The sequence below is a fragment of the Zingiber officinale genome, chromosome 8A, assembly GCF_018446385.1.
Source record: "Zingiber officinale cultivar Zhangliang chromosome 8A, Zo_v1.1, whole genome shotgun sequence".
Taxonomy (NCBI): domain Eukaryota; kingdom Viridiplantae; phylum Streptophyta; class Magnoliopsida; order Zingiberales; family Zingiberaceae; genus Zingiber; species Zingiber officinale.
This window is the reverse complement of record NC_056000.1, coordinates 48,903,212-49,045,465: the sequence shown is the minus strand read 5'-3', so window position 1 is coordinate 49,045,465 and position 142,254 is coordinate 48,903,212. Positions and strand designations below refer to the sequence as shown.

Sequence of the window (142,254 nt, the reverse complement as noted above, 5' to 3'; positions counted from 1 at the left end):
CCTTAAAATATAGAATCTTCCATTGCCTCATTTAAAAGAGCTATTTATTAATAGGTTTGTAAAGGAATCCATGTTCGTGAGAACTTGATATTGGATTTGACAAAAATTTATAGATAAATATATATAAGTAAATAAATAAACTAGAATAATTTAATAAATTAAATGAATAAATTTGAACCCAATTCTTAAAATAAACAAACAAGTTCACTAATCAATTAAACAAGTTTAAGATATAAAAATTTTAAATAATCAAGCAAACTTAAATTGAAAGTTTGATAGCATCTAAGCGAATCAAATTTAAGCTCATAAAAAAAAAAGAAATCAAGTCAAACTTGGACAATTATTTTAACAACTTAGTTCATTTTTACTAGGACCAATTGAGCTAGAGGGGGGATGAATTACTCATTTCGATTTCTTGGTTGACTTGACTTTTCACAACGAAAATTTGAAGTCAATGCTAACTCCTTGTATTTACTTAATATTCACCTTCTTGAGGTGACTAATCTAAAGATTCATACCATGATTACACTTTTTACTATAAAACTTCTCCTTCTCGGATCAATCCTAAAGGTGGAGAAACCTTATAAGAATTACAACTCTCTCTCAAAAGAAATAGTTCACAATAAGGAAGAAGAAGAAGAGAAAGATTACAAATTTTTAAATAGCTTCTTCTTTGTTAAGTAGCTCGAAAATCTAGTAAGGAGAGCTTGAGTTGATCTTGAGCACTTGAGAGCAATAGAACAATAGTTGTTCTCAGTGTTCGAATCGCCCTTATTGAATGTGCTTTGCAATCTAACCGTTTCTCAGCTTTTTTTTGTCGCCTCTAATCGATTAGAAGGAAATCTTAATCGATTACAGATTTTCTAACTTTTCCGTTGAATGGTCACTGACTTCAAATCAATGGCTGAAATTACTCCATTTTGAATCTTAATCAATTGGTGGGAGTCTTCAGTCGATTTGTATCCTTAATCGATTGAGTAATTGATTTGGCACGGTTCTTTTCTTGCAAAGAAAATTCTCTAATTGACTGAACTAATTGATTGGTCATGCCTAATCGATTAGCCAATTAATTTGACAGCTTTCTATGAGTTCACAGATAGCCTCTAATCGATTACGCAAGTGTCTAATCGATTGTTTAATCGATTAGACAAGCCTTCTGTGCGTGTAGAAAACCTATAATCACCAATCGATTAGGATAGCCCTAATCAATTGGGCAATCGATTCAGCCCCTATTCTGTGTCATAGAAAGTCCCTAATCGATTGCACCAATCAATCAAAAACTCTTTGTGCATCACATAGTTCTAATCGATTGGTTATTTGATTTGGAACCATTGAGTGCATGCGATCATTAGTTACCAATCGATTGATCCTGGACTTTGTGCCTGGAGTTTCCTCACCTCCGAGTCATCGTCTATCCTAGCATCAAATCTGCTCGAGTACCTACTGTTTGCCAAGAATATAGTCCTCAACCTTCTTGGACTTCTCTTGCCTTGCATCCAGTCTTCCAACCTGCAAGGACTTCATCTTACCAAGAATCCGGTCCTTGACTTTCTTAGACTTCTTTTACCTTGCATCTGATTTTTCAACCTGGAGGGACTTCATCTTACCAAGAATCTGATCTTGACCTTCTTAGACTTCTCTTATTCTGCAAACTTGTAACTCAAGTTAGATCTAACATATTAACCTAAACTTAAATAATTGTCAATCAATGAAACTTTTCATTTAGGGTATGATTGCACCATAATCTTTCCATTTTTGATGTTTGATAATTTATTTAAGTTTAGGCTAATTTTTAATATATAATATTACCAAGATGTATGATTAGGTATAAGAATTACGATCAACATGAATTAATCAAGAATCATCATGTCATAAGAACTAAGAATAGTGAACTTAAACACATTAAGTCTTCCCCATTATTAATTAGCAAAATGAAGTTAATACAAAGAAAGACAATAATGATAAGGAACTCCCTCTCAATATATGTATCCAAAGAAAATTGCACACCCTAAAATAAATAGAAGCACAAACATAATTAATACAATGACACTACCCCAAACTAACGAACAATAGGATATACCCTACGTATCATGTAATTAATACTTAGTCATGGAATAACAAAACGAAGTACACTTTTGTTACAACATAAATCCATAAACAGAATATATATCATATATAAGGAGTAACTATAATATAACAAAAATATCCAAATACAAAATAAACATCCATACAAGGAACATAGACTACACATGTCAAAGTGACACATAGAAATCAACAATATCATCATGAGCAGGGTCCGTATCCACGGGAGCCTCAACCACAAGAGGGATAACATTTGCTGGAGGAGGTGGCTGAGGAAGAGGATGACCCGACATCCATGAGCGTACTAGATCAGTCAAGGAATCAATGCTCGTCTTCAAATCAATTTGTCGATGCCCTATGGTTGCAAGATCAGTGCGCAGCTCAGCCATCTCAAGAGCACAATCCATGTGCATCTCCTCGAAGCGGGTGCCCTTAGTCTCCTCGAGCTCTAGAACATGAGATCGAAGATCATCATCATTGCTATACACGTCGTCATCAGTGTCGTTGTCTTAAGCTACTACCGTCGAAGCCCCAGCTGGCGCTTCCCTCGCAGCTCGTAGTCGTGGCCCATCATCCACGTGATGACTGTTAATCCATCTCACGGTATCCCCCTCAGTCTCAATGTCAACTAATGAGAAGGATCGAGTCGAAACCCTTGAATACTTCTTCCTTATCAGCTGCACCCTCTGTTGGTTGCTACTCGGAAAACCTAATGGTTCTACTGTACAAAAATTTTGTACAAAAGTCTGAACCTTTTCCTAGCTACCATTTGTTCTTTTAAATTAAACTTGGATCGCCTGCGGAACTTAACATGTTTGATCCAAAGTTTAATCTATTTGTTCTTTTAGGTTTAGACTTGGATCCCCTTCGGAACTTAACACTTTAGATCCAAATCACCTAGGTCATTAATTCTATTAAATATTAATTTTCAAAATTAGCTTCCAGTTCTGACGTGGCGAGGCACATGGCCTTCTTGGATATGGGAGCAACCATCACCGACTAGACAAAGCCTTTTAAGGAAAATTAATATTTAATTTCCTTAAATAACTTTAGGTCAACCGAAAAGAACAATCAAATCACAAGGAAAAAGAAAAACAAAAGAACACAACATCGAAAATAAATTCGAAATACTAGAATCGCATGCCTCTTGTATTTGGTATTATTTCCTAAAATAACTAGTATAATGCGGAAAGAAAAAATACTAGTTATACCTTTTAGAAAGACCTCTTGATCTTCTACCGTATTCCTCTTCTAACCTCAGACGTTGTGTGGACAACGATCTTCCAAGATGAGGACCACCTAGCACCTTCTTCTTCTTCCTTCAAGTTTCGGCCAAGCACCAAAATTCAAGGATGAAGAACTTTTTCCACCAACTAAGCTACGAAATTATAAGATAGGTATATGAATATTATTTTCCTTAGAGCATAGAAATGAAAAGAATAAGAGAAAAAGGAAAATGAAAAAAAAACAAAAGAAAATCTAGAATAAGAAGAGGTGAGGTCAAGGATTTAACCTTGAACCTCCCACAATTGATGGAGATAAATTGATGAATGATAGCCATTAGGATAAGGAGAAATAATTGGATAGAAAGGAATGAAAAATGTAGTTAAAGGAGAAAAGAAAACTAAGCAAAAAGAACAAGAGAAAACCAAGTTGCTTACCTTCTTTTCCCTCTTGGTTAAGAAAAGGAGCAAGCAAAAGAAGGATTTACTACTTCCCTTCCTCTCTCTATTTTCGTGGGAATTAATGGAGTGGGGGAAAAGAGGAGTTGAGGGAGTGAATGAGGACATGTTTCATGGGCAAGGGAATAAATAGATTGGGAGAAGAAAAAATAAGGGATTAAATCATTTTTCCTCCTTCCTCTTGCTTCTTCATTCCTCACCGAACCAAGAACTCTCTCCCTCTCCTTTGTCCGAGAGCTAAGCTAAGCTTCTCTTCAAGAAAAACAAAGTTTAGAGAGGAGATCTTCAAGTTCTAGCCCTTACAAGCAAAGGAAACAAAAGGAGGTACAAGAAGAAGAAGCTTCCACCTTCCTTATCACCTAGAACACTTTTCTCTCTAAGGAAAACCACAAGCGAAAGGATGTAAGTTCCCCTCACCTGTGGTACAATAGCTCTTATTTTTCTATGAAGATTCGGTCACATAAAAAGCTAAGAAAATATCATGAAGAAATTCTAACCAAGATAAGACCAAAGGGAGGACCTAGAGAATGAAAGGATCTAAAATTAATATGCTTGATATTTCTCTTGTAGCATGTATTTTATGGTAAGGATTTATCTATGTTAAAATGTTTGGTAGAACTTAGATTCATGAGTATTCGGCCATAGTAGAACTAAGGGCCTAGGAGAGCTTTAATTTAAAACTAAGTATGCCAAGATCTCCTTAAGATAAGATATGAAACTATTATGATATGCCCATGATTATATGTTAAGTTAAACTCTATTTCATATCCATGAAGGTTCGGTTAGGTTTAGATTTTTAAAGCCTAGGAGAATTTAAAGCAAATCTAAGATGCTCATGATCTCCTTGATGAAATGTTATGTAGCTAATCCAATGTGCTTATGTTTATTGTTGTATGGAAATTAAATTCATGCTCTATATCATTCGGCCACTTCATGATTTAGGGCTTAGGAAACTTAGAACCTAACTCAACTATGCTCATGTTATTCCTTGATATTTTTGCTATAAAAGTTGTTTAAGGTTCTCATGCTTTTAGGACACTTGAACCTAAATTTTAAGTCCTATAACATTCGACCATTACATGATGAAGGACTTAGGAAACTTAGAACCTAACTCAACTATGCTCATGTTATTCCTTGATATTTTTGCTATGAAAGTTGTTTAAGGTTCTCATGCTTTTAGGACACTTGAACCTAAATTTTAAGTCCTATAACATTCGGCCATTACATGATGCAGGACTTAGGAAACTTAGAACCTAACTCAACTATGCTCATGTTATTCCTTGATATTTTTGCTATGAAAGTTGTTTAAGGTTCTCATGCTTTTAGGACACTTGAACCTAAATTTTAAGTCCTATAACATTCGGTCATTACATGATGAAGGACTTAGGAAACTTAGAACCTAAATCAACCATGCTCATGTTATTCCTTGATATATTTGCTATGAAAGTTGCTTAAGGTTCTCATGCTTTTAGGGCACTTGAACCCTAATTTGAAGCCCTACAAGTTTCGGCCACTTCATGATTTAGGGCTTAGGAAACTTAAAACCTAACTCAACCATGCTCATGTTATTCCTTGAATTGTTGCTATGAAGGTTGTTTAGGGTTCACAAGCTTGAATGATAGTTTTTAACCCAATGTATGCTTGATAAGTTTCGGCCATGATAAGTTGTAAGTTTAAGTAAACTAGAACTCTACCTAAACTTGCTCATGATAGTATAAGAAATGATGCTTACTTAGGGTTCACATGTTGGGATGAAGTTTTACCAAAAACCCAACCTATATGGTTCGGCCACTAAAAGACATTAGGGTTAGAGATCGAATTATGTTTTCCATGTATCTCATATGCCATGATTTTGAGATTTCTATGCTTCTATGTTTAATTATGCACACTTATGATCTATACATGATGGAAACCCCTATTGCTATGGTGTGCATTATTTATGATGAAGCTATGTGCAAATTTATCCATGATATATGTGATGAGCTGTGTGCCTAATTTATGCATGAAATATATGATGTGCTGTGTGCCCAATTTATGCATAAAATATATGATGTGCTGTGTGCTCAAATCTTTACATACCATTAGGATGAGCTGTGTGCCCAAAAGTCTATATGGTATGATATGATAAGTGACACGATGTACAAGAAAAGATAAGAACCATGATATGTAAAAAAACATGCTATTTTACTTTATGTATGACTTATACCAAGGGTGGGCTCCATAAGCGCCCCGGGGTCGATGGACTAAGAAACGAGCCTCGTTAGGGATGGGCTCCTAAGTGCCCCTAGGTCGATAGACTAAGAAACGGGCCTAGTATGTATGCCTTGTAGGGTTCGAGACTTGCTACCTTGGACCTACATAGGACGCGCGCATTTATGTATGTGGTACAAGCCGGGGCCCTAATCATGTTAAGATTATGTTTAAGTATGTATATTATAAGTTTTCAAAGGACATATTGCATATGTTTTCATGATACATGTTTATGAATTCACCTTGCATATACCTTATGATTATGTCATGATATTTATGATGATGTTATGATATGTTAGGGTGCAATTGATGATTATGTTATGTTATGCCATGATACCTTACGCTTATGTTATGATATGCCATGATATGCTGCATGATATAATGAATTTCCTCCATGTGTTATGTCTTGTGATTTTTGATATGTTATACGGTTTTGTGAGTAGGAAAGGAACTTACTGAGCCATGAGTGCTCACAGCTTACTTTCTTGTACCACAGATAAAGGTAAGGAATGGATGAACTAGGGGAGCAGCAAGAGGGGCTAGAAGGATGTGTGTGGTAGTACCTTGGCTAAAGGAGAAAGACCTGCTTTTGTTTAATAAGAACTATGCCTAGTTATGTTACTGCTTTATGACTTCATGACATTTAATTTTGTGTTTGGGCATTTTGACTTAAAAATCATGTTAAATATGCTATGTGGTGTTATATGTCCAGGTGATTAGTCATGTTGATTTTAAAGAAAAGAAAAGTTTTTAATTTCTATAAATAAGATTTCCGCTGCAGTAAGTAGGTATGTATATGTATGTGTAAGTAACCCCCGTCGCCTTAGCAGGAGGGGCGGGGCGTTACAACGATCTTCCAAGATGAGGACCACCTAGCACCTTCTTCTTCTTCCTTCAAGTTTCGGCCAAGCACCAAAATCCAAGGATGAAGAACTTTTTCCACCAACTAAGCTCCAAGGGATGCAAGCTTTCTCTCCTTCTTCTTCTTCTTCTTCTTCTTCTCCAAGTAGTATCCGGCCACCACAAGAGCTCCAAGCAAAGAAGGGTTTCGGCCACCACAAAGAGGAAGAGAGGGAGAGAGGATGGTCGGCCACAACACCAAGGAAAAGAGAGAGAGAATAATAGAGGTTGTGTCTCATGAAGGCACCCCAACCCCCTCTTTTATATTCCTTAGCTTTGATAAATAAGGAAATTTAATTACAATAAAATTTCCTTAATTTTCCTTGACAACAATTAATTAAGAAAAATTAAATAAAATTTCCTAATCAATTATGTCTTGGCCGGCCACATCAACAAGAGCAAACAAGACAATTTCAATCAACAATTAAAATTCCTTATTTGTCTTCGGAAATTTTTAAAAAATAAAATTTTCCTTTAAAATCCCTTCATGGTTGATAAAAAGAAATTTCTATAATTTTAATTTTTCTACATGTGAATAATTTATAAAGAAGAAAAATAAAATATCTTTCCAATCTACAAATAAGGAAAGAGATCTAATCTCTTTCTTTAATCTTTTGTAGATCTTTTTAAAAGAGATATTTTAATTTTAAATCTCTCCAATAAATTATATCTTTCACATAAGAAAATTTTAAAATTAAAATTCTTTTTAATTTAATGGGGGACGACCACCTAAACTTGGGTTCAAGCTAGGGTCGGCCCTAGCTTGAACCACAAGCTAGCTTGGCCGACCCCTATATCACGGGTACGAAGGTGGATATAGGTGGGTATAGTACTCTATACATAAGAGGCTACGACAGGGACCGAGAGGAGGAATTGGTTTTGGTCTCCCGATAAAATTAAGCATTCCGTGTTCGCCCCGAACACACAACTTAATTTTATCAATAATAATTCATTCCACTAGAGAACTATTATTGAACTACCGCACCAATCCCAAATTACATTTTTGGGCTCCCTCTTATTATGAGTGTGTTAATCTCCCTGTGTTTAAGATGTCGAATGTCCACTAATTAAGTGAGTTACTGACAACTCATTTAATTAATATCTTAATCTAAGAATAGTACCACTCAACCTTATCGTCATGTCGGACTGAGTCCACCTGCAGGGTTTAACATGACAATCCTTATGAGCTTCTCTTGGGGACATTATCAACCTAGTATCTCTAGGACACAGTTTCCTTCTATAATCAACAACACACACTATAAGTGATATCATTTCCCAACTTATCAGGCTTATTGATTCATCGAACTAAATCTCACCCATTGATAAATTAAAAAAATAAATATCAAATATATGTGCTTGTTATTATATTAGGATTAAGAGCACACACTTCTATAATAACTGAGGTCTTTGTTCCTTTATAAAGTCAGTATAAAAGAAACGACCTCTAATGGTCCTACTCAATACACTCTAAGTGTACTAGTGTAATTATATAGTCAAGATAAACTAATTCCTAATTACACTACGACCTTCCAATGGTTTGTTCCTTACCATTTTGGTCGTGAGCTACTGTTTATAATTTATAAGGTATTGATAACATCATCTTCTGTATGTGGCACCACATACTATGTTATCTACAATATAAATTAATTGAACAACTACAACTAAATATAGACAATTTGACCAAATGTGATTCTTTATTCAAAATAAATGTTTACAAAAGCTTAGGCTTTCAGTATACACTCTAACAATCTTCCACTTATACTAACGATTAAGCTACTATATCTTCTGCTATACATCTGATTCTCATTCCCTCCACATGCCGATCGAAAGCTTTTGCTGGAAGGGCCTTAGTGAAAGATCTGCCAGGTTATCTGTTGATGCAATCTTGGCGATGACAACTTCTCCTCACTTCACGATATCTTGTATCAAGTGGTACTTGCGCTCTATATGTTTACTTGCCTTATGGGCTCGTGGTTCCTTCGAGTTTACAACTGCACCACTATTATCACAATAAATTGTGATGATTTTGGGCAAACCAGGAATCACATCTAAGTCCATTAGAAAGTTCCTGAGCCATACTGCTTCTTTAGCCGCCTCAGAGGCTGCTACATACTCAGCTTCCATGGTTGAGTCCGAAACGCATTTCTGCTTAACACTCCTCCATGCAATGGCTCCACCTCCTAAAGTAAACACATAGCCTGATGTAGACTTACTGTTATCCCTATCTGATTGGAAATCTGAATCCGTGTAACTCATAGGGAGCAAATCGTCTGCTTGGTAAACTAGCATATAATCTCTAGTCCTTCTCAGGTACTTTAATATATGCTTTACCGCAGTCCAATGTCCTTGTCCAGGGTTACTCTGATATCTGCTAACCATGCCCACGACAAAACAGATATCAGGTCTCGTACATAACATTGCATACATTAGGCTTCCTACAGCCGAAGCATAAGGAACTGCTTTCATGTCCTCTATCTCCTTTGATGTCTTCGGAGACATCTCTTTAGATAGAGCTACTCCATGCCTAAAAGGTAAGAAACCTTTCTTGGAATCCTGCATGCTAAAATGAGCAAGGATTGTATCTATATATGAAGCTTGGGACAGACACAACATTCTTTTCTTGCGATCCCTTATAACTTTGATCCCAAGAATGTGTGCACAATCTCCTAAGTCCTTCATATCAAATTGTTTAGACAACCATACCCTTACATCCGATAATACCTTGACATTGTTACCAATTAACAAAATATCATCTACGTATAGTATAAGAAATACCACCACGTTTCCGTTACACTTCTTGTATATACAAGACTCATCCGGACACTGAATAAATCCATATGACTGGATTACTTCATTAAACCGGATGTTCCAAGACCTTGAAGCTTGCTTTAGTCCATAAATGGACCGATTGAGCTTGCACAATAGATGCTCTTTGCCTTTTTCAATAAACCCTTCTGGTTGCTTCATATGGATGTTCTCTTCAAGATTTCCATTAAGGAAAGCTGTCTTGACATCGATTTGTCAAATCTCATAATCCATATGAGCAGCAATGGATAAGAGTATCCGGATAGACTTAAGCATGACTACCGGTGAAAAGGTCTCCTCATAGTCGATTCCCTCTTTCTGAGTGTACCCTTTCGCAACAAGCCTAGCTTTGAAGGTTTCTACCTTCCCGTCTGTCCCTCTTTTCCTTTTGTAGATCCACTTGCATCCAACGGCTTTTACACCATCAGGTGGTTCTACAAGCTCCCAGACCTTATTAGAGTACATAGACTCTATTTCAGAATTCATTGCCTTTTGCCAAGATGTTACATCTATATCTTGGAGTGCTTCATATGTTGGGGATCAGGTTCATGGTTACCCGGATCAAGTCCAAGACTCTCCCAAAACATGAATCTTTCAGGCTGCCTTACAACCCTCCCACTACGACGAGGCACTGTCTGTGGTTGTGTATCATGTGTGACACGTGTTGCAGTCTCTTGTGGTACTTTATCTTGTACTGTTGGTACTGAAGTAGACGTGTCCTCTCTAAGTTCTTCTAAAACAACTTTGCTACTGGGCTTGTGATCCAGTATATAGTCTTCTTCTAAAAACTGGGCATTGGTGCTAACAATGACCTTTTGGTCTTTAGGACTATAAAATAAACCACCTTTCGTTCCTCTGGGATACCCCACAAACACACGAACTTCTGTACGAGATTCTAACTTATCAGCATCTGGTTTCAGCACATGTGCTAGACTACCCCAAATCCGAATATGTCTTAGACCGGGCTTTCGCTCATTCCACAATTCTGTGGGAGTAGAAGAAACTGATTTAGAAGGTACTAAGTTCAGAATGTACACTGCTGTTTCCAGAGCATATCCCCAAAACGAATTTGGTAATTCTGAATAACTCATCATCGATCTAACCATTTCCATAAGAGTCATATTCCTTCGTTCTGTCACACCATTCTGTTGGGGTGTACCAGGCGCAGACAGTTGGGATTGAATCCTGGCCTCTGATAAGTAATTCCTAAACTCTCCTAAGAGGTATTCGCCACCACGATCAGACCGTAGTGTCTTGATACTTTTACCTAGTCGTTTATCCACATCCGCCTTGTACTCTTTGAACTTATCAAAGCACTCGGACTTGCGGCGCATTAGGTAAATGTATCCGTATCTTGAATAATCGTCTATAAAAGAAAAAAAATATTCAAAATCACCTCTTGTCTGGACAGACATAGGACTACACAAATCAGAATGAACTAATTCTAGCACTTCTTTGGCTCTATACCCCTTGGCCTTAAAAGGCCTCTTGGTCATTTTACCTTCCAAGCAAGATTCACAAGTCGAAAAATTTTCCAACTCTAATGAACCCAAAAGTCCATCGGCTATAAGCCTCTGAATCCTACTTAAGTTAATATGACCAAGCCTTAGATGCCAAAGATATGTTTGGTTCATTTCCGAAGGTTCTTTTCTCTTATTTGAGTTAGAAGATGAGTTATAAATTTTCATGTTTTGCTTTGTGGGAGAAATTGGATTTAAAGTATACAAATTGTCAACTAATGCACCAGAACAGATAATCACTTTATTTCTCTTAATAACTACATCGTTACTAAAGGAAACTGAATATCAATCCAAAAACAGTTTAGAAACTGAAATTAAATTCTTTCTAAAACTGGGTACATAAAGACAATTTCTTAAAACCAAATTTCTATTTCTATTAAAAGATAAGTAGACATCTCCCACTGCAACAGCCGCCACCTTAGTAGCATTGCCCATGTAGACGGTAATCTCTCCTTCAATTAGTCGTCGGGTTTCCTGGAACCCCTGCAAGGAATTGCAGACATGATCAGTGGCTCCTGTATCTACACACCAGGTGCTGGTAGATAACACCGCTAAACATGTTTTAACAACTAGAGAATGAGATATACCTTTGTTGTTCTGATTCCTACGAGGACAGTTCGCCTTACAATGCCCTAACTGCTTGCAGATGAAGCACTTGCCCTTCGGCTTCTTCATTCCAGCTTTAGGTCCTGTACTCTGAGATTTATTCACTTTCTTTGCTGAACCAACTTGTTTCTTCTTCTTCTTTCCTTTCGGTTTAGAAGTAGAACCATTTTCAGCATAGTGAATATGAGAATTATGACGAAACTAACTTTAGGTCAACCTGAAGTTCTGTCAGTAGTTCCGCCAATGAATATACCCTTTTGTTCATATTGTAATTCAGGTGGAATTGCTCAAAACTTCTAGGTAGTGTTTGGAGGATCATATCGATCTGGGTTTCCCTATCAATTTCTCCTCCAAGGATCTGTATCTCGTTCAGATACGCCATCATCTTTAGGATATGATCCCTTACAGGAGTACCCTCTTGCATGGTGGCTGTCATTATCTTTCTCATGGCTTCTTGTCTAGAAGCCCGATCTTGATGACCAAAGAGTTCCTTGAGATTGTTCATAATATCATAAGCTGCTGGTAAATCTTGATGCTGATGTTGCAATACATTTGACATTGAAGCCAAAATGTAACACCGCGCCATCTCATATGCCTTTACCCATTTCCTATGATATTCAATCTCCTCTTGGGTAGATTCACCAGTGGGTGCATCAGGACAAGGCTCAGTCAGTACAAACTTATAGCTTTCAGCAGTAAGAACAATGTCCAGGTTCCTTTTCCAATCTATGTAGTTAGGACCAGTAAGTCTATTCTGTTGAGGTATGATGGATAGTGGGTTGAAAGTCATCCTAAGAATCACAAATAACTTTTGGTCAGAACTCTAAATTTAGAATAATATTGATTCCTCAAACAATACTATTTTAAATTAACCAACACCTCAAAACACCGCGAATATTGTATGCCACGATAGTGTGGACGTATTCAACATTTGTAAAAGGAGGGTTTTAACCCATTAATTTTATTATCTTGTCAACCTAACTTTTTGATAAATAAAATTAATAGTTGGTGTCCTTTGGTCACACAAATAATAGCAGTGACTCCGATGGGGAGGATACTATTAGATGTGCCTAAGTGTATACCATTACTTGACACTAAGTCCATTAATAAGATTGTGCCCCTTCCGATGGGGAAGATCACACGCTCTTAATTAATTTCCTATAGTCATCCTAAATGGAAGTTTGTTCTAGTGATCCACAAACAAGCTCATCCGATATGGAGGAAGGCACTCAGAGCCAACGCGCAAGCTTGTTTGCATCACTTACAAACCAGTAATGGAGACCGTGGAATTTATTTAAAATCCCTCTCCCACTTAGTTATTTATAAATGAGGAATTTTAACTATGCTAGCCTACTAAACATGTATACTAACATACACACACAGCACAATATAAAAGCAATAAATAGAAAATCTAATTTTCAACTATTATGGCTTTTATCTATGGTTGTTCTCTGTGTGTTGTCATCCCAAGCTGCTGTCATATTTGGCCACCACCACCGGGTCTAGCTGTCGCATCCATCTTGCTCCTTGTTCCGCTGCGCCTCTGGTCCTTAAAAGGTTCCACGTCTTGCAAGATTTGATCGCGACACAAATAGAATTTTACATTTTTCGATCATATATTCCTCGAAGGAATGTACATGTAAACTAGATCGAACATAAAATAAAAATCTACATCCATCGATCCTATATTCCATAAAAGAAATGTACATGTAACTAGATCAAAAATAAAATCATAATAAAACTAAATACAGCTCCTGCTGTATTTTATAATACAATCATGCACACACATATAAATGCCCTTGACATGTCCAAGGGTCCAATCACGCACATAATAACTAAAAGTCATAATAGTTGGATCCAGCATCCACAAAGTTAGCACATCCTACTATTACCCTGCCTAAATTATGTATGACATATGCATAATTAAACTAATACCAAATACACAGAGGCAAAACCCTAGCTCTGATACCAATTGTTGGTTGCTACTCGGAAAACCTAATGGTTCTACTGTACAAAAATTTTGTACAAAGGTCTGAACCTTTTCCTAGCTACCATGTGTTCTTTTAAATTAAACTTGGATCGCCTGCGAAACTTAACACGTTTGATCCAAAGTTTAATCTATTTGTTCTTTTAGGTTTAGACTTGGATCTCCTGCGGAACTTAACACTTTCGATCCAAATCACCTAGGTCATTAATTCTATTAAATATTAATTTCCAAAATTGGCTTCCAATTCTGACGTGGCGAGGCACATGACCTTCTTGGATATGGGAACAACCGCCACCGACTAGACAAAGCCTTTTAAGGAAAACTAATATTTAATTTCCTTAAATAACTTTAGGTCAACCGAAAAGAACAATCAAATCACAAGGAAAAAGAAAAATAAAAGAACACAACATCGAAAATAAATTCGAAATACTAGAATCGCATGCCTCTTGTATTTGGTATTATTTCCTAAAATAACTAGTATGATGCGGAAAGGAAAAATACTAGTTATACCTTTTAGAAAGACCTCTTGATCTTCTATCGTATTCCTCTTCTAACCTCGGACGTTGTGTGGGCAACGATCTTCCAAGATGAGGATCACCTAGCACCTTCTTCTTCTTCCTTCAAGTTTCGGTCAAGCACCAAAATCCAAGGATGAAGAACTTTTTCCACCAACTAAGCTCCAAGGGATGCAAGCTTTCTCTCCTTCTTCTTCTTCTTCTTCTCCAAGTAGTATCCGGCCACCACAAGAGCTCCAAGCAAAGAAGGGTTTCAGCCACCACAAAGAGGAAGAGAGGGAGAGAGGATGACCGACCACAACACCAAGAAAAAGAGGGAGAAAATAATAGAGGTTGTGTCTCATGAAGGCACCCCAACCCCCTCTTTTATATTCCTTAGCTTTGGTAAATAAGGAAATTTAATTACAATAAAATTTCCTTAACTTTCCTTGACAACAATTAATTAAGAAAAATTAAATAAAATTTCCTAATCAATTATGTCTTGGTCGGCCACATCAACAAGAGCAAACAAGACAATTTCAATCAACAATTAAAATTTCTTATTTGTCTTCGGAAATTTTTAAAAAATAAAATTTCCCTTTAAAATCCCTTCATGGTTGATAAAAAGAAATTTCTATAATTTTAATTTTTCTACATGTGAATAATTTATAAAGAAGAAAAATAAAATATTTTTCCAATCTACAAATAAGGAAAGAGATCTAATCTCTTTCTTTAATCTTTTGTAGATCCTTTTAAAAGAGATATTTTAATTTTAAATCTCTCCAATAAATTATATCTTTCACATAAGAAAAATTTAAAATTAAAATTCTTTTTAATTTAATGGGGGCCGACCACCTAAACTTGGGTTCAAGCTAGGGTCGGCCACCCATGAACCAAGGCTTGGCCGACCCTATCTTGAACCACAAGCTAGCTTGGCCGGCCCCTATATCATGGGTACGAAGGTGGGTATAGTACTCTATAAATAAGAGGCTACGATAGGAACCGAGAGGAGGAATTGGTTTTGGTCTCCCGATAAAATTAAACATCCCGTGTTCGCCCCGAATACACAACTTAATTTTATCAATAATAATTCATTCCACTAAAGAACTATTATTGAACTACCGCACCAATTCCAAATTACATTTTTGGGCTCCTTCTTATTATGAGTGTGTTAGTCTCCCTGTGTTTAAGATGTCGAATGTCCACTAATTAAGTGAGTTACTGATAACTCATTTAATTAATATCTTAATCCAAGAATAGTACCACTCAACCTTATCATCATGTCGGACTGAGTCCACCTGTAGGGTTTAACATGACAATCCTTATGAGCTCATCTTGGGGACATTATCAACCTAGATTTCTAGGACACAGTTTCCTTCTATAATCAACAACACACACTATAAGTGATATCATTTCCCAACTTATCAGGCTTATTGATTTATCGAACTAAATTTCACCCATTGATAAATTAAAAAAATAAATATCAAATATATGTGCTTGTTATTATATTAGGATTAAGAGCGCACACTTCCATAATAACTGAGGTCTTTGTTCCTTTATAAAATCAGTATAAAAGAAGCGACCTCTAATGGTCCTACTCAATACATTCTAAGTGTACTAGTGTAATTATATAGTCAAGATAAACTAATTCCTAATTACACTACGGCCTTCCAATGGTTTGTTCCTTACCATTTTGGTCGTGAGCTACTGTTTATAATTTATAAGGTACTGATAACATCATCTTCTGTATGTGGCACCACATACTATGTTATTTACAATATAAATTAATTGAACAACTACAATTAAATGTAAATAATTTGACCAAATGTGATTCTTTATTCAAAATAAATGTTTACAAAAGCTTAGACTTTCAGTATACACTCTAACACCTGCCACGTGAGACATCGATGCCCAAAGATGCTAACCACTCCATGATGATATGTCCAAAGGGTATATGAATAATACTATGGACAGGTATGACAAAATGAGTGATGCAGTGGCAAACGTTCAATGCAATGTTGAGGTCAAGGTAATGATGGAGAGTGTATAGCATGAAAAGATGAGAGGATCAAATAATATCTAGGGCACGAGTCACAATAGGTAATAAACAATTGACAATAACTTTGAACAAAGCATTGCCGATGCAGGATATCTCAAGTGTCGAAAAGCTGGTGATAGCTGTTGGGACCTTGACGTCGCTAAAGGGGGTGAATAACGTCTCACCCAAATCGTCACTTTCTACACTTGTTAATACGCAGCGGAAAACAAAATACAAACTAACAAGAAGAAAGCTAAACCCTATAAACAATAAGGAAAGACAATAAACTAAAATAAACTGTAACACAAGGCGTTTACGTGGTTCGGAGATTAGGGCTCCTACTCCATGGTTATTCGTAAGGTGGACGATCCCGATCCGTCGGTGGATGACTCCCCGGAAACCTCCGGCTAGCTCAAACCTCCTTCTCAATGGAGAAACATCACCACAACCTTGATCCAAACACTCTTAGATCATAAGAAGAGCTTGGAGGCTTTGGAAGACTACGAATAGGGGTTAACCATCTCTATTTCGTCAATCATGCCCAAGTACCTCGAGCTCTATTGAAAACACTAAGTTGTTTTCCCGCTACCAGTCGACTAGTGTATGCACCAATCGACTGGTCCTTTAAGTGAAGTCGACCATTACCCAACGGTCGGCTACCAGTCGACTGCTACATTATTGCTACAGTGTTGCAACAATACTGCTGCATTATCGCTATAGTACTGCTATAGTATCGCTACAGTACTGTTACAGTAAATCCTAAAAACATAGGATTTTCCCTGAGTACAATCACTCAGCACTCATCCTCACTCGACCAACCTAGACCTAGCCTTCTAGCCTCCTCCATCAGTCTCGCATCCTTCGAATGTCTCCCCATCCTTCACGTCTTGCCTTCTGGAGCTTCCTTCGGCCTTATCCTTGTCGTCAGATCTTCCTTTGCCAAGAGGCTCCTCATCTCCGAGACTTCATCCATTGCCAAGTCACACTTGGACTTACATTGCCAAGACTACATACTTGGACTTACACCGCCAAGACTCATCCTTGGACTTTTCTTCTTTGGCAAGATCACAGTTGAATTTTTCTTGTTGTACTTGTATCCTGCACACTCACAATACATATCAAATATAATAATAAATCTAACTTAAATATTTGCCCAAATATCAAAACTTAGGGCACCTAGATTGTTCCAACAATAGCGACACTAGGGTCGTCTGTATGAGGTCGTTGATAGAAATGCTCATACATAGAAGACAAAGAGATATGGTTAAAAGGTGGAGGCAGGAGATATGGTAAGGTGGGATAAAAAATAAGAGCATCCATGGATGGACGACAATGTAGAAACTCTTGAAGAATGACGGGAGAAAAGTCGATATTTTATTTTGCAACACGAGTACGATATGTCTAGTCTACGCTAGGATGCAAATTATTGTAAAAATCGCTAATGATTCATTGATAGGATGCTCACAATAGATAAACTTTTACAACTGATAATGGGCAATGATCCGAACTACATCATCACAGTGATGACGGAAGAAGGTCGGGTCAATTGACCGAGCCGGAATAAGTTTGAACTTTTTTGAATTGAAAGCATGCTAAAGAAAAGCATTTGGAAAGCGAGAGTCAGAAGGTGGTTGATGGTGGCGAGATGAACCCTCGCCCGACTCTACATGCTTTTATTTCTTCCTAATGTTAGGGAAGGGATACACCAAAACTGCATGAGAAATTATAGCAATGAGATGATGCATGCATGAGATGTCAAACAAACTGATTAGTAAAGTAGCAAAGTGGACACGAAGACCTAAACAACAAGGGTTTTAGGGTGTTACCTTCGTGGCGGCATTGTTTGCCCAGCAAAGTGAATGACGAAGAGAGGACTTAGCCAGCACCACACCGATGAAGGTAGTCATCGGAACTACACCGGCACCAAAAACCTAGGTTTGAGTACCAGAGAGGCTATAACCGATAGGTTGAAAGAGAAAAACAAGAGCAAAAGAGAAGCTTGTACCTATCGGAGTGACCTAAAATGACGTAGACACTGCCAGAGAGAAGCTAAAGACTAGAGATGACACCGACAAAAGTTTCAGGGTTTTAGGGCTCTAGAGAAAGAGAAAATAAAATGAGCGAATGAATAGAGCAGTTAGGGCATGGGGTTTAAGTCGAGATTTTGAATTGATTTCACCAATCGATTAAACGAGGTGTAATCGATTATCTAATCGATTTAGATCGATTCCGTGCGTAGAAAAATAAACCCTAATCAATTGATTCAATCGATTTGTATGATCGTAATCGATTAGGTGATTGATTCAAAGAGTTTCTGTTCACACGACAAAATGACTCCTAATCGATTGGTCATCACTAATCGATTCAATTGATTATGTGCTGTAATCGATTGATTCAATCGATTAGTCTTAGGTAATTGATTGATCGAATAAATCACCATTTCTGAATATCTTATTTCAATTTTTGTTTGAAATTCAAAAAAAAACATAGATAATTCTACAAGTATTGGAAAATCATAAAATTTTATGTAGACATTACGTATATCATATATTATCAGGAAAAAATAGTTTCCTGTAAAAATACATCTCATTCCCAAAGATAGATACAAAATTTAAAACCATAAAAAAAACTTCAATGTTCCGCTTTATTGTGTATCTAACTAATTAATGGCGACTCCTATTGAAAAATAGACTTCACCAAGGTTCTCAAAAATCATTTTGAAATGTTTTTCAAAACACAATTTCCAACTATAATCTTTGGACTAAATGCACATGATTTGTACACTTGCTTTCCCCATGTTTAGACAAAAGAATGATCCATGAGAAATTTAATCTTCTTGACCAAAGTAATGCATCATAACAAGCATTATGACCAAGAGAATTGTCCTTAACCTCTCACTCCCGTCTAAACATATCAAGAGAATAAACAAGGAAAATCCTATGTTTTTGAAAGAGGAAGGTTAAGGAAACTTCAAAAATTTTATCCTTGAAATGATCATGGAGGATTGTGGTCTAGTCAATACAACACATTCTCAATTCCCTACGAAGAAAACTAAATTCAACTTCGGAAAGAGGTTTAGTGAAAATGTCAGCTAAATTAGATTTTGACTCAATATAATTTAGAACAATATCACCTCGAGTCACATGATCACAAATAAAATGATGCTTGACTTCTATGTATTTTGTTCTTGAATAGTGGATGGGATTTTTTTGTTAAATTTATTGTACTCATATTATCATAAAAAACTTGGACATTTTTATAAGTGAGTTTATAATCTTCTAGAGTATGGGTCATCCACAATAATTGTGATACACACTCTCACATAAAATATATTCCATTTTGATTGTGGAGAGAGTTGCACAATGTTATTTACTACTTAACCAACTTATTAGAGAGGACCCTGGAAATTGACATTCACCACTAGTAGTTTTGCGATCTAATTTGCATCTGGCATAATCAGAATTGGTATATCCCACTAGATTAAAAGTTTTGGTTAGAGGATATACCAAAGGCCTACATTTTGAGTACCCTTGAGATATCGAAGAATTCTCTTAATGACACTCAAATGTGACTCCTTGATACACAATCTATATCTTGCACACATACCCATGACAAACATATATCAGGTTTACTAGCTGTGAGATAAAGGAGACTCCCTATAGCACTACGATACACCTTAGAGTCAACTTCTTTTCCTTCAAGATCACTATCTAATTTAGTGCTAGTGGTCATGTGAGTAGATATATTTTTGACATTTTTCATTCCAAATTTCTTAAATAACTCTTTTGCATATTTAGATTGATGAATGTAGATTTCTTCTTTTGTTTATTTAATTTGTAAACCTAAGAAAAATGTGAACTCACTAACCAAACTCATTTCAAACTCACTCTCCGTGTGATTGATGAACTCATTTAAAAAATCTATATTTGTGGAACCACAAATAATGTCATCTACATATACTTGAGCCACAAATATATCATTACCACTATTTTTTAAAAATAAGGTAGGATCAATTTGCCCTCTTTAAAACCCTTTTTATACTAGAAATGTTGACAATCATTCATACCAAGCCCGGGGAGCTTGTTTTTAGCCCATATAAGGCCTTTTAAAATTTATATATGTGGTTTGGACCTCCAAATTTTCATACCCTGGTGGTTGCTCAACATATACCTCTTCTTTTATAATACCATTTACAAACACTGATTTTGCATCCATTTGGTACAATTTAAATTCCTTATGAGTGACAAAAGTCAACATCATCTTAATAGACTTCAATCTAACTACGGGTGCATAAGTTTTATCATAATCCAACCCTTCTACTTGATTGAAGCCTTTAGCAACTAATCTAATTTTGTTTTTTACGACCACTCCCTTATCATCAAGTTTGTTCCTAAAAATCTATTTTATATCAATAATTGATTTTTCTTTAGGCCTAAGAACTAAATTCCAAACTTGATTTCTTTCAAATTGAAATAATTCATCTTGCATTGCTAAAATCCAATCTGAATCAAGCAAGGCATCATCAATGATCTTTGGTTCAATTTGAGAGATTAGAGCTACTTGACTTCCTTCATTTCTAAAATAAAATCGAGTTCTCAGTCCTTGTGCGATATCTCCTACTATTTGATCCAAGGGATGATTTACATGAATCCTAGTAGGTTTTGATTCTTGATTTGTTGTAATTTTGGGTTCAAGTGGTAAGATTTTAATTTTCTCACCATCACTCTCTTGATTTTCTCCCCCTTTATCATTTCCTTCATTTAATGTTAATTTCTCTAACTCAAAATGTAATTTTTCATCATTTATTCTAGTAGGATTTAAGGGAGGATTTTCTTCAAACATAATATTTAATGGTTCTTCAACTAATTTAAATCTTTTATTGCAAATTTGATACACTTTGCTATGATTTGAGTAACCTACAAGAATGCTCTCATCTACCTTAGTGGAGATTTTTTCTAATTGATCTTTGGTGTTTAGAATGTAAGCCTTATGTACAAAACACTCTAAGATGTTTAATTGTATGTGGTTTACTAAACCACAATTCATGATGTGTTTTTCCTAGAAATCTATTTATTAATGTTTGATTTGTACATAATAAGTCGTATTAATTGTTTCGGCCTAGGTAGCTATGAAGTGAATATTCATTTAGCATGTTCCTAGTGGTCTCTTGCAAAATCTTATTTTTCCTCTCAACAACTCCATTTTGTTGAGGATTCCTAGAGGTGAAAATTTCATATTTATAACCTTTTTTCTAAACAAAAACTTATGCACTTATCATTTTCAAATTCACCTCCATGATCACTTCTTATTTTGTTTATCTTGTGATTCTTTTTATTTTCTACCCTTTTATAAAAAGTAATCAAGGTATCTAAAGTTTGATTCTTATGTTTCAAGAAAAATACTCATGTATATTTAGTGTAATCATCTACAATCACAAAGCAATACCTATTATCATTTAAAAAAAACATATTTACTACTATCAAACAAATCCATGTGAATGAGTTCCAATGCATTTGAAGTATTTACAACATTTTTACCTTTATAGGTAGTTTTGATTTGCTTACCTATTTGACATGCATCACATATTTTGTCCTTTTAAAACTTTAACTTTGACAATCTTTGTACAAACTCTTTCTTTGAAAGCCTTTTGATATTCCTCATGTTGGTGTGAGCAAGTCTCCAAAGCCAAAACCAAGTCTCCTCTTCTTTAGACACGAGACACTTAGTAAACACATTAGTAGCACCAAATAATTCAACTTAGTAAATATTTTTTTTCTATAGCCTATGAGCATACTGGTGCTTAGTTCACTATGTTTAGTTAGACATTGAGATAAGTTAAACTCAGTTCTATAACTCAAATTATATAGTTGACTAACACTTAGAAGATTAAAAGTCATGTCTTTCACTAATAAAATATTTTTTATCACAAATTTTTCAGAAATTCTAATATCCCTAATTCCTATGACTTTTAATTCACCACTATTACCAAAAGAAACGGTACCTTTACTTTTATATCTAAATGATGAGAATTTTGATGAATCTCCTGTTATGTGCCTAGAGCATTTACTATCTATAAATCATGTTGTTGGATGCTCCCCCTCGGCACATGCCTATTCAAACACGATAAACCAAATATTTTGGTATCCAAATTTTGGATCCGGTAGCATCAACAACAAATTATTTAGGTACCCAAACTTGCACAATCTTAACCCGTGAAGCATGATTTCTACTAACTAAAGATATGAATTTGATTTCTTTATGTTGTGATTTAAACCCAAAACTCATTTTGTTATAAACACCCCTTTAAGCTCCTAGAATCATATCCAAATATTTAGAGCTTGAAGTAAACTTTTCTAAAACACGTCTAAGATCATCAACTTATAATTTCAAAGATGAATTCTCATTTTAAGGCCATCAAATTCAATCATGTCACCATTTCATTCTTAAATGATTTCAATTCATTTTGTAACTTTCTAACCTTATCTTTTGATTTTGCTAGAGCATTAGTTAAAAATGCAATGGTAGCATACATCTTATCAAGCTTGGGAGAAATTACCTCATCATTACTAGATGATGACTCACTTGAAGATTCCGCATTCTCCCCATGACTATCTTCATCTTCACTATCTTCCACATGGCTTAAGATCATGAGTGTTATGTGTCTTGAGCTTTTCCTTTCATCTCCTTCCGATGTGCTTGAAGATAATTCATCCCATATGACTTTCAAGGTCTTCTTCTTTTTCTTAATCTTTTCTTCTTGTTTCTTTAATTTTGGACACTCCATTTTGTAGTGCCCTTTTTATTATATTTATAATAAATTATATCAATTTTAGACTTTTAATCCACAAGAGATTTACCTTTTCTTTTGTCATCATTGAAGATTCTTGACATCCTTTTTGTCAAACTTCCTTGAGCGTCTCATCATTCTTCGAACAAAATTTACTATTTCACTTGATGATAGCTCTTCATCACTATCACTATCTTACTCAGATTCTGAAGATGACTCCTCCTCCTTTTCTTTATACTTCTTCTTGCTCTTTTCACCTACAACCAATATTATACCTTTCTCTTTATGCTCGTGTTAGCTTGCTCATGCAATTCAAGTTCACAAAATAATTCATCTAACTTAACTATTGACAAGTCCCTTGAAATCTTATAGGCATCCACTATGGATGACCATAATGAGTTTCTTGGGAAGGATTTTAGTGCATACCTTATGAGATCTTAGTTCTCCACACTTTCTCCAACTGAATGGAGACCGTTTAGGAGTTCCTTGAATCTCTCATGTAGTGAACTTACTATTTCTCCATCCTTTATTGTGAAATTCTGAAGTAGATTTATTAAGAAATATCTCTTTGTAATTCTTGAATCCTTAGTGCCTTCATTTAACTCAATGAGTTTATCCCACAAATCCTTGACACTCTTGAAGGGTACAACCTTGTTGAGTTGCTCCGAGCTCAACCCACATTGAAGAGTCACGATGCCTTAGCATTTGCTTGAGTCTTCATCTTTTGTTCAATAGTCCACTTTGATGATTCAAGCAATTTTCCATCCTCGGTTGGTGCCGTGAATCCCTCCGTGATTGAGAACCATATGTCCATTTCGGTCACGAGATAGTGCTCTATGCGACCCTTCCAGTAAGTAAAGTTGTTGCCTTCATAGAATGGTGGTCGTGAAGTGTTGTGTCCCTCTTTTAGTAACATCTTGTAGCTCTAAACTTGTGCTTCCTTGGAGGTGAATCATCAAAAGCCACCAAGCTCTAATACCACTTGTTAGGACTAGTTGAGCTAGAGGGGGGAGGGGGGTGAATGTCTCACTTCAATTTCTTGGTTGACTTGACTTTGCGCAGCATAAACTTGAAGGGAATGCTAATTCCTTGTATTTACTTGGTATCCACCTCTTTGAGGTGACTAATCCAAGGATCTATACCACAGTCACAGTTTTCACTATGAAACTTCTCCTTCTTAGATCAACACCAAAAGTGGAGAAACCTTACAAAATTTATAGCTCTCTCTCTCTCTCTCAAAAGAAATAGCTCACAACAAGGAAGAAGAAGAAAAGAAGATTACAAACATTGAAATAGCTTTTTCGTTTTTTAAGTAGCTTGAAAATCTAGCAAGGAGGAGAGCTTGAGATAATCTTGAGCACTTGAGAGCAATAGAACAGTAGTTGTTCAGTGTCTGAATCGCCCTTTTTGAATGCTTTAAAATCTAGCCGTTTCTCAGCTTTTTATCGCCTCTAATTAATTAGAAGGAAAGCTTAATCAATTATAGATTTTCTGACTTTTCTGTTGAATGGTCACTAACTTCAAATCAATGGCTGAGATTACTCTATTTTAAATCTTAATCAATTGGTGGGAGTCTTCAGTCGATTGATATCCTTAATCGATTAAGCAATCAATTTGGCACGGTTCTTTTCTCGTAAAGAAAGTCCTCTAATCGACTAAACTAATCGATTGGTCATGCCTAATCGATTAGCCAATTGATTTAACAGCTTTTTATGGGTTCACAGATAGCCTCTAATCGATTAGATAATCCTTCTATGCGTTGTAGAAAACCTCTAATCGATTGTAGCAATCGATTAGGATAGTCCTAATCGATTGGGCAATCGATTCGGCCCCTATTTCATGAGTTACAGAAAGTTCCTGATCGATTGCACCAATCTATCAGAAACTCTTTGCGCATCACATCATTCTAATCGATTTCACTAATCAATTAGGCTTATGCCAAATCGATTGGTTAATCGATTTGGGACCATTGAATGTTTGTGATGATTAGTTACCAATCGATTGATCCCTAGACTTTGTGCTTGGAGTTTCCTCACCTCTGAGTCATCGTCTACCCTAGCATCAAATCTGCTTGAGTTCCTACCGTTTGCCAAGAATTTGGTCCTCAACTTTCTTGGACTTCTCTTGCTTTGCATCCAGTCTTCCAACCTGCAAGGCTTTCATCTTGCCAAGAATCTGGTCATTGACCTTCTTAGACTTCTCTTGCCTTGCATTCGATTTTCCAACCTGCACGGACTTCATCTTGACAAGAATCTGGCCCTTGACCTTCTTGGACTTCTCTTATCCTGCAAACTTGCAACTCAAGTTAGATCCAACATATTAACCTAAACTTAAATAATTATCAATCATTGAAACTTCTTATTTAGGACATAATTGCACCAACAAATTTTTGATCAGCTTTTTACTGAACCACGTATGTAAGATTTTGTAATTATCAAATCGCATAGGATAGTTTATAAATTACTAAATTATGTATAATGTACCAATTTTACCCCTCATCCACGTCGCTTGCTCGTCCACGTCACTGTCCACCTTGACAAGGAAAAATGCATCCCGAACCACTTTTAGTTTTCCCATAAAAAATTTTAAATGAAGTCCCACTTCATCTTCAAAAACGCAAAACCCTAACTCCCCTTCCCAAATCATGTCATCTGCTTGTTCTCAACGTTCAATGTTTCACTAGCAAAGTCCTATATCACCGATCCTCCTAATATTTAGCTTCTTCACCTCTATCGACATCTTTATTGGCCCCTTTGTTATCTTATAATTTTGAAGTCCAAATTGTTTCCTTCATAGGCAATTTTGAAGTACAAATTGTATCCTGTTGGAGCAATCATACTCTAAGTATCATTTACTTTTGATGTTTAGCTAAATAAGTTTAAGTTAAGCAATGTTGGTGATCTAACATGAATGTTGAGTAATAGGTACAAAAGAAAATCCAGGTACGAAGACTTGACAAGAAAAGTCCAAGAAGATAATCTTGGCCAATGAAGTCCCGGAGTGTGGCTCTTGACGGTAAAGTCCCGAAGGTGCGGCCTCTTGGCAAAAGAAGACTTAGGATGACATAAACAAAGGAAGCACTTGAAGGCAAGAGCAAGGATGAGGAGTCGTGGGCTCGGAAGCATCCTAAGGGCATGAAGCTGATGGAAGATGCTTGAAGGTGTAAGTTTAGGCTAAGGGTAAACTTTAAGTATGAAAGGATCATACTTGAGTTGTTTAAAACTCAACTTAAGACGTATCAGTCAACTAGTAGTTGTATTAGTCGAATGATGCTTGATCCAGAACTCATAGAGGGTTTGCAGCAACCTATCAGTCGACTATTTTATGAGGACAATCGACTGGTAGAATACCGTTGGATTGATGACGTATAGAATCCCCGAACATCTTGAAAGGAACAGTAATCGTTACTTGTTACCAATCGACTGATATTCTCACCAATCGACTGGTGATTAGGGTTTTAGAAATCAGCCTCAAATATAAAATGCTTGAGAGCTTGGAGAGAATAACAACATTTCATACAAAAACGTCCTTAACCTCTCTAAGTGATCTCTAAGCTTTCATACTCTTAATCTCTTCCTCCTAAATTCATCTTTCATCTTGTAAGAGGAAGAGATCATCTTGTAAAGGTTTCTCCGCCTTCGAGCTTAGTTCGAGAAGGAAAATTTCATAGTGGAAGTGTGTTTATCGGTGTGGATTTTTGGATTAGTCACCTCTAGGAGGTGGAGACCAAGTAAATCTAGGAGTTAGCATTGTAGTTCCTTGTATTTCTTTCTAGCTTTCCATTGTTTTTGTTTCCGCTAACAAAGTTGTAGGAAGAAGTCGAAGAAATGCTATTCACCACCCTCTAGCTAAACACAAAGGTCCCATCATATCCTTCACTAGTTACTATGTTTTCGAAAGCTTCTAGGTCAAACTTCGACTTCACCACCTTCATTGCGTTAGCTTCTTTTCCTATCACGTCTCATTAGCATATCTATGAGAATGTCGAAGCATATATCATCATCTCCAAAGATATAAATTCGTAGAGTATAAGTTTTTTTTTAATTGTTTATTTATTTCTCATTATAGCTTTATTTATGAAAATATATTTTTTATATTTAACTTTGTTAATACTCTTTGTCTTTCCTTTTGTGGAAATTTTAGAATAAAACTCTATAAAATGTCCCAATTTGCTCATCTGATATAACTTGTCCTTTAAAGTTGATAATTGAATCTCACTTGCTGAAGTTGATATAATTTTTTTTACTTTCCTGTCATATAACAAAGCAACAATAAAGTTTTATAAATTTCAATTAAATATCTTTAGTAACACAAAATTAAACTAAATTTAGTCAGTATCTCTATACAACGAATGAAAAATATAAATAACAATTATGGAATTAGAATGACGGCAAACATAAATAACATGTAATCTAAAAAATGTTAAATTTATTAATAAGTTAAATTAAGTTGATGAACTAAGAAAAACAACACAATGAGATCTATACACAGAAGGGATAAGTTAGAGATGATATAACCTATTTAGATTAAAACATCCTTAACACATTTTAGATAGAAAGTATGACATAGAAAAAAAAAATCAAAATGCACTTTGTACTAAAGTTAAATAGTATTAGCAATTCATCTTGATAACATTAACCTATTTAGATTAAGTATGTTTTAGGCAATTCATTCAATTCATCTTGATCATTCAGGAGTTATACTCCAAGAAAAACACATCAGTATTATAAGTAGTCCTTTTATGTTATTCCTCAACATACCAGAAATTCGACAACTTAAGAGATTACTGGTGAACATATTTGATAATTGGAATTTGAAAGAAGAGACATTCAAATTCTCCAACGTAGCTATATTCTTCACAACAAAAAATATAGCATTATTGCTTGGAATCCTAAATAGAGGCATCCATGTCAAGATGGATTCCAATGCTGCTTCTAGTGCATTATTCGAAATATTGTTTCTAAGTAAAGAACTAAATCGATCTAGATTGAAAAATCTAATGAGGACACATTGTCTCCGAGTTAATTCAGAAAGGATGTTTTGCTATTCTCATATATTAAGAAAGAGGAGAGATCAAAGATCTCAAATATGGTATGCTTGAGTGATCATAATCGTCATATCATTTATATTTAGCTTCCGACATTATTTGTCAATCAATCGAATCAATTTGTCATTTAGTTGACTAATATAGTAATTAGTCGAATCGATGGTGTTATCAGTTGAATCAATGTCTTTGTTTACTTCAGAAATTGAATCACTAGACTAATTTCTCATATCAGTTGAATTGATTCATCTCTATTCATTTCAAAAACTGAATTAGTCAACTAATTTTTCATATCAGTTGAATCGATTTATCTCTGTTTAATTTAGAAATTGAACCAGGTGACTGATTTCTCATATTAGTAGAATCGATTCGTCTCTGTTTACTTCAGAAACTAAATCAGTCGATTGATTTCTCATATCAGTCGAATTAATTTGTCTTTGTTCAATTCAAAAATTGATACAATTGATTGATCTATGGACTTTTAGTCGAATCGATTCGTTCCTGACTTCCTAGTTGAATCGATTGTTTTGATCAGTCAAATCAATTTGTTAATCAATTCGACCGATCTAAATTGGTGTCAGACGAGTTTTTAAAGTCTACCGATGTATTTCGAAATCCATTCCACTGCTTGCCCTAACTCTCGATTTCTTCTCCCTCCAAACCCTAAACGCTTTTGACCTTCTCCGGCGACTAGTGCTAGTGCTCCGACGACCCAATGTAGGACTCTCTACTGCTTCTTCTCTTTATTAATCCCAAACCCTAACCCTACTATTCCTCATTGCTCTCTCTTTGACATCCCTTAGGGTTTCAACATTTCTAAGAAGCTCCTCCGATTAGGACTTCGATGATTAGAAGAGGAGGGTTGTTTGTCTACATTCAGTTGTTTCACTATGTTACAAACCATCGGAAACACGTCAATGTTGGAAATGACATGGTGTTTAGGTTTAGGTTTGATGAAGAAGTTGCGCCATTGATGACCATTAGTGTTGGTTCAGACGCCCGTCGTGAAGAGAAATCGAACGTGATTTTGATTTCTCTTTCGATTTGGATGCATGCGATAGCCAAAGGGAAAAGGCAGAGGGTAAAATTGATATCTCATACCTAATTTGATAATTTTCAAAGTAACATACGTGAAATGGATATATACTTGGCAAACTTAATTATGCAATTCGGTAAAAACCTATTTTTTTTATTCGGCTTGATTTGATTTGATTGTCTTATCAAATAAGTTTGAACAACATAAAATTTAACTTGACTTAGCTCATTTACAACCTTAATTTTAAGGGGAAAAAGATTATGTCATGGTAAGATGGATCAATTAATCTGTTATTATTGGTGATTCAATCCAAGACTCTTGAACAATGTGATCTCCTTTAGTTAATCTAAAAACCAATATCTATCTTCCAACACAAGCTATAGAATTCAAACATAAGTTATGTAAGACAATCTAATGGCAAGGATCTGAAGAAAGTAAAGAGAGAGCCACATGCAGGATTTTGAATGACTCAACATATGAACAATGTATTAACACCAAAAAGTTACTGATGAGACATTAAGTGTACTTAGTGCAGTAGCCCTGATATTAAAGTTAGGAAGCAAGTGTAGGTATGACATTATTAACCATCCAAATTTTCCCAGTTAGCAGGTCTCAGGTCACTGCTGCCCATGGCAATATATTTAGTGGGTGATGAACAAGAACTATTCAGTTCTAGTCGAACCTTTCTCGACATAATAACCACAACATATTATGTACAGGGGTGGGAAAAAGTACATAATTTTGCCTTTACAGGTTCTATCAGCTATGCAAACAATCCAACTAATTCCCACAGCCTTCAAGCCCATCCTCTTGGTATCTATGGCCAGTGGTTTGAGTATACAACTTTGCATCGCAACTAAACCGGGCAATTCTTTTATTTTTAGGCTCTGCGTGACCCGGAGTCTTTATCGTCCACGCAAAAAAGTGAGAAATTCTGGAATTCGTCGAGGCTGTTGGCTATCAAGCGACTGAGACTAAGGCTGTCGCTAAATATTAGTTCTTGGCCCTGAAACTTAGAGGAAGGCATGTCCAAGTCCAGTGGCCCTAAAGAGTCAGCCTATACAAATTAACGAGTGGAAAGCACATTAGATTAGTTGCGTGTAGGTTATGTTTAGAAACCATCCATGAGTAAATGCTGACGAAAGAAAAAATACCCAGTAAATATCTGCAAAACTAGTATCCTTGTCCTGATAACCTCTCTCATCGGATGACTGAGCTTGACAAGATTCAACCTCCGACTTGAAAAGAGGTTCATCTCGAAAGCCCTGTCCACCAAAATCCTAGCAACAAAGGAGTGTAACAACTCTGTCAATATCTGAAGAGCAAACACTCCGTGTTTAGGAAAATAAAAGGCAGTAATCATCAAACCTTCAGAAAACTTGGAATTCCTGGTAGAGATTTAGAAGAATCTTGTTCGCCTGCCTCAGTGGAAGAGCTAGAGGCAAGATTCAATCTCTCATCTGGAACCATTTGAAAAGAAAATTGATCACGGGTATCTTCGGCATCCCAGATGGATGGTTGTGATGCCTTATTCAAAATGGGAGATAATTGATGGCCAGATATGTGGGCAGCAATAGCTGCATCAAATGAGTCACAACTAAAAGAGGCCAGATGAAGCAAAGGGCCAGTTGGTTCATCAGTGGAATTTATTCGTTCTGAATTAGCAGCCTTGGATGCTTCATTAAATAGATCTCCAACACTTATATTGGTTAGACTATCAGCCCATTCCCCAGCAGAGACACAGTTTAGTTCGGCATAGACCTGAAATACAGAAATGAACGTCTTATATTTGCTTTAAAACTGGAACAAACTGGCTCAAGGAAGACTAGCAACTTAGAATATGGGAAACAGTAGTACCATATCCTTCTTTTTCCATTTCCGTTCATCTTTGGCTATTCTAATAGAAGATGGCTCTGCATCAGCGGCAGGCTCAAAAAATCTATCCTCACAGTCAGTGCAATCCTGCTCTGGAACATCAGTAATTGGAGTTGCAACATCTTCCATTAAACTTTCTTGATTTTCTGTCATCGCAGAGGTAGTTTTAGCCATGAGTGACTTGCAGACATCAAACAAGGTCTGTATTATCAAATTAAATGTTTAAGGATAATACCATGTTGAGCATCTTCTAAAAGGTCACAATTTTCAGAAGATGAAGCTGTGTGAGATGATTGAATACCATTTGACCCATGTTCTAAAGTGGTGAACCAGCCATACCTTGACACAAGATATTAGTCAGAAAGATATCAAGTGGCCAATGTCAGTTATTCAAGTTTTGACTGAGATGTTGTTGGTTTTCTGATACCTCAGACGGAAAACAGCAGGACTGCCAACCATAGCATACACATCTGAAGTACTGATTACAGTGTCTTTTACAGTCCACATTTTGGAACTTACTATCTCCTGCTTAACAGAGTAGGGGAGAAGTACGAGCTCTCCTGATGCTATGTTAGAGTCTCCCCACTTGCGGTGTAGATGTTCCATGACTGACGATATCCTTTTCCTAGCACTTAAAGTGAGCTCTAAATGTGGATTGTGTCCATCCTACATGCAAATGAACACATTATCATTATTATTAATTATTTTAGGATCAATAAACTAACATCAGAAGAAACAAGCATGAAGTCAAAGTAAGACTTCTCATGTCTAAGTCTGATTAGACCAAGGTTGGCCTGAGCGGTTTAGGGTTTGAACAAGTTGGCTAATGCCTGCTAAACTTGACCATTATTTTCCAAACTCCATAGTCCATTATATCTTCTTCCCACTCCCATCCCCTATCTCCCTCTCAACACCCTCTCTATGGGCACACAAGACAAACAAATGTTTCACTCCCAAGTGTTGCAAAGATGGAACAGGATATGATTCAATCTTAAAGCCAGCATGGACTTGAATGTACCTTTTCAAGAACACTTCGAGTATGATCATCAACGGGAAACAACTGTAACTTCAACTTGAAAGAAGGTTCAGTGGTTGATTTGGTCATCTGGTCAGGGAAAATTCCTGTACGAATCAATGGATGCCATGTCATGTTGTAGATGTTTCACTTATTTGGATTACAAATTAAGAAGCATCACAAAATTCTTAAATAAGGGATCAATCAATCGATGGCCTTACCACCATCTGTGATCTTATTGGATATTGCATCACTGGTTTCTCCATTAAAAGAAAATTTTATTTTATTGGTTGCTCGCTCCAATTGTTCAGCAGCATCAGCAACCAAAGAAACGCCTGCCATCGCAGCCTTTTCCCATCTTTTATATTCAGCAGAGGAAACAACACCTTATACACAAAAAAAATATATTGAATTTGCAACTCCAATTTGAGGGCATATTAATCATGTCAACACAACAGGTCCTGTGGCATTAGGAGAGGAGCTTTATATGTAATATCAAACAGAATCAAGAATAGTTCACCTGGCCTCCTTTTTTGCCTCTGTGATTTCATAGATAAGTCCCGTTTGCAGTTCATGTTTGAATACATCTCAGTCTTCTGGAAGGCAGCTTTAGAAGCTGTTGATTTGTTAGTGTTCGCAGCTTCAACGGTTAGTAATTTGACTGGATAAATGTCATTCCCTGGTCCCTTACTGAGAATCATGTTTGAAGATGTATGAGAATAAACATCTTCAGGAAGTCTTTTTCTTCTAGTCTTGTTTCTGTCCTTTAGAAGTTGATTTTCCTACAAAGCAACCCATCCAATTTAATTTCTGATAGGTGACCAGAAAGGAGAAAGTTGAAGCATAAAAGGCTTGGAAAATTGCACTGACCAAAGCTTCAATAAATATCTTAAACCTCCGGGGTTTCAAATGCAGTTTTGAGGCAGTGCAGCTGTGTTTTTCTAGTAAAGACCACCTACCATATAAAACAACCATGATCAATATTTTTTGCAACATATAACTAGCTAGGCCATTTGATAAGTGAACCTGTATTCAGACATCTGTCTTAACAAGATTATAAAGCTTCAGTTAAATTAACAAGAAGTGTTTAGCTTATATCCCGACCCAAAGTGCCACCATCAAATTTAAACTAAATTAGCCTGGTAACCATTTTACAAATTTCCTTAAGGTGCATGTAAACGATGCACTACCAATTGGATGTATCATAGGAACTAACCCATATGTTACTCTGATAACCTTACGGTCATGCTAATATAAAGTCGAGGATGTTAATACATCAAGCATGGTTATGGCAAAGAGAATATAGATTCATTCAATATTCATCATGGGCAATAACAGAACAACTAGTGCAGTCAATGCTAATACAGTAGATCAATAGAAACATAATGAACAGTTACCATCGGAGCATTGCAGCATTAGTATCCTTTGAATTTTTAGCATCAAATGAGAACCCAGGTCCTAGAAGCTTGTTCATACGTCTCACAAGGCGATAATAATAATGCCTAACCTTTATACCAGAAAAAAAAAATCATGTTAGAAAACTGAAAAAGTATAACAAACTAAACAGTATAAATCAAGCATTTTGCATTTTGCCCATGAATACAATTAGAGGCAACTATCAACTTAAATGATTAGCAGCAAAGTATGATGCGGAAAGGAAAAAAGATCCATCACATATAATTGCAAAAAAAAAAAAACCTCACATTTTTTTAATATATTAACAGTAATGTGAAATTAATTAAATTTACAATGCCATGCCTAAAGCAACTTGGAAGAAAAATATGATAATATATAACTTGTCATGTAAAGGTACATACTTGGTCTTTGTTTTTACTCTGAACACGACAGGTGATCTTCTCAAAGTTCTATAATATGAGAAACGAGATATCAAGTTAGCAAAAATTAGAGAAGTAGACTGTGTATAAAAAAAAAGTAAGTAGAAAAAGGTAAAACCTTGCCAACTTGTCGTAGTGCATTAAAAAAATTCTCCTCCTCTTGTCGGGTCCATGCATCCCATTGCCGTGTAGGTTTTTTAACTAAACATAGCCATCCAAATATGAATTATAATATTGACATTTCAAAAAGACAGCTAATGTTGAAACACAATCTACAAAACAAAATGATTTATGTTCAAAAAATAAAATTATACCAGGATTCTGAGATCCAGTAGAAATTGCGGATGAAAGAAAGGTACTTTTTGCATCCTTTATCAACAAATTTTCTACTGGGAGAGTTTGATGTTCCATAACCAGGATGTTTGGTAAGATAAGAAACTCTCTGAAGTACTCAAATCCTCAACCAGCTTCATCCACATCCATGGATCTAAACTCCTAATAAAGCAAGTGCACTATAAATCTAAGTAAACATGTTAACAAGACATAAAAAAAATAACGATCAACACTATAATACAAGAGGGAAAAGGGCAATTAAATAGTGATAGACACTAAAATACTAGTAAGTACATATTCTTATAATTTTGTTGATCTTGACTAAAAAAATTGTAACATTGAAGAAAAATGAGATTGACAAGGGAGGTATTGATCTGGATTCCTTTCTGACCTTCCAGCACCAGACCTTAGGGTGTGGCACAACAACCCAAACAACAACTAAGGTGGTGTGTCAAAGCTACTACACGATAAAGTCAAACATTAAAAAGAGTCATAATCAGGAATATTTCCATGCAAAGATATAAGCATACTAGTTATTGGTACTTGAAAATTGAGATTGTTTGTTACTTGCGAATTTTTATTAGTGGTATGTGTACTTGGGTAGAATGAGCACAAGTTTTGTTAGATTATTTGATGTTTCACTTGTTTATTCTTACTCCTGAAGCCAGCATCAGAAAGTGTACATTCCAAATTGATCGAGAATCCATAACATGGAACCAATATTAGAATTGATCAGTAAATGTGAACATGACTATAGGATGAACGTAAAAGTTTGATATCAATAAAAAAGATAGAGAAACTCAATGTTCATGAGAATAAAAGTATAATTACCTATGTGAGCCTTTTTCTAACAAATCAAAGTACAATGTGAATTTTTAATTGGATAACTACTATTTTGTATGATTAACTAACAAATATACAATCATTATTGTCAAGTCATGTTTAGGATTAACTACATGAATCTTATCTCTTCATTGAACTATATGCAAGTCTATATCATTACTAATACTTAAATCAATTAAGTCATTTTAATTATATGTATTATAAACTAACAGATATAATACAAAACTCAAAGGAATATTAATATCAACTTGTACAGGAACAGAATAAACAAAAACAAATTAAATTGACCAATAGAAGAAGAAGAAAGTTTCAATAGGAATACAAATTAAATGGCATATTCTCTCACAGACAATATTCTGGCTTATGTATCACCATTGAAGAATGAGGACTATCAAAGTTGAAGAGAACTGACCAATGCATCATCATTATGATGCATTGATGTTAGATTGGTATTAGATTGAAAAGTAAGTGGCTGGCCAGTAAAATATATTAACATAGCAAAACTTACTTTTGTTTCAATCAACAAGCCAATTTCTTATGAGATCTATAGATTATTCTAGTTCCTTAACCCACAAAATCCCATTGTTTGTTCATGCAAAAAGATCACATATCTACGTTGAATTGTTTTGGAATGCATACATGGGAAGCTGTCACATTGTATTTCAAACAAACGATCCAACAGGTTGCAGTACTTCAATCACCAAAGGAAGCAATCTTACTGTCAGACGCTAGGAATACAATTGTTTTCCTCTCAGGGGCAGCCCAGTCAAAGTATAATTCGAACACAAAACTAATTCCTTGTTATCCTATTAGCATTAAAGAAAGAAGAAGAAAAAAGGCTCCTTTCGGGATCATATTACCAAATGAGATCATCCGCGTATTATAACTGAAACCGCCAATACTTCTATAGCCTTGGAAGTTCCAGAAAAGATTGATTCGATTTTGTGAAAGAAGCCATCGAGGATTGGGAAAGTAATCTAGAGAGATGGAATTCTTCATCCGCAAAAAGGCAGAATCAATCGCGAATCTTGAACGAAAAAACAAAGGCAAAAAAAAAAAACGAAGTAGAGGCTTGGTGGGGAGTACCGGCGAGCGACAGAGGGGGTGCGCGCAGACGGAGGCAGAGATCGGGAGGACCGAGGAAGACGGTAAGGATGCGGGGAAGGTAAAGGGAGGTGTTCTAGGGCTAAATTGCACGGGCACGGCAACAGACGGGAAGGAGAGAGAGAAAAGAGTCGGTCAGAGAAAGTATCGAACTCAACTCAAATTGGTGGTGTTTAGGCTTAGGCCATTTTTGTTATGAGCCCGAGCCTGAGCTTGAGCCTGAGCCTGAGCTCGAGTTTGGGCCCGGTGATCCATGCCTATATTGACTCGACCTTCAAGCTAACACTTGAAGTTTTTTAATGAATTTTTAGTAATTATTTTAAAAGTTTGAAGGGGTATTTGATCGAGTCACCGTAAACCAGCTAAGTTGAGTGAAACTTTGTGTCCTTTAAACTTGTTTTTATAAATTAATCAAGTCAAATTGAGCTTAACATAACATTAATCAAGCCTTTAAAATGGTGCTTTAAATTTAACTTAAACTTAGTTCATTTAAATATTACTAAGCTCTTAATTTAGTTAAACTTAGTTCATTTAAATATTACTAAGCTCTTAATTTGAACTTATTTGTTTATTTAAAATTTTTATATTTTTAAATTTATTTGATTGATTATTGAGTTTGATATTACAAGCTTGTTTGTTTTGAGATTTTTTTTTTTGTCTATTTATAAGTTTGCTAAGGACTTTTTTTTAATAATCTAAGTTTTTAGCTCTTTGAATCAACTAATTATGAAGGTGATCAATTTTGTCCTATAGAAATTTTTTACCTGTCATTAGGATAAATCTGGAAGTGCACTAGAACATCGTTGCCACTAGAGACGAAACCAAGGTCGAGGTGATGGCAACGACTACCCCCCTTAATTTTTTAGTACACGAGATATTGGGATATCCTCAACATAAACACACATCTTTCGCCTTTACCTCCCATATAAAATTCCTAACTCCGTCCCTAATTGCTACTCCACCCTAACTCGGGGACGAATTTGATAAAAAATTTATTAACAAACATGGTTATTTGTGGACATTGTTGACGAAAATTATTCATAAATAATTCATAATTTTTATTCATAGACTTGAAAAAGTCAAGCACATATTCGTTTAAATTTGTTCATTTAATTTAATAGGTTGTTTAACTTTATTCATTTAATTGATATTGTATATATTAAATAAATGTAAACAAGCTTGGCCCCCGGGTTACAATGCAACAGTTAGACTTGCAGGATCGTAAAGCACTAGAGGGGATGAATAACGCGAGTCGCTTTTTCATTTTTTGTAAAGATAAAGAATACGTAATGGAAAATAAAGAGAGGAAAGCAAACACTAACATAAGTTGGTTTTACTTGGTTCAGACCATTCAACGACTCCTATTCCAAGACCTGTACTTGATTAGTGCTTTTATTGGACAATCACTATATGCTTGAATGATTATACATATTTAAGTAGAAAGCAAATAAGTAAAATATACCGACAACGAGTAGAGCAGTAACTTGAGTATTGGTTATCGGAGTAGTTTTTCGGTGTCATACAGATCTTCTCAGAGCAGCTCGTGAGTACGAAAGTTGGAGCGATTGATGTACATTTGTTGGTCGAAGTTATTGGACTGAGACGCACGTGAGAGGGGGGGTGAATCATGTGATTTTCAAAAACTCATCTTTTTACGTTTTAAAACAAGAGTACGCAACGGAGAAAGAAATAGACAGAACTACAAAAAGACACGACCACAAAGATTTATTTGGTTCGGAGCTTTCGATGACTCTTATTCCAAGACTCAGGTCCTACGGACCTATCGATAGACAATTCATTAAAAGCCTCTTCAAGGAACCGCGAGAAGAGGTGATCGAATACAAGAGATGGGGACAGTGTAACAACCTACACTTCCCCTTTTAAAAGCATTAATAAAAAGTGAAACACTTAATAAAATATTACCAATAATTAAGAGTGCTCGTGTGTTACTGTCGATTTGCGGGAGATGATCGGATGACTCAGAAGGGTAGCTTGGTGGCAAACAGGCTTCTATGAAGTAACAACAGGAAGTCGGAGCAATCAGAAAGCTGATCGAATGCGTAGAACCTCATGTAGTAGTTGTCTCTAATGGCTTGGGCGAAACACCCTTATAAAGGGTGTGGAAGGCGCCTTCTATAGCTTTGAAGGCACCTCTAGTATGAGAAATCTAATCCCAAACAGCTCGGTCCTTATCTGCGATAAAGTCTAAATTTTATCCTATAGAATGCGCCTTCCATAGCACTGAAGGCGCCTTCCATGAACAATGCGAAGGTGCCTTCCATGAACAGTGCGAAGACTGTTAGATTTTGAGAGATGTCCTAAGGCAATCGCCTTATGATTTTTACTAAATATAGATTCACTATTTGAGTGCATATTATATGTTTGATTGTCTTAAACTCATTTACTGAATGTCCATAATACAATTCATAGTATGAGAGAAATTGTGATTGGATCACAACTAGTAATTACCCCTACATATGTAATTATGAACGTATTAGATTTTCCCTAGTTGTCAAATTGATGCATTCAGATATAATTAATTCTATAAGACTAGCACGGGTTATACTCCTTGGTACGTCAAACAATTGTTTTTTCACTGGCTGGAAACATTAGGATACGAGAGTTAAACGTGGATGCTAGTTATAGTAATTAGTTCATTAGAGTGACTTGCTGTAAGACTTCATATGGTTATCTATATATATGAATATGTCTGTGAAACTCTTACTGCAACTCAAGTGCAAGTTTCCTTCGACTTGAGGTATACAAGTCATCTTGGTCATGGAGACTTATACTTTGACATCTTAAGCAAGCATCTCATCGAGGTGTGGACCCGGGATGACTAGATATAAGTCGAAATGCCCAAAAATGCTTGACTAGCCCACAAAGGATTCACCGCTCCTTGCGAGGAGACATATATCCTATGACCACTCGTTACGATTATTGCTCAAAGTCTTTAGCCAAAGCATCACATGTTAATAGTACAAGACTCTTGTACACATGTACGAGTAACTTGAATCCATAGAACGAGGAAGTATTACTTGGGCTAAGTGTGACGTAGTTAATCTAGTGGGAACAGACGCATAGACCATGTCCTAAACCAAGTGGGTATAAGATGAGTGAAAGGAACAAGGCACAATTCACTGTAGCTACTGAAAGGTTTAGAATTAGTTCTAAAATCAATTATGATTTTTCGACTAATTGGGAATTATAATCTACTACTAGGTTCCACTCATGATCGTTCTGTAATGAAGTAGTTAATTATGGATGTCTAAGATAAATCGGGAACTTATTGGATCACACGTACTAGCGAGTCTCTAAAAGATGTAAAACAAGTTAAAGAATAGGATTCTTAGATCAAGAAATAAATGTTTGGTTGGACCATACTTAAGATAAATATGAAAATATTTGTCATAATGAAAGCGCAGATGGGCTACATCTCTTATAGTATATGATCCGGCGGTTAGAACAGGGGACCCCCATTCTGAGGGGTCAATGCCACGCGGGAGTCAAAGGCCCAGGTGGCCGATCGGAGAAGGAGGGGCCGACCCCCCGGCCGACTGACCGGTGAATAGCCGATGGCAAAAGTCGCCCCGACAGAAGTTGGGGTTCCGACGCTCAATTAAACAGTAGCAAAGAGCCGAGCGGAAAGCCTGATAGAAGGTGACACTGCTACAGTCCCTACATGGCATCCTACCGAAAATATCCCCAGTATATCGATGCCAACGGCAGGCCGGACGGGATGTGATCTCCGTCCGGCCAGCACTTAAGATAAGGGTCGTCCGGATGGACTTCCCGTCCAGCCTGCTGGCCAGACGCCCTGGCCTGTGATCGGTAGAGAGGGACAAGAACATCTTATGACAGTTGTCAAGCCCTATGGCTAGGCCGTACTACAAGTCTGACAACGGGGTGTTCTGTTGTCCCATCGACGACGTGCGGGGACTGTAGCAGTATGGCGTCAGGTAAGCTTTCTGACAGACACATACCGAGGTATGGGCTACGGACACGTATGCGCCTCGGTGGACGTGTAGGAGCTCTTTCACCGCGCTATATAAAGAGCCTCATACTTCGCCGGAGGTACGTGTGAGACATCTTTGAAGCCACCTTTTTTACTACTTGCTTGCCTGACTTGAGCGTCGGAGGGTCGCCGCCGGGAACCCCTTCCCGGCCCGACTTCTGTGCAGGTTCGCCGGAGCTTCGTACGACTAGCCAGAGATCTATATCAGCAAATCGGAGAGCACCACATGCCCAGCGTCCGTTGAGTCAGCGTTCGGACAGGATCAATATAGTTGAACCATATTTGGTTTAATTATGAATTAGTCATGAACCAACTTGGTTTAGTTGTGAACCAAACCAATGGGATAATGCGCTAATTTTTTGTTAAAAGATAATGGGTTGGATTTGGACTTTCTAATCCAACTCATTAAAGAGTATTATATATAGATGTAATTGGGAGAGAATTAAGTTACAAGTTTCATTATTTGGTTGATTGACTTTTGGAAACTCAATCCTCCTCTCCCTATACTCTCTCTCTCTCGCCGCCAACAAGAGGGTTCTCCCTCTTGTTGTCGTGACCACCACAAGGGAGAAAAAACTCTCCCTTATGTGGTGCTCTTCTTCTTCCTCTTAATCCCACTTCTTCACATGTGGTTAGTAACTTCTGAATGAGAGGTTTATAATCAAGGTGTTATTTTGAGGAGCTTAGCATGGATATGAATAGAGGCGAGGTTCGACAACATCACTATGGTTGATGTTCTTCTCATTATATGTCATCTGTAAGGTATACTTAGCATAAATTTACTTCCCGTAAAATTTTAATTATGCGATTATATTTGGCATGTTGTATCCTTATATGCATATGGTGTATGTGATTTAATAATTAAAAATTATTATTATTTTATTTTTCACTGCACATGTTTACAAAACGTGTTCTAACACGCACCTGCATCGGGTATATCCCAACAAAGGTGTCTTCCATGAACAGTGCGAATGCGTCTTCCATACCATGAAAGGCACCTTGGGCACTGTTCACCCGAGGCCTTTTGTGCTCCGTTTTGTTGGATCGTGAAAGTCAATAGAGAAGAGAGGGGGGTGAATTATCGATCGAAAAATTCGTAGTTGAGTACACAACGAAAAAATGAAAATAAAATAATACTAACACAAACCAATTTACTTCGTTCAGAGCCTTGGTCGACTCCTACTCCAAGGCCCGCACTCGTTGAGTGCTTTCGTTAGGCAATCACTAATAGTTCGTAAACAGGTTTACAGAGTTGAGTACAAGAACTATATAAAAAATGAACAATATCGACAAACATAAACAGAACTTGAGCCGCAGGTTGTCAGAGAAGCAGCGTCGCAAGAGCACAGCGCAGTAGAGCAGATATCATTGTTGTTCTTTGCTTCAGGACTCACCTTCCTTATATAGGAGGTTTTGGGCGCCCGGATCCCTTCCGGGCGCCTGGATTGTGACGTAGCACAGCCAACCAGTAAGCTCCACATGTGACGACTGCGATGGGATAAAATTTGCCTTCTGGGCGCCCGGACTATCTTTCTCTAGAATGCCCCTCTCCTGCAAAAAAGAGTTAGTCCGAGGCAAAAATAATAGTTTAAACTACCCGGCAAAACAGAAGTTAGCACAATACAAAAAGAGTAGTAATTAGATTCCGTCTCATCGAGACCAGAATCTAGTCATGATCTCAACTTAGAGTTCCGAAATGATTCTAAGTTAGATTGGGGCCTAAGTTCTCCAGCCGGGTCCTCACCAAGTCACTCTCCTCTAATAACTTACCTTAACCTACCTGCAGGCGTTCGGTCAGCCCGTCGACCCGTCTGGACTTCGTGCCAGCTATCAGGTCAGCCCGTTGACCTAGCTGGACTTCGTGCCAGACATCTAGTCAGCTTGTCGACCTAGCTGGACTTTCCTGCAACACTGAGTTAGCACAATAAAACAGTACAGTAAACTTAGGGTTACCTCCCTAGGGTTATCTAGCTTCACTCATTATGACTTTCATTGTCTGGTTTCACTCACCAGGACTTCCTTTGCTTAGCTTCACTCACTAGGAATTCCATTACCTGACTTCACTCACCAAGACTTCATTCACCTAGCTACACTCACTAGGGCCTGACTTTACTCACCAGGACTTCCTCCACCTAGCTTCACTCACCAGGGCCTGGCTTCACTCACCAGGGTCTGACTTCACTCACCAGGACTTCCTCCACCTAGCTTCACTCACTAGGGCCCGACTTCACTCATCGGGACTTCCACCACCTAACTTCACTCACTAGGACTTCTACTTTACCTAACCTTTGGTTAGGACTTACCTTTGCTAGTCATCTAATCCTGACTAGACTTCTCTCTTCCAAACATGCATCAAGTCCTGTTTGGGTCAACCCTTGGTCAAATTACCCAAACTTAGGTATATTGTCAAACATCGAAACCCTAGAGGTCGATTGCACCAACACTTTTATCCTGCGAGACATGTTAGTTCAACAATACAAAGTATATCCTATAAGATAAAGTTTAGCACAATCATAGTAAGAAGTAGTAATTAGATTCTGTCTCCCTGAGTTCAGGATCTAGTCAGGGTCTCAATTTAGGTTTTCGAAATGGACCTAAATTAGACCAACGCCTACTATCCCTTCAAACGAGGATGAGTCCTCACATAGTCACTCTCCTCCAATGACTTACCTCTACTTACCAGGTGTAGAGTTACCTCTGAAATCACATATTCAGACTTCGGGAATCAAACATCCCGACCTACCGGAATCACACATTCGGTCTTCTCCAATCGGAAATAGCACATCCTGATCCTTACTAGAATCTCATATCTGGACTTTAACCTATCGAGAATCGAACATCCCGACTTACCAAATTCACGCATCTGGTCTTGAATCAATCAGGAATCAAACATTCTGACTGGGTTTAGTCAACCCTGCACACTCGATAACAAGGTTAGACCACGACAACACCTAACTTTACTCACTTGTCATTCATCAAAACCTGAGTTAAATTGCTAATGCAAATTGTACCAACAGAAACTTCTTTTATAAGCCTTTCCAAGCACTTGAACCACTCTGGCGCCTCCACTGAAGCCTATTTGATCCTGCTTCAACACTGAGTTATCCAACTTTAGACACTTGGACCACTCCCAGTACCTGGACCACTCCTAAGTACCTAGACCACTGACGTGTTTGTACCTCAATAAAGCTCTATCCATCTTGCCTCTATACACTTCTAAGCACTTAGACCAGCTCTAGGTGCCTTGACTTTGACGTGGCTGATTAATCGGAGTGTGCCAACTCAACTACACACATGGCTAGGTTCGACCCAATCCAAGCTCCTGAACCCGCTTCAAGCCCCCAGATCTCCAAGCGCCTGGACCCTTTCGGGGCGCTTGGAAATCCTTTTTCCAGCCAATTTGCAGCTTTGATTTCTTGCAAGACATGTTAGTCCAAAAAAATACCCTGAAAATAGAGTTAGCATATTTAAAACAAGATTAATTTATAACTTTGATCCTTTCTCACCAAGATCAAAATCTAGCCATAATCTCAACTTAGACTTCCAAAATGAATCTAAGTTGAATCAGCGCCTACAACCCCACTGGGGCTCGTCCTCACTGGATCACTCTCCTCCAATGCTTACCTCACTTACCATTTGTCGACTTACTCGATCCTTGACCCGCCAAGTCTTCCTGCCAGATGCCCCATTTGGACTTCAGCCCGTTGTCAGGTCCCATAGACCCAACTGGACTTCCTTCCAAATATCAACTTATATGATCTTCATATATCAGTTATCAACCTAACTAGACTTAAGTCTAGTGTCAAGTGTCAAGTCTCATCAAGTCTTTTAGTCATGCACTCTTAGTAAATAGGTTAAATCACAAGTCTAACTTTAACATTTGTCATACATCAAAATCTGAGTCTGATTACTAGTACAAACTGCACCAACAAAACCCTCCAAGCAGTTAATCCGACATTTAAGGTTCAAATCCCAAATGCGGCTCACACTGTAGAAGTTTTCCTCAAGTGGGGCGACAAACCTAATAATGTTAGTCGCTTAGATGAGCATCCACGAGTGTTTCTCGATTTATTTTGGTAGTTGGTGGAAAATTTTTATGGGATTGAATCGGTCACTTTCATGATTAGTCAGTTTGAAGAGTTAGATACTTGGACTACTCAAAAAAACCTAAAAAAAACTTTGTCCCTTGGCAATAATATAGCGGTTAAACACTCCAATAATTTATTAGACATCTAAGATTTGAATTTCAACTTATGATATACTACATGACATTTTCCTTCCATGGGAGTACCAACCTAATAACATTGGCTACTTCGGATGAACAATCGCAATCACTTTCCGATTTATCTTGATAGTTGATCCTGTCCGAAGGCCGAATCAACGGACGCTGGGCACGGGGCACTCTTCGACTGCTGATGTGGATCTTCGACGGGTGGCACGATGCTCCGGCGAACCTGCACCAAAGTCGGGCCGGGAAGGGGTTCCCAGCGGCAACCCTCCGACGCTCAAGTCAGGTAAACAACGATAAAAAAGGTGGCTCCCAAAGTCTCAGAACGCATAGCCCAAAAAAAATGTACCTCCGGTGAAGGATGAGAGGCTTTATATAGGGTGGAGAAGCAGGTGCACACATACCGAGGTGTACACGTGTCCTCTGCCCATACCATAGTAAAGGCCCGTCAGTGAGCTTACCTGACCCCATACTGCTACAGTCCCCGCATGTCCTTGATGGGACAGCGGAATCCCCTGTCATAAGATTTGGAGCATGGCCTACACGTGCGACCTACTTGCTGTCAGAAAAAGATGTCCCTTGTCCTTTTCCACTCGATTCTTGCACTAGCGGACGTCGACCAGCTGACCGTCGAGCGTCCGGCCGGACGACCTCCGATATCCGGCCGGCCCATGTCCGTCTTCTGTCCGACCGGTCACGTATGATAGTGCACTTGGGAAACTATCGGTAGTGCTTTGTGGTGACTGTCAGCAGTATGCTTAATGTCTTCGGCTGAGCGTGCTGTACGCTCGGCCCTACGATCTTACCCAATGAGCGTCGGAACCCCTTCCATAAGGGTGCCTTTTTGCCCTTAGCTAAACACCGGATGGTCGCCCGGACGGTCAGCCCAATTTATCCGGTCGTCCAATCTGGCCGCCCGGTCGGTCAGCCTAGCTAGTCCGACCTTCTTCGATGGACCGCCCGGCTCTTTAACTTCCACGTGACGTTGACCCCTTACAACGAGGGTCCCCTGTTCTTATCGCCGGATCACTTGCCTCCCCTTCAAGTCTAGTCGAAGGAGGCGATTAGTCCGACTGACTGGACTGCGAGTATGGTCGAACGGCTCCTTCGTGCTAGTACCCTCCGCTCGGTCAACCATAGATATAACCTTGAACGGACCAACAATGGTATTCACCGGATCCCCTCGTGTTCTGCGCCAATCTTCGACATTAAGGTTGAGCATGCTTTCATTAAATGCTCCGAATGATTGAATGACCTGGAGAAGAAGAACGTGGAGGCTCGGGGCCTGGAGCTGAAGATAAAAGAGTTGACAGAGCAGCTCGACAAGGAGAAGGCGAGCCGTTCGGGTGACGCGGAGAAGATTCAGCAGTTAAATGAGGCCCTTACCGGCTCCCAGGCGGCTCTCAAAGAATATCAAGATGCCGAGCCAAGCCGGATCGCTGCGTTAAGACAGAGTTACATCTGATCGCCCGAATTCTCAGAGAAAATTTGCGAGCGGATATACTCAGCTTTTGACTTGGCCATTACTACCACTATGACCTATCTGAAGTCGAAGGGCCTTCTTCCGGAATCCACCAATATTCCAGCCGGCGATCAGGTGGCACTTCTAAGCAATATTCCGAGGGACCTCTATGACTTCATTAAGTAGACTCTAGGCCGCTAGGCCAAAAAGACCTTTTTTTGTACTTAGGCCGCTCGGCCTTAAGCTTGAATTTTAATGCAATGCTTATCTTTCACGTACTCTTTTTGCTGTCGAATATGTGTTGTCTGCTCGCCTATTATCACCTCGCTTAAGTATTTGGCATCATATTTCCGCTCGGCTTCATACGCAATATTTCAACTATTCAATATTCCGCTCTGATTGCAAAAATCGCTCGCTAGACACCTATGTACCCTTAGGTGCTAGGCCGAGCAGACCGTAGAGACGATCTAACTATTAAAGACGGGTTTCTGGGGCAACTACATCCCTTTTATGGGTATTTTCCGCTCGGATTATTTATAGACGCCGGCTCGTCTCTCGATATTTAATGTCGGAGCTCGACAGTCTTCCGCTCGGATTATTTATAGACGCCGGCTCGTCTCTCGATATTTAACGTCGGAGCTCGACGGTCTTCCGCTCGGATTATTTATAGACGCCGGCTTGTCTCTCGATATTTAACGTCGGAGCTCGACAGTCTTCCGCTCTGATTATTTATAGACGCCGGCTCGTCTCTCGATATTTAACGTCGGAGCTCGACGATCTTCCGCTCGGATTATTTATAGACGCCGGCTCGTCTCTCGATATTTAACGTCGGAGCTCGACGGTCTTCCGCTCAGATTATTTATAGACGCCGGCTCGTCTCTCGATATTTAACGTCGGAGCTCGACGGTCTTCCGCTCGGACGTTTATAGACGCCGGCTCGTCTCTCGATATTTAACGTCGGAGCTCGACGGCCTTCCGCTCGGATTATTTATAGACGCCGGCTCGTCTCTCGATATTTAACGTCGGAGCTCGACGGTCTTCCGCTCGGACGTTTATAGACGTCGGCTCGTCTCTCGATATTTAACGTCGGAGCTCGACGGTCTTCCGCTCAGATTATTTATAGACGTCGGCTCGTCTCTCGATATTTAACGTCGGAGCTCGACGGTCTTCCGCTCGGATTATTTATAGACGCCGGCTCGTCTCTCGATATTTAACGTCGGAGCTCGACGGTCTTCCGCTCGGATTATTTATAGACGCCGGCTCGTCTCTCGATATTTAACGTCGGAGCTCGACGGTCTTCCGCTCGGATTATTTATAGACGCCGGCTCATCTCTCGATATTTAACGTCGGAGCTCGACGGCCCTGAGGGCTAATTCAAACCCGGCCGATCGGCTCGGGGGTCTTCACCATCGAGCCTGTGGCTCGGCTACTTTACCTCCGGCCGAACGGCGCGGGGCCTTCGTCCTCAAGCCCATGGCTCGGCTAATTAACCTCCGGCCGAACGGCGCGGGGCCTTCGTCCTCGAGCGCTTGGCTCGAATAATTAACCTCCGGCCGAACGGCTCGGGGCCTTCGTCCTCGAGCGCTAGGCTCGGATACTATACCTCCGGCCGAACGGCTCGGGGCCTTCGTCATCAAGCCTGTGGCTCGGCTACTTTACCTCCGGCCGAACGGCGCGGGGCCTTCGTCCTCAAGCCCATGGCTCGGCTAATTAACCTCCGGCCGAACGGCGCGGGGCCTTCGTCCTCGAGCGCTTGGCTCGAATAATTAACCTCCGGCCGAACGGCTCGGGGCCTTCGTCCTCGAGCGCTAGGCTCGGATACTATACCTCCGACCTAACGGCTCGGGGCCTTCGTCATCGAGCTCTTGGCTCGAATAATTAACCTCTGGCCGAACGGCTCGGGGCCTTCGTCCTCGAGCGCTAGGCTCGGATACTATACCTCCGGCCGAACGGCTCGGGGCCTTCGTCATCGAGCCTGTGGCTCGGCTACTTAACCTCCGGCCGAATCGGCTCGGGGCCTTCGTCCTCGAGCGCTTGGCTCGAATAATTAACCTCTGGCCGAACGGCTCGGGGCCTTCGTCCTCGAGCCTTTGGCTTCGATGATATACGCCCGGCCGAATGGCACGGGCCTTCTTTCGGAAAATTACGATGATTCCTATGCCCGAAAGAAACTATATCTGAAAGACTAACCTGCCGATCAACATAAGATCTGACTCAATTTCTCAACTCCCGAATACCCATGGAGTGAGGTGGATACAATGTACTCATCGAAATTTATCAAGGCCAGGAGGATGGCGAAACTTCCCGGTCGGTCCTCCATGGCCGCTCGGCCTACCAGAGGTGGAGGCGGCCTGCTGCTTTATCCTTTTACTTGAGCCTTCTGCTCCCATTGCTCCACGAGCCTTCGCCATCGAGCGCCTGGCTCGGATACTATACCTCCAGCCGAACGGCTCAAGGCCTTCTTCATCGAGCCAAGAGCGCTTGGCTCAGATCTTATACACCATGAAGATAGGCCGCTCGACCGATAATTCCAATTGCGCACATTATAACATTTTGCCTTCTGCATTTCAAATATACAACCAAACGGAGAATATACAACACATATTCTATTGGTGCACCTCTCGCCCTGCCCCAGACAGGCTGGAGATAATTTGCGCTTCATGGTGGATCCAAGTGTCAATCCATCTTCATCCGCTCGGCGGCTCGTCCACCCAACTTCCTCGTATGCGGTCGATTCATCGCCTGACATCAAACTCCCGCTCTTGAGGTTCCAGAAGGAGGGGCTTGCTATAAGTCGAATTCGGGAGATGAAGTATCTGCTTTTGAGGGAGATGGGACTGTGGCAGTCGGTGCTTCCGCTCGGGAGAAGCGTCCGCTCGGAGGGCCTTGCCTTTTCTGTTGTCCCGTACTGGTATTTCATCTGACGAAGATCCCCGATTGCGATTCACTGCCACAGCATCAGGAGGCGTCCGGAATAGGGCCCGAAGGAATAGAACGGTAGCCGATGGTGTTTCCGCTAGACCACCAGACGCTGACGTTGCTTGCTTCTTCGGCCGCTCAGCTGTTACTTTCTGTTTTTGCTCCACAAGCTGGGCAGCCCTTATCTCTATCAGAGCGTCGAGTTCCTCGTTCGAGAGCGTCATCGTGTGTTGTCGTCCAGCCTCGTCCATTGTTTCCGTTCGGATGCAGGAGCGTTCCCACAGACGGCGCCAAATTGATCCTGTCCGAAGGCCGAATCAACGGACGCTGGGCACGGGGCACTCTTCGACTGCTGATGTGGATCTTCGACGGGTGGCACGATGCTCCGGCGAACCTGCACTAAAGTCGGGCCGGGAAGGGGTTCCCGGCGGCGACCCTCCGACGCTCAAGTCAGGTAAATAACGATAAAAAGGGTGGCTCCCAAAGTCTCAGAACGCATAGCCCAAAAAAAACGTACCTCCGGTGAAGGATGAGAGGCTTTATATAGGGTTATGGAGAAGCAGGTGCACACATACCGAGGTGTACACGTGTCCTCTGCCCATACCACAGTAAAGGCCCGTCAGTGAGCTTACCTGACCCCATACTGCTACAGTCCCCGCATGTCCTTGATGGGACAACGGAATTCCCTGTCATAAGATTTGGAGCATGGCCTACACGTGCGACCTACTTGCTGTCAGAAAAAGATGTCCCTTGTCCTTTTCCACTCGATTCTTGCACTAGCGGACGTCGACCAGCTGACCGTCGAGCGTCCGGCCGGACGACCTCCGATATCTGGCCGGCCCATGTCCGTCTTCTGTCCGACTGGTCACGTATGATAGTGCACTTGGGAAACTATCGGTAGTGCTTTGTGGTGACTGTCAGCAGTATGCTTAATGTCTTCGGCTGAGCGTGCTGTACGCTCGGCCCTACGATCTTACCCAATGAGCGTCGGAACCCCTTCCATAAGGGTGCCTTTTTGCCCTTAGCTAAACACCGGATGGCCGCCCGGACGGTCAGCCCAATTTATCCGGTCATCCAATCTGGCCGCCCGGTCGGTCAGCCTAGCTAGTCCGACCTTCTTCGATGGACCGCCCGGCTCTTTAACTTCCACGTGGCGTTGACCCCTTACAACGAGGGTCCCCTGTTCTTATCGCCGGATCAATAGCCCATAAAAAAACTTCGGTGGGACCAAACTAATTGCCTTCCATATTAATAGGATTGCAAAAATTAGATACATGAATTATAAAAAAAAAAATTGATTCATTTAAACAAGTCATAGCTTTTATTGTTTAAATAAATAGACTGAGTCATACTGTCATACTTAAGGGTGCAAACTAATTAAGTCAGTTTGCGAGGCAAACTCAAACATCTTCAACAAATTTTCAAGTAAAATTTAAGCATTTGATTGTTAACCAGCCAACTATTTTATTTTATTATTCATAAGTAGAATTCGAATCTAATAATATTTTTATCATGTTGTACACAACTTTAATTCGAATATGCTTAAACTAAAATTCCAATAGCTCTAAACTAAATTCAAATTTTTTGAGCCATTTCAAACAACTCAAACTAAACTCTATCAACAGAACAGAAGATGGAGTCCAAATTATTTGTATTTTCAAATTTTAAATCGAATCTAAATATCACACATATTTTTTTGAAACTTCAAATCGAATTTAAATATCACACATGCAATTCAAATATCAATATTTTTAAACTATTCGATCCGATTAAATTAGTTTGTACCCTTAATCATGTCTGATCCTATGTTGTGCTAAGCATGACTCATGGATCGAATGACAACCATTCAACTCGACCTGCGGGATAAGCTAGGCCCGACTCGGCATGACTCACCAAATGATAAATCTTGTAAGTGCAGCTTTAAATCTACATTAGATTGCAACAATAAATCTAAAATAAACTAGAAAAATGGACCTCTAAAAACTTGAAGTGGTGAGTAGTTATAAACATAAGATGAGCTTTAAGGTGCATGAATTCTGTTCTAAGTAACTTTTCTGTTGAACAAACAAACAAGCACAAGCCCATGAAGCATCGGTGATCATCAAGAAACATCTGGCCACTATATTCACTTATCCATGCTTCAAGGATTAAACACCATTATATTTTTCACACTCGAAAGAACCTCCAACTATCCAGCAAAAACATACAAAATTTAGACCCAAAAAAAGGAGTTAGTCAGGTTGCAATTTAGCTTCAAAGAGACTTCATTGCCAAACTCCGCATTCCATGGTTCGGTGTCATTGCTGACTACTTGATGAGGGCCTCCTCGTTAGACAGACGATGAATGGAGGAAGCTGATAGAATTGGTAGCGTTTTCTGAGAGCTTATGTGTGCTCCCTGAATCCTCTTATGTTAGGTGTGATGCAAATTGTGTCCAACTGGTAGTTGTTCATTGGCAGAGCACCTGTAATGTTCTGAAATTAAAATGTTAGTATGATACTGTATAGCGTCAATCGTAGATCAGTAAACCATGATATTTGCATTAACAAAATGAAATGAGTCCAGAGTCGAATGTCAGAATGGAGTGCTTGGAAAACACTCGAAACAAGTGATGTCAATTGATAATTATGGTAACTGAATAGAATGAGAACTCAGATTTCGTTTTTCTTTTCCCTATATCTGAAAAGTTTATTGAACTTTACTCGTGGGCTCTGGATTAGTTTTATAAAATTGATGAAAATCCAACGAGCATCCAAACACTACTAGAAGCAGAATTATCAAATAAAGTTGGATCAAGTATCATACTCAAAGCTCAAGTTCTAACTAATTTGTACATGAAACTTGCGCTCATCCAATAGTCATTGACTTATAAAAGGCGAGGTAAGCACATTTCTTGCAGTGTATTTTAAAGGATTGTGGTTTTGGAGGATCTCACATGAGGTTCTTTTTTTAACAAATTTATGCACATACTTTCTATATTTGTAACAAATCTAATCTCCTTTTGACTTAAACATTGTATGACATTGTTTTGATGAATCATCATATCATGTCATACGTTGATATTATAATTGCAAATATTGTTTTCTCAAAAAATTTAAAGAATAATAGAAGTTTATTTATTTTAATAATGTTAGTAAATATGAATTGTTAGTTTACGACACATTTGTCATTAGATGGTCTAACACGGGTGTAACTTAAATAATTAACTAAAAACTTGTTATTGAAATTTGCATTGGCTAGATTTGTTACACAAATAAAAGTACACAGGATTTGTTGAAAATGAGAATTCATGCTGGACTTGTTAAAACCATAAAAGCCCATGCTAGATTTAGCATTAACCCAAAATAAAAGAGCAGCATAGGATCTTACATTGTTAGTGTGATTGATAAGACTGGCTAGAAGCTCATCGTTTATAGATACCCTCAGGATAGGCATTTGTCTCATGGATCCAGGAAATTTATTAATTGTTGTCGACATTACACATATTCTGCAGACAGAATTGCAACACATTACAAATTATTATTTTGCTTGCATACTATCTCATGTGATTGAAGTAAGCCAGAAGAGGGAGAAAGAGAGAAGCACCTTACCTATTCTCAATGATCGAGATGTTATTTTTCACATAATGAAAAAGATTAATGTTCTCTTCTAGCTGCAATCTCAGGAGTGTACAAAAAATTAGCGACGTGACTTACGTCAGTAACCTAGAATCTCTTAAGATTTACTAAAAATGGACTAGAAACCATCAAGAGTTTGCACATTACCAATTTAAAAAGAATAAAAAATAGATAATAAACAAATAAGAATTACAAAGAACTGAACTTTTGCAGTCTACGCCTCCATGATTACTTAGTTATCTAGACAATTAGAAACCTAGCTTCTAGAATATAACATGCATATATCACAAACTTTTGAACCTTCTGTTTATCCTTTGACAAACTTGTAGATTATACAACCACTTAGCAAGTTACCAAGGGATCTAACCATAAAATCTCAAACACCATCTACACTTTTTTATAACACTATCATTTCACTATCTTAATTAAATGATTACTTAAGCTACAATGGGTCTATGAGTATATTTTATGCTAATCCTGCACAAGAAAATGTCCTTAATCACTTGTTTCCATGGGTGGATGAGGAGGATGGAAGAGGAGAGGGGGTATGTAAAGAAAATAATTCATATGAAAAATTACTCCTTTAAATCCATCATTCAGGTAAACAAGCCACGGAGCTACCCTTTACTCTCAGTTACACAGGAATGGACTAATTATTCCACCAACTAATAATTGTGTTACTTATAGAAAAATAATGAATCTCAAGTTAAACATACTCAAAGATAAACCTGCAGGGAATTTTAAATTCTCATAACAAAAAAGAAAGGAGCTCATTTTTTTGCTTCTTGTCATATTAGTTTAAACATTTAAAATCTTGTCAAGGAAACAAAATGTGACTCAGAATAGAATCATAGAAAAGCAACAAAAGGATAAGAAAACATACCATGCCTCTGTCAATATTTTTTGCAATTGCATCCATAAGTTTATTATTTTCATCCAAAATATGCTCTAAAGAGGGAGCTGTAAGACAAGGAATAAACAAATAATTACAATACGAATGGAAGTCGAAAGGCATTGACAAACTAATACAAGAGAAACAACATATAACACTAGTTACAAAGGAATCAAGGAAAGCTAATAAAAAAGGTACAGATATGCACATTTGGTTCAAAGGAAGGAATAGTTAATCCATTCCCAATAAATTCTCATGGAATAAATAGAAACTCTAGTTAGAAAGGGTTAAAAATGAACTCAGATATAAAAACTCCCATAAACTTGTTATTCTCTTATTATCTTTCTTTAACTATTCTTTACTCTCATTAAGGAATGCCCATTCCTACTTATTCAATTCTTCAAATAATTTATATTTCTACTCTATTCAATTTTCCAAGAAATCCATATTTTGAATGTGCAAAACAGAAGTGGGATGGGCAGGCTAGACAGATCACGCAGGTAAGGTGAGCATAGCAAACTAAGTCGAATTGGATAGAACAGTTGAACAGGTTGGCCAAGAGCGTGGATGCATCAGGCGAACTATTGTGTGTTTAGGAATATTTTATCAATGTGGAGACTTATTACTCGTCTATTACTTATAAAATTGCTATCAACCAAACATAGAAATGAAAATGATTCAATAATACTCCATGAACCAAACTAGGAAATATATATTCACACTACATTCCTTATCAATTTAGTCGCCCATCAATTCCATTCTGTGAACCAAGCATAGCACCAGTGCATAACTGCTGGAAAGCATGGAATGAGGCATCGAATATTTAAAGATGGCATAACAGGATAATTTAAATCCACCCAGTATTCAAGAAAATTAAGAAACCTTTGTTGTTAATTGCTTATGCTATTGCGCCACCAAGTTTTCCCTTTTTTTTTTTCTTTGTTAAATATGGAACCTTAGTAATGAATATTTCTGAGTTATTATTTCAGCGAGCACAGTTTGTTCTTTGACTTGCATCCGATAAAGTTCAGTAAACTCACAAGTCACACCCATGTGCCCGTCCCCTTTCTTTGTTAATAGTTGTGAAGCTAATGTGTCTCATTTGTTCCTTGTGATATCTAAGGTGTTTGTGTGTATCATCTGACAGTGTACTAAGTTCTAGCCTCTTCCAACCTTATTTGGCCTAGCTATGCTTGCTATATAGGGACTAGAATATGTATTCTCACAATCTAGATGTAGCAGATTGGGTAGTATGCATAACTTAGAATGATTGAACATTACGATAGATTCAAAAAAATAATCTGAAATAATGACGGCATCATAGGCACACAAACAAGCATTCTATAGTGTCAAACTTAAAAAATAAAAAAAATAAAAATAAAACAAGTGCATCTAGTAGAAGGTGGAAACTATCATGACAAGCATATCCACAGTAATTCAAACTGAATAAGAAAGAGTCAAAAACTGCATCTCTTAGTATGTTGTGCAAAAATTTCAGGATATGACTCAGTGCCCCAAAACCAACCTTCAGATGGTATACTATCCTGGATCTTCATATGATTCCCTGTTAGCAATGTAGGAGCCATGGAAATGTTGGCTGTTGAAGAAGGGCTGCCCATCTTATCCTAAAGTGTTAAAAAGAAAACTGAACAAAATCATATATTGTTGAAGGAACAAACAAGCTGTAACTCACTTTAGGCAACCAAACATGCTTATCAGCTTAATCATGAAACACTGTCTTTCGAAATCAGGAGATAAAGTGGAAGGCTTAAGTTGCCATAATTCTCTCATAATGTTTGTTCCCTTTTATGATAAAGATATTTTACCTAAAGGAATAACCACATTGCATATCTTTGTCATATAAACAAAGTGAGGATAGTATGGCAGTTGATCAGATACTTCCGCATTTTTTGAATAATTTATACCACTACCAAACCCATTTATATGCTTGCTTTGGTGATGAATAAGTACTCAAAACTGTGAGTATCCATAGGGACCTAACTTGAATGGGTAAAATATATAGGTATGCATGACTACCTGCAATTGTAAATAACCCTAAATGCAATCTGAACCCAATTATTAAGCATAATCGAGTACTCTAACCCGACTTCAACAAATCTGACACCTGGAAATATCAGATAATCAAGTATCCATTGCTATCCCTAGGTTGAAGCCTTTCTTTTTATTAAAAGATGATGAGAAATTTTGTAGGTAATTTAAAAATAAAAAAGGTTTAGAACTTGAATACTTAACATAAGATCCTTATGCAAACAGAAAAGGAAAAGAAAAAAAAAATCGTTGGAAAATAATTATCAGATGAAAATAGAATATTGAAGAGTTACCAGCATATCTTTTGTCTTTCCTGCTGCATAATATTCTTTCATCTTTTGCCTCTTTCCAGTTTCCTTGTGCTGCAAGAGAGACCAATGCGTTGATGGAGATGTAAAAGAAAGCCAAAAGCTGCCTAGTTATTTTTAAGCAATAACAATAACTTGTTTTTGATCATATGGAATCTAAGTTGATACTGCCATGATTATGGATTCATCTATAAACTCAAGATAGTGGGAAGTGCATTCAACTTTCATTTTATCCCTGTATTAAAGAAGACGAGTAATTGGGACCCTGGCTTTGACCATTCTCTAATAAGCGTCTACTGATTTACTACCCAAATGAGCACAGTTGTGTCCCTTTGTTTGACTCACCATCAGATGGAAGGACAAACAATCTCATTAGATAAAGGTGCAAGACTTGAATTAAAAGAAGAAAAAATCTGGGTCATTCTATCAACTTAAGGTTATTAGGAGAAGTGGCAAGCAATTCCTATTAGAATTTAACAACAAATGTTTGTGAAGGATACTCACAATGCAACTCCATGTCTGATAAAATAGTAGCTTATGCATCCAGGATATTTGATGGGGTATGGACAAGTATGGTGTCCACAATGTCAAAAAACAAGCAAGTCAATAAAAGGTGCATCACCAATCTTTTTAACAAGAATTTGAAATTACCCAATACAAATTTATCAAAAGAATGAAGGCATGTATCCAATTACGTCTCTATACCCTATCCCTTACCAAAACCATATTCCTGCATGAGTTTTAACAAATAAAGAACTACACATATTAGTTCATCTTTTTTATAAGTCACTAGAATCTAGTGATAAAAAAAACTCCAATGGCCACAAGGTAGCGCAATCGTTAGATGCATATATGCACCAAAAATGAAATTTTTTAATGAACATAAAGAAAAGAACCAAATCATAAGTTTCTTGTGTTCACTATTATCTGTATTTCGCCATATATGTGGAAGACAAATGAACTTAAGCACTAGGACACAATATTAGTAGTTCAGATTACAACCTTTATTGTTGCTCATAAATAAATTTTGTCACTGAAAAGGATGATTGAACTAACCTATATCAGAGATAGACAGACAACGCAAACTTTAACTCAATGGACAACCACTATAATGAATAATCCATAAGTTGCTTTATGTCAATATTTAGTAGAGAAAAGGACAAACTAGTAAATCTAAAAATTGTGTGAAAGATTCATAACAACAACAAGTAGTAGTATTCTAACTATGTGGAAGCCAAGCATTGATCTTTTTTCCAAAAAAAAACACATATTGAAGACTAATCAACTTTACTCGTATGATCATGACAAGTCAATGAAAAAATGATTAAACAGGTAAAACTCTTTCAATCATTAAAAAAAAGAATGGATACATGCAATTGACTGAGTTGTCAAGTCCAGTGGAAATACAAGTGAAAAATAAAGAAAATTTTGACATTAGATATAACCTCTCATTGAACAAGTGGAGCTACATTTCATGCTACTTAAAATATATGTCACATGTGGCACGATAAAAGGTTAAGCAAGCAAAGCATGTTGCTGGGCAGCTGGATCACATTTGCGCATCATAGTATGGAAACCAGAGATATATTAGAGTATATTACTCCACAAGCTAAATTCAACATGCAAGAAAGGGCAATTTGAATCTTGATTGAAAATTAGGCACAAACATCAAAACTAAGTTTTGATTTTAAAATAAATATTAAAACCAATAGCGGCAGCAACTAGTACAGGAGCCTTAAGCCAGATGCAAGTTGTAAAAAAAATACAATATTTGCTTGTATGTTATCCAAGATATTAATTGGTTACGAGCATATGAAATGAAGAGAGAAAAAAATAATACCATGTGGTTGTAAAATGAAAATCAGGAAACTGAAGAAACATTATATCAGATCACTGGGGAGAAGTGCAAAGGAAAAGGGTCATTTTTAGGAATTCAAGGTAGCTAAAGTTATGAGCACAAGTAGAAACATAAACGCCAAACCAGAATTTTACATAAAAGTTCATCATAGTAAACAAGGAGCTTACTGTGATCGATTGGCACATCAATGCGACATCTCTTATAGTCTTCTTACGCAACATAGCAGATATTTTTATGTACTTTCGTATTCCCATAAGATAAGAATATCTGTCTTTCACAAACATAAATTAATATTGAAACATATAAATGAACAACAAAAGCAATCAATATCACCGTGATAGCGATAATGAACAAGATAAATTTGCTCATGATAAACAACAACTGAGCAAATTTTGAGAGATGGCATATGACGTTTCAGCATGCACTCTCCCACAATAAAGACTGAAAATGTTGAAGAAAATCTTTCATTGAGGAAGCAACACAATACTTATATTAGTACATACTTGATAAGACCTACGTGCAAAATTTCAATTTCTTCTTGTGACCAATTTGCAGGCGAGCCTGACACATGTTCAAACCCTGGCACTGGTTCATGAAGAACAGATCCTGCAGAGTACTGAATGGAAGTCATTGCATCCATATGATTGATCAGGCCAGAACCAAGAGAATCGAACTGGCCAACGATGTTGTTCTTTCCACCCAAACTGCAGATGTCATCAGGAACCATGCCACTCAAGCTATTTATTGCACCTGACTGGAAAGAAACCATGAGAGGATGATGGAAAGATGAAGGCAGGTTTGCTTGGTAGGAACCCATATTAGAATCAGCTGCCATCTCTACCAGCAGAACTCCAAAGCATCAACCTTTCACACTTTATGATCTTATCATAACATACTCCACGTTACACAACTTGAATACATCTCTAGTTACTCTTCATTGTTTTTTGGAGTCTGAGAAATCAAGCTTAAAGTAGAACAAAATTCCAACTGGAGGAGCTCAACTATGGTTGATCAGAGTGGAATGACCCATAGACACAAGGATAAATATTCTTTCCTGCAGAAGAATAGAGCAAAGAGTCAGTGAACTTCAAACAAAGAAGTTATGAATCAAGAGCCAGCTCAACCGGCTCAATAATACAAAGACTATTCTCAAAAGGTCACGTTCTTCCTTATATCAAAACACATGAACCCGGAGGAGGAAAAACAAAGTATTTTCATTTTATTTTACGTGAATAAAACCATAGCCTTGACAAACCAGCTACCAATGACCACAACTAAATGCCCAATTACAAACGATTCAGTAAAGGCCTCATTTAAGTCGAGAAAGTTGCAGCAAAACTCCAAACATGAAAAATAGGAAACTCTTCAAGAATCACCTGCCTTCGGCATCCTCCTCCTTCAAAGGGAAGGGGAGTTAACAAGAGCGGATGCTTAGCAAGATTCCAGCTTTTGATGCTTCACCGAACCGCCAGTGATTTAATTTTTCCTTCCACAATGGGAAATCAGAGGAAAGGCGCTTCCTTTCCAAGCACCACGGTCGACAAAAAATGGATTCCTAGAGCTTGAAAACGCAGATATGAATCTCGGTAATGGAATCAGATGCCGATACCGCCTCCTCTCACGGCCACCACCCTTTTCTCGTCGCCCCTTTGACCTCGATTCTCTTATCAATCACTGCCAACCAAAAAGGGGAATTCCCACTCGCCTGCTCTCCCGACGTCGATCATCCTCGCCTTTCCTCCAAAGATTAGACTTTGGGAAGCAATTGGCAGTTAGTGCCCGTCCCGTTCCACTCCGCCTCCCTCGACATTGTTTAGTTGGCGTAGAGGGACCCAATCACCCCTGCAACAGAGTTTAATCACGGGACTGCCATTTCGCGGCAAAAATCCTCGCGGTCGATGCGAACTGCCGCGCGACGTCGGCGGTTGGATCGCGGATCGCGGATTCGCTCCCGGCGAGTTGGCGGCGAGACTTCGACACGTGGATCCGGCGATGGAGGAGACATATGGGCATGGTCCCTGGCGCATACCATGACCTCCAATTTTTTTAGTACAAAAGTGCGTCCTCAGCCCTCGCAGTCTGGGAGCAAATTTCCAAAGGGAAGCAGCGGGTTGACATTGGGGTCTCAATCCAAGTTCGCACCCCAAGATCTTTTCCTTTTCCCCCAGAAATGGGCAGCTATTTCAATTGGCACCTCACATTTTTCGATCTCCGACCCGAGCTCCCGTCCAAACACAAGGGTAAATTGTCCAAAACTCATTTCTCCTCGGTCCTGAAAACTTGTTACGGTAAATTTTTCTTTCCACGCCGATTTATTTAATTATTCTTATTGTTTAAGTATAAAATATTTAAAATAAAATATAATTTGTATATTTTAATTTAAATATAATTAAATATTTCTAAATTTATAAAAATAAATGCACCATTAGTATAACAATTGATCATATGGGAAAAAAATAGTACATAAAAAATATATAGATTCTAATTTAAATATATTAAATTTAAAAAAATTATACTTTATTTTAGAATTTTTATACCTAACAAAAATAAGAACAATTATTTATTTTAGAATTTTTATACCTAACAAAAATAAGAACAATTAGGTATATTGATGTACATTAGGAGTTAAAGCAAAAAAAAAAAATATATATATATATATAGGTAGAGAATGCGAATAATATTTTTCTAACATAGACACTGATGAGGGAGTTGAATTTGCTAATTAGAATTTTAATTACTTTTAATATATATTTTACACTAAAATATACATCCATATTATAAGCTAATTTTAAAAAGAAATATAGGTGTATAAAAAATTTATTTTTACAATAATTTTGCTTTAAAAAAATTATTTAATTTGTCTAGTTCACTTGTTTAGAAAAGTTAATAAAGAAATAGTATAAATTTTATAAATAAATAAATTAATTAATATAAATTATAAGAATAACAAAATTAATAAATTGAGCTAAGATTAAAAGCTTAAATAATATTCATGAACAAGCTCCAGAGATTTTTAATAAATAAGTTTAAGCAAACTCAATAAATAGATAAATAAATAAATTTGAACATACTTCAGCTTACTTTGAGTTGGTCGTTTACGCCCCTAAATTAAATAAAAGTGCATACAAATTAAAACAAGCAAAATGAGAGTATATATATATACCTAATTTATCAGCTCATCAAGCAATATGAGCAAAGTGCAAAGCATAAATAAATAAATAAAAGTGCACAACACTGAAGACAATAATATAAAAGGAGGAAGAAAGAAAGAAAGAAAAAGTAGAGCATGTAGAAGAAAAAGAAATGGACTGTGACAAAGCATGAGAGCAAAAAAGGAAGGGATAGAGACAACTTACAGCAATGGAAGCAAAGTGGAGTTGGGTGGCCACAAGCAGTAGGAGCACAATTGCAGACTCATCTTCCATGTTGTGCAGCAAGCAGCCAAGGCCACATTCCTTGGCTGGGCTCTGAACATCTTTTAAAAGCTCCCTTTTATGCATTCAGGGCGCACCCAACACCAGAAAGGAATCCGCAGATTCTCGCAAAAGGTGAGTAGAAAGCATAACTGTATCCACTGCTTGATCATGATGGGCTTCGAGTGAGAAATGTACAAGTAAACACCACAATGTAGTCAAATTTGCTTGCGTGTCAGCTAAAATGGATAGCCAGAAAGAAGCCACAAACTACCAGAGGAAAAAGGAGAACAACTGCTACTTCAGAGAGACAAATAAATAGCTCCAAGTCCAGTTGAGAATTTTGCCGGATAACATTCTTATTGTGCTCTCCTCAGCATGGCAAAAATCATATCCAAGTTGCTGAATCTGATTCAAACTAAGTGCCAAAACTTTGGAACAAGGTTTAGAATCTCACCTGGAGAGATAGCTCTCTGGTACAGGATTGTGCTTACACCATCCCGTGCTGGCACTGATAAGTTATACTTCCAAGAACAACAATATAACAGTTAAAGGATAAAAAAAATGTTATTAATGGTTTAACTAATAGTTAAAAAGTAATCAAAAGGAAAAAAAAAAAAAACAATATCGCACAGTTTCCTGTATAACGAACACATGTAAGATAAGAACGGGAGAAGAAAGGAAGGAGAAAATTCTATGTAAGCAATGCAGGAGAGCATGGTTAGAAGTTCAGAAAAGAAAAGGCACAAGTGCAATCAGATCATAAACCCCAACCCACTGTGAACCAAACCTCCAAAAAATGCACTTCAAGAATAACTTGGCAAACACAATGAATGACTGTTTTATTGGCAGCTGGATGAGTTTGTGTAGCTGCACCATATTGATACTCACCAGAGTTTTTGAGACAAAATAGAAATCTAGGTTGCTCGCTAGAACATAAGTCACAGACAGTGGTTTTAGGATACATGGCTTATAATAATGTTCATGAAATTAACTTTCCTTTAAAAAGGGAAGGATAAATGAGAATAACTTCCAAATGAAATTGTAGGGCCATCATGTCAAGAAAATATTGGCTAGAACCAATCAACAATATTTACATGCTATTATTATTCCAATCCGCTCTATGTTGCTGATCCAAGATGGGTCGAAATTTCCTATCAATATCTCTGCTTGTAGTAAACCCTTGAGAACTGTAAAAAATGGTATGGACTCATTTTTTTCAAGCAACACAGACAAGATCTAAATTATCAATTAAAGAGAAGTGTGTATGATATATATATAGTATCAGAAGTTCAAATCTCAAATCAGAATCTCTCTACATAATTTTGAGACCCTTCTCTGAACACAATATCAGAAAAAAAAACCTTTGCTCTTAAATATGTTTATGTTGCTTGCTCGCCAACTATTATGAAAAACAAGAAGCCAGTTTTGAGCAGACTGCAAACCATTTGATTATGGGGTTAAACATGTCTTGAGAACTCCACAGAAATGTGATTATATTGGCAAGCTGCTGCATAGTCAGAACTTATTCTCCTACATGGAGGCAACTCAGAAGCATTTGTTGAAGGAGTGATGTGCAGATTTCTGTATCCAAACCAGATAAGGCGCGGATCAGGTCAAACAAGAACTCTAAGGCAATTTTTTAGAATTTGATATGTAGTTTGCACACGCAACACGCACAAACACACCCACATCATTAGACTAGATGAGTCTGACATTCACTCCCAATCAATTCTGATCTTAAATGATGAACTCACCATGCATTCTCCTAACAGGGACCACCTCCATTATGTGCAAACATATGCGTTTTATAATCTCCGGGATGCCCAGTAAAGCAATCAGCTTCTGGTGTTGCAGAAGTGGAACGCCATAACAAAACAACAAATAGTTATGCAAGCACTCATTCGAACCATGTCTTTGATTGTGGAATTCTGCCCAAGCAGTAAGCACACAGGAATACTTCTAGGAATAGGCAAGCAACACAGGTCAAGAGAACCAAGTGTCCTTCCAGAAGCCATGGCAACATCTTCTAGGTTATATATATCACAGAATAAGTCATTCAATGGAACAAATCATTTAATGATATGTGATTGAATTGTGAATGGACTGAGCAATCAAACAATTTTTCCTTTGATGAACAAGATTTAAAAACAATTAAGCTCCCAAGTCCTCCTGATGCAATGAAAAACATCCACTGCCATTTCCGAGCCCAGCTAGCTATATTGTGACATGGCAAATCGTAAATTCCCAGTCTAAATTTTTCATTTCTCTCCCTGAAGCCAAATGAGATTAGCTGACTAAATATTTTGATTCACTACATTGATTTGCACTCCACCAAAGGAAATCCTTCTCCAGTATTTTAAATCTCAGGGAATGAAGTAGAAGCTTTGGAAATCAATAAAAAAATATATAATTAGGGATAGAGCTAATTTTATTTTTGAATGAAAAGATAGTGCACAACCAAATATGATAAGGTAGGATCCAAACGAACCATCTTCGGAGTCATGTTGGTAAAGGTGCAGCTATTTTGAATTTACATCAACTCTTCCACATTGTTGAGCATCAAAATGTCTTCATATTGACTATTAGATGAGCAGTATTTGCACCATCAAATCATAAACTCTATAGTTTTCGTTCTAATTTAGAATTCTAATCTCAGAACTTTGAAGCCCCAAAATAAACCCCATACTTATTTGCATCACGAAATAATAAGGGAATGGAGTTCAGACATTTTCCTTCCACTTGATGATAAGCTACCTAACAAAAACCAACATCACCATGATTTTGATTGTATTTCACTACCATTTTGATCTTTCATATGTGGAGCATCTATTTTTTGATCAGATTTCTTTACATCCTTACTACGACTAACCAACTTCTCCAGTTTCTTCCAATCTCCAACAAAATCTTCTGGGAATTTCTTTTCCAATCTAGTAATCACCCTCCTTGCATCTCTCGGCCTAGAAGCTTTCACCAACTCCTTCACCAGCAGCTTAATGGAACCCAAATCAGGTATGTTGCTATGTTTAATGCAATCTGCCAACACCTTCATACACCCCACAAAATCCCGATTTTTACTCAAAGCTGAAAGAAGATTCATAAAGGTCACAGAATTCGGCACACATCCCTTCTCCTCTAATCCGTGGTAGACCTTCTTTGCATCCTTAGTCTTGCGATGTTTACAATAACAAGCGATCAAATAGTTATAGGAGATGATATCTGGCTCCAATCCTGCGGCCTCCATCTCAGCAATAAGATCAAGGACCTCATCTGGCTTCCCAACAAGAGCTTTGTGCATAACCCGCACATTGTAAGCGGGGAGATCGGGCTTTACCCCTTTAATGCCCATTTCCTTCCAAAGCGTCTCGGCCTCCTGCGGTTTGCTGTCCTTGTATAGAGAATCAAGGATGGTGGTATAGATCACGGAAGTGACCTCGATCTTCTTTTCCTCCATCTCCTTGATGATCGGGAAGGCCTTCTTGGACTCTCCGGCAAGGCAGTGGTACTTGACGAGGATGCCGTACGAGACCGCATCGGGGACGATGGAGAATTTTCGGGGGACGTCGGAGAACAGCTCGGGCACTAAGCGGTGGTGTCCAAGACGGCGGGGTGAGTGGTTGAGGGCAGAAAGGAGGGCGTTAAGGGAGAGGGCGGTGCGGGGAGAGCCCAGGCGAGGGAGATCCTCGAGGGTGCGGAAGGCGTGTTCGACCATTCCGGCAGATGCGTAGGCGGCGGCGACGGAAGCGAGAAAGGGCTCCGAGGAAGCGTCCTTGCTGTCCTTGAGAGGTTCGAGGAGGGACTCGATGTCGGAGAAGCGGCGGAGGAGAGCGAGGCGGCGGACCTCGTGGACGCAGGCGGGACGGGGCACAGCAGAGGCGGAGAAGCATCGCCGGGCATGGACGAGGAGCGCGACGTGGCGGCGAGCGTGCGCCATTTTTATTTTATTTTTTTGCCGTCTGCTGAGTCGACCAAGGAAGGCGTAGGGTTTAGACGCTGTGTTCGGCTCAGACGCGAATAGAAATCCGACGTGTTAGAGGCCCGACATGGGCTCGGTTGGCCCGTGCAATTTCTAAGCTGGGTCAGGCCGACCGGCCCGACCGTAAGAGGCCATGTCGAATATGAGCTGTGATCCATCCATCGCTCACGTGGTTTGAGTCCATTTATGTGCAGAAAGTTTACTTATAAAAATAATAATTGAACGAACATAGGAATATGAGTTGAGAGAATCTGAACTAAAAGATAAAATTTGAAAGGTTATTTATAAAGTAAATTTATAATTTTATAAAATTAAATATATAATTTTTAAAACAATAATTTTATAATTTACCTATTGAAAAAATATCCTTTCATCTTAATTCACCTGCTGAGTAATTTCATTCGTAGTTCACCTAGCAAGTAAATTCAAAGTACAATTTAAATATATTAAAAAATCAACGTCCAAATATTTATCACATTTCAAATCTTCTTACAAAATCGATATCCATCCTTCATCACACTTACATTTACTTTCAAAAGAAAAAAAAATAATTAATTGCAATCAATTATTTTTTTAATAAATATATTGTAAATTTATACTGAGAAATCTAAAAGGTTATTCAATGAAAAATAAATATAGCAGTATGGATCCTCAAAGCTCCCAACTGAAAATTTTCATTAGAGAGGCAAATCACCCTACTTGATAGAATACCAGAGCCAGAACAAGATGTATTTCAAAAGTGAAAATTTTAGACAATCTTATTTTATCGTAAACATGGATTGAAAGCTAGTAGTATTATTTACCATATGCAATGTCGATATCCCTCAGTGGAGAAACTTGAAGGCACCATCATTTAACCTCCTAAAACGAAAATTAAAGAGCACAACCAATACCTGCAAAAATCTAAAACTTGATACAAGTTCTGAGGAATGCACGAATCCATTATAAACAGTTCCAGGCACAAACACGAAGAACGCAATGCGGGTAAAATATTGTATTAAGGTTAAAGCAACAATAACTAAGCTTCTACCCTACGAAGTTGATTATATGGATTCTCTCCTATGTCATTAAACTCTATCCTCTATTATTTTCTCATTTATATTTATTTAACCTTCACAAAGGTGAAAACGAGAAAATTTTATTGATGAATATAACAGTTATAATCCAAAAATAGCACACCCTTTTGGACCCATTCAATCATAAAATTATACAAATTACAAACAAAGTTTTGATTGCCAGTGTAACTATAACCAGAAAACTCATGTTGGACAACAATAATTATGAATATTGAACTGTTACTAGGACAACAAAGCTTCAGAGTTTGATCCTCTACAAGCAGGAAAAGACAGGATGATGTTAGAAGGCAGCAATTCACTTAAAAAGGAGTTAAAGGCCGTAATTCTTTCAAAAAATAGGACGAGATGATGTAATTGATTTCTAATTTTGCTGGTTCTCCATTGCACTTCAAATCTGTGCTAATTGATATTGATGACATCATGAAAGTTGACTCCCCCAAACAATGAAAACTATGGACTGCCAGATCATCAATATAAGGTGTCAAATGTCAGCAACATCCACATTTGTACTAAGTCCACAATGATGGATGATTGGACAAACTGGATTTGTTATGTCCATCATTGTTACCGGCTCCTTAACTTGAGAGCACGGTGAGGAAGAAAAGAAAAGAAAGGAAAAATACAAAGGAACGAAGAATCCAAAGCACATTCATATGCTAGTAAAATAAATAGTTGTGTGTGGCAATTTATCAGATGGTGGCAAAAAAGGTGAATACGCTCGTCCCTAGCGCCCCCGTCAACCCGTCCCAGGGTCAACACGGAGGAGGTAAATCACGGGTGGCTACTAGCCTTTGGAATAATGACTAACACATAAAGGAGACATTTACCTCAGCTTTGCCGAGATTCGAACCTCAGATCTCATGGTGACAACACTTCATGCACTAGCCACTAGACCCATCCGAGGGGGCGTATGGCAATTTATCAGAGTTCCTAAAGCCAATGAACTCAGATCATTACGATATTCAATCAACACTAAACAGAGTCTGCAAATGCACATCTAACTTGATAAATTATAGATAAGAATGTTAGGTGGAATATGTAGAGTTACTACAAAGCAAAAAAATTTGAAAAAATAAAATCTAAGAGCAAAACTGTAACTCTAATAAATGATAAATTAGAAGAAAAAAATAGAATATAATGATATGGACATATTCAAAGGCAATTCAGTAAAGGAGTTGAATGGAATAAAGTGAAAGATGTGAGAAGGAAAATCAAAGAAAATATTATAAATGTAGTGAAAAAATGAGTATTAAGTTAGATATTGATCACCAGTGCTAAAGAATTGCATAAAAGATTATGTACCAACCATCGATGATACCAATAAAAGAATAACTAAGGCTTAAAGTCTTAGTGCACTCCTCCAACCATGGGGACATGCTTTAATTAAATCCGTCCCCTCGGGGCGGTGCGATGGTTAAGATATGGGGTGTTGCTACATGAGGTCTTGGGGTCGAAACTCGACGTGATCGAGCATAACCTCCCCCATGTTTTGGCCATTTGCACTAATGGCTAGTAGCCACCCGTGATTTACCTCCTCCGTGTTCGCCTAGGGACGGGTTGGCGGGGGGGCTGAGGGCGAGCGAATCACCTTTTTTTTTTTTTTTTTTGCCACATGCTTTAATTAAATCCAATGAGGAAAACCACCCAACCACAATAGATGTACTGAGATTCAAGACCCACCTTAAGCACTTCTCTAAGCCATTTAGGTGAGTTTGTGGGGCTTGATCCATGGGAAAGAAGGCAACATGGTCCACCATTGTATGATCACAACAACAACCCACAAAGTAGTCCATCCAATAACAATGCACAAAGTGATCCATCCTCCTCTCTCAACTCACAGCAAAAGAAAACATATTAGTGCAAGAAAAAATGAAAGAGAAAGGACAAGGTGAATGAAGAACGAAAAGAAGGCATAGGAAGGAGCAGTGGAACGAGGTACAAGAAGGAAAGAGAGAGAAGGGATAGGAGGAAGAGGGGCTGCAACCGCAATACTTGGATTGTACTACCTTCAAACATGCTAGTTAATATAGAAATCTGTCATTATAGAACTACCTTCAAACATGCTAGTTAATATAGAAATCTGTCATTACTGTATTTCAACAGTATTAATGGCAGTTAGGAACCCAACTCAATGTATATTTGACTCACCTTGTACCTCTTTCAACTACAGCTACTAGCCTACTGCATTTTTATTAACTACATTCTAGGGTTCTTCCTATTAGACATAAAGGAGGCAAGTGCTAAAATGTCCTCAAATGGGCTATTTAATAATTGTAGTATTATATTATATAATTATATGGATATATTTTATATCACCTCAATCAGATAATATATTATCAGCTCTCAACTTAGTATAAGAGTACACAAATCTAGAATTTGGATTTCCAATCTCCTTCCTTTTCAATCCCTTAAAAAGGGAGGATGCATCTGCAAGATTGATGCAATGATGTGAATTTCCCTCCACATCTACACCTCTCCCTGCATCTCAATTCTCAACAAATCATCTTCCTTCCAAAAAGAAAATCTTTTCCACACTACTGTCCAACTCCAAGCTAGAAGCAATTCATCGTAAGATCATTCCCTACTATGGCTCCACAAGAGGGTATTGCTATGGCCTTCGCCAAAAAAGAGAGATGCTTCCCTCATTGAAGTTTCTCCTTCAACAAAACCTTACAGTTTCAACAACTCCTCAAAGCCCTTTCGATGTTGCTGCTCCCTCTCTGCCCAATCAAGCTGAGTGCATCACTAGACCACCTAGCGTCGTACCCAACTCAATAAATTCCATACACAAAACAACAATCTCCAGCAGTCCAACTAAACCTCCTCCCACTCCTCTTTGTTGTCGTCGTCGTCATCGTCATCGTCATCGTCATCTTCTCCAATGGATCTCTTACTGTTGATGCTCTTTTCCTTGCCATAATGCTAAAGGATCCTCCGTCAGAGAACAAATTTCAATCAATTGTTGGCTGGGAGAGTATCAACCTCCTATGGCAGGAAGTTTCTCCTCCTAGTTGTACAAGTGAGGCCCAATGTCTATCAAAGACTATACTCTTCTTCCTCAATATCAAGAGCAAGCTTCTCTCTCGTTCAGAGTGTGCTCAACTGTTGGCCTAAATTGAATAGTTCCAAGCCGATGTGAGGTTCACTTCCCCCCTCAAAAAAATATCAAAGGTTCCTATAAAATAAGTTGGCAATAGTACTGAAAAAAGGATGATAAAAAAAAAAGACAACCCGATGCACGAAGCACCCGCTATGCGGGATCCGGGAAAGGATCTATTGTACGCAGTCTTATCCTGCTTTTTGCAAGAGGTTGTTTCCAGAATTTAAACCCATGACCTTTTGGTCACAAAGCAACAATTTTACCATTGCGCCAAGGATCCCCTTATGAAAAAAAAAAAAAAAGGATGATAACAGTAGTGAAAAGAGCACATATTATTTAAGGTTAAATGACAATGTAAAAAAATCCAAGATGGATTTATATTATAAGAAGAGTAAAAAGTTATTATTTTCCACACCATTTCAGAAGGTGTGCTTGACACTGTCTAATCTGATTCGTGTACTTAACATGAACAATCCACCCCCACCACCAAAGAAAGTGCTCATCCACCCACCCTCTTGAACATTTTAACAAACAAATTAGACATTTGATTCCAACAGTTCCACATTTCAAAATAGCAGAGTTTCACAAAGAGTCATATAGTCGACAAACAAATTATTATCAGCATTAATCCAATTAAAATGTAAGAAGCACCAAAACACCAGAGCATGAAGGAACTTAGGAGCTTGATTAATAAAGAACAACATCAAAGGGACGGAATCATCGCACATATTTCTGGCCTAAAGTGCAGCTAACAGATTGCTTCATGATTCAAAGCTCTGAATAGGATTGGAATGAAAGAAAAGAAACAGATATTTAGAGAAAACCAAATAGTTGACAACTTGACATAGAAACTAAAGAATAACATAAACATAACAATTCCAGAAAGTGTACCTTCATGCCACCTGGATTGAAATCTTTTGATGAAATTCTTAGCGTCCATCTTCTTGCCGACCAGACTGTGCATTGGAGCCATTGTTCCCATCATTTCCTCGACCATCAGCATTGCTACCTTCTGCTTGTGTCTCAAACATTCTAAAAGGCCACGGCAGTGAAATTCTAAACCTTCTCTCAGTCATTCTAGGGTTAGCAGAATCTCCTTCAATGAAAGCTCCAGCAGTTGCCCCAGAAACACTACCAGAATCCCTTGTTCCAGCAGTTGCCTGCGCTGAAGGGACCACTGGTGCCCCCCTACGTTGCTCATAGTCTAGATCATCAGTCGGAAGCTCATAACGACAAACTGGGCAGGAATTGTGCAATTCGAGCCATGGCAAGATGCAGTCTTTGTGAAAGATATGCTTGCAAGGCATCTTCTTGGCCTCGATTCCCATCTCAAAAGTGTCCATGCAGACAGAGCACTTCGCTTCATCAGAGGCAAGCAACTCTCTACTAATTTTGATGTCCGGAAGGTTTGCAACGGCAGTCTTGGCCGCAGGAGGGGTTCCATAACGATTGGGATCATTCTCAGTAAGGTGCTGGATAAGCTGCTCAAGGCCAGAGCCGATAAAGTAATCCCCGATGTTCCCAATTCCACCGTCAGGTCCGCCCCCAATCACGACCTGGATATTGGCACCTCCAGACGCAAATTGCTGGAGGTAATCCTGCAAGAAGACCATCGGATTGAAGGGAACCTCGCCAGTAGCACTAGTGGGGGCACCAGGTCCAGAGCGGGAGACGAATATTTCAGGGCCGAGGAGATCGGCAAGGCCACTGGGTTGCCTGAGGTCGAAGCTAGCGGGGGCGGGGGAAGAGGAGGAGAAGAACGGGGAAGCAAAGGATTGAACGATAACAGGATTGCCAGAGGCAGAATTAGATATGCTATTAGGGCTGGGACTAGGGATGGGGGGCTCAACCTCTTCGAGGAAGTCATCGTGGCAGACGGGGCAGACGATCTCGAAGGCTGCGGCGGGTAGGGAGACAGTGCGCTGGCACCGGTGGCAGAAGTAGTTCTGGTACTCGGAGGCGGCGGCCCCACTTCCATGGCTACCGGCGGAAGACATCGACGGCGGCGGCGGAGTAGGATGAGGATGCGAGGAATTGGGAATGGATGGATTTGGAGGAGAAAGGCGATGCGAATGGGGGTAGGTATTCGAGGAGATCGCCGTCGTCACGAGTCCGCCGCCCTCACGAATCTTAAAGCAGTTTGCCCATACATAGCCACCAGCTCTTTGCGGGCCCCACACGGCGCTGGACGAAGATTCCAGAAACAACGTAACCACGGTTACCAGGTTTGGCCGTGCGTTCGAGGTTATTATCCTAACAATTAAATTAGTAAGAAATTTTCCATTCATAAGAAATTTTCCTAGTAAACTTTAGGTGCACATAAATCTAACCATTTTATACAGCTTTCAAATCTAATTTTAGATTTTACAAATTTGTCATATATCCCAAACGATTTAATATCATCGACCTAAGATAAAATAGAAATAGATAAATCATAAAAGAACATTTTACTCTACATATCCAACGAATCATTTTACACGGATTCAAAATTAACTCAAGATTTATTAGAACAAACACTGTACCATCCAGTGGGAACCCTTTTTCGACGATACATTAAGTGGAAAAAATTTGATAACTATCAAGTAGAAAAAATTGTTTCAAAACTCGGGTAAGCAAACTAGCAGCCAAGTCGAAAAAATACCTAAAAACAGCCACGATATGTGTGATAACAGAAGAAACAGATATAACAAGGACAATGCTTCACCAGATCAAGATAATTTGTTCCTCCAAACAATGGAAGATTATTATAGTCGAAAAGATTCAGAATTTATAGAGGAAAGAACAACGATAGCAAAACACGAAAGTCATAGAATGGTTGGTGGCATGAGAACCAGAAAGGATTCATCGTCTTCCTGAGGCTACCGATTCGGCGGAGAAAAGATACCGCACACGAGAAAGAACAGAATCATGAGCAGGGTCGTATGGATGATCTTTCGATGGAATCTCCAAAATGGCGGGCACGGGTTTGTTGTAGCTGTCAACTAGGAAGCGGATCATATTTGCAATCTGAAAGAGAGTAAAATTCAGATCAAATCAAATCCACCTTGCGACAAGAGGAGAGATTGCATTAAACAAGAGCACAAAACTGAAAAAATTTAGTTTCTGATTGAGAAACATGAAAAATCCCACTTTTAAATAAAACAGAACAAGGATGAAATAGAAAGGAAAAACTGAAACAAACATAAAGAACAGTTACAGCACGTTAGTAGTTTCCTTTAAATGATTAATTTTCATTATTTGTTGAATAATACTTTGATTTTCATGGAATACACACAATAATATATTGGTCAGGACGAGATAATTCAATACGACATAATGCACTTGAGCAGAGGAACCGACAAACAAAAAAAAAGCCATAGACAACTTACATATTGGCTGATCAAAACAACAGCAATGTCCTCCCTTGAGGTGAATTCTTTAAATGCATCTTCTATAGCCTTGACAGTTGTTTCTGGATCAAATCAATCAAATGCAACATTATTATTTACAAAAGAGCAAAGAAATTCACATGAAATTTGAATGATGACTAACAAAAGAGTAGTTCTTTTATTTAACAAGAGAAAAGGGGAAAAAAGGGACAACTAGAGTTTGATTAGGAAGGGAAAATAATGAACAAAATTTTTCCAGTGTTTTAGGTCTAACGTTCTCAAACACTTGCTGCCAGCTGCAAGTCTGCAAGGGATATATTGCAGCTGTTCTACATTTGATAGAAAGCCCTCACTCTTTTGTAAATGTTGAAGGAAACCTAAAAATGTTCAATCTAATAGAAAGGAAGATTTCAATTTTGTCGCACAAACATATGTATATCGGTAAATTACTCATAATCAATTAGTAGAGGAAAATCGTCAAAACATATATCACAAACCAGTTAAATATGATGACATTCTTTGATCGTCTAACTGATACAATTTTCTACAGATCATGAGTTTCAGTAGAAGCAATTGGAATAATTGAATGATTGGGTAATCTAGTTCTCCAATTATTTTCCAGAGAGTGTAATGGCAAGCATTATAGGTTTCATGTAAATTTTATCAATTTAATATTTATCATATTCATAGCATAGTAAGGCTAAAGTGAAATTCCAGCATTTGAAGGGTTGTATTGGAACAGCAGAAAAACATGGAAGAAGAAGAATTTGAATCCACAAACATACTTGAGTCCACAATCAGGTAATTTGCCTTTCGCCGAATATCAACATTCCCAACACCAGCCAACAAAAAACCAGTGACAGTATCCTAACATCACAACATCAAATAAGATCCATTTAGTTCTGAATTTGCAGAATGTGTAGAATGATATAATACCATGAACAATTAGCAAAATGATTATCAGTAGATTAGCAACATATCAGACTGGATGGAAAGAAAAAACAAGAGATCGTACTCTTTTTGCAGGCTTGAAACAAATGCAACTTTCTCAAATCTAAATTAGTTGTGCATTTGATCAAAACTTAAAAGCTTAGGGTGCGTTTGGTTTGTCCCATTTGTTAGGATCGTACGTACTCGGCTAGAGAGGGGGGTGTGAATAGCCGCCCCAAATCACTCGTTTCTTCCTACAATTCGTTAGCGCAGCGGAAAAATAAACTAGAAACGAAAGGAAGAATATCAAACCTTAACACAGCGATGTACGAGGTTCGGAGATGATGCTCCTACTCCTCGGCGTGTCCGTAAGGTGGACGAACCCAATCAATCCGTCGGTGGATGAGTCCCCGGAAAACCGGCTAATAAAAACTCTCCTTCTGGGTGGAGAAACCTCGCCACAGAAACTTCTTGCAACAGCAAGAAAAGAGTACAAGGAAAACAAGAAATAAAGTACAATACAAATGTAAACTTTCTTGCCTTCTCTTCGATCGTGGAAGAAGCAGCCGCTTCCAAGCGCCTACAACAGCAGGTGACCGAGCACAGAAGCAGAAGCTTCAATCCAAGGAAGAAGAAGAAGTAGAAGAGGGAGGCTCGCAGCAGCAGCCCTCCTTTTATAACTCGCGAAGAAAGCGAAGAAACACAGAAGAAATCTAGCCGTTGCGCTAGTGCCTGATCGGTCGTGGACCGATCATGGATCGGTCCACGCACCGATCCATTCCTCCTCCTTCGCTTGTCGATCGGTCCATGGACCGATCAGGACCCCTGATCGATCCGGGTCAGGCTCCATGCTGATCGGTCCCCGACCGATCAGCCCATCTGCGCCTCGCCTCTGCTCGCTTCTATCGACTCGACGGTCACCGATCGATCGCTTAACACAAGATGCTCGATGTGTTACCGATCGATCACCGACCGATCGAATATTTCAGATCACCGATCGATCACCAAATCGATCCACTCATGGTTTTCGCCCAAACCAAGTCCAAACCAACATCTGGTCAATCTTGACTGTTGGTACATCATGCCTAGCATCCGGTCACCCTTGACTGCTAGGACTCCCCAAGTGTCCGGTCAATCCTTTTACCCACTTAGACTTTTCTCTCCGTACAAAGTATCCGACTCCCATGACCTACTTGACTTCCCATCACCATGTCCGATCACCCTGATCCATCTGGATTTTCCTGCCCAGCTTCACTCACGGGACTTTCACCTAGCTTCACTCACTAGGGTTTTCACCGGCTTCACTCACCAGGATTTCCACAATGCCTGGCTTCACTCACCAGACTTTCCAACCGCCTAACATCCCGCTTAGGACTTTCTCATTCACCTAGCTTCACTCACTAGGATTTTCACCGCCTCACTTCCAGGATTTTCCAATGCCCGGCTTCACTCACCAGGACTTTCACCTTCACCTAGCTTCACTCACTAGGATTTTTACCTGGATTCACTCACCAGGATTTCCCGACTGCCTGGCTTCACTCACCAGGACTTTTCAACTGCCTAACATCCCAGTTAGGACTTTCCCACTGCCTGGCTTCACTCACCAGGACTTTCCACACTGCCTAACATCCCAGTTAGGACTTTTCCGTGCCAAGTCTCCATACTTGGACTTTTCCAGTGCCAAGTCTCCATACTTGGACTTTTTCCCGAATCAGGTCAACCAGGTCAACCTTGACCTAAGGTTGCACCAACAATCTCCCAAACATCTATTCTTGTCCCATATCAAGAATACAACTCTTCCACGAGTGTCAAACATCAACATGCAACTCAACTAGGTCAACCTTGACCTAAGGTTGCACCGACAATCTTCCTAAGTCAAACATCAAAATACAACTCGAGTCAGGTCAACTTGAGTCAGGTCAACCAGGTCAACCTTGACCTAAGGTTGCACCAACACCATTTTCATTTTCATTTTCTGAAAAACGCACGTTTTTCGTTTTTCAGAAAATGACTTTTCCGCGTTTTTCGTTTTCTTAGAAAACGCTCTCTCATTTTCTTAAAAATGAATGTGGAAAACGCAAACCAAACGCGTTTTCCATTTTCTCAGAAAATGAAAACAGAAAACAGGGTCAAACCAAACGCCCCCTTAGATTTTTTTAAGGTTAAAAGATGATATGCAGAAGTGCACACCAAATTACACTAAAACTTCATTAGTTGAACAAGGCTTTAATCTTATCACATGAGCTAACATGTAAGTGTGGCACATGAGAAAACAAACTGCTATTTCAAGAGCTTTCCAGTTCAGTCCCTTAACATTTACCAATTATGTTTCTAATAAAAAAAACAAGCTATGATCACATGCAAGAAAAAGAATGTGATTGAATGGAACATTAACTGCCTTGATATGATGAAAATACTTGTCTTACGCCCTGGCATGTATACCTTAACAAAAAGAATAACTACGGCATATTTGTAGAAATGAACCAATGTGCAAGATGCATAGCAGTGGTAGAATACAACAACAACTAAAACATATTTCCAAGCTTCATCCCACTAGATGGGGTCCATATCAGTGGTAGAATATGTAACAAAATTTTATCCTTATATGAAAATCAGAATTCAACATTAAAGGTAGCTATAAAAAATACTAAAAGTACCATCTCGAAAATAAACTGAATGTGTTCGATTGTTTTATACATTCTAATAGGATGAGCACAGAAGCTAACAACTGGACAATAAAAGCTACTGAAAAGGACCTCCAATAGCAAGAAAGATTTTCACTAGAATCTGAACAACACAAGTAACTTGGGAATAGAATTTTAATGCTCAACATAAGTAAAAAGGGTGAGATTATATAATTTCATCTGTGTAACTCATCCTTAAGGAATTTTCCTATAAGAATATAAAAATTTTGTATATTGTATATTGTTTTCAATTTCAAATATACAAATCGAGCATTATCTATCAAGGACAGATAACTTCTCCACTCACTTTGAAGTATTACAAGCTAAATGCACTCAAAATCAGAGAAATGCACCTCTAAACACCTTCTCAGGTACTAATGGCTTCCAATTCTTTGTATAACTCTCCATTTTGGAAGTTATGAGGTATATCACAATCACCTTCTCTTTCCTACTTGTTTTCAATATTTATCTAAAAGCATGAAGAGATTTGACAAATTAAACACAGCACATTGATCAGAATGTGTACCTCATCAGCTATCATAGCTATGAGGGCTGAATTATTTGTCCGGATCTGAGCTCTCCCAGCCATTATGAAGAACTTTAGAAGCACCTGTTAGGCTAAAAACAGAGGAAATGATATTAAAAACCAAGAAAACTAAATGGCTAGATGAAAAATACTTCTGGTTAACTATCAGGAAATGTTTGGAACTCTCTACTAGTACAAAAAAAACACAGGATAATCATCAACATGAAATAAACTTATCGATGTGGAATGCAAAACAAATAAACAACCCCAACCCGAATGTTATATGCTCATCATTAAACAAATACAACAGTGTTGAATTTCATGTCAAATTTAAATGTTTCTATCTAGGGATCAGCCAAATCGTCCATCGAGCATCTTCCATAGATATCCAAGCAATTCCTACCAAAATACGATGTCAGAAAGACCCTATGCATCAGATGTCTATGATATTCCTGAAACACGAAAAAAAAAAAAAAGAATCTCTCCAAAGACTAGTAATCCAAATGGACAATTATTCCCCAGAATTTGACAAATAAGCATATTTTGATCCAAATTGCACACAGATCGATAACACTGCGTTAAACCTAGTTTTGTCGAGAGATTGCATATCGCCTAACTTTTCAGTGAACTCGTCTCGAACCGACCGATCGATGAGAATTGAATACTTGGAGAAGGATTAAAAAGAGAAGAATGATCACCGGCGCCGCCGTAAGCTGACGCTCCTTGATCGCTGCCTCCACCGGAACGAGAGAGAGAGAGAGAGAGAGAGAGAGAGAGGGAGAGAGGGAATAGAAGGATCGGGAGACGAGATCTCCATGATTCACAGGATACGTAACGGGTCGGATTTTGTAAGCGGGCTCCAGCCCGAATTATACCATGCCCAATTTGACTCCTAGTTTATTTCGCTTTAATTTAAAGTGTTTGAAACTTATATATTTTTAAATTTATTTATTATTTTAAGAGTTCTTTGAGTTTGATCAGAAATTTAATTAAGAGAATTTGCGTATATTGTTTTATTTTAAAAATTAGCCTATCAAAAATAATGCGTCTCTCTCGTTAAGCCACGTGGACGCTTCATTCCCATCTAAGTGGAAACAAATAAACAAACAAGCCAAAAAAATATAGTAAACGCCCGCACGAATCTTAAAGCAAAGAGGCGAAATTGCACACGGAATTTCCTCCGATTATTATAACCAATTAAATAAATACTCAAACATCATCCTTGAATTATTATTATATGGAAATTATCAAAATACACAGAAAGGCTTCACATTTTTTCGACGTGCTCCCTAATATTTAATTAATTTAAAATCCCTTTGATATTTTTATCTTTTTTTTATTTTAAAGGATAAAAATCAAGGAGTGTTTTTTCTTTCAATCTATGTGTCCGATTTTAAGAAAATTTATCGCTTACTTCATTGAAATTAGGACTCTGGATCCTGAAAATCCTGAGAAATTGAGAAGACAAACACTTGCTGTCATTGCCCAGTATGTATCTTTTATTTGTTTACGAAAGAGACATCCCACTCCATCCGTTCCCATGTAAAATTACACATTGCTCTCAAGTACGGTGTTCAAGTAATTTTAATTTTTGATAGGTCAATTTTAAGTTTTAAATTTAAACTTGGAACCAATCAAACATGCTTCATCTGTTCAACAATATTTATATTATAGTAATTATAATTTTCTAAATGCTATAATTCGTATTTACAATTATAAAATCATAATGGTTACAATATGAATTTAACATTTTCATTTAACATTCATATTTCATAAGTGTTACAATATAAGTATATTTTGTTCAACAACATTAATGTTACAGTAGCTATGAAATTATTTATGAACTTATCTTATGGATTTAATACGTAGGTAGAAAATAATAATATGAGGGTCATTTTATAAGGTGGGTGCTTTTAGATTTTTGTCGTATTTTAAATACAGGCATTTTCATAATAGTAAAACTAATGCAGTATTTTGCAAAATCTGATAAATTTTGGGGGTGTTCTAAAAATGGCACTTCCCTTATTATTAAATCTCTCTAGATGCCTTGCCGGCCGTCAAGTGTTCGCCGGCACGGCGGCACGTAAGCATGTTGCTTACCTATGCAAGTAAACGCAAATATATAAACTCTCTTCCGATGGAGGAGGAGGAGAAGGAGGAGGAGTTAGTTAAATTAGTTGAAAATGAGGCAGGCGGGGAGGTACTCGTCGATTCTAGTGGGTGGCATCTCGGGCCGGACGGGGCCGCACGCGCTGCCGCTGGCCAGGATCAAGCGGATCATGAAGCGGAACAGCACAGCGGCAGGGGAGGCGTCGCCGCGGATGATCTCCGGCGAGGCTCCAGTGGTGTTCTCCAAGGCCTGCGAGATGCTGATCCAGGAGCTCGCCCGGCGCGGCTGGGAGGCGGCGCTCCGGGGCAAGCGCCGGACGCTGCTGAAGGAGGACGTCGCCGCAGCCGTCGCCCGCACCGACGTGTTCGATTTCCTCCTCCCGGTGGTGGAGGCAGAGGCTAGGCCGCCGCCGCCGCCGCCGCCTGCAGGCCAATAAGAACAGCAAACGATACTAAAATCGAAAATCTTCGAATCAAATTTCGATTTGAAACGCTCGATTCTCGTGTAAAAGACAAAAATTACATCAAAGAGTATTTCTCTGGAATAATTTATAGCATTAAAATCGCCAATTTTCAATATGAGTGAGAATCCTCGATGATCGGAGAGGACGTTCTTGCTTCCGCCCTTTGCTCTCCATCGTCCGAGAGCTGAGGAGCCAGGACAGATCAACAAATACGAGACGACGAGCATCCATTTTTGGAAGAAAAAAAAATCTCCGATAGAACAGAGAGAAGAGGGCGGTCACCGAATCATCGTCACCGACATGGACGTAGAACTGACGGCGAGAAATCGCGCGGGGTTGTTCGACGAGGAGGCGGCGGCGCTGGCAAACGAGGAGGAGAAGGAAGTCGCGCATCAGGTGGAAGACTACCCTCCGGTGAAGTCTCCTCAGGCCGCATGGGACCTGTTCTTGGCAGAATCCAACAAGCTCTGGTCCGTCGGAGCTCCGATCACGTTCAACGTCATGTGCCTTTTCGGGTTCAACTCCTCCACGCAGATCTTCGTCGGGCACATCGGAAACCTCGAGCTCTCCGCCGTCGCCGTCGCCCTCAACGTCGTCTCCACCTTCTCCTTCGGCCTTCTCGTAAGCGGAAATATAATTTCGCCATTGATCGATTGTTTTTCCAAGATCAAATCATCGATCACCGGAGAAGTTTGTCGTCGATTTCTCATAGCTCGGAATGGGGAGCGCGCTGGAGACGCTCTGCGGGCAAGCCTTCGGTGCCGGGCAGGTGGAGCTGCTGGGCGTCTACATGCAGCGGTCGTGGATCATCCTCTTCTCGTCTTCGGTCCTCATGTGCCCGCTCTACGTCTTCGCCGGCCCGATCCTGAAGCTCATCGGCCAGGAGGAGGAGATCGCGGAGCTCGCCGGGAAGTTCACCGTGAGCATCATCCCGCAGATGTTCGCGCTGGCCGTCAACTTCCCGACGCAGAAGTTCCTGCAGGCGCAGAGCAGAGTGGCGGCGCTGGCCTGGATCAGCTTCCTGGCCCTCCTCCTCCACGTCGGCCTGCTGGCGCTGTTCTTGTTCGCGTTCGGGTGGGGCCTGGGCGGCGCGGCGGCAGCCTTCGACATCTCGGCGTGGGTGGTGTCGCTGTCGCAAGTGGCGTACGTGGTGGGCGGCGGCAACCCGGGGTGGACCGGGTTGTCGGCGGCGGCGTTCAAGGAGATTTGGGCTTTCGTTCGGTTGTCCTTGGCCTCCGCCGTGATGCTTTGCCTCGAGGTCTGGTACATGATGATCCTCACCGTGCTCACCGGCCACCTGGACAACGCCGAGATCGCCGTTGGCTCTATCTCGATCTGGTAAACTCCATGCTCAATTGTTTGATTGGGAGGGGGGAGGAAGAAGATCCTCAAAGTGTGAGATTGAGATCGATTGATTGAAAAATTCCTATCGATTTATGGCAGCATGAACATCAATGGCTGGGAAGGCATGATCTTCATTGGATTGAACGCTGCAATCAGGTAATCAAACATGGTGAGTGACCCTTCCTGAGAGCGCCGATGGTCAATTCATTGGTGATCGTGTGTAGAGGTTGATTGAGTCGTTGATCGCTTGGCCCTCTGGGTTTACAAAGTCTTCCGCTAAGGCTTAGAGAGGGAACCAAAGGAAGTAGATTAGACCAACGGTCAGAAAGTTCTCTGGTGAAGCCATCCCGATGTTCCAATAAGTCCTCAGAAAAGGAGGATGATCCTCTCCCAAATCAATAAAGACGGTGAGCTATAAACATCTGCTATTGACTTAAAGGCTCTATGTTTTGCTGCAACATAGGGAGTTTGATCCTCCGACACTTAAATTAATAATTCATTCGAGAGAAGAAAGTAGCACCGGTGAATTGTAGCAAAGAGATTGTGTAAATATAAGGATCACATACCTTCGATTGTAGATGGAGACTTATTTTATAGTGTCACTGTTGCGTTATGCATGCATCTCAAAGTATTAGCACATTTCCCAAAACTTTCCTAAAAAAGAACAGATCATAAAGTGCTCCTGACACATTTTCTTATATGAGCACGTAACTCTTTGTGATTTGACAGAGTGAAAACTTCTAAAGGACGATTTGACAGAGTGAAAGCTTCTAAAGGACACTTTTAGCTGGGAGCGTTCAAAATAGGGCCAATGAATCGAAGTCGATTGGGACCAGAGTTGGAAGTTGAGACTAATTGAGACCAAATTCAGGAATCAAGGTTGATTAGGATCAAAATCAGGAGTCGAGACTGATTGAGATCAGAGTACACATGCTATTGCCTTTTATTTATTATCTTGGCAAGACTATTGACTTATTCACCACATGACATCTCATGATTACTCCTATATCACTAATCACCTGTTTAAATCTAATCGAATGATGTGAGAGTCTGACTGACTGAAATATTATGATATGGCAGGACATCTCTCTATCCTGATTTTTTCTGACATGTAGCAAAAAGTAAATCCTAGGTGCGACCTTTAACAAGGTTTATGCTTTAATTATAGTCACGTCTATTAAATGTGAGACATGCTTTATTAGCTTTGACTTCCGAACTCAGAAGGTGCTTTTGTCTCCAAGGTTATATCATATTAATGTGAGGTAACCCTTAACAGGGAAGATTGAACGTCTACCTCAATATAATAATTATTAGTCGTCGTGGTCTATGTGCCTGATCAAATAGCTGATGGTCCCCCCTAGTATCAAGATGGTCTTGATCCAACAGTCCCAATCAAATGCAAAAGATATAAATTAAGTTACATAAGTTATTATCACATCGTGCAACCCTTATTTGTGCATACGTCATTCTTCATTATCTACCCTTTAAGTTTCCTGCTTTTTGTCTTTAAATAAGTCACTCATCTTCTTTTTGTTTGTCGTTCACCGATCTACCTTTGGACATCCCCTTTTTCTGCATAACAAGGTATTGGCCCTGTGATAGATGTAGGGTTTTCATCTACTCCCTGGTATAGGTCCGTGGAGTGAAGCTTTAGCAGTGATACATTAGATCGATTATAAATCACCTATGGGATTCCGGCCAATCATGGTCTAATACTCCTCCAACGGTAACGATTGCCCTAACTGTCTTCCTTAAAGATGTGTGACCTTCTTCCAAAGCCATCTGTTAAGTGGATTATGCTTCCCCATTCTTACTTTTCTTAATCGAAGTGTCCCAATATTTTCTCATTCCCTTGTCCTAGTTGGGGCCAAACTCATTTTGAATTTTAACTGGTGTAGTTTTCTTGTTTCGTTTGTACTGAATCCCTGTATCTGCTCGACTTTTACATTGCTTCTTTTATCCAAAGAAAATGGAGACTGAAGTATTCTTCTTCTCATCTCGAGTTGGCCACGGCCTACTCAAGGGCCTTCTTTCATCACATAAGGGGTTGAAGGTACAGTTCTTTTTCGTCCGACTCCCGAGTACTGTATCTTGGCTGACTCGCTGGCAATGTGAACTACCCCCACCTCTTATTTTAAAAGATCATTACCTAGAGTGAGGCTACTTTTGTGCCTAAGAGCAATTGCAAGACTTGAAATTTGACAGCATCTCCTTACTTGAGGAGAGATTGATTTACATGTTTAGGCTAAGCCTTGTTCTAACTCCCTTTCGGCTTTCTGGTAAGCTCCTTTTTTTGTTAAGAATTTTGATTTCTAATTGAAGGTTTATCTTTGTTTCTACAGCCGCCACCATGTTGAAGGTCTTTTGGAGTCAGGCGATGAAGCTATCATACACTGAATTAGAGGTCCATGATATTGAAATCGCTAACTCGACCAAGGAGGAGACAACCAATAGGGAGACTCCACCGGATCAACACCATCTTTGGTGGAGACGACACCTCAAACACTAGCAAGCGCATGGGTCCATACCCTCGGGGGACTTCGGGGCCCTTTTACAGATAACCAAAAAAAGACATTGGTTGTTTGGCCACATCCCATCTCTACCATGGGCTCAAGATTCGATCCCCCCCCCCCCCCCCAACTCATAGAATTCCCGTGTGAGAATTCTATCCTTGTCGTTCCTACGCCTCTGCCTGTCCAGCTCCCGACTCCTCCTATAGAGATAGAAGATGGCCCAACAAATGCTAGTTCCTTGCATCCACTTGATCCAACTCCCCTTGAGGCCACAACCCCAACTTTCCTCCTTCTATAAGGAGACCTAGGGGCTAGCTCATCGTGTCCTCCATTGGGACTCAATCTCCTAGCTCCTCAAGTTGGTGCAACTGCCTGGCCTGATCTTTCTGCCCAGGGTGACAGTACCACTCCAATCGATAAGAGAGCCCCTCAAGGATAGGCAGTTTCAAGAGAGTTCCAATTAGATCTTACTTTTCTCAACTCGTTGGCAGCGAGGTGGAAAGATGGTGAGATGGCCGCAGAAGGTCTCTCTCAGGGTTTTGGTGAGGAATTTATTAGGACCAGGGCTGAACATATGTCAAAGCTAATGGTCTTCAACCGACAATTCCTAAAAATATGACAGGGTCATCATGAAATACGTGTATGTATAATTGAGATGGAGACCTAGCTGGCCTCTCTAAAAGCCAAAGCTACCTAGCGCAAGTGGAGTTGACACGCCACACGCCTGAAGAACCTGAGGAACGCCCCCGCTGCAAAGCAATCAAAAATCTTTCATTTAAGGAAAATCATATCAGGGGAAGTCGGATAATCTCAAGGTGAAGTATAAGGTGGACCGACTGAAGAGGGAGGTTGATTCCCTGGAAACCTAGAGTAAGAGGCTAGAGTCGAGGAAGAAAGAGCAACACAAGATAAGTGATTTACTTAAAGGAGAAAATGAAAAAAGTTTAAAGAGAAGACAACGAAGAGCAGTGTATGCACAAACAAGGGTTGCACAATGTGACAATAGCCTTCGTAACCTAATTTATATCTTCATGCATTCGTTTGGGATCATTGGATCAGGACTATCTGGAAAGAAGGGGGATCATCGACTATTTGATCAGACACTTAGATCACGATAATTCCTAATAATTATTATACTGAGGTAGGTATTCAATCTTTCCTGCTAGGAGTCATCTTACATTAATGTGATATAACCTCGAAAATAATAGCACCTTTTGAGCTCAGAAGTCAAAGCTGATAAAGCAAGTCCTACATTTAATATGTGTGACATCAATTAAAGCATAGATCTTGTTAAAGGTCACACCTATTATTTGCTCTTTACCACATGTTAGTAAAATCAAGATAGAGAAAGATGTCTTACCACTTCATACTAATTAAGTCAGTTGGACTCTCGCCTCTTTCTACTAGACTTAGAGGAGAAATTAGTGATACAGGAGTAATCAAGAGATGTCACGTGGCCAAAGAAGTCAATAGTCTTGTCAAAGTGACAATTAAAAGTCAACAGTAAGTGTACTCCAATCCCAATCAGCCTCAACTCCCGACTCTGGTCTCAATTAGCCTCGATTCCCGACTCTAGTTCCAATCAGCCATGACTTCCGACTCTGGTTCCAATCAGCCTCGACTCCCGCTCTGGTCTCAATCAGCCTCGACTCCCGACTCTGATTTCAATCGCCCTCGACTCCTGACTATGGTCCCAATCAGCCTCGACTCCCAACTCTGGATCCAATCGACCTTAGCCCTTTGGCCCTATTTCGAACACTCGTGGCCAAAGCCAAAATACCTCCAATAGCTATAAAATCAAAGCAATGAATTATCATTTATTGAAAACGTGAATAACATAGCCGTTATCCATAAAGAAGGTGGGAAATGTGGCTATTTACTCTGAAATAAATGGGTGGTTATGCTCATTTATTTAAGGGTGGTAATGGCCACGAGAAACTAGAGACACTTGGAGAACATGGTAGATAAGCATGACCCTATAAAAGGTAACCTATCCTCACAAGAAAAGGTGTGTGCACACAACGCATCAAACCCTAACGTCATTCTGCATTTCTTTCTACTTCTCCCCCTTCTCTGAGGACTTATTGCAGTGTCAAAGTGGTTGCGTCAAGGAACTCCTTTCTTGTCATTCTAATTTGTTTCCTTTGGTGTTCCCTCTCAAGACTTAGCGAAAGACTTTGTAGAACCACATGGTCAAGCGATCAATGACTCAATCAAACTCAACGCATAATCATCGGCGAGTTAACCATTGACGCTCTCAGGTAGGATCAGTGTAAAAAAAAATCTTATTTTTTTAGAAAGTTATTAAAAGAGCATTAATAGAATAGGGTACAAGTCATAAGATTATTTTTTAAAAAATAATATTGAAAGAGTGTCATACCCCACTACTTCCTTGTAGATCAAGACCAAGATTTTTATCTCCTGTCATATATATTAAATCATAAATCAATCTGTTAATTATATAAACATGACAAGTTTGTATTATAACAGTCATAATTTGTAACTAGTATAATATTAATTAGAAAATATATAATAGGAATATTGTTGAACAAGTCAATTTGTCATATCATCTCAGATTTAAACTTTAAATCGACAAGCATTAAAAAAAGTCAAAACCTACCGAGATGGTTTTTTAAGAGTAATTTTGATTACAATGTGTATATTTGATCAAAGTTACACTACTTTAGAGTAACTTTGATTAAAAGCTTTGGACAAAGCTATAATTTTTTAAGGGCACACTGTATTTGATCAAAATTGACTATTTAGAGTAATATTGATTAAAATTATACTATTTTAGAATAATTGTAACTAAAATTAGATCACTTTAGAATAACTATAATCAAAATTGTACCATCTTGAAGTTTTGGTTAAAATTATTTAAAACTGACATAATTTTGATCAAAGTTGCTCAAAGATGATCTAACTTTAGTTAAAATTACTTTAAAATGGTGTAGTTTTAATAAAAATTACTCTAAAGTAAAAAATGATTAATCAGGTTGGATAAGCTAATGGTCCTGAGGTGACTGGTTCGACCCTATAAAAGTTTTCCACCGGCCAGCAAGATAAATTGAGAAACGCTTGGAACGGGAAACGCAGAGCCCAGCATTCTTTAGTTGCGTGCCCCATTTGGAGGAAAAAATCTTGTAAATTCGTCATAGCTGGGGCTCGAACCGCTGGTACCTGGGTGATAACCTGGATGTCCTGTCGTTGCACCATAGCCCCGGGAGCAAAATATTAATAAAATAAAAAAAATGATTAACCAGGCTGGGTAACGTCGAACCTGGGGTGACCGGCCCGGCCCCACAGAAGTTTCCTATCAGCCTACCAGGGTAAATCGGGAAGCGCTCGCAGCGGGCAATCCAGAAGTCTAACATCTTTTAGTTGCGTGCCCCATTTAGAAAAAAAATTATTATAAATTCGTCATAACTAAGGCTCGAACTATTAGTGTCTAAGTGACAACCTAAATGTCCTACCGTTACAGTATAGTTCCGGAGGCAAAATTATTCTAAATAGAATATAAAGAAGGTATTTCACACATCAAATTAGAGATGAGATGCTATTTTGATTTTTTTTTAAAAAAAAAAAAACATGAAAGTATATCGTTTTAATTTTTTTTCATCATTAAATAAGTGAATAACTTAGCCATTGTCACGAATCATGTTTAGAAGGATCACTAACTTTGATCGCACCACTTTCACAGCATCCGAGTCTCAAATGAACTCGGGTCGGGCCGACCGCGAGCGACCATGTACGCTGTGATCGTGGTGCTGGTTCAGTCGCTTGCGATCGGGCTGCTCAGCATGGTGCTCTTACTCGCCACTCGCAACCACTTCAGTGCCATCTTCACAAATGACATAGACATGCAGAGGGCAGTGGCCCAAATAGCTTATCTTCTAGGAATCACCATGGTTCTCAACAGCATCCAGCCAGTTATTTCAGGTAAAACTTTATTTATTTATTTTAATGAGTTTTTCATAATTATGAGTAAAATTTTGTGAATTTCGTGTTGCTCGATACAATGCAGGTGTGGCTGTTGGAGGTGGTTGGCAAGCTCTTGTCGCATACATCAACTTGGCTTGCTACTACATTTTCGGGCTCCCGCTCGGGTTTCTCATGGGTTATGTTTTCCATTGGGGAGTTCAGGTATTATCAATACGGATGTCGAAAAGGATAACATTACACAACTAGAGGGAGTTTAAAGCTTAACACAAATCAAAATAACCGTTTAGTCAGTTTGGACTACCCAATTTGTGTCTCACTCACTTGCTCCACTAGCTTCTCCCGACTCACCTGAATAAACCGATTGACATAGCTCGATCGGAACCTCCAACCTAACCAACACGGTTAGATCATCGGGCCTAACCGATCCAACTAGAACAAAAGAGTGCCTTCACGGCATCTCAAGTAAAACATGGTGCTAAAGTTGGACTTGTGTTCTCAGGGAATTTGGTTCGGTATGCTTTGTGGGACTTTTATCCAAACCCTGGTTCTGCTGTTCATAATCTGGAAAACAGATTGGAAGGCTGAGGTGAAATCTAAAAATAACTGTTCCTTCTATAGATTTGATGCAAACTAAATTGAGCTTTTAGACTTCCTGAATTGTGAATTTGCAGGCAGTCCAAGCCGCAGAACGCGTGCGATTGTGGGGCGGACAAGAAGATGGAACAGAACAGAAATGATTTTGATCTCGATCAGCATAACACTTCTCTAGAGAAGATTTGGTTTCTTTTAGTTGTTTTCTTTTTCATGCTCTGTGAGAAAGATGTCAATGAATGTCTTTTTGTGATAGGAGTTAAGGTTTTGAGTCGGTTTAGGTTTTGTATCAAACATGATTTTCACTGGAACCTTTTAGATTGTCCAAGAGTTGAATCAAGAATCAATTGAGTGTGCGCGCGCACATGTACAAAAGTTTTGGCGGCACATTACATTGCCATCTTATAAGCAATTGCAAAGAGTTCTAGTTACAGCTTCCTAAGCTGTGAGCCCCGATGTCTTGGCTGCCAGACGGAGCAGTGCCTGCCTGTGATAAACGGTGCGGAGCTTCTTGTACTTCTGCACAAAACTTGGGAGGTCGACCTCCTTCTCGAGGAGCTGCCGGTGCAGCGCCTCTGACTCCTTGTCCACTTCTTTCATTCCCTCTAAGCAACAGAGAAGAATTATCGTTTGTAAAGGATAAGATTGAAGAACCCTAAATACTTGCAGAAAGAAACTTTTAGACTTAAAAGGCAGAGTTTGTTTAGCAGCTAAAAACATTGTGAGGCCTTTCAACGAAATCATCAGGCATTCACCTAAGTTGTTTGGCTCGTCTAAACTAAGTTTATTAGTGAATAATCTCATTGTGCATCGGTACAAAAGGAGTTCTTCATAAGAAGCACCTGATGTTAGACCTCACACTGCGATATGACTCAACCCTACCTGAAACATAGATGCCAAGATTTTAGCTAAAGCGGCCCAAATATCACTTACTATGACTCAACCCTACCTGAAACATAGATGCCAAGATTTTAGCTAAAGCGGCCCAAATATCACTTACTGTATTTCTTTTTTCATTCTTTCCTTTGCTTGATACTCTTCTGAGTGTCAATCAGGTTGAGCAAATTGTTCCTCTTCGCTAAATCATGCTGATATTTTTCATTTTTAGTTTCAAGTGTATGATCCATAGGATATATCGTTTGTATTCTATCTATTCCAGTAAAATCACACTAGAACACACAATACTTCCAAACCGAGATAGTGTAAATGTTTACCGTGCAACTTTTCGAGGAGACCAGATGGAGAACAGCAACTGAGAGTTTGTTCCTTTATCCTTTCCAGTTCAGCTAACTTTTCTCGAGCAGCTGCCAACTCGGTCGTCCGAATAATTGTGCACTGTGTGTATATATGAAATTTAGACATAAGAAAAGAGGGAAACAGCTTACCTGATAAAGAAAACAATAACAAAAGGCATAAACTTTCTTAAAACAGACGACAAAAGACCCCCGCCGAATAGACCAACTTATTTTGATATCTGTAGACCTAAAGGTGAGATTTGGTTTGAAAAAAGAAAGAACTAAAAAACTTACCTGGTTTCTAAGCTCCAAAATTTGAGGTTCCTTTTCCAAGTTCTCCTCTGCAAATTTTGCTTCTCTAATAAAACAATTTCAAGAAACAAAATGTGCTCGTAGCAGAAAAGAATACTTACTAGCAAGCTGCAGAGTCTCCTTCCGAAGTTCATGTCTTAGCTGACAGAATATCGAACATGTTGTTAGTAATTGTATTGTAAAATGCTCAAACTATATGCAAACTATTCAGTTCCGAGACAATTGACAACAATAGAAAAAAAAAAATTTATGACCAACAAAATAATATGTTAACCAGACAAAACAAACATATTTTGAAGAAGTATAAAATCCAACTTCAAATGTGCATTACAGCCTAACTATTTCCTCTAATGATCATTAGAGGTGTAAGGATTGTGTGGAGAATCACTTGTTTTAATATGTTTATTTCAGCCTATTTCCTCTAATAAATATTAGAGGTGTACTGATTGCATCTCATTGTGTGGATGTCGTTGAAGAATCACTTTCTAACACTCCAAGATGTTATTTGATGTGGGAATAAAAAGCCAGAGCTCTTTTTCAGTAATCAAGGTTGTCAATAGTTAAACAAGAATCTTTATATGATTTGATCTTCTTCTATGCCAAGCAAAAGAAACAGAGGGGAAAATCTGAAATCACTGGCACCCTATCTGATATGTTACTAATGAAGGACACCCATATTCCAATGGTACATATACAACGAGTTTCTTAGGCAATCATCGACAAAATAACGAACTCAAGTCAAGAAAACAAGCATTCTGAAGCATCAGTTCAAAGATAATAAGGTAAGAACACCTAAAAGCATTTTATATGAGATTCTTATTCACTAACCTAATGTAATTTATCAAAAACAACAACTTTCTAAAACATGTAGGCTACTACAAGGATATGATTGATTGAAGATTATGTAAACAAATATGGAAGAAAGACTCCATTCTTCTAAAGCAAACTGTACCAGAGGAAACAATAAAACAACCAAAATATGTGGTGATTGATTATTGAACTGAGTAGGAAAAAAAGTAGCCCCCAGGGCGTAGCGCAGACGGTGGGCGCATGGCATCTCTGACGTAATGGTTAGGGGTCGATTCTCAAGAACTGATGACCTAGGATTTACCCCATCATGCGCCTATGACATGTGTACCTGCATGTACCTCCCTCCATATGGGGACCGCTAAAAAGGATAAAAAGAAAGTAGGGGCGTTCTTCTCATGCTCACATTATTTTGAACTTTCACTTGGTCAAGGGAATTATAAAAGGCTCCATATGCTTCCTTGTCTGATAACAACCTCCTCAGTTCATCAGCGCTGCAAAAGATACAGAAATAATGCTGAAAACGAAACAGATTGGAAGAGAGAAGCATTATGCTATAATGATTATTTTTCAGGATATGCTGACTTACCATTTAGCAATATCTATCCAGAAGCCAACCCTAAAATAAAACAATGCAGAACATGCAGAACAAAAGGATTTTATTTTAATATTCTCTAGTTGATAGTATATATCTTGACATTCTGCTCTGCTCTCTTTCTTGCATGTCTTTTTCCCTCTTTCTCCCCATCTTTTCTTCATTTAAAGGTAAAAAATAATAGAAAAAAAAGTTGAACTGTATAGGGTGCTTCCCAGAATATCAGCAGTATAGTCCGTAGCCTCAAGTCAGTTAAATCACACAGTTGTATCAGCAGTAGGCTTCCACGCCAAAGTACTAATAAGTTCTCCCTGACTATGAATAAAGGAACCAAGAACCTACATCTCCTACAGTATACTCTTAACAGCAAATAAGGAGAAGAAAATAAGATAAGTAAAGTTCTGATATTGACAGAGAAAAAGAGTGTCACGCCTTGGGAGATGGCACTCTTTGGAGTTGCTAAGAAACAAGAAAAAAAATATAGCATAAACTGAAGAGATAGAGTAATAGAGAAAACATTGGATGAAAGAGAAACTAACCTATCTCTTCTTGCAATCAATAAAGAGAATCATTGAATATGAGTGCTGAGGACAAAAAAATGAGATTAATTTTCTAACATCTACTCTTAGAAATATGGGAAAAGAAAGAATAAAGTTTAATTTGAGAGAGGGAGAAGATGTGAAGAGAGAAGACAGAAAGTCTGCATTGATTTTGAGAAAATAAAGATGTTGGATGAAAACAACAGTCCTGCAGCAACTAGATAACAATAAGTGGAAAAATTGGTGACAAAATTACAAGATATTTCAACTCGAGTAAAAGAGAGGAGAGAGAGAAAATGGTTTTAAAATGTTGGCCCTTTCCTTTTTTATTCCTTAACAAATTTTTATTCTTTAAAAAATGTTCTTTTAAATCTTGAGCTGGTATCCTTCAGAACCTAGACCTCCTTGTGCCTAACTTAGCCTGAGTCAAACCATCAAACTACTAGAAGAAAGGTGTGATGCTCCAAGTGAGCAGCAGAGTTAAGGCTTAACAGAAGAAAGAAGGTATGTTGCACACTCGATGATGTTGGATGTATGTAGTGACAAGGTTAATCAGCAGCAACAAACAGGTAGTAGGAGAAGATGCATACTTTGATGTGTTGTCATGTAGGCTAAACAGTGGCAAAGAGTTTGACTGCCATATGACCATCAAACAGGAAGTTGTATGATATTCAAGACAAAGGACAATGCTTACCACCATGTCACATAAGAACTTAGATGATGAGAGTTGTGGGAGAGGGTTCCTAAGGTGATGCAGACAAGGAATTAAGCCATCACAATAAGGTGGATGGGATCTCATGAAGCACCTCCCTCATGTCTTGGCCATTTGCACTAATGGCTAGTAGTCACCCGTGATTTATCTCCTCCGTGTTGACCTAGGGACGGGTTGGCGGGGGCGCTGGAGGCGAGCGAATCGCCTTTTACCACATGGGATCTCATGAAGCAAGGACCAATGTGTCAACTTTTGGCGACGTAATGTTATAGGGTGGTAGGAAGTGGTGAAGGTCGTTTGACAAATAAGATGTGCAGACAGGGAGAACAAAAGCAAGTGCATATCATAGGAGACTTGAAACACACCACACAATGAAGATGGTGGTACCAGACATCAGGTGACATCACGGCTACAAGTCATCTTCTTCACATGGGATGGATTTTTCGATGTCAAATTTGCCATCGAGATTCCAATGAACATAAAAATAATTGAGAGAAAAGAGCATATAGAGACAATTATGCTTTGTCTCTCTCTTACAACAGATTCATAAACTGACTACTTGATAACATAACTACAACCAATAGAGCAATACAGTCATCACAACAAAACACTTCAGACTCCATATCATAAAACATTTCAGATTCCAAAATAAACACTTTGTGGAAGTATTCATTAGCATATAATGATGACTAATAGAAAAAATACCCAATGAAAGATTATTGTGAGACTGAATTCTAAATTGTGAACTATATAATCTAACATACCATTATTGAGATAATGCGTTAAACAGTGGTAAAAAAAAATCCATGAGCACCTTTTATTCTTCAAATGAGAAATTATTCCAGCGGCCTCAGTAGGTGAGGGTTGCCCATGCGGTGATGACTGAAGAAGAACAGTGGTCCTTTCATGAGCGCTGCCACCAGACGAATTGCTTGGAGTTGAAGGTTGTGAAGAATTCCAAGGAATTTCTGGGAAATTTGACTGAGGAGGTGCTTGTGAAGGACCCCTGCAAACAAATTCAGCAAACTTCAAGAACAAAATCATCATACTAAAATAATGTTTTCTATGAATGAATAAAAATGATAGACACATTAGAGTACATTAGATACAGTAAATACTTAATATGAAATAACAATCTGGCATCGAACTTCTAAAAACTAATAACCAACCATATAATCACCTATGTGTTGACAATTGTATACAGAAACTGCTACAGTTTGAACAGAAACTATAAGACAATAACTTAGAGTGACTTAATCAAGCAGCTGCTAGGTGGTTTTCTTTTCCTTCCAAAAGGTTTCAAGTGAAAAACTATATATCATTCAGAACGATGGTTGAACAGAGCTATTCTAATACCTTAAGACAATAGCTTGCCTCATAAGACAATAATTAGAGTGGGTAAATCGAACAGTTGCTAGGTGGTTTTCTTTCCCTTCCAAAAGGTTTGAAGTCAAAGACTATTTCATCCAGATTATATACAGTTGAACTAGCAACGCATAAGAGATAAAGTACAACTATTGATCTTTTCTTTTTAATGAATTGACTTGAAACTTGTGTCTTTACATCCCCTCAAACTCAATCTGGGAATATCGACTTTGGAACTGAGTAGCTCTGCTTAGAGGATGATGAAAAAGCTTACATCTCAAGAGAAGAGAGAGATATTGGTTAACTAGGAATGCAGATGGTGGATACAGCTATGATAGGTGAAGAAGGCAAAGCAAAAAAAAAAAGAAAAATACAAGAAAAATTTCAGAAAGCAAGAGCTAGAGCAAGAGCCGGATTTTATAGGCAGAGCAGACCACCAATTTCATGGAGATTCTTAGACAAATTTAAGGAAAGCAGGAGCCACATCAAGAGCCAGCTATGAAAACTGAGTAGACAATAGATTTTCAGCAAATTTAAGAGAAGCTGGAGTTGAAGCAAGAGTCAATTATGATAGGTAGAATAGATGGAAGATTTTAAGCAGTAGGCTATGAGAAGCGCAACAGGCAGCAAGTCACAAGCAAATTGGATGGAGGCAAAAGGGAGAGTTTGGTGGTTAGTGATATAGGTTGGCAATACAACAACGGAGGCACAAGGAAGTTGAAGAACTTTTGTTTGTAAACAAAATTCCAATTTTAGACAGAGAGATGAGCAAAAACTAGTGTTATGCAATGGCGGAGTGGGCCAAGGAAGGCCACTATCACATCAAACTTTCAGCCTTCCCCTAAGGATATTAATCGAGAGAACCTAACCTTAAGAAAGATTAGCTTTAGCACAATCTTAAATGGAAAGCAAAGATTTTTATTTCTGGATTAAATAAATTACAAAGTAGATTCCTCTTTATATAGATGTTTACAGATGATTTATTAAACAACAAAAGAAAATTAGAAGACTAGATATATTCCAAGATAATTATGAAGATAGGATAATTTGATTGTTTCTTTGTAATGAAATGCCTTAAGATTGTACCTCTAACAGTAACATCCTCACAGCATGATACAGAAGCTACACAAGTCAGTTTCCTCACTATGCTCTATATTTCACCAATTCGGGTGCAGAAAAAAGTGATTATTGCTATATATGCTTATGCTTCCAACATTTAGTAGACAATAATAATTTGGCTTCTAGGTAAACTTCTGTTTTGTTTTAAACCACTATTTTAACATAGTACTACAACGAAAGAGGATTAAATTGAGACATCAATACTGCACATTCCACCCAATAGCCAGATTATTGCTGTACAAGAAAAAAATGACTAATGAACATGAGGGAATGAAGGAAACAAAAATATTTAAGTGTTATTAACAACCACTAATTTGCTAGTTGTGATGTTGTGCATCCAAATATGTGATTAAAAAACACAACAGAACAAAGAAACAAGTACCAAAAAGAAAATACAAATTTAATTGTTTAAGAGCAGGAAGTCTAATGGGTTAACTAGTAACTATGGCTTATTATGAATGTCATACTGAAATTGGAGCCAAATCTCAAACAAAGTTACTGATGCAGTCTAAGCTAATAGGATTGGGTGTCTATTGACTATTCTGTGGAAAGATGGTAATTACAAAGATATGTTTTCTCCCTCTAACACTAATAGCAACCATATAAAATTTACCAGACCATACAAAAGCATATAAATTTGATTGACTATCTAAGACTATTGAATTCATTAGTTGGAACAAGTTCCTAAAATCGGTAAATAGTTTGCGCATAGATTAAGAGTATGATTTCATTGTATAACAGATTTGAGTCATACGGATAACTGCTCACCCAAAAATTGGAAACCTCCAATTCATTTTAGCAGCTTCTGGGATCTGCAAAAGAAGCACTGCTAAAAAGTTAAACCTTCTCAGTCACCAGTAGACAAAGTGAAAACAAGACATGACAAAGCCAGGAACTTTCGAAAATTTTCGCTGAACAAAAATAGCAATGAATAGAAAAGATCTAAACTATCTGACTTTTTTTCTCATCCATATAGCCAGAAGTTCATCCATATATTGTAACCACCAAACCAAACTTTAATACGAGGTGATGTAGTTTTCACCAAATATCACAATTATATAATCGTGCCTTCATAGACACCCCAAAAATGAAACATCAAGTTATAAGGTGAGGATTGACGGGGATAAAAAAAACGATCTTGATACTTGTGCCGATAAATTGCACTGAGATTTCTATATTTCTCATCCGCGTATTTCAAAGCCTCTCGTCATTTCGACAGGTAAAAACACATCAACAGTAACACTATCAAAAAGTCCAAAAATGAACCCAAATGCATACAAATAAGAGAATCTTACGACCTAACAAATAAGGATACCTTGGCGGTAACGATAGAGAGAAAAGAGAAACGTTCTCCTGGGAAGCGGTCGATGCCAGGAGGGTTCTTCGCTTTGACGCTTTCCCTCTCTTCCTCGCTGGTGTCGACGATGGCCTGGGTTTACTCGCCCACGACGCGGCAATTGGGAAAGCGTTGATTGGGCCGCAACGGTCTTCGCCGGCCCAATGGGTGACGTTGCATAGCCGGTTCAATTTGATAAATGGAAAAAATATATATATTAATGTATAAATGCAGTTTAAAAGAAAGTAAATTTTTATTTAAAAATATTAGTGATTTAAAAAATAAAAAATAGATATTCAATTTCTATTTTCTATATAGAAGTGATTTTAAAAATATATAGATATTCATAAAAATATAGTGTCTTTTATTTTAAGATGGAGAATAAATAAATAAATTAGGTATTAAATTATAAATGAAATGTTATTTTGATAAAATTTAATTTCCCTTTTTTATTTTTTTCAATTTTTTTTTATTATTTCAGAAATATTTGAAGAAAAAAAACACTAAGATAAATACACACGCAAATTAATTTTATGTGACAGAGAACAAATGTGGAATTCGATCTTATCGTGGCCGTGGCCGCGGCCACGTAGCACCAATCACAGCGATAGCCGATAGCAAAGTCCCTCTCCTCCTTCCGCTCTGGAGAAGGAAAAAAAAATCTCCCTTTCGCAGTCTCCTCTCCTTCTACTTAAATCCCACTCGGGAGATTTGATTCCTTGCCAAGCGGAGCTCCAAGGTTTCCCTTCTCAGCGCGTCGAATTCGGTAAGATCTTTCTTTCACTTATGTCATTTCCTCCCCAAAAAATGTGTTTTTTAGGGTGGGAGAGATGTATCGCTGATGATGAATGGATTGTGCTGTTGATATTTTTTTTTCTCCTTTCTCACAAGGAGTCAGTGCGAGTGGACGATAAGCCTTGTATTTCTTGGTTCAGGAGGTTCAATTTTGGATCTTTCCTCTTGTTTAGTTAGCTGTTGTTCGTTGTGGAATAGATACTTTCTGGAGTGAAGTTTTCGGATAAATCATCTGCATTCAAGGGAATATTTTTATGACGTGGTAATTAGGTTTTGAAGAGCTATGCCAGGTTGGTTTTTTTATGCCTACCGAAGTAAAAGCCTGGAACTCAGTTTGGTTTCTGGACCTCTGCAATATGCTCGCGGTGTGTGTTAGGACCAAAAGTAGCTAGAGGGGGGGGGGGGGGGGGGAATAGCTCGTCGCGTTCGCTCGGTGCTTGGCGTTGCTCGGCGTTGCTTGGCGTTGATTGTTTCTTCAAGAATATGCAGCGGAAAATACAGAAACAAATACACCCACGCTAACACTAGGATTTTACTTGGTATCCACCTCCAAAGGAGGTGACTAATCCAAGGATCCACACCACGCACGCACCCTCCACTATGAAACACTCCTTTTCGGTAACTACCGAGGGCGGAGAAGCCCTACAAGACTCTCGGTACAAGAAGAAGGAAAGGGAAACAAAATACAAGCACAAAGCTTACAATGAATGCAGAAAACCCTAACCCTAGCTTCTCTTCTTGCCTTTGATCCGCCTCTTGACTCGGAGAGCTTCCAAGAACCTTCAAGAACTGGCGATCACGAGCTTTGAGAGTGTTGTGGAGGAGCTGGCGAAGATCTGGAGTGAATCGGAGAAGAGATGCCGAAGGAAATGAATGCCTGCGGCCTTTATCGACGCCAACGGTCGGATCCCGATCGATTCGAATATTCCCAATCGATCGGGGAGGCTTTGGATCGATCCACGGATCGATCCAGAGCGCCTCTGTGCACGCACCGGATCGATCCACGGATCGATCCGGCGCTTATTAGCGGCAGCGTCCCAATCGATCCACCGATCGATTGAACATCTGGATCGATCCACGGATCGATCCGGAGGCTCTCTGTTCGCTAGCTCGGATCGATCCACCGATCGATCCGGCTCTGGATCGATCCACCGATCGATCCAACACTTGGTTTTGCCCAAAACCAAGTTCCAAGCCTCTCGAACCAACATCCGGTCAACCTCGACTGCTGGTACATCATGCCTAGCATCCGTCACCCTTGACTGCTAGACTTCCCACCAAGTGTCCGGTCAATCCTTTGACCCACTTAGACTTTTCTATTCATGCCAAGTATCCGGTCACCCTCGACCTACTTGGACTTCCATCGGAGTCCTGATCCTTCGACCTTCATCAGATTTCCTCGTGCCAAGTATCCAATCAATCCTTTGACCTACTTGGACTTCCCAACACCGGATGTCCGATCATCCTCGATCCATCCGGATTTTCCGGCTTCACTCACGGGACTTTCACCAGCTTCACTCACTAGGGTTTTCCATCCGCCTAGCTTCACTCACTAGGGCTTTCACCGGCTTCACTCACTGGACTTTCACCTAGCTTCACTCACTAGGGTTTTCCTTCCGCCTGCACTCACCGGGACTTTCACCCAGCTTCACTCACTAGGGTTTCACCGGTTTCACTCACTGTGACTTTCACCAGCTTCACCACTAGGGTTTCACCGGTTTCACTCACGGGACTTTCACCTAGCTTCACTCACGTGACTTTCACCCAGCTTCACTCACTAGGGTTTTCCTTCAGCCTGGCTTCACTCACCAGACTTCCTTTGCCTAAACCTCGACCTACTGACTCTTCTTCAATCAATTTCTTATTGTCAAACATCTAAACTCAAACCAAGACTCGACTTGGTCACCAGGTCAACCGAGGGATGTGCACCAACAATCTCCCTTTGATGTTCGACAATACCACAATAACACTTACAATACCACATGTAAGTTAGGCTAATCCTATAGCCTCAATCTTCATGCCACTAGGTAATGAACACATAAATTAAGCTCTTCATTCTCCCCCTAAGAGGGCACACTCCCTCTAGGTAATGAAAGCCTAACTTACACCCAATCACAGGTCCTTTCATTCTCCCCCTATTGGCACACATCAACTCATCTTTGGGCACACATCAACCCATACCCCAATTTTGGGTACACATCAACAAATCCATTTGTTGACGATTCTCCCCCTGAAGAGTTGCTCAACGTTGTTCACAACATCGCTCGTTGTGATCAACACGATAATGAAGGTCCCATACCCTTCATTTATCCTTAACTTCTCCCTCAATGTAGACAAATACCCAACCTTGAGCATTTTCTAACCACTTGAGTTCCCACTTGAAATAATGAGGATATCCACTCCCCATTTCAAGTTCAAAAGCTCATACATGAGCATTTTCTTTAAAGAAGGTTAACCACCTTCCAAGGTTCATGAAAAATAAATTTTTCATGTCTTTAAAGAGTCCCTCCCCCTAAAGACATGGTGGTAACTTCTGTCATTGCACCAACAATGACTTGGAATCCCTAAACCTTTAGGAAACCCAAATTTAGAAGTTTTGAGGTTCAAATACTCAAAATTTGAAACAAACCTCAACCTAAACTTCAATGAAGCCTTCCTTAACCAATCCATCCTTGTTTTCACATGAAAACACCCTTTGTATGTATACAAATGTATTTTAAGGGTTTGGAATGGTTACCTAGACTCAAAGAGGTTCAAAGAAGCTGAAATCAGGCCTTCCCAGCCAAAATCAGCAGCTTGGATCGATTGGAGTTGGGTTCCAATCGATTGAACCTTTCTGAATCGATCCACTGATCGATTCAGACTACCTGGATCGATCGGCTGATCGATCCAGCGAGCTTCTGCTCGCGGGAGACTTTGAATCGATCCACGGATCGATTCGGCACTCCAATCGATCCATGGATCGATCGGAGCTCTGATAGTTGCTGAAATTCCATTTCAGTCAACTTCAGAAACCCCTAGAAAATTCTACAAAAATCAAAAAATCATGAAATTTCGTGTAGACATTATTTAGGGCATACTTAATCATGGAAAAATAGCTTTCTATGAAAATACATCATATTTTCAAAGATTGACACAAACTTGAAAACTTGCAAAAACGTTAGTGTTTTTCTTCAGGTTTGTGTCTAACTATTCAATGGTGATTACTATCAAAAGATAGCCTTCACCAAAGTTTTCCAAAAACATTTTAAAAACATTTTCAAAACCAATATCCCATCATGTTCCTTGGGCATAATGCACATGACTTGTACATTAGCTTTCCCAATGATGGGAAAACACATAACTATGTGTTTTGATGAACCTAAAAACTCAAAAAAATGCACTAAATCAACATGTTGAGTTTTGTTCATCATCCTAACATCTCACTTGTATCTATTATGGACTAAAACACATACAAGTCACCTTATAGTCTTTGTGAGATGTAGATTTTGGTTTTGCCCTAATCTAGGGATCATGCATATTTATCTAGGCATTTTAGAAATATTAGACATCCACCTAGGATGTCACTTGTCAATAAGTGTCGTTAAATGCCATTTGTCCTTAATTACAAGGAATTAAACTTAATGCATGATTATGTTATGGCATACATCAAAAGAAAATAATTTTCAAAAGAAAATATCCTATTACTACATGATGTATGAATGTCATGACATGGTATTTTTGGATTTTTCATAATAAAACATGAATGTAAAACTAGACATGATGTCATGGCATATGATGGGCAAACAATCATGGCAAGATTTAGCATAAATAAAATATACCTAGATTAACTATCTAAGTATCCTTAAAGTCTTAGCTAAACTTACACCTTAAACCTAGATTGCCCGAAAGTGCTACAAGAGAATGCCAAAGCCTAAATTGGCATTTCTAATTTCCTTGATTTAATGTATGCCAATTGAAAATAAACATGTCCTCAAATGTTGGCATATTCCATTTTTCCTCAAGAGTGATTACATAAATCAAGGCCCGGATTGCCTTAAATTTCCAAGAGAATACCAAAATCCCAACTTGGTATTTCTCAAGGTTTTCCCAATTTGTGCCATTTTAAGATAAAATCAATTTTTCACCATTAGACACATTTTACTCTTTCAAGGAGTAATCAATAATAAGGTTAACTAAAACCTTGAAAATGCTCCTTGAGTGTCAATTTCCTCAAAGTTGGGTTAACTACCCTTCTAATCGGAGTTGACACTCTCTAACCCATCTATGGGGTAGAGAAGATGCTCCTAGGAACCCAACACCTATTGGTGCTCCTTGGATGCTCTAGGTACTCACTAGGGATAACTTCCCTACATACCTTCCTAGTGACCTTGTTGGGCTTCTTAGAAGCCTTGGTCACATTTTCTAGGTCAACTCTAGGGATAGCTTCCCTTGTAACCTTCTTTGTGACTTTCTTAGACTTCTTAGAAGTCTTAGTCACATTTATTGCAAAAATACTCTTAGGGATGACTTCCCTAGTATTCTTGGCTTGACCACTAGACCTAGGGTTTGTTCCATAACTATATGGAACTCTATGGTAAGAGGGCACATCCTTCTTAGCCTTTGGTTTGTATCCCAAACCTCTATGGCCATTAGATGACCTTTGTGCTCCTAGACCTAGGCTATGCTCATTTGCCCTTTTAGGATATTTTCCATCCTTTTTAGGGTCCTTTCCATTTTATCAAGCCTTGACCTCAAGACTTGATTTTCTATCACTAAGTCCTTAGTTTTAGATTTTTCATTTGATTCATGAGCATATTTGTTCTTGGGCTTGTATCTAAAATCCTTAGAGTTCTTGCCTAGACTTTTACCTACATTCCTAGCCTTAGGTGTAGTGGTTTTAGCATGAAAAGCTATATGTTTTTCTTTAACGCTATCATGCTTTCTATTTTCATGGTAAATAGCATTAAAATGATATAAATTAGAACTATCATGCTTTTTACCATAATGTAAAGGGGTAGGCTCAATAAATGTTACCTTCTTCTTTACCTTGGAGGCTCCCCCTTGACGAATGCCTCCTTGAGTCTTGACCATCTTCTTCCCCTTGGGGCATTGACTTCGGTAATGCCCCTTTTGATTGCAAGAGAAGCATATAATATGCTCCTTGCTCTTCTTTGTGTTGGGGATGATCTTCGCCTTGCCCTTTTGTGCCACTTGGCCCTTCTTCTTGGCCAATTTAGGGCACTTGCTCTTGTAGTGCCCATGTTCCCTACACTCAAAGCATATAATATGATTTTTATTTTTAATTGAAATATTTATACCTTTGCTTGTAGGGGTGGCATCTTTCCCTTTGGATCCGGAGGTAGAAGCTTCCTCTTGATCCGATCTTGATTCTCCTCCATTTGATTTTTCTTGACTCGTGGAGGTAGAAGCTTCTTCAATCTCTTCATCTCTTGACCCGGATGTAGAAGCTTCTCCTTCTTCTTGATCCGGTGTCACCAAGGATTGCTCCCCCTCAATCCTAGAGGTGGAGGCTTCATCATCTTGAATATGAAACAAGGAGTATGCTCCCTCCTTGTTCCCTTCGTTGCATTCCCTTGAAGATGAAGCTTCTTCTTGAACTTCTTCTTCGGAGGTTGAGCATCTCTCAACCTCGGAGTCCTCCTCTTGGTCTTGATCCAATGAGTCGCCCTCTTTGGATTCTCCTTGATTTGGTACAGTGGAGGGGATCTCATGAATTCTTGCCAATTTGCTCCAAAGCTCCTTGGCATCTTCAAACTCTCCAATTTGTTCCAAGATTTCTTGGCAATAAATTGACCAAAAGCTTGGTCACTTGTCATTGGCCTCACATCTTGATTTGGTCTCGCTCCACTTGCTCTTTTGAGTACTTTGCCTTGGAATTTGTGGGAGCTTCAAAACCTTCCATGAGAGCAAACCATTGCTCTATCTCCATCATAAAAAAAATTTCGATTCTTGATTTCCAAGAATCGAAGCTTGTAGATGAATATGGTGGAGCCACCCTTGTGTCAAATCCAAGTCCATCTTGGAATTGCATCTTGAAGTTGAGCTTGATAAAATCTTGAACTTGAAGAATTTGCTCCAACTTCTTCACCCCTCTAGCTTTTCTTGTTATGCTTGACCCTTCCGGCGATGATTCCGGTGAAGAGCGGCCTTGCTCTGATACCACTTGTTAGGACCAAAAGTAGCTAGAGGGGGGGTGAATAGCTCGTCGCGTTCGCTCGGTGCTTGGCGTTGCTCGGCGTTGCTTGGCGTTGATTGTTTCTTCAAGAATATGCAGCGGAAAATACAGAAACAAATACACCCACGCTAACACTAGGATTTTACTTGGTATCCACCTCCAAAGGAGGTGACTAATCCAAGGATCCACACCACGCACGCACCCTCCACTATGAAACACTCCTTTTCGGTAACTACCGAGGGCGGAGAAGCCCTACAAGACTCTCGGTACAAGAAGAAGGAAAGGGAAACAAAATACAAGCACAAAGCTTACAATGAATGCAGAAAACCCTAACCCTAGCTTCTCTTCTTGCCTTTGATCCGCCTCTTGACTCGGAGAGCTTCCAAGAACCTTCAAGAACTGGCGATCACGAGCTTTGAGAGTGCTGTGGAGGAGCTGGCGAAGATCTGAGATGAAACAGTGAAGAGATGCCGAAGGAAATGAACGCCTGCGGCCTTTATCGATGCCAACGGTCGGATCTCGATCGATTCGAATATTCCCAATCGATCGGGGAGGCTTTGGATCGATCCACGAATCGATCCAGAGCGCCTCTGTGCTCTGGAAAAACGCCTGGATCGATCCACGGATCGATCCAGCGCTTATTGCGCGAAGCAGCCGCGTCCCAATCGATCCACTGATCGATTGGAACATCTGGATCGATCCACGGATCGATCCAGAGGCTCTCTGTTCGCTTAGGAGAAGCCTGGATCGATCCACTGATCGATCCAGCTCCTGGATCGATCCACTGATCGATCCAACACTTGGTTTTTGCCCAAAACCAAGTTCCAAGCCTCTCAAACCAACATCCGGTCAACCTTGACCTGTTGGTACATCATGCCTAGCATCTGGTCACTCCTTTGACCTGCTAGGACTTCCCACCAAGTGTCTGGTCAATCCCTTTGACCCACTTAGACTTTTCTATTCATGCCAAGTATCTGGTCACTCCCTTGACCTACTTGGACTTCCATCAGATGTCTGGTCAATCCCTTTGACCTATCTGTATTTCCTCGTGCCAAGTATCCAGTCAATCCTTTGACCTACTTGGACTTCCCAACACCAGATGTCCGATCATCCTTGATCCATCTGGATTTTCCCTTGCCTGGCTTCACTCACCAGGACTTTCACCTAGCTTCACTCACTAGGGTTTTCCATCTGCCTAGCTTCACTCACTAGGGCTTTCACCTGGCTTCACTCACCAGGACTTTCACCTAGCTTCACTCACTAGGGTTTTCCTTCTGCCTGGCTTCACTCACCAGGACTTTCACCTAGCTTCACTCACCAGGGTTTTCACCTGGTTTCACTCACCAGGACTTTCACCTAGCTTCACTCACCAGGACTTTCACCTAGCTTCACTCACTAGGGTTTTCCTTCTGCCTGGCTTCACTCACCAGGACTTCCCTGTCAAGTATCCGGTCAACCTTGACCTACTTGACTCTTCTTCAATCAATTTCTTATTGTCAAACATCTAAACTCAAACCAAGACTCAGCTTGGTCACCCAGGTCAACCTTGACCTGAGGGATGTTGCACCAACAGTGTGTTCTTTTTTTTTCATGTTGTAGTTAGGAAAGGAAAGGGAAATAGGTTTGATAGATATAGGCCTTAAATGTACAGAGATTTGATGCTTCACTGAAAAACTAAGAAAAATTCCTTGCAAATATGTATGTTGACCATCACCCGCATTTCTTAGGCTAATGCCTTTTCTTTTACTGATTTAGTTCTACTTTGATCGTATTGCGCAAATAACATTAAGTTGGGAGAAAAAGAAAAGGTGGGACTAGTGTTGAGAATTTGTTAGGGGTTAGCTAACTTTAGGATTTAGTTCAACTCGAGGCAGAATATAAGGGAAAGTTCACAATTTGGCAGAATTATGTTCTCCGTTGGGTATTTTAGTAAGCTTGTATCTTTTTAACTAATGTGATCAGTGACTACACCAAGACATCTAACATATTTACTGTTAGTGCGGTGCTTCAGATCTGTTTGAGGCCAGACTGGATTAGTCAGGTAAAGTGATTTTGTATACCCTACAATCCATATTAGCTAAACCATGGCCATAGTTGATCAAAAACAGAACTGAAAGATCAGTATCTTCGATATTCAAAATATATTCTTTTAAGAAATAATAACTTCTATGATGTGATGTTGTTACCATGAATGTGTGTTGGTTAGACTAGTCAGACCTGATGAGTTGAGAAACTCTTGGTGAATAAGGTTTAGAGTTTGATACATCTTAGAGCATTATATATGTATCCCGCAAAATATGGTCTATACGCATTGGAGAATTGATCAACCAGAGTTATATAATTGTATGAAATATATCTGTATATATTTTGACTGTAAGATTCATATATATTGATGTTTAGCTTAGTTGAAATCTTGACACAACAAAGTAGTTGCATACCAGATTTGTAGTAAATTTAGAGCTTAAGTGAGAACATATTTTTTCTTTCCTATAGATTCCTTATGAGTAGTAACTATGTTCCCATTCTTACTGGTATATGTTTCTGCTTACCTAAACTTGATAGAGCTCTTTATGTTGCTTTAAATTATCATCATTTTCACTTTATCCATATTTCTGGACGTTCAGAGTACTTAATGGCAACTTCATCTGCATGCCTTACTTCAAGACCAATATTGACTAAAGAGATTTTTGGAAACCGTCTAACATATTCAGCGAGTCTTCCTTCCCTCGCCTTTGTGCCTCGTCCAATCTCAGTTTCTGCCTCTTTGGACCGAAAGCAGCATGAACAGAGAAGAGGGGTCCTTAAGTTGCTTCTTGGAAGTGTTGGATTAGGCGTTCCTGCCATAGCTGGTGCAAGGAAAGCTAATGCTGATGAGCAAGGTGTTTCTTCTTCAAGAATGTCATATTCGAGGTTCTTAGAGTATTTAGACAAGGATAGGGTGACAAAAGTAGATTTGTTTGAGAATGGAACAATCGCCATTGTGGAGGCTATTTCTCCTGAGCTAGGTAACAGGGTCCAGAGAGTCCGTGTACAACTTCCAGGGCTCAGTCAGGAGCTTCTCCAGAAGTTGAGAGAAAAGAATATTGATTTTGCTGCGCATAATGCCCAGGAAGATTCTGGATCTCTTTTGTTCAACTTGATTGGAAACTTAGCTTTCCCGCTTATCCTTATAGGAGGCTTGTTTCTTCTGTCAAGACGGTCATCTGGTGGGCTTGGGGGGCCCGGGGGCCCTGGCTTTCCCCTTGGCATTGGTCAATCGAGGGCTAAGTTCCAGATGGAACCCAATACAGGGGTCACTTTTGATGATGTTGCTGGAGTTGATGAAGCAAAGCAGGATTTCATGGAAGTAGTTGAGTTCTTGAAAAAGCCTGAAAGGTTTACTGCAGTCGGTGCTCGCATCCCTAAAGGCGTTCTTCTTGTTGGTCCCCCTGGGACCGGAAAGACTTTGCTCGCAAAGGCAATTGCTGGCGAAGCAGGTGTCCCATTCTTTTCAATTTCAGGGTCTGAATTTGTTGAAATGTTTGTTGGTGTTGGTGCTTCCCGAGTACGTGATCTTTTCAAGAAGGCAAAAGAGAATGCTCCTTGCATTGTGTTTGTGGATGAGATTGATGCTGTTGGAAGACAAAGAGGAACAGGAATCGGAGGAGGAAATGATGAAAGAGAACAAACTCTCAATCAACTTTTGACAGAGATGGATGGCTTTGAAGGTAATACTGGTATAATTGTAATCGCAGCAACCAACCGTGCCGACATTCTAGATTCCGCTTTGCTTCGGCCTGGGAGATTTGACAGACAGGTGTGCGTGTTGTCTTAATTTTGATAATACATCTGAAAAATCAAGAAATTAAGAAATCACTGGCTTGTGCATCTACCGTTAGATAATGTTTTGGCATTTCAAAAATATCTGTTGACTCTGAGTTTAATAACTGTAAAATTGTAACTATGATTCTCAGGTGACAGTAGACGTTCCAGATGTTCGGGGACGAACAGAAATACTGAAGGTGCATGGAAGCAACAAAAAATTTGAGAGTGATGTTTCACTTGATGTTATAGCAATGAGAACTCCTGGTTTCAGTGGAGCAGACCTTGCCAATCTTTTGAATGAAGCAGCTATTCTTGCTGGGCGCCGAGGTAAGACAGCAATATCTTCAAAAGAGGTAGATGATTCAATTGATAGGATTGTAGCTGGAATGGAAGGAACAGTAATGACAGATGGTAAAAGCAAGAGCCTGGTTGCTTATCATGAAGTTGGCCATGCAATATGCGGGTGAGAATATTCGATACTTCATTTACCATAATTGTCAATCGTAATCCTTTAGTAATTTATCATCAAAAAAGCCTAGTTGAAGTAAATTTGTAGCCCACTTTTATGCAAGTAGTATGTTCCTTTTCTTTCCTATTTGCATGTGGCATCCTAAATCTAGTTAATGAAGCTTCTCCATAGGGATAGTAACGATCCAAATGTTCTCAAAAAGTTCTTTAAGAAAATCAGATTCTTGAACTTGATTTAAGAGTACCTCAAGAGAGAAATATCAGCGAAGTTCTTTGTATTATTACATAACCATTTTCTTTCATCTTGTCAACATAGATGAAATTGAATTCTGTGCTTGGTAAGAAAAAACGAAGCATAACATTAAGCTTCTAAACTTCCTTTTTTTTTGTGATTTTCTTTCCAACATGACTACCTAATAGTAAGCTTCTAAACCTAATTAGTATCAGGGATTGTAAGGTACACACTTTTGATGTTGAGCCATGAGCAGTCCTTAATGAAACTTCTATGAACAGTCAGTTGAATAGAGTAGCGTATGTCGGATTAGATTAGCACACAATTCTCTTCTTTGACACATGTTTGATTAGCTTTAATCTAATCGACCTTTTCAAAATTTCAGAACTCTTACTCCGGGGCATGATCCAGTACAGAAGGTCACTCTAATTCCACGGGGTCAAGCCCGGGGACTGACATGGTTCATCCCTATGGATGATCCAACTTTAATCTCGAAGCAACAACTTTTTGCAAGGATCGTCGGTGGTCTTGGAGGTAGAGCTGCCGAGGAGGTGATCTTTGGGGATACTGAGGTGACCACTGGCGCAGCTGGTGACCTGCAGCAGATTACTGGCTTAGCCAAACAGGTTAGTGATACAGCATCGCATAAAATCGAACTATTTCCCATTTGCTTTGCTACCATTTTTTTTTCTCTTGACCAAAAGAAAAGCAAGAACTAAACACCCAAGTTATTTGGTGTAAAGGTATGAGTTATCCTCAACCACGTCTAAACTTTCGCGGTCCATAAGTAACACTTCTATCTCCTCAATGGCAGATGGTGGTAGCATTTGGAATGTCTGAAATTGGTCCATGGTCACTGATGGATTCATCAGCACAAAGCGGTGACGTTATCATGAGAATGATGGCTAGAAACTCCATGTCTGAGAAACTTGCTGAAGACATAGATGCCGCGGTGAAGAGGATTACAGACAGTGCTTATGAGATTGCTCTTGGTCATATAAGGAACCACCGCGAAGCCATGGACAAGATAGTTGATGTTCTACAGGAGAAGGAAACAATGAGTGGTGATGAATTCAGAGCAATTCTTTCAGAGTTTGTGGAGATTCCGATCGAAAACAGGGTTCCTCCGGCACCAGTAGCAGTATCGGCTTAATTCACTAGTGGAAACCTCATTAGTATTAGTATTCATGTGGAATAGTTGATTCGCCATCTCCATAACCTCATCTTATATAATAGTCAATGTTTCTGTAATTGAATTTTAGATAGTTTCTGATGAAATAGTTTGTATCTTTTAATGACCTCATGAAAACAAATTTTTATTTTCATTTGCAGAATGATCTATGTCAATACAACTTTGGAGTTATCTAATTTAAATTATTAAAATAATTTACATTAAAACTATTAATAACTTGTATATTAAATAATTTAAATCTTTTAAAGTGTATTTAATCTTTTACCTTATATAATTATTTTATATTAAACCGAATGACATATGAGAACATTAGTATGAGGAGACAATAAAAAACATATATTTTACAAAATAGAAGATACAAAATTACATGCCATTGAAGGGTAAACATGATTTAGCCAACAAAAATAAAAAGAACAATAAAGAGAGAAATAAAGCTAGTTTGCAAACCTCATGTATCATCACAACAAAAAAGGGAAAATAACATAGAGCTACTAAATAGCTACTCAACAGTGAAGTTCATTAACCTATAAATCTGCAAACCAAGTAGCAAGACCACCACTGAGAGAACCAGATAAATTGCATGAGCAACGGCTGAATGTCTGGTCGAAGGCATTGAGCTTGAAGACTGCTTTACTGACTTGCCAACTTCATTTGGTGATTTTTTCCTAAACCTCAGCATAGGTTCAGGTTGTTGGTAGTTGCTTGAAGAACTAGCTGTTTCATCTGCATCTACCAGTAAAAAAACAGCCAGTCAGTGGAGCCTATGCCCTACTGATTAAGCAAACTTAACAGAAAGAATGATAATTCTTTACCGTGAATAGAAAGATCCTGGAGAAAAGTAGGCAAAGCATTCTCCTTGGCTTCAGATATTTTATCAACCAAATGCTCTCCAGCATGTTGCTGCAAAAAGTGGGGGAAAAACATCATTCAATATGATAAGCTCAAAATAATATAACGATAAATGAATAAAATTTCTCGCCTCTATATTTTCCACTTCCTCTTTATTGTTATCTCTATGTGATTCACTGTCAGAAGCTGATTGCAGCTCGAACTTCCATCTTGAAACCTTATCCGGTGGAGGAATTGGGTTTGGAGAATGTTCAACTTGTCGAGCTCTTACCTTGATTCCAGTCTCAAAACTCTCATCAAATTTATCTGTTATACTCTTATCAGAAGAAGATTCGTCAATGCTACCACACAAAGTTTGTGTTGCTTTTGGAGTTGATTTCTTATCTTCATCATCAACAATTCTAATTTTACTTTCAGCATCATCGACACTAGTAGGTTGTGCATTCCTGATGGAAGCTTGCAGACAGAGCCTTCTTCCTGCTATGCCCTGCTTTATGGATGAATTGCTCGAGTTTGGTTCAGGATGAGGTGGCAGACGACTCCTGATCTTAATTCCAGGCATCTCAACATCTTCTATAGTACCAGATAATTTACTCAGATTATTGGAGTCCTCAATGTTATTGAACAGATCGTCCAAGGATTCTGCACTGGTGTCAACTGAATACACATCTGGTCCAGTAGTGTCATAAAGAAGCAGATTAGTTTCATAAAGGGTGCTCAACTGAGTTGTTGATTCAGGATATTCAGAAGAACCATCCATTGGCAATACATCATTTGGCCCAAGAGATGACCCATGAAACCACTGAGAAGTAGCGCCCTAAATTGTAGGGGGAAAAAACAAATGAGAAAGCTCACACACAATTTGTTCTTAGTAATTGATTGAACTATAATGAATGCTACCTGAGTTAAATATGGTTCAATCTCTATTTCACTGTTTGATCCACTATCCTTGCAAGATGCTGAATCTTTCACTAAACAGTCAGTGTGTGAGTCTTTGGGAAAGATACATGCAGCAGAAGAACGATCATCTGACTCGAGTACTGAGCTCAAGAATGCATCCAGGTAGTCATCGTTATCAAATAGATTGGATCCTATATGGAATTCCTGGTTCATGTCACTGATGGAAGGATTTTCTGAGAATTGCAGCATTGGAGAACTGAAATTGGAAAAACCATGACCTATTTGTTCATTCACACCATCACAAAGTCCGGAGAAAACATTTTGGAGAGCGTCAGCCTGCAATTTGTGTTCACATCAAAACAAACAAAGTAAAACAAGGAAAGAGAAAATCTTGTATAGGCAATTCAGCCTCACCTTTCCTCCCAATTTAATCTCTTCCTCAGGCAAAATCATATTATAATGACCTGTCTCTGGTCTTACAGGAGCCCTAGTAGAACAGTCACCTTTGTCAGCCAACCACATCTCAATGCCAGCAAGCTGCTTTTGAACTGAACCGGGATCTGATATTGGCTCTTCTTGCAAGTCAGACGATGGAGATTCATGGTTTGAATGAATTTCAATTACCTCTACACCATCTTTACCGTTCTGCATTCCATCAGGAGAAAAATCATGGATCTCCATGTCTTCAGTGTTGGAGCTGGGACTTTTGTCCTCAGGCTTTTTGTTAAATAAGCGATAAAGAACATAACTACCCTGTCAAAAAGAACATTATACACTTAACATATGAAGGGAGAAAAAACAATGTTAGCAACAAAAAAAAACTGAAGGAATTCAAAATAGAAAGTCCAACTATCGTAGAACAGATATTCATGGTCAAAATGGAGATTAACCACTTGCAAGTTGCAACAAGTTTACCTCCATTTCATAGCTAATATCACTATATCAGAACAAGAATTACTTCAGATAATTTGCTGCAATTTAAATAGGAGCGGAAGAAACAAGGACAAGAATGAAAATGGCAGAGCACCAGCATACCTTATCACCAGACTCAAATTCCGGCTCGGTGGTGCGGTACTCATGCATAATCCAGTAAGTCCGGACGCCCTTGGGAGCTCGTCCTTTGTGGAAAACCAGCGTCTTTTTCATGCCGATGACCGAACCCTTTCCCCCAGAAGACCGTATCACTCGGTCCCTCCCAGTAGCCTTCCAGTATCCGTGCTTGGTCGCGCGGTTGGACCTGTGACCACTCGGATACTTCCGATCCTTCGGCGCAAAGAAGAACCATTCAGGATCCTCCGACTTGATCAAGGATTTTTCTACGCCACCCACCAAAATCAACCAAAAAAACACATCAAATCGCATTTCTATCAAACAAATGCACTCCCAAACACGAATACTACAAAATTGGAGTACCAGGAAGTTCCCACGGCTCGCACTTGCAGACATCAATCTCTGGGATGACCTCCACCTCGGACTTGATCCTGCCTGTCATCTTGTTCTTGAGGTAGTGGTTCACGAGCTCCTCGTCCTTGGGGTGGAACCGAAACCCCAGGGGCAAAGACTTCAGCGCAATCGCCGTCATCGCTCGATCTCCTTTTTCCTGCTATCAGCTAAGAGCACCAATCTTCCAAACGAAATTAAGAGCTTTTACTCGTCAAATCTATCAGATATGAAGAGGAAACCAAGGGATCGAAAGAACAGTAGAAAATCCGCGTCCTCGACCTCTGTAATAGCTCTAGGGTTTTGGCTTCGGGAGCAAGCACCAAGTAAGCTTTTTTTCGGGGAAGGGGACGCGAACCAGGAAGACCTTTCCCTTTTTATGATCGCGTCAACGAGAAGCTGATCGGATATACCTATCGGACAAGGCCCCTCACGTTTACTGAAATTACAGTAGTTGTCCTACTGTACAAAAATGCTCACGTGGCATTTAAGTAATTTCAGAATAAACTGCAGATTGTCAGCTGCGTTGTCAGAGATTTATTCCATGGGATTGAGACACGCGGCAGCAGATCGATCGCTTGCTAGAATCGCATGAGGACGGCTGGAGCGTTAATATACGGCAAAGAATCCGCGGGATGGGCGGGATTTGATGCGGGGTTGTCTTTTGGCACTGGTGTTTGGTACCCGGTTTCTCACCTGACTGAAGATCTAATTCTTCTGGGACCCAACACTAGAAGCTACACATGCAGAAGAAAATTTTTCTGGGTACAGCTTTGCAAATAGCCAGGTGGGTCCCTTATATGGAAGCAATTTTTGAAATCCCTTTACTGATAATTTAGAACGATGTTTATTTTATACTTTTTTTGTTGTGTAATTATGCTAAACTTAAAATATGGAAGCAATAAACACCAAAGTTATTTATTCAAATTTGCCTATTAAACATATATAAAAACAACTTTTTTAAAAAATCATTAAATGAACTTCTCTTATAATAAATAAAAATAATTAACTAATTTGACCAAATAAAAATTTTCCATCAACTAACTATAAATAAACTTCTCTCATAAACTTCTCTCTCTTTAATCTAAATCAGAAAAAAGTCCTCATTGAATGGACTAGATTCTATCTATTTAATAAATAAAATTCAACTCATCCAACCAATAAATAAATAAAAGATGTTAGACCAAAAAATCCCAATCCACAAACTTCTAGACCACCACCTACCTTGAACACTTCCCAATTTATCTTAATAACCAATAAAAAAAACTTCTATAAAATCAAATCAGTTATCCCAAATTCAAATTCAATATTACTTGATTTTCATAGATATAAACATCCACTCCACTCGACTCCACCATACCACAGTTGCCTTAAAGATACTGTTCCACTTTATTATCTGTCATACCTATCAAATTTAAAATGTCAACAAAAACAACCTATGTTATAAAATTGTAACTGATATAAAAATTTCTTTCTTTTAACAATTTCAATAGAAGAAAATCAATGTTCTTTCGATGGTTGCCTCAATTATGCTCACTTCGTACAATTAGGCAGGTTTGTTTTCCACGTTTAAAACAAATTGCGATGCAAGCAAACATCAAAAGTAACGCCCTGGCTGAAACGCAATATGCAATTTGTAAATTCGAAAACAAATTGCCATGAGAAACTGAATGGCTTTATGATACTACATCTTTTCGGTTGATAGGACTTTGCGTAGGGATAAACAAGCTTACACCGAAGCTTCAAACTCAGAATCGGCTTCCGCAGGTTCGGCCACCTTCCCCCCACCTCTTAACCGGGATGCAACATTGTCGATGGCATTGTTCAGTTGCTTTATCTTCGCGTTCAGTGTTTGCCGAGTTTCCTGGTATTGCATTTGACGCTTTATGTTACTTCTACATATCAATGAAAAGGCTATACAAGATAGTCGGAGTTAGTTGTCACCTCTAAGCCTAAACCTTCTTCGTAATAAATCGGCCGCCTGGCCTTCCGAAACCCATGCTCATCTTCGTTGAGAAGTGACCTCCTTATCTGGAAAGTCAAAACAGGCACAATTCAGAGTGAACTGAATGAATTGTGGATTAAGGAAGACAAATCATTAAACAAATAAACATCAGCAATTTGCAGAATCATTTTGCTTAGTTCTACGTGAAATATGTACAAGAAATTCCAGCTAGCCAACTTGATGCAGAATATCGCAGAACACTAGTTAGTTAGTTTTCACATATCTAATAGGCAATGTTCGTTAAATCACCTGTGGAGCAAATACATAAGCCAGAGTTCCAAAGATCGCTCCTCCCAAAAGAAACCCAGCAATAAAATCACCGCCTCCACTTCCAGAATCATCGCTGAATAGAAAGGAAATAAGATGACATTAACATAAAGGCGAAAATAACAAAACATGCATCTTTGGGAAGCAGAAGCAATAAACATTCATTTTGTGAACCAAGTTAGACCAAGCATCTAATCTATTTGGTAGTGAAGTAAAGTTTATGAGAAAGAAGAATGCCAGAAGAGGGTAAGCTATTGATAATTGGAAAAGCAAAAAATAACTACACTTTCTTTAGCAACCAAGAAAACCATGACTAGTGGTGCTACCAAGACCAATGATAAAATATATCATTAACAATGAATATGATTTACCTGTACTTAGCACATACGGACATACTACGGCAGGATTGTAACAACTTTGGCTTCTGTGGAAGAGCCAACTGAGTTTGATGAGCAATTAAAGATTTGACCTTCTTACTCTGTAAACCACCTAAAGAAGAACAACAGAAAAGAGTGATATTTAGCATGCCAAACCTCCCAGATTAGTGGTCAAACCCAAATGGGGGAACATACCTAATCAATTAACAGCTAACCAAAACAAATCCTGATATAGAATCTCAAATGTCTATATCCTAGAAGAAACTTATCTAATTAACCGAGATATCAATGAGTTTTCACAATTTCTACTGCCTTGTAGATTATCTGAACAAAATTAAACAAATTTGAATAAATGAATGTTACAAGTTGCAATGAGTATGGAGAACTTTGACATAAAAAAGGATCGTGAAAAAGCAATTTATACAAGGAATTAGCCATAAGTAAAATGCTCAGTAAAGCTATAGATGTTTACTGGATACAAATCCTCTTCTAGGTAAGGTTCTTAGAATACACACAAAGCTCAACTACCCTATACTTCTAATCATAGTTGTTAAAACCACAGTGGAAAGCGTACCTGAAAATCTCTGGTCAATTGGTCAAATTGCATATCAAACAAAGAACTCACTCAAACAAGCTAACTAATAACATTGGCCCAAATTTACTGAATATATCTAATTTACTAGAACCTACAAAATAAGTATTGATAAAAAGGCATCTCTAGTTATCTAATATTATAGATACTATAGTACTGAAGTGAATAGCTAGGGGTTTTGGATTTTTTATATTATTGATTATTGGCATGTCAAAATGTAGAAAGACATCTTTGCTTATATCTAATATTAGCGTATCAAAATGGGTATTTTGAGAATTGTTGGAAGAATAACAAAATTGGTTGAATTTCTACAAAATGACCAGTTCTCTCGATTTGACAAAAACTATTGGTTCAACCAATTTTTGGATGGTTTGGTTGCACAAACGATCCATTTGGAGAACTGGACAAGATTAGAACCCAGGTCCCTTTTTTGTCGAGTCGATGATCAAATCCAGATTTCACAACTATGATTTTAACTGGTCATGGTTGTCTCTTACAATGAGGCCCATTATAAGGTACCAGAGTTCAAATTGGCATAGGAAGCAAAACCAGACTATATCTCATTTATAGAATAATGAAGCTGAATATTAAGGAACTCGAAGAAAAGAGAAACATATTGCAGTAAGCACCAATGCTAGCAATTAAAGCATTTAATCAAATAGTTAAGAGGAACCATACTTTTGGAAGCAATTGGATGACAAAAACTGAGAAAATGAAGGTCAGTGTGGGACAGTGGAATAGATCTTGTTGCGTGGACTACGGAAGCACTAACAAGATCATAAGTTAATTTTGCTAATCAATTTAATTATTCATAAGAACAAAGAGAATAGTCAAATAAATCAAAGTAACAAAAAATAAATGCCAGTCAAAATGGAAAAAAGAAAATCATAACGATCATTAAAATGATTGATGTGAGAGTAGTATTAAGATGGATAGAATCCAAACTTGCCTTAGAGAGTAAGGAGCTCAATAGTTTGTCTTGGCTATCAAATATTATTTAGTTGAGAGAACAAATAGAAGGCAACGGAAAAAAAAACAAAGAGTATACAACAAGTTGGAGGTTAAAAAAATGAAAAACTGATAAATCTGTGTTTGGTTGGCTCAGAATGGTTCCAACCAAACTCAATCTGACAGCTAAAAAACAAAGCAAGCTAATTGATATAAAAACAAATATGTCAAGCCATTAATAGTACATAATTACTTAATGGTTTTGCTTTTAAGAAGCAAGGTTGGATATCAGTCAGTGCCCTGTAACAGTCAGCAGTCAAACTAGTATTGTACCGGACTACCGGTACTAACCTACATGTTATTGTTTGACATTGACTAAGAGGAAAAGGAGTAGCTTGCTCTATGCCTTCATTTACACCCATCCACCTTCAGTGAATACATCGATCAATGTCACCTCTGTCAGAAAATAGGGCAAGAAGAAGGAGCAAAGAAAAAAGAGAGATATGGAATGGAGAGAAGACATAGTAAAATGTCATTGTCACCCCATTAACTATTTAGTGAAAAAAAATCAAATTATTTCCCTCGATAGGTATCCCTCCCTTATCCACTAGACAGCCTAACAAAAGCTGACGAGTGCAGGTAGCATATACCCTCACCTTCATCGGCGCCATCATCCTCTCTTTCACTAAGGAATTGGTTACTTGGATAGAAGAAAGGAGGGAGAGGATAGAAAGTGGCAAAAGATGCACATAAATGATAGAGTTTCATATGGAATTTTGTGTACCTTCCCCTCTTTTCCCTACATCTTTCATCCAAGTAAACTGACCTTTAGAGACATAGATGGACACAAATCAGGGAAAAGGGATGAGTTTATAACACCCACTTTGCAATAGTATACGAGAAAGAAATGAGAAGACATAAGAAAATTGGAGCATTATCAAACAGATCAACCGTTGGTTCATGTTTTCGCAACATGTCAGATTGGTACATGCCACAGTATCAACTGAACTTTAAATCATTGGTAGAAAATTTCATACATTCCCAATTGTGTAATGCACGCAGCTGATAGGCATCAAATGTGTAAGTCTGGATGTACTTGCAACAAACTTGTAGTATATCCAACATTCTTACCAACTCTTAGATAATTCTTGGGTATTTGTGTTATTTATTTTTAGCTCAATGTACACTAAAGAACTTAAATTATGTTTGAAGGACCTGATTGTGAAGTCCAGAGGAGTATTCATGTTGCTACTTGCTAGAGTTCAGGGAAAAAAAAAAAAGTTATGATGCAATAATTTTTTCTATGGCAATTCAATCATAAGGGTTGTTTTGAACTTAAGAAGATGAATTGTAAATTGTCACATATTATTTATTCAAAGAAAATTTATGAAATTTTACTTGATTCCAAAAGGTCAAACCAAGAGAAAAAAAAACATGTATCATGTTGGGTTTTAGTGAAGTTTGATATAATGAATAGTCCATCCACCTCAAATATTTGGGGAAAAAAAACTTCTTTCAACATGCTAAACTTGTAAATGATGGCTGCCTTCATCAATTTACAGATTGGTACGTGTATATGTTAAAGCCTGTTGGATGATATTGCTCATAAGGATTCTTATTAGAACAGCACCATCACTAAAATCAAACAAACTAGCAGGTTTCTTGTGAAATAAAGATTCATAAATCATGATTCACACATTCTAGTAAAGATAGTACAAGTACAAGTGTCTTCATTGTTTATAGTAGTTCACTATAAGCCATGTAGCATCATTATCATCAGCTAAATATTTGCTTCTGAGGATAAAACTATACCTTAGTCTAGATCTTAAAGTTTAAATACAAATTGTCCAAGTTAGCCCAATTCTCAAGCATCCGATACAGGTGTAAAAAAATAGCCAAAAAAATGTGCCTTAAAATTAATCTCTGTTCTTCCTTATTCAAACGCTTTGCAAAAATCAATCTCAGAAGCAAAGGTATACCAAAAATTCCATCAATTAGTAACTATAAAGCATCCCGAATTTCTTAGTACCACCACTTGCTAAATTGACCTAAAATATCAACTCAAATCCATAAGTCTTCCTTAAAATCCTTCAACAAAGTCGGCACCCATGGATATTGTTATCGTAATTCAAGTTCATGGCGTATACAAAAACGAAGTACCACCAAAAGAAAACCCTTCTCGATCTCGCACTATCGCTATCGACAAATAGATAAATTCTAAGGATTATTAAGCGAAATCGCGGATATTGGAAGGTCAGGACCGACAAATCCTAAATGTACTAAGAAGAGACCAAGTATGCAAAGCTCACGCTAGAAAAAGAAACGGAACTCACCGGTGAAGAACGGCGTCGCAAAGGAAGTCGCCGTCGCCATGAGCAAGGTTAATCGCAGCGCTCCCTCGCAACCTCAACCTAATTTTTACCGAGTTTGCTTGTGATCTGGTGGTTGAGTAAATTACTCATATACTCATTAAGCGGATAAAAAACAAAGAAGATATGTGCTTCTTAACAGTCATGGTGTGGACGTAATTATAGTATTTATAAGGAGTGAATTGGGAAGTATAAAAGCTTGGAATTTGGATCGCAAATTTTTCGATTAGTCTCGATGATAAGTAAGCGCGGTTAGAGTTTTCGACTTCCGAGAAAGTTAAATTACCCTCTTTCATCACCCATTTGTCTGCACCGAGAGGCTGAGGAGGTCCGCCGAAGGGCCAGGTGTCGGCAGGGAAAACAGGGTAACAAATGGGTAAGTTATCAATAGAAAAAGTAATCTGCTTTCGTTGCTCCGCATCCATTAAATTACGCGATCTCAAACGTTTCCTTTTTAAAATATAAAATTAAATTAAATTAAAAAATAATAAAAAATATAAAATATTGAGCAATGGACACCTTTCATCAAAAATAATTTTATTTTAAAAATAATTTTATTTCAAAATTGTTTAAGTAATTATGCACGATATAGTATAAAATAAAATTACTCTAAATTAATTTAAATCGTTCCAACTTAGGTATAATCACTTTAATAATATTGTTACTAGCTATAGTCATGACTAATGCAATATGAAATAAATTTACTACTTCATATTATAATAATAGTTATAATTTATAAGTGCTATAAGAGTATTGATTAGTCTCTTTATAATATCTTTAAAATTTTAATTAAATCATCTACTTAATTCAATTTAGATAATTATTTCTTACTATACACTACATTATCTATTCTAAAATTTATATTATTTTTTATTATTATTTTCTTTGCTCTTATATTTTATTTTATTATTTTTTCTCTCTATCAACTTTCATTATCCAATTTACTCCCTTTATTTTTTCTGTTTTTTAAATAAATAATATTTTAATATTTAAAAAATAGATTTCATTTCTTATATTTAGATAAGTATTATTTATGAAATTTAAATTTTAAAAATAAATAAAGTAGTTGATATAATTTTTTTATATAAAATATAAGATAAATCTTTTATTTAGTAAAATTAATATGTGGTAAAAAGGTGATTCGCTCGTCCCCGGGGCGTCAACCCAACATGGAGGAGGTAAATTATGGGTGGCTACTAGCCATTAGTACAAATGACCAAGACATAGGGGAGGTTATACTTGGTCACGTCGAGTTTCGACCCTAAGACCTTATGTAACAACACGTTATGTTTTAATCATCGCACTGTCCTGAGGGGACTATTTAGTAAAATTAATATGGACGTTGTAAGGATGATATAGATGAGAGAAAAGTGTATCGCTTTAAAAGAAAAAAAAAATCTACTACTATCTTTTATAGAATAAAGAAAATATATAATAATAATAATAATTTATCATCAGTTTAAAAAAAACCCAGATTTTATAAATGACGTCCATTATTAAAAAAAAATCAAATGGACATCCAACATGCCTTGCATTATTTTATATGGAAAATTATCCTATGCAGTGATGGATCTAGGGAGGAGTGGGGGTATACTTGAGTACCCCTTACTTCCGGAAAATTCTACCACTATGTTGCAGTCCGAGAGACAGCAAAAAGGAAGACAAGCTTCAGTTCCCTTATTTGAGCATCCTCTTCCTTTTTTATCTGGATCCGCCACTGATCCTATGACTAGTACTATTACTATTATAATACGTAGAAGCTAACAGATAACTACTATAATATATAAAAATTATCCAATAATTATTACAATATATTTAGGGTGAGTTTAAGATTTAAATTTTATATCGTGTAGAAATTATCCAATAGTTACTACAATGTATTTAGTTTGAGTGTAAAATTTAGGATTTATATATTGTAGAAGCTAATTAATGTTGGGACCTTGATCACTGTCTAGAGAGGGTTACTAGATGATCATCCATTTTATTCGCTTTTCTACAATTGTTAGTGCAGTGGAATACAAAGCAACAAGTAGAAAATTAATCCTGGAAACAATAAATACAAGAAGAAAACAAACAAACTCTAACACGTTCGTTTAATGAAATTCAGAGATGTTGAATAAGTGAATGGAGAAGAAATAGAAGAGGAAAGAGGTTCCATTGTAAAGGGACTTGCCGCTCTGCAGACCTGCCCTGCTACTCTGATCTGTCACTCTGCAGATCAACCCTGTCATTCCACTCTGCAGACCTGGTCTTCCGCTCTGCAAATCTGGTCTTCCGCTCTGCAGACCAACCTTGTCGCTCCGCTCTGCAAACCTGGTCTTCCGCTCTACAGACCAGCCCTATTGCACCGCTCTGCAAACCTGGTCTTCCGCTCTACAGACTAGCCCTATCGTTTCGTTCTGCAGACCTGGTCTTCTGCTCTGCGGATCTGGTCTGGCCCTCTGCGGATCTGGTCTGGCGCTCTGCAGACCTGCTCTACCTCTATGGTCTTCCGCTCTACCCGCAGAACTTGTCTTCCGCTCTGCAAACCAACCCTGTCGCTTCGCTCTGCAGACCTAGTCTTTCGCTCTACAGACTTGGTCTTCCACTCTGTAGATCTGGTCAGCCGCTCTCCAGACCTGCTTTGACGCTCTGGTCTGTCGCTCTGCAGACCTACTCTACCGCTCTGCAGATCTGCTCAGCCGCTCTTTGGCATGTAGTAGAAAATCAACCCCTGTTGGCAGCCTGAGATTATCCGCTCAAGTCATTTCGACTGTAAGTTGAATTTAATTCAATGTAGCTTAAATTTAACTAATACCCATAAATCTCCTACATTAGATTATTTGTGTCCAACAAGAGATGATACTCCTACTCCACGACGTGTTTGTAAAGTGGGTGATCCCTCAATCCCCGAAACTCTGGCTAGCACAATTCTCCTTATTGATGAAGAACCATCGCCACAAACTCGATTAAGATCTTGGATTGCTATAAGAGTTTTAGAGCCTTTAATTAGGGGTTAACCATCTCTATTTTTGTAACCCAAGTAAACTATCTCAAGCTCCATTATATAGAGCTTAGGGGAAAACACCTGAGTTATTTTTCCGCTACGAGTCGCCTGCTAAAGTCATCAGTCGCCTAGTCTCTGTAAAAAATTGACTGTTACAGTCCAACAACTTGATACCAGTTGACCGATCTATATGGGCTAAGCAAACAAAAATATTCTGTTTACTCCTAGTCGATTGAACCAGTTGACTACTCAGCCGACTAGACCAGTCGACTAGTAACCCTAAAACCACAAACTAACTCCGGGTTTGCTGGTTCTCAACAACCAATTGATTGTGACATATACCAATCTACTGATAAACCATAAACATAAGGTTTTACCCTGAGTACAATCACTTAGCACTCGACCTTGCCTGTACAACTTTGACCTTGCATTCTAGTCTCCTCTATCATCCTTATGTCCCTTGGAGCATCCACAGTGGTTAGAGCCCATTGAGAGCCCCTTCGTCGCCACATCTGCGCCACATCAAAAGTTAAAACCTCACATCTCTTTTCACTATAAAAAAACCTCTCAACAACTCCTTCATGGGTCTCACACTTTTCATTATTGATCCTGTCCGAACCAGAAGCCAACAGACACTGGGCACGTGGCGCTTTCCGACTCGCTGATGTAGATCTTCAACGGATGGCGCGATGCTCCGGCTAACCTGCACAGAAGTCGGGCCGGGAAGGGGGTTCCCGGCGGCGACCCTCCGACGCTCAAGTCAATTAAACTACGATAAACAAGGTGGCTCCAAAAGTGATTTTTCGCGTACCTGCGGCGAAGTAAGAGGCTCTATATATAGAGCGAGGAGAGATCTAATGCACGTTTACCGAAGTGCAGACGTGTCAGCAACCCATACCTCGGCATGTACTTGTCAGAGAGCTTACCTGACCCATATCGCTACAGTCAAAGCATGCCCTTGATGGGACAGCATAATCCCCTGTCACAAGATTTGGAGCATGGCACCCACATGAAACCTACCGGCTGTCAGAGAAAGAAGTCTCTTGTCCTTTTCCCTTGCTCCAAACTTGTTGTCCGGGCGGACAGCTCCCTCAACATCCGGCCGGACGCCCGCAGTAGTTTACTTGTGCTTTGTGGAGACTAATAAACAGGGGTGCTTTATGACTTTGGTCGATCGAAAGGTCAGCTCGGTCCATGACCTTTTAAACTGAGCGTCGGAACCCCGATTTGACAGGGTGCCTTCCAACCATAAGCGCGAGCCGGCCGGACCCTTCCGAGTATTCGATTCCATCGGCCGGCCGGCAGTCTGGTCAGACCGGCCGTCTACGGCCACCCGTCTGGTCGGACCACACTCTCCCCGGATGGGCGGCTGCTCCGGTGCCCTCCATGGGGCGTTGACTCTGCTAAATGGGGTCCCCCATTCTTACTGCCGGATCACTTGCCTCCCCTTCAAGTCTAGTCGAAGGAGGCGAATAGTCCGACTGACTGGACTGTGAGTCTAGCCGAACGGCTCATCCATGCTAATACTTTCCGCCCGGTCAGCCGTAAAGATATCCTTGAATGAATCGATGAAGGCCTTCACCGGATCTCCTCGCGTTCTGCGCCAATCTTCGACATCAAGGTTGATCATACCTTCATTAAATGCTCCGAATGATTGACTGCCACGTGGAGCAACGCCATCGGAGTACGGAGGCGGTGGCATGATATTTTGATGTGATCGAAGCAATTCGAAATAAATGGCTAGATGCATGCTTCGATTCCTGTAACCTGGATCCGACGGTGGAGGCCGCCCGACCCTCACCCTATAAATTCTTACACTTCCTTCTCACCTTCACTTGCCTCCATTACCTCTACTGTTGCCCTCTGCGCTTCGGAGTTCCGACGATCTTGTTTCTGCCCTTTGACGCTCTTCGGCGCCTTTCTTCGATCCCTCTTCTCTCAGTAAGCTTTTAGATCTTTCCTTCTTCCTTTCCGGTATCTAATTCGCATTTCTTCCCCTAGCTCCAGACTTTAAAACTCCTTTTCTTCGTCTTTGAAACTTCCTTTTTGATTTCTTCTGTCCGGATCATGGCCAGTTCTTCTCATCCCGAAGAACAATCCCTAGGCCCATGGTATACCACCATGCGGTCCCGTTTCGAACAACGGGATTTTGATATTTTGGCCGACAATTTCAAAATTCCCGAGGATTTCGAAGTTCGCCTAGCTGGTCCCGCCGCTCGGCCACACCGACCGCCGCGCGGCGGTTTCTGTGTCTTCCGCGACCAATTTACCGCCGGTCTGCGGTTCCCCGTGCATCCTTTTATAGTAGACGTTTGTAATTATTTTGGCGTGCCGCTCGGAAGTTTAGTACCAAATATCTTCCGTCTCCTCTGCGGTGTTGTCGTTTTGTTTAAGATTCATAACATTCCCCTCCGACCGGAGGTCTTCTTTTACTTCTATTACCCTAAGCAAGCCGAGCCGGGCACCTTTATGTTCCAAGCTCGACCCGGTCTGGTCTTCTTCAATAAACTACCCACTTCCAATAAACATTGGAAGGACTATTATTTCTACATCCGCATGCCCAGTCAGCCAAACTTTCCGACCCAGTGGCAGGTCAGTCTACCTCCTACTCCCGAGTTGAAGAAATTCAAGACCCGACCGGATTATCTTCACGCCGCAAATGTACTAGCCGGTCTGCGGCTCGACATCAACAAACTTCTTCACGAGGGAGTGATGTACATTTTTGGGCTGAGTCCTATACGGACTCCTCTTCCGACCAGCTTCGGTAAGAATTTTGCTTGGGCATTTGCTTTAATTGCTAACTGATTTCTTCTTCTTTTCATGCAGTTGACATCGTTATGGACTCGGTGATGGCCGGCGTCTTGAAGAGAAAAGCAGCGGCGCTGGAGGCCGCGGCGACCAAGGAAATGGAGACGCTGGGTATTTAGCCGGTTGGTTCTCATGAAGGAGAGAGCGGCACCCAAGCCGAATCGGACGCTCGGGCCTCTCAACAGCAGGTGGCCAGTGGAGCAACCTCCTCCAGGGAACCAACGGGCCCCGAGGAAGGGTCCGTTCGGGAGGAAGAACAGCCACTGCAAAAGAGGCGCCGGGTAGAGACTCCGCTGCGCTCGGCTACCTCCGCGGTCCGACCCTCCGACCGGGCCGCCGTGACTGCTAAAGGCAAGGCGCCTGTGCCCGAGACCATTTCGTCCGACCGGACTCCGTCTGACTGGGACGAGCTGACTGCTCCGGTTGAGGCCACTCCGGTCGACACTCTCCCCCCTGCTCACCGTTCAGCCCAACACTCGACCATCCATTCGCGGTTTTCTGCGCCAGCTTCTGATCCCGGCCGGGCGATCCCTGGTCACGGCCGCACAATACGGGTAATGTAACGCCCACCCTTTGAAAGGGCCCCTCGCCGAGATGTGGGCCGACGCTCGGGCGCGCGTAGCAATGATCCCCCTCCGGAACTTAGCCAACAGCCACATGCAAGCGGCTACGGGGGTAAGCTTGTTGAAGTTTTGTCATAATATTTTCGCTCGGCTTTTAACAACTGCGCCTTGTTGCTTCAGAGATGGGTGGAAGAGATAGCAGTTTCCAACCGCCTGGCCATGGCGGACGAGGAGATAAGGCAACTAAAGGCGGCAGGTGGTCCGAGCGGCTCCCAAGGCCCTTCCTACTCCGAGCTGCAAAAAGAGCTGAAGAAAGCTCAAACTCTGCTGGCTGCTGAGTAGAAGAAGACAGCTGACCAGGCCCACGCCCTAGCCGAGTCCGAGCGACAAGTTAAGTCGCTTGACGCAAAGATAACTCTGGCCACCACTCGGAAGAACACAGCCATCTCCGATCTGGAGAAGAAAAACGTGGAGGCCCGGGGCCTGGAGTTGAAGATAAAGGAGCTGACGGAGCAGCTCGACCGGGAGAAGGCAGGCTGCTCGGCAGATGCGAAGAAGATCGAACATCTGAATGAGGCCCTCACAAGCTCCCAGGCAACCTTCAAAGAATACCAGGATGCCGAGCCGAGCCGAGTTGCCGCTCTATGACAAAGCCATATCCGATCGACCGAGTTCTCGGAGAAAATTTGCGAGCAGATGTACTCAGCTTTCGACTTGGCCATTACAGCCACTATGACTTATCTGAAGTCAAAGGGCCTTCTTCCGGAGTCCACCAATATTCCAGCCGGCGATCAGGTGGAGCTCCTGAACAACATTCCGAGGGACCTCTACGACTACATCGAGTAGTTCTTGTAATTTCGCTGCTCGGCTGAACATGAATCTTTTTGTACTTAGGCCACTCGGCCTAAGGTTTTAATTTCAATGAAATGCTTTCCTTTCGTGCACCCCCTCTTTTTGCACTGTCCCCTCGCTAATACTTGTGCTGCCCGCTCGTCTACTATCACACCTTTAACCTTCGAGGTGCCTTCTCGCAAGTGTTTTCCCTAGCCCTTCCGTTCGACCGAATATCATCCGATGTTGCCAAGAATCGCTCGTTATAAGCCGATCAGAACTTTTGTACCTCGAATCTGAGCGGAACTTAGCGCCGGTCTAACTATCGGCAGAGAATACGGATAATTGTAATGTCGACGATATTCCGCTCGGATTATTTATAGACGCCGAGGCGTCTCTAGATGTTTAACGTCGGTGCTCGACGGTGCGGTTATTTATAGCCGGTCGGCGCGGCTCTCGATGTTTAACGACGGTGCTTGTCGATCTTCCGCTCGGGGATTTATAGACGTCGGCTCGTCTCTCGATATTTAACGTCGGTGCTCGACGGCGCGGTTACAGTCGGCGCGGCTCTCGATGTTTAACGACGGTGCTCGTCGATCTTCCGCTCGGGGATTTATAGACGCCGTCTCGTCTCTCGATATTTAACGTCGGTGCTCAACGGCGCGGTCATTTATAGCCGGTCGGCGCGGCTCTCGATGTTTAACGACGGTGCTCGTCGATCTTCCGCTCGGATGGCGGCTCGTCTCTCGATATTTAACGTCGGTGCTCGGATATTTATAGCCGGTCGGGCGGCTCTCGATGTTTAACGATGGTGCTCGTCGATCTTCCGCTCGGGATTTATAGCGGCTCGTCTCTAGATATTTAACGTCGGTGCTCGACGCCGCGGTTATTTATAGTCGGCGCGACTCTCGATGTTTAACGACGGTGCTCGTCGATCTTCCGCTCGAGGATTTATAGGCGTCGGCTCGTCTCTAGATATTTAACGTCGATGCTCGACGCGGTTATTTATAGTCGGTCGGAGCGGCTCTCGATGTTTAACGACAGTGCTCGTCGATCTTCCGCTCGGGGATTTATAGACGTCGGCTCGTCTCTCGATATTTAACGTCGGTGCTCAACGGCGCGGTTATTTATAGCCGGTCGGCGCGGCTCTCGATGTTTAACGACGGTGCTCGTCGATCTTCCGCTCGGGGATTTATAGACACCGGCTCGTCTCTCGATATTTAACGTCGGTGCTCGACGGCGCGGTTATTTATAGCCGGTCGGCGCGACTCTCGATGTTTAACGACAGTGCTCTTCGATCTTTCGCTCGGGGATTTATAGACGCCGGCTCGTCTCTCGATATTTAACGTCAGTGCTCGACGGTTTTATAGCCGGTCGGTAGCGGCTCTCGATGTTTAACGACGGTGCTCGTCGATCTTCCGCTCGGGGATTTATGGCGGCTCGTCTCTCGATATTTAACGTCGGTGCTCGCCGGTATTTATCGGCGCGGCTCTACGGTTTAACGTCTGGGCTAGACGGCCTTCAAGGCTAACTCCTTACCAAGTCGAGCGACCTTGGCCTTCATAGCTCATCTCGTGCTCGAACTATTTTTATGCCCAGCCGAACAACACGGGTCATTCGCTCACGAGTTTAAATATATACCCCTCTCGGCCGGTCGGCTCGGGGGCCTTTGCTCTCTGAGCGCTTGGCCCGGATAATTTAAATGCCCCTGCCGAACGGCAAGGGGTCTTACGCAATAATCCTTTCGGCGGATAATGCTTAATGTATTTCCATCTCTTTGCTTCCTGCATCACAAGTACATAGGCAGCTAGCATATACAACCGAATAAATTACATCCGTGCACCTTTTATCCAGCCCGATAAGGCTGGAGGTGATTTGCACTCCACGGTCGCTCCAGCTGCCGTCCGTCTTCATCCTCCAAATAATAGGCTCCCGAACGGAGCTTCTCAATAACCTTGAAGGGACCTGCCCAAGGGGCTTCAAGCTTGCCAACATCGCCGACCGGCTTGACTTTCTTCCAGACAAGGTCGCCGACCTGGAATGATCGAGGAATGACGCGCCGGTTATAGTTTTGCTTCATCCGTTGACGGTACGCCATCAGCCGAACGGATGCCTTGGCACGCTCTTCGTCGACCAAATCCAGCTCCATGTTCCTCCGCTCAGCGTTGCCTTCATCATAACACTGGACCCGGACGGACTCGACGCCGACTTCAACCGGAATGACCGCTTCACCGTCGTACACCAGATGAAAAGGTGTAACACCCGTTCCTTCCTTAGGAGTTGTTCGGATGGCCCATAAAACGCCCGGCACTTCATCCGGCCAACTTCCTCCCAAGTGGTCAAGCCGAGCGCGCAGAATACGAAGAATTTCCCGGTTGGCCACTTCAGCTTGACCATTGCTCTGGGGATAGGCTACTGACGTGAAATGTTGCTCAATGCCGTAACTCTTGCACCAATCCTCTAACATCTTCCCTGTGAACTGCCGCCCGTTGTCGGACACTAGTCGGCGAGGGATGCCGAACCTACAGATGATGTGTTGCCATATGAATTTTTTGACCATCTGTTCGGTGATCCTGGCTAATGGCTCGGCTTCCACCCACTTGGAGAAATAATCGACCGCCACCAGCAAGAATTTCCTCTGCCCGGTCGCCATTGGAAATGGACCCACGATATCCATTCCCCATTGATCGAACGGACATGAGACGGTTGATGCCTTCATCTCCTCTGCAGGTCGGTGGGAGAAGTTATGATACTTCTGGCATGAAAGACATGTAGATACTGTCCGAGCGACGTCTATTTGTAAGGTCGGCCAAAAATATCCAGCTAGCAGGATCTTCTTAGCTAATGATCGTCCGCCCGGATGCCCTCCACACGATCCTTGATGTACTTCTTGGAGAATGTAAGCTGAGTCTTCCGAGCTCACGCATTTCAACAGCGGACGTGAGAAAGCCTTCTTGTAGAGCTGATCACCGATGAGTGTGAACCGACCGGCCCTCCTCCTGAGCAGCTGGGCTTCATCCCGATCGGCCGGTGTGGCTCCCGAGTGGAGGAACTCTATGATGGGTGTCCTCCAGTCGCTTGGAAACGTGAGGCTTTCCATCCGGTCGACGTGCGCTACCAGTAGTACTTTTTCAATTGGTTGCTGAATGGTGACCGGCACTATAGAACTTGCTAGTTTGGCTAAGTCATCGGCTACCTGGTTCTCCGTTCGGGGAATCTTTTGAATAAGGACATCTCGGAAAGTAGCTTTGAGTTTTTCAAAGGCTTCGGCGTAGAGCTTAAGCCGGACGCTGTTGATTTCAAAGGTGCCAGAAAGTTGCTGAGCGGCCAACTGTGAATCCGAATAGAGTGTCACCCGACCGGCTCCTACATGCCGCGCTGCCTGCAATCCGGCTATGAGGGCCTCATACTCTGCTTCATTGTTGGTGGCTTTGTAGTCCAGCCAAACGGATAGGTGCATCTTTTCTTCTTGAGGTGAGAGCAGCAATATTCCAATCCAACTTCCGAGCCGAGTGGAAGACCCATCCACATATATTCTCCACAGAGCTTCCGGCACTTCGGTCACAAAATCAGCCAAGGATTGCGCTTTGATCGCCGAGCGGGGCTGGTATTGGATGTCAAATTCACTCAGTTCTGTCGTCCACTTGATGAGCCGTCCGGACGCTTCTGGATTCAACAATACTCTTCCTAGTGGACTGTTCGTCCGGACAATGATGGTGTGAGCCAAGAAATAGGGTCGGAGTCGCCGAGCGGCTAGAACCAAAGCAAAGGCCAACTTCTCGAGCCCGGTGTAACGAGATTCAGCATCTTTTAAAATGTGGCTTAGAAAATACACCGGCTGCTCTTCGCCGCTCGCCCTCACAAGTGCTGAGCCTACAGCATGTTCAGTTGACGACAGATACATATAAAGTGACTCACCCCCGATCGGCTTGGCAAGCACAAGCAGAGAATTTAAATATGTTTTCAACTCTTCAAATGCTCGGTCACATTCTTCATCCCACTGGAACTTGGTAGCCTTGCGCAGGATCTTGAAGAATGGCAAGCTCCGGTCGGCGGTTTTGGAGATGAATCTGGACAAAGCAGTTATCCGACCGGTCAACCGTTGCACTTCCCTTGTATTTCTGGGAGGAAGCATGTCTTGCAGAGCTTTCACCTTGCTGGGATTGGCTTCAATTCCCCGCTCGGTCACTATGTACCCCAAGAAACGCCCTCCTTTTGCTCCGAACAGGCACTTTTGGGGATTTAGCTTGACTCCATATTTACGAAGCGTTCGGAAGGTTTCTTCCATGTCCTTGAAGAGATCGGCCTCTCGGACGGACTTGATAAGAATATCATTCACATAAACTTCCAGATTCCGCCCGATCTGCTCCTTGAACACTTTATTCATCAAGCGTTGATAGGTGGCCCCGGCATTCTTCAATCCGAACGGCATTACATTGTAGCAATATGTGCCGTCGGCCGTTACGAAGCTTACTTTTTCTTGATCTTCCCTGGCGAGCCGAGCATACAAATTAATTCGCAGCCGGTCGTAGAGTCCACCAGCTGATCTATCCGGGGCAGGGGATAAAAATCTTTGGGGCATGCTTTGTTTAAGTCCCGAAAGTCGATACAGACTCTCCACTTGCCGCCCGGCTTGGAGACTAATACTACATTAGCCAGCCAGCTCGGGAACTGCATTTCGCACATATGGCCGGCCTTCAGAAGTTTCTCTACTTCCGCCCGGATGATGGCATTCTGCTCGGCACTGAAATCCCTTTTCCTCTGCTTCACTGGCCGAGCATCCGGTCGGACATGCAACTCATGCTGCGCTATGCTCGGGGAAATTCCGGGCAACTCATGTGTCGACCAGACGAAGACATCATGATTTCGTTGGAGGCATTGGATCAGCTCCTCCTTCTGCTCCTCCTCCAGATCAGAGGCGATAAAAGTCGTGTTCTCCGATCGGGTCGGATGGATCTGAACTTCCTCCTTTTCATCATAACTTAAAGCAGGAGGTTTCTCGGTTATGGCGTGTACCTCGATCCGGGGCTCCTTCCGAGCGGAACAGGCTTCTGCTCGGATCATTTCTATATAGTACCGCCGAGCTGCTAGCTGATCTCCATGTACTTCTCCTACTTTGTCTTCCACGGGGAACTTAATCTTCTGGTGGAAGGTGGAGACGACCGCCCTGAACTCGCTGAGCGCCGGTCGTCCCAAAATGACGTTGTATGATGAGGGAGAGTCCACCACCACGAAGTTTGCTGTTCGCGTCCTCCTGAGCGGCTCTTCTCCCAGTGAGATAGCCAGCCGTATTTGTCCGACTGGCTGCACTTCGTTACCCGTGAACCCGTAGAGCGGCGTTATCATGGGTAGCAGCTCGGCTCGATCAATTTGCAGCTGATCGAATGCCTTCTTGAATATAATGTTGATCGAGCTCCCTGTGTCAACAAATATGCGATGAATAGTGTAATTTGCTATTACCGCTTTGATGAGCAGAGCGTCGTCGTGGGGCACTTCTACTCCTTCTAAGTCTCCGGGCCCGAAAGTGATTTCCGGTCCACTTGCCCGCTCTTGGCTACAACCAACTGCGTGGATCTGTAGCTGCCGGACGCCCGCCTTTCTGGCTCGGTTGGAGTCTCCTCCAGTCGGCCCACCAGCAATAATGTTGATCTCGCCTCGGGCAATATTGCTTCTATTCTCCTCTTCCCGAGCGGACGGTCGGGATCGTTCTCTGGACGCCCGTCGATTCTCCTGTCTCGGAGACCGATGCCGATCGGGCGTCTGTTGATGTCGCCTCTCGGTACGTGTCCGGTCGGCTTCATGGGTCCTTTGTCTCCTGTCGATGGGAGGAGACCGCCGTCCGGCATTCCTGGGAACGGGATTAGCCACGAAGGGAAGACTTCGACAATCCCTCGTGTTGTGCGTATCCGTCTGGTGGAAGGAGCAGAACATAGGGGTCCATCTCTTCTTTGGCTTGGGCCGAGCGGCAGCTACCTCTTGTACGTGTGATCTGGCATGGGGGGATCGGCCCTCGGTCCTCTTGGCGGTTGATGAGCGGCCAAGGGTCTCCGCTCGGCAGGAGGAGCCCGTTCGGTTGGTGTTTCTTTCTTCCTGGCTGCCTGCACTTCCTCCACGTTGATATATTCATTGGCCCGGTGCAGCATATGATCATAATCTTGGGGCGGCTTTCGGATGAGTGACCGGAAGAAGTCCCCGTCCACAAGGCCTTGCGAGAAGGCATTCATCATCGTCTCCGATGTGGCCGTTGGAATATCCATCGCCACTTGGTTGAATCGCTGGATGTAAGCTCGAAGCGATTCTCTCGGCTCTTGCTTGATGGCGAACAAGCTGACACTTGTCTTCTGATAACGCCGACTGCTGGCGAAGTGGTGGAGGAAGGCTGTTCGGAAGTCCTTGAAGCTAGTGATGGATCCGTCCGGCAGTCTTCGAAACCACCGTTGAGCCGATCCCGAGAGAGTGGTAAGAAAGACTCGGCATTTTACTCCATCTGTATATTGATGAAGCGTAGCTGTGTTATCGAACTTACCCAGATGATCATCCGGGTCTGTTGTTCCATTGTACTCGCCGATCGCGGGGGGCGCGTAATGTTTAGGCAGAGGGTCTCGTAGAATAGCCTCCGAAAATTGGCGATTGATCCGCTCGGGAGATGAGTCCGCTCGAGGAGTTTTCCCCTTTCTGGCGTCTCGCCTAGGCATTTCGTCGGAAGAAGATCCTCTATCTCTCCGAGCTGGCCCGGCTTCAGGGGTGCGGAATAAGGCCCGATGGAATGCAACGGTGGCTTGAGGTGCGTCCGCTCGGCCACCCGATGCAGATGTTGCTTGTTGCTCCGGCCGCTCGGCTGATGCTTTTTGTTTTAACTCCACAAGTTTGGCGGCCCTCATCTCGACCAAAGCGTCGAGTTCTTCCGTCGAAAGCGTCACCGTGTGTTGTCGTCCAGCCTCGTCCATTGTTCCTGTTCGAATGCAGGTGCGTTCCCACAGACGGCGCCAAATTGATCCTGTCCGAACCAGAAGCCAACAGACGCTGGGCACGTGGCGCTTTCCGACTCGCTGATGTAGATCTTCAACGGATGGCGCGATGCTCCGGCTAACCTGCACAGAAGTCGGGCCGGGAAGGGGGTTCCCGGCGGCGACCCTCCGACGCTCAAGTCAGTTAAACTACGATAAACAAGGTGGCTCCAAAAGTGATTTTTCGCGTACCTGCGGCGAAGTAAGAGGCTCTATATATAGAGCGAGGAGAGATCTAATGCACGTTTACCGAAGTGCAGACGTGTCAGCAACCCATACCTCGGCATGTACTTGTCAGAGAGCTTACCTGACCCATATCGCTACAGTCAAAGCATGCCCTTGATGGGACAGCATAATCCCCTGTCACAAGATTTGGAGCATGGCACCCACATGAAACCTACCGGCTGTCAGAGAAAGAAGTCTCTTGTCCTTTTCCCTTGCTCCAAACTTGTTGTCCGGGCGGACAGCTCCCTCAACATCCGGCCGGACGCCCGCAGTAGTTTACTTGTGCTTTGTGGAGACTAATAAACAAGGGTGCTTTATGACTTTGGTCGATCGAAAGGTCAGCTCGGTCCATGACCTTTTAAACTGAGCGTCGGAACCCCGATTTGACAGGGTGCCTTCCAACCATAAGCGCGAGCCGGCCGGACCCTTCCGAGTATTCGATTCCATCGGCCGGCCGGCAGTCCGGTCAGACCGGCCGTTTACGGCCACCTGTCTGGTCGGACCACACTCTCCCCGGATGGGCGGCTGCTCCGGTGCCCTCCATGGGGCGTTGACTCTGCTAAATGGGGTCCCCCATTCTTACTGCCGGATCAATTATATACAATTCTCATTTATCCTTCATATTTTATATTATACACCATTAATTTTTATAAAATTTAAATTTATAAACAGTCAACATGAAATAACATTAATAATTAAAAAAATACATAAATATTACAGTGCATCAAATAGAAAGACATAAATTATAATAATATATAAAAATAACTACACCAGGTCATGTCCTTGTTTAATTTTTTCCATCATTTTCTCATGTAAATAAAGTTGTCATGTGTCATCTCACTAGTATCCTTTATAAGAATTTCATAATCCTTATGAAAGATCTTAGCTTCCCGTAAAATCATTTTTTGTATTTGATATTCTTTAATATCTTGTCATTCTTTGTCGATGCTATGTTTCATTGTATCACCCTCTCTGGCTTTAGATTTGCCCTTCCTCTTCGCTGCCTTTTACCCTATCGGACGAATGCGGACTTCAGAGTCATCTAAATCAACATTTGTATCTGGATTTGATGTTGAAGTGTTTTCCCCTAATTCGGATGTCCTCGCCTTCTTGTTAAAATAATGAGCAACTGATTGTGGAGTATATTTCTCATGTTCTTTGACAACCCTCCACACATGGATATATTTAAAATCCTTGTTATTGTTGTTGGCTTTCCACATATTCAATGCATTCTCCAACACATTCTCGTTACTCCAACCGTTTTGCCGATGAGTATACAAATTATTATAAGTTGTAGAAAATTTATTTACCATTGGTGCAAACTTATAATAATGTGATTTCAGACGCTGATAACTTCTCGTCATAGATCCAGTGGGGCGATGATTGTTGTGGTAATCAACTATACGTTTCTAAAAAACTTGATCCTTCTGGTCATTACCAATGATTGCATCAATGCTTATAGTTGCCCATGACTTCGCAAGGACCGCATCTTCATCGAGAGACCAAAATCTTCGTTTCGATTCATTTTCCTTCAGCTCAACTTCACGCTTTCCTTGTGATGAGTGTGGTGGCAACTGAGTTGCTATAACAGATGATGGTGTTAGAGATTCTTTGTCGATGATAGATAGATCAATAGTTGCCCTTCTTGATTCATTCGAAAGTATGACAAGTGGTTGAATAAGAGAAAATACGTAAGGATAAGGCATCCCAAGTTGGCTACCCATTGCTGACAAATCTTGGGATGGATACATACCAAATGGAGCTGCGACAGCGTTACTTGGATTCCACCTCTGAAAAAAAAAATTAAGAACTTTGGGAATTTGGAGAATATTGTGGAACATATGAAATATTTTGAAAATTTGGAGGATATTATATATGAGAGAAAATTTAAGGATATTGAATATTTGGAGGAATGCAAGTATTTTGAGAAGATGTATTTCCTTCCGTATTTGAATAATTCAAAAGATTCGTAAAGGAAGTATTGAGTTTTTCATTCATCTCGAATACAAATAGGGAATGAAAGGAAGAAATGAGTTGAAAGTAAAGATAGCAATGGAATGAATAAAATAGATCTCATATTTATAGATTTTTTATATATTAAAAAATTAAATTATAATCGTCGAACAAAGGCTAAAAATTAGCTTTTGTTCTATTTTTATTTTTTTACGATTATTAAAAAAAATAATATATAAAATAAAAATAAAAAGTTGAAGAAGTGGCTCCGTAACCATGGAGCCGCTTCTTCGATTAAAGGGAAACACCTCCCTCCACTATGGAAAGGAGGTTTTTCCCTGCTGTCAGCTCACAGTGGGAGCTCTGAGATCTATTAGATGTTTTCCACTGTGGATGCTCTTAGATGCTTCTCCACGCTTCACGCTTTGTCTTCAAGAGCTTCCTTTGCTCTTGTCCTTTATTATTAGGTCTTTCATTACCATGAGGCTCCTCACTTATGGGACTTCACACTTGCCAAGTCATACTTGGAGTTAGGTTGACAATGTTGGCGCAACCTTAGGTCAAGGTTGACCTGGGTGACCCGACTCGAGTTGACCTGACTCGAGGTATATTTTGATGTTTGACAAGAATGGAGAAGTTATATTTTGATGTTTGACAAGAATAGGAACTTGGGGTATTGTGGGTGTAACCTTTGGTCAAGGTTGACCTGGTTGACCCGACTTGAGTTGACCTGACACGGGAAAAGTCCAAGTATGGAGACTTGGCATGGAAAGGTCCAAGTATGGAGACTTGGCACGGAAAAGTCCAAGCAGGGAGCTTGGCACGGGAAAAGTTCAAGTATGGAGACTTGGCACGGAGAAGTCCAAGCAGGGAGCTTGGCACGGGAAAAGTCCAAGTATGGAAGCTTGGCATGGGAGGTCAGAGAGGGCTCGGTAGCTCGTTCTCTGGACTGGATGGAGTCGGAGAGGGCTCGGTAGCTCGTTCTCCGGACTAGGTCAGAGAGGGCTCGGTAGCTCGTTCTCTGGACTGGTTGGAGTTGGAGAGGACTCGGTAGCTCGTTCTCCGGATTAGGTCAGAGAGGGCTCGGTAGCTCATTCTCTGGACCGGACGTAGAAGTCGGAGAGGGCTCGGTAGCTCATTCTCCGGACTAGGTCAGAGAGGGGTCGGTAGCTCGTTCTCTGGACCGGACGTGGAAGTCGGAAAGGGCTCGGTAGCTTGTTCTCCGGACTAGGTCAGAGAGGGCTCGGTAGCTTGTTCTCCGGACTAGGTCAGAGAGGGCTCGGTAGCTCGTTCTATGGACCAGGAAGACGTTAGGGTTTAGGGCTGGGAAGCTCTAAAACCAACAGAGGCATTGGATCGGTCTGTTGACCGATCCAGTGATACTTTGGCTGTCTGGATCGGTCTGTCGACCGATCCAGTGATACCTTAGTTATCTGATCGGTCTCGTGACCGATCAGTAACCACACAGTAGCTCTCTGTGGGTTATCTGATCGGTCTGGTGACCGATCAGCAAGAAGAGAACAATAGGGGATTAATAGGGGGATCGGTCTGTGGACCGATCCACCTATGGCCTGATCGGTCCACAGACCGATCAGGGGTCGACAACCAACTTTCTGTGAGAGTTAGGATCGGTCTGGGGACCGATCAGATCCTCCCTGGACCGATCAGGGTGGAGCCTGATCGGTCCAGGTCTAGCCGTTGAGTCACAACGGCTAGATTTAGGTCTCTGTCTTCTCCTTCGCAGGTTCATATAAATCAAGATTTGGAGGGCCTCTATAGATGCTGGTTTTCGTCTTCTTCTTCCTCCTTGCGATCTGAGCTTTGTTGAGCTCTCTACTGCTGAAGCTTCGTGTGAGCTTCCCTCGGCTGGGTCTCCAACAACAGTTGTTGCTGTGGTTGGCATCCGTGAAGTTGCTGCTTCATCAACAGTCGACGAGAAGGCAAGCAAACTAGTGTTTTTACATTCATATTGTTCTTGGCTTCTTGCTGTATTTCTTGTACTCTGGTCTTGCTGTTGCAAGAGAAATTGTGGCGAGGTTTCTCCACCCAGAAAGAGTTTTTATTAGCCGATTTTCCGGGGTCTCATCCACCGATGGATTGATAGGATTCGTCCACCTTACGGACACGCCGAGGAGTAGGAGTATCATCTCCGAACCTCGTTATATCGTCGCGTTTGAGGTTTGATATTCTCCCGTTTCGTTTCTATCTTTTATTTCCGCTGCGCTAACTCAAATTGTAGGAAGAAACGAGAATTTGGGGTCGGCTATTCACACCCCCCCTCTCTAGCCGTATCCGAAGATCCTAACAAGTGGTATTAGAGCGAGATCGCTCTTCATCGGATTAACACCCGGGGGAGCACGAGCTAGAGAATGGATCAACTTGGAGAAGACGTCACAATTCCACCCTTCTACGATCACGACGACTTCGCGTATTGGAAGGTAAGAATGAAGTATTTTCTTATGACTAACCTAGTAAATTGGAATTGTGTACAAGTAGGTTTTATTCCTTTGATGGATAAAGAAGGAGAACCTCTCAAGAAGAAGAAGTGGACGAAGGAACAAATCCACTAATCCATAATCAATGATGAGGTAACGAAAATCTTTGAATTTTCATTACCTAATGATATCTTGTGTAAGATAGGTAGATACAACAATGCCAAGGAGTTGTGGAACAACTTGGCTAAGTTCCATGAGGAGAGCTCCAATTCAAGTCATGAAGAGGAGTCAAGTGAGCCAAGTAGCTCACATCATGGAGGTGTGGAATTAGAAGTTGAGGGCTACTCAACATCTAAGGAAGAAGAGGAGGAGAGTTCTTCTTCAAGACTGGAGCAAGAAGAAGAAGCCTCTACCTCCGGAAGGGATGAAGGAGAGAGCTTATATCCATCCTCAACCCTAGGTAACTCAAACAACTTAATTTCAAGTAAATTACATATAATGTGTTTTGAGTGTAGGGAATATGGGCATTACAAAAGTAAATGTCCAAAGAGGATTAGGAAGACTCCACCGGCATCAAAAGTCAAGGAAGTCGGAGTCTCGATACGCAAAGGCAAGGAGCACGTGGTGTGCTTCCAATGCAAGCAAAGGGGACATTATAGGAGTCAATGTTCAAGGGGGAGACAACCTCACAAGGACAAGAGACCAAGCACATCTATAGGAGGAGCTAAGGCAAACCCTAAGGTATCCTTTAAGGCACATTCTTGCAATTCTAATAAGACACATGCTAGTAGTTTTATTGCAATTGTCAATAATGATAAGCATGATAACTATAGAAACCGATACATGTCCTTAGGTGCCAAACATGTTAGCCTAGATAAGGACAATGCTAGAAATGCCAACCTTAGAGTTAACTCATCTAAGGTTAAGGAAAACCTAGATAGGAATCCCAAAACAACTAGACATATGCCTAGGAATACCTCAAAGAAAAATGGAAAATTAAAGCTTGAGGTATTAAAGAAGGAAAATCAAATCTTAAGGTCAAGACTTGACACTTTAGAAAATGCTCTTAAGAATTTGGAGAAGTCAACTCTAGGGTCTAAGGGTCAAAAATCAAAGCCCAAGGACATGAGAGGTTTGGGTCACAAACCTAAGTCTCAAGTGGTCAAGCCCACTTATCATAATGTTCCATTCGATTATGGAACAAGACTTAGGGCTAAGAAGACCATCACCAAGGTCACAAGGGGAGTCACCCCTAGAGTTGATCTTGATGAGTCCCAAATGACCAAGGCTTTAAAGCCTAGGAGGGTCATTAGGAGGGTTGCTAGGGAAGTCATCCCTAGTGAATATTTAGTGAACCCAATGAGCTCAAATAGGTATTGGGTTCCTAGGAGCGTGATCCCTTCACGCTAGATGGTTTAGGGTGTGCCAACCTTAATTGGATAGGTAGTTAACCTACTCGTGGCAAAAGGTGACATTTTAGGAATTTTCAAGGTGTAATCAAGCATTGAAAATGAAATTAAAAATTATTCCTAAGGTGATTAGGATGTGCCAACCACATTTGAGGAGTTTTCTAGGGTCAATCTAATTGGCACATAGTGATCTAAAAATCTTTAGTATATGATTTTAGGTCTATTACACTTAGGAATATAGAATTTATGGTAAAATGATCAAAATTATCAAAAATGGCAACTAAGGCTAGAATTAGGTATTTTCTATACCTTTGTATGTTATTTGCCATACATTGTTTGTCATATGTCATGTCATGACATCATCTTTATTTTATTATCATTTGAAATGTCATGATAATGCTTAGGTTAGTTATATGTCATGCCTTATTTAAGTTTCATACTTTATGCCATGACATCATGACATTGACACATATTTCCACTTATGATATTATTTTATGTCATGTCATCATCTCTTGCATTTATGATCAATTAATGTGATTTAATGATAGAAACACAATTTGATATGGAGATCAAATTGTTGTTTAGAAAATGCATGAGAACTTAGCTTAAGATGACCTAAACCCATATCTCACATCAAAATTGACTGGATGTGTTTGATACACCTTAGATGTGTGTGAGATATTAGGATTATGAGTTAGGATCAAGGTGCATAGTTCTTGTACCTAGATGAGCCTAATTCGAATTTGAGGATCATAAGGAAAACTTGTGTACAAGTCATGTACATTTAGCCCTAAGATTGTGGTCCTAAATTGAATGGTTTAAGATCATTTCAAAATTAATTTGAAAAACCTTGATGAAGCTTTTCTAGTGATAGCATTCATCATTGAGCAAGTTGATACAAAAATGGATTAACCTTGAGCTATTTCAAAGTATTTCGAACTTTGTATCAAGATTAAAAAATGGGAGTTATTTTCATAGAAAACTATTTTTCCATGATAATATATGTTATGAGGAATGTATCCTCAAAATTTTACAATTTTTGGAGTTTTATGTAATTTTTTAGGGGTTTCTGAATTCCGGGAGAAAAATCAGAAATCCTTATCAGAGAGTTGTAGACCGATCAGAGAAGATCCTGATCGATCCAGGGAAGTCTGGATCGGTCACTGGACCGATCCAGGGCAGTGTGGATCGGTCTGGTGACCGATCCAGTGAAGTCCTGATCGGTCTGGTGACCGATCAGTGCGTGCCAAAATGCTGATTTTCGACTGTTGTCTGAAATTTCAGCTGTGGAAGTTGGTGTTTTAGATTTCTAAAGGGTTGAAACTCTCCAAGACATTGTTGGTGCAATGATCAAGGAGGAGTTGACTTTTAGGGGGAGTTTTTACTCGTCAAGATTTCTGAGGATGAGTGATATGGAATTATCACTAAGTTGATTGTTGACTTTAGTATCAAGGGGGAAATTAAGGGTTTCAATGAAAGGTCATTAGGAAGAAACTCTTGACCTTGATTCACTCCTTTTTGATGTGTGTCAAAAAGGGGGAGAATGTCCAGAGAATGTTCAAGGAAGAACATTGGAGTTTGGGGAGAATGTTCAGAGAATGTTCAAGGAAGAACATTGGAGAACTATTGGAAAACCTAAGTTAGGTTATCGGGTTAATCTAACTTGATTATGGTTTTTGTCAAACATCAAAAAGGGGGAGATTGTTGGTGCAACCTTAGGTCAAGGTTGACCTGAGTGACCCGACTCGAGTTGACATGACTCGAGGTATATTTTGATGTTTGACAAGAATGGAGAAGTTATATTTTGATGTTTGACAAGAATAGAAACTTGAGGTATTGTGGGTGCAACCTTTGGTCAAGGTTGACCTAGTTGACCCGACTTGAGTTGACCTGACACGGGAAAAGTCCAAGTATGGAGACTTGGCATGGAAAGGTCCAAGTATGAAGACTTGGCACGGAAAAGTCCAAGCAGGGAGCTTGGCATGGGAAAAGTCCAAGTATGGAGACTTGGCACGGAGAAGTTCAAGCAGGGAGCTTGGCACGGGAAAAGTCCAAGTATGGAAGCTTGGCATGGGAGGTCAGAGAGGGCTCGGTAGCTCATTCTCTGGACTGGATGGAGTCGGAGAGGGTTCGGTAGCTCGTTCTCCGGACTAAGTCAGAGAGGGCTCGGTAGCTCGTTCTCTGGACTGGTTGGAGTTGGAGAGGGCTCGGTAGCTCGTTCTCCTGATTAGGTCAGAGAGGGCTCGATAGCTCATTCTCTGGACCGGACGTGGAAGTCGGGGAGGGCTCGGTAGCTCGTTCTCCGGACTAGGTCAGAGAGGGCTCGGTAGCTCGTTCTCTGGACCGGACATGGAAGTCGGAGAGGGCTCGGTAGCTCGTTCTATGGACCAGGAAGACGTTAGGGTTTAGGGCTGGGAAGCTCTAAAACCAACAGAGGCATTGGATCGGTCTGTTGACCGATCCAATGATACTTTGGCTGTCTGGATCAGTCTGTCGACCGATCCAGTGATACCTTAGTTATCTGATCGGTCTCGTGACCGATCAGTAACCACACAGTAGCTCTCTGTGGGTTATCTGATCGGTCTGGTGACCGATCAGCAAGAAGAGAATAATAGGGGATCAATAGGGGGATCGGTCTGTGGACCGATCCACCTATGACCTGATCGGTCCACAAACCGATCAGGGCTCGGCAACCAACTTTCTGTGAGAGTTGGGATCGGTCTAGGGACCGATCAGCCTAGGGCCTGATCGGTCCCCTGACCGATCAGATCCTCCCTGGACCGATCAGGGTGGAGCCTGATCGGTCCAGGTCTAGCCGTTGAGTCACAACGGCTAGATTTAGGTCTCTGTCTTCTCCTTCGCAGGTTCATATAAATCAAGATTTGGAGGGCCTCTATAGATGCTGGTTTTCTTCTTCTTCTTCCTCCTTGCGATCTGAGCTTTGTTAAGCTCTCTACTGCTGAAGCTTCGTGTGAGCTTCCCTCGGTTAGGTCTCCAACAACAGTTGTTGCTGTGGTTGGCATCCGTGAAGTTGCTGCTTCATCAACAGTCGACGAGAAGGCAAGCAAACTAGTGTTTTTACATTCATATTGTTCTTGGCTTCTTGCTGTATTTCTTGTACTCTGATCTTGCTGTTGCAAGAGAAATTGTGGCGAGGTTTCTCCACCCAGAAGGAGTTTTTATTAGCCGGTTTTCCGGGGTCTCATCCACTGACGGATTGATAGGATTCGTCCACCTTACGGACACGCCGAGGAGTAGGAGTATCATCTCCAAACCTCGTTATATCGTCGCGTTTGAGGTTTGATATTCTCCCGTTTCGTTTCTATCTTTTATTTCCGCTGCGCTAACTCAAATTGTAGGAAGAAACGAGAATTTGAGGTCGGCTATTCACACCCCCTCTCTAGCCGCATCCGAAGATCCTAACAGACAAAACTACACACTTGGACTTACGTTGCCAAATCTTCACACTTGGACTTTGCCTTTGCCAATATCACACTTAGACTTTCCTTTGTCAAGATCACACTTAGACTTTACTTTATCAAGATCACACTTGGACTTTACCTTGTTTTCTGCATCATATACACTCACAAGTACATATCAAATACAATAATAATCTAACTTATACCTTTGCCCAAATATCAAAACCTAGGGTAACAACAATTGCTCCAACACTCAATAGCTACGATAACATATATAAGTTACCTAGTAGCTACTCTAACATGTTTAATATGAACTTATGATTTAAAAATTAAGATATATAAACACTATTATATCAAAATAACTTATACTTAAAGTTTTATTTTTAATTTAAATACATGTTAACCTAATTAATAAATAATTTTTTTTGATATATTTAGATATCCTAAATCTTAAACCTTAAATTCACACTAATCATGTTATAACAACTATTGAATAGCTTTTACACTATAACAAATATCAAATAATTTCTACACATTATAACTTCTATAGGTAAAAATCTTA

At 40.0% G+C, this 142,254-nt stretch overlaps 11 protein-coding genes across 21 annotated transcripts; 3 read left to right on the top strand and 8 right to left on the bottom strand.

Moving 5' to 3' along the window:
* Positions 1-29,777: 29,777 nt before the first annotated feature.
* LOC122008957 (TSL-kinase interacting protein 1-like) lies at positions 29,778-36,400 on the bottom strand. Of its 2 annotated transcripts, XM_042564894.1 has the most exons (16): positions 36,219-36,400; positions 35,993-36,125; positions 34,271-34,451; positions 34,075-34,157; positions 33,939-33,986; positions 33,519-33,628; positions 32,992-33,076; positions 32,642-32,903; positions 32,343-32,507; positions 32,125-32,228; positions 31,534-31,772; positions 31,342-31,445; positions 31,089-31,252; positions 30,600-30,992; positions 30,386-30,511; positions 29,778-30,288 (listed from the first exon to the last, which is right to left on the bottom strand). In XM_042564894.1, exons 3-16 carry the CDS (start codon positions 34,365-34,367, stop codon positions 30,112-30,114), a joined length of 2,157 nt encoding a protein of 718 aa, XP_042420828.1. In that variant the 5' UTR covers positions 34,368-34,451; positions 35,993-36,125; positions 36,219-36,400; the 3' UTR covers positions 29,778-30,111. The 2 variants fall into 2 exon arrangements, with proteins under 2 accessions (XP_042420828.1, XP_042420827.1); XM_042564893.1 differs by lacking the exon at positions 35,993-36,125.
* Positions 36,401-50,955: 14,555 nt separating this feature from the next.
* LOC122008955 lies at positions 50,956-63,288 on the bottom strand. 5 transcript variants are annotated; one of them, XM_042564888.1, is made up of 10 exons: positions 60,941-63,288; positions 58,088-58,638; positions 57,752-57,851; positions 56,231-56,260; positions 55,712-55,780; positions 54,895-54,994; positions 53,361-53,437; positions 52,451-52,512; positions 52,230-52,347; positions 50,956-51,334 (listed from the first exon to the last, which is right to left on the bottom strand). In XM_042564888.1, the coding sequence occupies exons 2-10, from the start codon at positions 58,417-58,419 to the stop codon at positions 51,245-51,247; spliced, it is 978 nt and encodes a 325-aa protein (XP_042420822.1). In that variant the 5' UTR covers positions 58,420-58,638; positions 60,941-63,288; the 3' UTR covers positions 50,956-51,244. The 5 variants fall into 5 exon arrangements, with proteins under 5 accessions (XP_042420822.1, XP_042420823.1, XP_042420824.1 ...); XM_042564889.1 differs by lacking the exon at positions 60,941-63,288 and adding an exon at positions 58,961-59,394; XM_042564890.1 differs by lacking the exon at positions 56,231-56,260.
* Positions 63,289-63,444: 156 nt separating this feature from the next.
* LOC122008954 (pentatricopeptide repeat-containing protein At4g36680, mitochondrial-like) lies at positions 63,445-65,010 on the bottom strand. Its single transcript, XM_042564887.1, has one exon. The coding sequence runs from the start codon at positions 64,929-64,931 to the stop codon at positions 63,771-63,773; it is 1,161 nt and encodes a 386-aa protein (XP_042420821.1). The 5' UTR covers positions 64,932-65,010; the 3' UTR covers positions 63,445-63,770.
* Positions 65,011-65,619: 609 nt separating this feature from the next.
* Positions 65,620-71,291, bottom strand: LOC122008952 (E3 ubiquitin-protein ligase RING1-like). Of its 3 annotated transcripts, XR_006119431.1 has the most exons (3): positions 70,041-71,291; positions 66,877-66,979; positions 65,620-65,866 (listed from the first exon to the last, which is right to left on the bottom strand). XR_006119431.1 is itself a non-coding variant. In XM_042564885.1 (2 exons), the coding sequence occupies exon 1, from the start codon at positions 71,144-71,146 to the stop codon at positions 70,079-70,081; it is 1,068 nt and encodes a 355-aa protein (XP_042420819.1). In that variant the 5' UTR covers positions 71,147-71,290; the 3' UTR covers positions 65,620-65,866; positions 70,041-70,078. The 3 variants fall into 3 exon arrangements, 2 of the variants coding, with proteins under 2 accessions (XP_042420819.1, XP_042420820.1); XM_042564885.1 differs by lacking the exon at positions 66,877-66,979 and having other exon boundaries at positions 70,041-71,290; XM_042564886.1 differs by lacking the exon at positions 65,620-65,866 and having other exon boundaries at positions 66,932-69,925.
* Positions 71,292-71,767: 476 nt separating this feature from the next.
* On the bottom strand, positions 71,768-77,482 carry LOC122008951 (V-type proton ATPase subunit F). 2 transcript variants are annotated; one of them, XM_042564883.1, is made up of 5 exons: positions 77,356-77,482; positions 76,658-76,749; positions 73,303-73,384; positions 72,518-72,600; positions 71,768-72,155 (listed from the first exon to the last, which is right to left on the bottom strand). In XM_042564883.1, the coding sequence occupies exons 2-5, from the start codon at positions 76,718-76,720 to the stop codon at positions 71,991-71,993; spliced, it is 393 nt and encodes a 130-aa protein (XP_042420817.1). In that variant the 5' UTR covers positions 76,721-76,749; positions 77,356-77,482; the 3' UTR covers positions 71,768-71,990. The 2 variants fall into 2 exon arrangements, with proteins under 2 accessions (XP_042420817.1, XP_042420818.1); XM_042564884.1 differs by having other exon boundaries at positions 76,658-76,741; positions 77,356-77,419.
* A 1,249-nt stretch (positions 77,483-78,731) lies between these two features.
* On the top strand, positions 78,732-79,475 carry LOC122008950 (nuclear transcription factor Y subunit C-6-like). Its single transcript, XM_042564882.1, has one exon. The coding sequence runs from the start codon at positions 78,841-78,843 to the stop codon at positions 79,201-79,203; it is 363 nt and encodes a 120-aa protein (XP_042420816.1). The 5' UTR covers positions 78,732-78,840; the 3' UTR covers positions 79,204-79,475.
* Positions 79,476-79,497: 22 nt separating this feature from the next.
* On the top strand, positions 79,498-94,569 carry LOC122008947 (protein DETOXIFICATION 35-like). The gene is made up of 8 exons (XM_042564879.1): positions 79,498-79,851; positions 79,943-80,568; positions 80,674-80,730; positions 86,788-87,026; positions 87,112-87,230; positions 87,529-87,615; positions 87,701-87,746; positions 93,924-94,569. The coding sequence occupies exons 1-8, from the start codon at positions 79,531-79,533 to the stop codon at positions 93,962-93,964; spliced, it is 1,536 nt and encodes a 511-aa protein (XP_042420813.1). The 5' UTR covers positions 79,498-79,530; the 3' UTR covers positions 93,965-94,569.
* LOC122008949 (vacuolar protein-sorting-associated protein 37 homolog 1-like) lies at positions 87,934-95,776 on the bottom strand. Of its 2 annotated transcripts, none has more exons than XM_042564880.1 (8): positions 95,620-95,776; positions 95,073-95,116; positions 92,635-92,826; positions 90,381-90,468; positions 89,269-89,308; positions 89,150-89,196; positions 88,835-88,955; positions 87,934-88,225 (listed from the first exon to the last, which is right to left on the bottom strand). In XM_042564880.1, the coding sequence occupies exons 2-8, from the start codon at positions 95,096-95,098 to the stop codon at positions 88,059-88,061; spliced, it is 681 nt and encodes a 226-aa protein (XP_042420814.1). In that variant the 5' UTR covers positions 95,099-95,116; positions 95,620-95,776; the 3' UTR covers positions 87,934-88,058. The 2 variants fall into 2 exon arrangements, with proteins under 2 accessions (XP_042420814.1, XP_042420815.1); XM_042564881.1 differs by having other exon boundaries at positions 95,073-95,130; positions 95,607-95,749.
* Positions 95,777-96,239: 463 nt separating this feature from the next.
* LOC122008946 (ATP-dependent zinc metalloprotease FTSH 2, chloroplastic-like) lies at positions 96,240-108,442 on the top strand. The gene is made up of 5 exons (XM_042564878.1): positions 96,240-96,406; positions 105,238-106,409; positions 106,567-106,880; positions 107,503-107,743; positions 107,932-108,442. The coding sequence occupies exons 2-5, from the start codon at positions 105,246-105,248 to the stop codon at positions 108,268-108,270; spliced, it is 2,058 nt and encodes a 685-aa protein (XP_042420812.1). The 5' UTR covers positions 96,240-96,406; positions 105,238-105,245; the 3' UTR covers positions 108,271-108,442.
* A 182-nt stretch (positions 108,443-108,624) lies between these two features.
* LOC122008945 (protein NTM1-like 9) lies at positions 108,625-111,873 on the bottom strand. 2 transcript variants are annotated; one of them, XM_042564877.1, is made up of 7 exons: positions 111,472-111,873; positions 111,094-111,374; positions 110,473-110,811; positions 110,059-110,394; positions 109,289-109,975; positions 109,122-109,209; positions 108,625-109,032 (listed from the first exon to the last, which is right to left on the bottom strand). In XM_042564877.1, the coding sequence occupies exons 1-7, from the start codon at positions 111,638-111,640 to the stop codon at positions 108,809-108,811; spliced, it is 2,124 nt and encodes a 707-aa protein (XP_042420811.1). In that variant the 5' UTR covers positions 111,641-111,873; the 3' UTR covers positions 108,625-108,808. The 2 variants fall into 2 exon arrangements, with proteins under 2 accessions (XP_042420811.1, XP_042420810.1); XM_042564876.1 differs by having other exon boundaries at positions 108,625-109,038; positions 111,472-111,872.
* A 1,081-nt stretch (positions 111,874-112,954) lies between these two features.
* On the bottom strand, positions 112,955-118,170 carry LOC122008944. Its single transcript, XM_042564875.1, has 5 exons — positions 118,021-118,170; positions 114,142-114,259; positions 113,753-113,846; positions 113,443-113,529; positions 112,955-113,362 (listed from the first exon to the last, which is right to left on the bottom strand). Exons 1-5 carry the CDS (start codon positions 118,058-118,060, stop codon positions 113,228-113,230), a joined length of 474 nt encoding a protein of 157 aa, XP_042420809.1. The 5' UTR covers positions 118,061-118,170; the 3' UTR covers positions 112,955-113,227.
* Positions 118,171-142,254: the final 24,084 nt, after the last annotated feature.

Coding starts and splice junctions, on each gene's coding strand:
- LOC122008950 (XM_042564882.1), top strand. CDS start 78,841: ATGAGGCAGGCGGGGAGGTACTCGTCGATTCTAGTGGGTGGCATCTCG.
- LOC122008949 (XM_042564880.1), bottom strand. CDS start 95,098: ATGAATTGGAGGTTTCCAATTTTTGG. Junction 90,469..92,634: donor TCTCATTTGAAGAATAAAAG/GTGCTCATGGAT, acceptor TATCTTTTGCAG/CGCTGATGAACTGAGGAGGT. Junction 89,197..89,268: donor GGAGACTCTGCAGCTTGCTA/GTAAGTATTCTT, acceptor CAAAATTTGCAG/AGGAGAACTTGGAAAAGGAA.
- LOC122008957 (XM_042564894.1), bottom strand. CDS start 34,367: ATGGAACATCAAACTCTCCCAGTAGAAAATTTGTTGATAAAGGATGCA. Junction 34,158..34,270: donor TACTGGATCTCAGAATCCTG/GTATAATTTTAT, acceptor GGCTATGTTTAG/TTAAAAAACCTACACGGCAA. Junction 31,253..31,341: donor TTTAGAAGATGCTCAACATG/GTATTATCCTTA, acceptor CTGCGATGACAG/AAAATCAAGAAAGTTTAATG.
- LOC122008955 (XM_042564888.1), bottom strand. CDS start 58,419: ATGGCAGCTGATTCTAATATGGGTTCCTACCAAGCAAACCTGCCTTCA. Junction 55,781..56,230: donor ATCAGACATGGAGTTGCATT/GTGAGTATCCTT, acceptor TCTCTCTTGCAG/CACAAGGAAACTGGAAAGAG. Junction 53,438..54,894: donor GGATAGTATACCATCTGAAG/GTTGGTTTTGGG, acceptor CTTGTCTTACAG/CTCCCTCTTTAGAGCATATT.
- LOC122008945 (XM_042564876.1), bottom strand. CDS start 111,640: ATGACGGCGATTGCGCTGAAGTCTTTGCCCCTGGGGTTTCGGTTCCAC. Junction 110,395..110,472: donor AGATTAAATTGGGAGGAAAG/GTGAGGCTGAAT, acceptor CACAAATTGCAG/GCTGACGCTCTCCAAAATGT. Junction 109,039..109,121: donor CCAGGATCTTTCTATTCACG/GTAAAGAATTAT, acceptor TTTTACTGGTAG/ATGCAGATGAAACAGCTAGT.
- LOC122008946 (XM_042564878.1), top strand. CDS start 105,246: ATGGCAACTTCATCTGCATGCCTTACTTCAAGACCAATATTGACTAAA. Junction 106,410..106,566: donor CTGGGAGATTTGACAGACAG/GTGTGCGTGTTG, acceptor TATGATTCTCAG/GTGACAGTAGACGTTCCAGA. Junction 107,744..107,931: donor TTACTGGCTTAGCCAAACAG/GTTAGTGATACA, acceptor CCTCAATGGCAG/ATGGTGGTAGCATTTGGAAT.
- LOC122008947 (XM_042564879.1), top strand. CDS start 79,531: ATGGACGTAGAACTGACGGCGAGAAATCGCGCGGGGTTGTTCGACGAG. Junction 80,731..86,787: donor GGATTGAACGCTGCAATCAG/GTAATCAAACAT, acceptor CCACTTTCACAG/CATCCGAGTCTCAAATGAAC. Junction 87,616..87,700: donor AAACAGATTGGAAGGCTGAG/GTGAAATCTAAA, acceptor GTGAATTTGCAG/GCAGTCCAAGCCGCAGAACG.
- LOC122008954 (XM_042564887.1), bottom strand. CDS start 64,931: ATGGCGCACGCTCGCCGCCACGTCGCGCTCCTCGTCCATGCCCGGCGA.
- LOC122008951 (XM_042564883.1), bottom strand. CDS start 76,720: ATGGCTGGGAGAGCTCAGATCCGGACAAATAATTCAGCCCTCATAGCT. Junction 72,601..73,302: donor TTACCTGATTGTGGACTCAA/GTATGTTTGTGG, acceptor GATTTGATCCAG/AAACAACTGTCAAGGCTATA. Junction 72,156..72,517: donor TTGTTTTGATCAGCCAATAT/GTAAGTTGTCTA, acceptor ACTCTCTTTCAG/ATTGCAAATATGATCCGCTT.
- LOC122008944 (XM_042564875.1), bottom strand. CDS start 118,060: ATGGCGACGGCGACTTCCTTTGCGACGCCGTTCTTCACCG. Junction 114,260..118,020: donor TGCGACGCCGTTCTTCACCG/GTGAGTTCCGTT, acceptor GTTCTTCTTTAG/GTGGTTTACAGAGTAAGAAG. Junction 113,847..114,141: donor TCCGTATGTGCTAAGTACAG/GTAAATCATATT, acceptor CTTTCTATTCAG/CGATGATTCTGGAAGTGGAG.
- LOC122008952 (XM_042564886.1), bottom strand. CDS start 71,146: ATGTCTTCCGCCGGTAGCCATGGAAGTGGGGCCGCCGCCTCCGAGTAC.